The 121,147-nt window shown below is 43.0% G+C and overlaps 2 protein-coding genes across 3 annotated transcripts; one reads left to right on the top strand and one right to left on the bottom strand.

Moving 5' to 3' along the window:
- Positions 1-11,846: 11,846 nt before the first annotated feature.
- Positions 11,847-22,871, top strand: tmem160 (transmembrane protein 160). The gene is made up of 4 exons (XM_061720345.1): positions 11,847-12,177; positions 14,540-14,564; positions 18,861-18,953; positions 21,669-22,871. The coding sequence occupies exons 1-4, from the start codon at positions 11,947-11,949 to the stop codon at positions 21,974-21,976; spliced, it is 657 nt and encodes a 218-aa protein (XP_061576329.1). The 5' UTR covers positions 11,847-11,946; the 3' UTR covers positions 21,977-22,871.
- Positions 22,872-31,421: 8,550 nt separating this feature from the next.
- On the bottom strand, positions 31,422-80,089 carry npas1 (neuronal PAS domain protein 1). 2 transcript variants are annotated; one of them, XM_061719385.1, is made up of 12 exons: positions 79,984-80,089; positions 69,320-69,496; positions 67,663-67,898; positions 51,291-51,358; positions 49,633-49,722; positions 38,632-38,806; positions 38,392-38,507; positions 37,032-37,228; positions 36,703-36,809; positions 36,303-36,450; positions 34,925-35,037; positions 31,422-34,829 (listed from the first exon to the last, which is right to left on the bottom strand). In XM_061719385.1, the coding sequence occupies exons 2-12, from the start codon at positions 69,412-69,414 to the stop codon at positions 33,733-33,735; spliced, it is 2,442 nt and encodes an 813-aa protein (XP_061575369.1). In that variant the 5' UTR covers positions 69,415-69,496; positions 79,984-80,089; the 3' UTR covers positions 31,422-33,732. The 2 variants fall into 2 exon arrangements, with proteins under 2 accessions (XP_061575369.1, XP_061575368.1); XM_061719384.1 differs by having other exon boundaries at positions 38,386-38,507.
- Positions 80,090-121,147: the final 41,058 nt, after the last annotated feature.

Raw genomic sequence — 121,147 nt, forward strand, 5'->3', positions numbered from 1 at the left:
TGATTCATAAAAATAAGAATTGACAGAAAGTGTGTGACTCTGAAATGGCCTTTCCTCCAGTTGGATGAAAGTTTAGTTGTGGGCGAAGAAGTAAGAAGTGATAGCTTGCCAAATGGGACAAAGGAAACTCCTACAGTTCAGTGCTTGAGTGTATGACTTCACTTTTAAATCATGCGGTCTGCACAGAGCAGAAATGGATAGAAATAACATGAACACTCCAAGTTTTGTCACTACCAGGCAACCAGAGTCTTCAGATACCAGTGGGAGAATGACACAACTGTTTCCAGAGCACTGAGCGATGAATGCTGATTCATTGTTTGGATGTGGTGGTGAGGGAGAAGCCAGTTCCTGCTCAAGGTGCTAGATCAGATTGCAAATTATGAAATATCTAAAAAAAAAAGAACAATCACTCTTTACTTTCTTGACTAGACTGAAAGTCTTCTTAAAAAGAATCACCTTAAAATGAAACAGGACTCCAATTTTCCAGGACATGAGAAGGAATGCTGCTGGAAAACTGGAGGAAAAAACAAGTTTGGATGCTTGCACACACCTGCAATGATGAATAACCCCGACAACTTCCCATCCTGTATCCTGTAGCGTTGGTGCACGGTACTTTATGACCCACATTGCTGCGTTTGCACATCTAATATAACATGATTCCATAGATTAGTTGTAAGCAGCACACCTATACATCAGTGGTGGTGATATGTCTGTGTTCTTTCGTGTTTGTAGTATATCGCACATACATGTTAAACAGTAACCTTCCCCTGTTCATTAATGTCAGTAAATCATTTGTGTGCTGACCAGTTGACACTTGTATCTAACACTTGTTTGTCAGAGTGAGTGAAAAAAACAGCGTGCTCTTTGCCAAGGTCAGTGCTCCCAGTGCAGCTGGCTGGAATCCCCCAGACTGTGTAACACAGACTAGTGCAGCGCTGCACGTATACACATCTCCTCCTCCGTCCCTCTCCCTATCTATCTCTCCTTCTATTTCCTCTTTTCTGTTGATGCAAAAGGACTCAAGCAGAGATAACAAAGAGTTAACACACAATTGAGGCCTAGAATTGGACCTGATTTTGTTTACGTGCAGCTTTTTGATAATTACGGTCTAAAAATAAGTCTGTTCACCAGATATTTAACCACGCAAAATTAATTTGTGTTTAGATTTGAATTCAAGATTAACATTTTTTTAGTGTTGTCTTATGCATTTATATAGTCTTCACCACTGTATTATGTTCCACAAGCAGTCCAAAACAAGTTTTATGTTCTGTTTATGCCAAATGGCGAAACTGAAAAGTAATGTTGCGGCACAAATGATGGAGGTCATGTCATTCAGATGAGTATCGCGTTAAAAATAGACGGCAACACTCGGGTGTCATGGACAGTTTGTTATTTATTTATTTAAGTAGGAAGTGAGGGAAACGTGCCATGAAACACTGATGAAAGTGTGTTTGGTAAAAGAAAGCAGGGAGACGCGTCCTGAATATTTGCTGACAGAAATGAATGAAACTACGAGAGGACTTGAAGAGAAGAAAGGGGCACATCCTGAAAGCGTCATGAGGAAAAATACGTTAAAAGCATATTAAAAAAGCGTGATGAGTCTCATCTTCTTGACATACATAATGGACAAATGTTGGGTTCGAAAAGAATGGTTTAACTCGGGACATGAGGGCATTTTTAGTGGTCGCACATCAAAACCTGCAGACCTTTTCCAATGCAGAGTAACCAGAGCAACATCATAAGAGTTGGTGAAGCACAACATCAACAGTGTAATTTTTATTTCTAATAAGGAACATATTACAGGGGGGAAAATACTTAATCTGTGCTTGAGAGCATTTATCTGGTTGTTACCAACCTTGTCACTTTGTTTTAAGGCCACTTGCATCTGAAAATCTCAGATTTTGATTTGAAGGTTCCTGTGGCTCAGAGATCAGAGTACAATTATGATTTTAAGAGAGAGATACTGCATGAGAAGAGCAGCATGCAGAGGAAAAGACTGTCTTGTACAGAGCAGTAAGGACATGGTTGTAAATTTGAGACTGCAGCTCAGCCCTTTTTTGACCAAAGCAAGTCAGGAGCATTTTATTAAAACCTCACAAAATTGTGTCAACCTTTGAAAAAGTTCATAATGTGTCTTCTTTTAAGTGGCTCAAAGAAATATAGAAGAACTCAGACTTCCTCGACACTCCAAAAACATGCATGTAAGGTTGATTGGTCCTCCTAAATAGTTCATGAGACTGAATGTCAGGGTACATGGTTGTTTGTCTCATTCGCCACTGTGTGGCCCTGGGATGGATGTACCCCACCTCTTCACTGGGGACAGTTGCGCTTCTGTTCCCTCCTGAGACCCTGGATGGATCTGAAGCAGGTGCAGAAGATGAATGAATGACTGAAATATAGAGGAACTCTCTGCGCTGACTTCAAATTCCTCAGTATTTCTGTTTATCTATTCATTGTTATGACGCTAAACAACAACCAAAATTCACAACCAAGTATGAACGTATGTATGTGTGAACCAATTCACACAGCCAAAATTCACAATCAAGAGCCACGTTTTTTCCAAGAGCCACGTTTTTTCCAGGGAGACACAGAATGACAATGTCATTTAGTCTTTTCAAATCTGACAGATCAACAGATCATATCAATCCATCTATATCCATCAATAACAACATTACTTATACTTTAATATCCCACATATTATACTGAGAACCATTTCAATTGACCTATTATTTATGCTTCTCAAAATCAATTAATTGACTTCATGGAAGCTTTTCTAAAAAATGTATCAAAGCAGAACAAGATGACATGACAGTGACATGAGAGTGACTGTGTCCTCCATCATCATCTGTGTTGGACACACCTTTTCATGGAAACAGGATTCTTTCTGACCTGGTTTTGAGGAGTAGATGTCCGGAGGATTAACGGCTTGAAAGTGTTTAATAAATTAGGAAATTACAATCCGAAGGCATTTCTTATGTGAAGCCGTGCACATACGTCAAGCTTTATTTATTTATTTGTAACATATTGGTCAGGACTTGCAGCGCGCCGTGGCAGAAGTGTGTTACAGTGATACCAGCTCACGCCATGACTGAGAGAGCCCGGTTGGTCCACTTCTTATAGGCAGACGCCCCTGAATGATCAGCTGAATTCCTCTCCTCTACTGCACATGTTGTTGTCCTAGAACGCTCCACAAGTTATTTCCCACTTGAAGTCTACGGTGAAAACCAGAGCAGTACAGAACCAGGGTTCACAAGCAGTCCCTTATTCAGTTTAAGTCCAAATGAATGTCAGATTGAGGAGGAGCTCCGTTTTCATCCACATTGTCAGCTGGACTAAAAATGTTTTCATGCATTTTAAAACTCCAATGTCAGTTAGACTAATGCAATATTTTTTTTTTCCTTAGGTCATGTAGTGATTGTTTTTCTTGTTAAAGTCATTTGTGCTTTTCAGTAATATTAGCAGCAGCTTCTGATGCTGGCAGACAGCTGTTCTAAAGGTGGACGACTGGGCTGATGCTGATCTCTAGCTGGGAAATTAGTGTTATACCACCACTGTAGAAGTACATTCATGGTATGATTTACATTCATTGGCGTGGCTCTTGCTTCTCACTTTAAGCCCGCTTCCAGATGACCAGCTATATCCTGTCCTGTGGCATCGTCTAGATGTGAGAAAGAGTCAATTCTCTGATCCTTTCACGGCCTGAAACTGCTAAAATCAGATTGTTTTCTGTAAAGTCATGTTCAGGGTATACCCCAGCTCTCATCCAACTGAGAATGATTGTATGTGCGAGCATGTGCATGTGTGAGTATGTCGGCGCACACACACACGTCTCCCATTGTTTTGGGAACAGTAGCGTGAGAGTGGCCAGTAGGTCAGCTGTGCTATCACATCAAAGATTTGGCCTTCTGTAAAAGACATTACAACACACACACACACACACACACACACACACACACACACACACACACACACACACACACACACACACACACACACACACACACACACACACACACACACACACACACACACACACAGGAACACAAATACAAACTCCCATCTGTGCAGCTCACCGTGTTCCTCGCACTAAACAGTCTGCTGTGATGACAGGCGTGGTGTTTCTGGGTTCCAGTGGCCTGCAAAAGACAAAAGACCATCCGGAAAAGGCTGCTCGATCATCCTCAGCAAGTGCATGTGGGAGCACAAATCCTGCGGCTCAAAAAGAAAAAAAACACACATACAGTTAGTACGTAAGAGTACACACTATCCATGCATCAGTATTATTTCCTTCTTTTTTTTTTCTTTACATCTGTTGATCTTTTGTTATTATAATGTCAAGCAAAAAAGAAATGATACATTATTTTAATTTTAAGATTTTTCGTATCACAGCAAAAAAAGGTCTGATCCTTATCATCTACAGTACAACCTCAGATGAACAGGAGCACATGACACATCTCAGTGCTTTTTTTTTTTGCTTTGATTAAACAGTAACTACTAAGTGATAAAGATTATTCACAATTAAGAACAAAGAGCTCTTGTCTTTCTCTTTCCCTTTTTTTCTATGTACTCTATGTAATTATTTGTAATTGTCCATCTCATGCAAAACGCGCAGGTCTGTGCATTTTTGTAACAATCCTCCTCAAGTTCACTTACACCAGAACACACCGCACGGTCACTATACTGCACACACAGCACCCATCACACTTTTCTCTTTCTCTGTCCTTTATAATTCAGATCAGTGGTTTTACTGTCTGTCAAAGTCACACACACCTATGAACAACAAACCCAACATCTGCTGCAAGATTACAGTATGTGAATGTATATTGACAAATATTGTTTGTTTTTTGCCAATTAAGGCGCCAACTATTGATATATATGCAGAAAATTGAGAAAAAAAGATTATTCACAAGTGGAAAACATTCAACACAAATGTCCATCTTACCTGAAGTGAATGTAAATATTGAAGTTCATGGCGGTACAATTAGAAAAAAGAAACTGAATTTATATTCTGGTTTGGAAGCTTTGCCGGGGGAACATGGCAGCACTGCTGGTGTGCAAAGTTGCATCTGAACAAAACACTAAATCAACAATGACAAGATCAAGGTGGAGGGGGAATTATTTGGGTTTATTTTGCAGCTTCAGAACCTGGAGGTTTTCCATTTATGGATTCATCCAGGAGCTCGTCTGGTACCAAAGAAATCTAGAAGCAAAAGTGGGGTAATCTGTTCAACAACTAAATCCTGACAAAAACTTGATCATACAATGGGATAATGATCCCAAGAGCACTAGCAATTGTGCAACAGAACGGCAGAAGAAGGCTAAATCAAGGTGTTTCAAAGGCCTGGTCACAATCCACACCTCAGCCTAATTAGGTAAAAATGCTGCAGCAGAAATTTAAGAGAGATGTGCATTAATGAATGTCAGCAGCCTTCAATGACCTAAAGCAGAGTGATAAGGTCATGTAGATAACAATTCAAGTTATTGCCATTAAAGGTGTTTCTACTGACGCATGCTCTCGAACACACGGCTAGTAAATCATCTATATAGATATTTTCCCAGGAATAGATAAATATAAAAAAGTGGAAACAGAAAAGAAACCGAGCGTGGTACTGGAGTGACCTGGTTTGTTTCTTTAAACTGTGATGAGCTTTCTCATGGAAGTTTGTGACAGGACATTGACTGAGTCTCCGGTACCCTTCGAGTGACAGTTGTATTTTAGCAGTTTTTAAAAAGAAAATTATAATACTTGATTTTATATAGAAGTATAGCCGAGGCCCAGTTGATGCCCATGGACCATCTGAGTTCGGCCCACTTTAAAGAAAAATAATGTGATAAAAACATCTGTTATAAGAAAATCTGCACTTTATGTTTTCATTTAACTTAACTATAGCAAAGACTGTCCTTGTTCAGACTTAATAACTTTTGCTGAAGTCATGGGTCAATAATGTAGCGATTTGACGACAGGACTCCAGTATTGAATGAAAAGTTTTATAGAAGAGAAATATTAGCACAAGATGTTGTGACTTTTTGTTCTCTATTTGTCATAGGTATCATTTCACTGGCAGTATCTTTGATAAATCAAGTGAGCAGGGTTGTGTTGAGAGAAAACATGCTCGCTATAGCACAAGCTCTTCATTAACGTGAAAAGAAGGTAAAAACCCTGAGAAGGTTTTCCAAATGCTTATGCACGAAAGGTTTTACAGAAATTAGCAGTAGAGGTCTGGTAAAATCTATGTTACAAGCTTGTGAAATTGATCAAGTCTATATACGACTGTGAAAATAAAAAAGGAAGACAGAATCATATGGTAAACTGAGCCCATGTTTTGATTAAATTGTTCGATGTGCTGCCCTTTGTCTGCTTTAGCTCTGGGAATATTGTCTATGTTGTACCTCTCCTGGCCAGATAAATGGATAAAGTTCATTTCTATTGATGCTAGAATTTCTATCTACTGTATTAATTATCTTTCAGAAAAAAGAGGGAGTGACCATCTCCTTATTGATAATTTTTTCTCTTTTCTTCTTTTTTGTTTGAAATGCTGATCACGTTGCTTTCGAGCCAGCAGATGGTGAGTTGACTTACTGGCTGTTCAGCTAATAAAATTCCAGATTCATGCTGCAAATATGAGTTCATTTTGTTTTTACGACATTGTCCACACCTCCTATATATAGCTGTTTTGTTTCACATTGTAGACAGTCAATAAAATAAACTCTTAGTTACAAAATATAAAATTAAGGATCCTGGAAGTGGACATGTAGTGCAGCTATTTTGTTCCCCCCCATTGAAAACTGAACATATAGTACATTTCCTTTACCTATCTGCTCAAACTGACATGAATGAATTATGAATAAAGAAAACTCTGGGTCTGTATTTCCATTGCTCATGTTTTGTACTTGACAATTAGGTGATCAAAAGGACAGGTTTTGTTTATAAAGTAGGAGCATCCAGGACCAGCAGCTATGCAGGAACTTCCCATCAGTGTATGTTTGGATTGTGTCCTGGATGTCTTTAGAAGGTGTAGCGTAGTTATTTTTCTAATTTATTTTAAATGATCTAAAGAAGTGGACATTATAATCCTTTATAACTATGCATTTACAACAAAATGAAGTAGTTTTGAGAAACATAAATTTACAAAGGTAAAATGGCCAAAAATGAAATCAAATTCTATCTAAACACCTTTTACTTTTTCATGCCTACCGGTTTAGTCGTCCTTTCAGTCAGGAGGTTGAACGTTCAGTGAGGCGTACATATGTGTTTGTTGTCATGTAATTTGCCAAGTGGTTCGTATTTACACACCCACTATAAAAATGAACCTATAAACTTCATCCCTCACTTGAGTGTGTTCCTCTCAAGGAGTCAGATATTGAAATCTAATCCAATTGGGTTTTGTTTCGTTGTGCCATCTTTGTAGTTGAAAAGAATTATAATCTTTCTGTTTTATGCATTATGTTTTTGAGACTTATCCCATAGTCTACATTATGAATGATTAAAAATGTGTTTAAAGTACCCAGGTTGTTAATAGTCATAAATATAGGCAAAGATAATGTAGACCACACTCTTATGGCGCTTTTGCATTAGTCTCACTTCTCCCCGGTTCTACCCGCTATGGCCCCATTTTGCGCTTTCGCACTAGGGCTGAGACGGGTAAAGCCGCTCCAAGTCGATACTTTTTTCTGTAACCATTTCAGCCAGGTTCTTTGCGGGCTGAGAAGGGACTATTTCTGACGTCACCACCCTCCTCGCCACCGATTGGTCGGGGGGCGGGGCCGTCACCACCCTCCGCGCCTCTGATTGGTCGGGGGGCGGGGCCGTCAGACGTTTGAATCAGGAAGCGGGAGTCAGAGCGAGGCGACTCGCGGCTCGCAGCGATTTTATTATAAAGCGCAAAACGTCTGTTTGGTGATCCAACTCTGAGGTGCAGATGTTCATAAACCTGGTGGCTGAGGAGAAAAAATTTAAAAAGGGATGTAGACGGGCTGTTTTACTCTCAGCCGCTCCCGGCTCCAGCTGATTTCTCATCAGCGCGACATGAACAAAGCGGTTGCGCAATCGAGTACGTCACAGCAGCTTCGAGAAGGGTCCAGCTGCAGGCTCGGAGGCTGCAGTTCCAGGACCCGCAGTTTCAGGACCCGCAGTTCCAGGACCCGCAGTTTTTGCAACAGCGCAACTCAATGAATTGGAGTTGTCATTGCAGGTTTGCAGGTCGCAGATTGCAGATTGTATCCGGACTTCGATGACGAACGTAAGTAACATGTCAAGTTATAAGTTGTTATGTTCTCTCATTTACTAGATGCATATAACTATAAAATATATCTATATCGGTAGACTGGAATAGATTTTTAAAAATAGATTTTTGAAAATACTAATACATTTATTGATACATTAAATTACATTTCTCTTGGTAGGCTATCATTTATGGTCTTGCGTGGACACATAACGTGCCCGTGCTTCAGGCGGAACAGCTGTTCCTTGCTGGGCAACCCTTACATCCAAGGTGAGAGAATAAAATATAAATATATTTCTAACAGAATTACATTAAGTCTTAATCAATTTATGCAATGCGTTACATACTATAATTAAGAAATGTGCATAATTATTGTAATTCCTGTAGCACTTAATGTTTTAAATGTTAAACACATTTCTGTCAATAAAGCTGTGATTTTTATGTCTACTATTTCAGTGAAAAGGAGGAATTTAAAAGGAAGCTCCAAAAACAACTGCTCCAACAAGGGAGACACTGAGGGAGATTTTTTTGGTTTGCTTTTGGTCTGTATAAAGTTGAAATAATGTGTGTGTGTGTTTGTGTGTGTGTGTGTATAAAATAAAATAAAAAATATGATTGGAAAAAGAGTTTGTGAATTTGATGGGGAAACATTTAAAGTCTTAAAAAATAGACATGGGTCATTTAATGTGTTTAGATTAAGATTTATGCTAGAATAGAAATGTAGGTTCCTTTGATATATTGTTTGACTTCAGAAAGGCTTCCATAAAACCTGCTGCAGTGTACTACCTAATCTTGTAATAGGAAATCATAATTATCTGTCTCAAATTATACATTGTAGGGTCTATGAATTTGATGTTTGAGAATGTGTAGGAACCCTGGTTGTTAATATTAATCATTTGATTATATTACAAATATAGAGACATAATCTTAAATCTGCCCTTAGAGGCCCAGCTGTGTGCCTTTCAAACCTTATAAATATCTCAATAGTATCTGGCCAAATATGACTCCATCTTAAGTTTACCTGTAATGAGCTAATTATGCTGATCACAAATTTGCAATTTGTTTGCAACTCTTAGCAACCTATTTGATTTGTATTGCAGAGTAGGCTGTTCAAAGTAATTAATATTTGGTTGGAGTAAACCAATGTACTTGTTAACTATTATTATTTGTTTATCAACTCCATACAAAGTAATAATTTGACGGGATTAACCTCAAGAAATCAAAATATTTGTTAATTATCCTTGTTTATTTACTACACATGAAGTAAAAGTATTAATCTGGTGGAATAAACCTTTACACATAAAAATGCTTGTTTATTAATTATCCGTACCTGATTATTAACTTAAACAAGCTTTGAATAAGAATTTCTAACTAAAACTTTAAAAAAGTTATACTTCAATTCATCATGTTAAGTAATCTTTTGGCGTAATAAACGTTTAATTTGCAAAACTGAAGGTCCTGGAACTGCGGGTCCTGGAACTGCAGCCTCTGCAATGACAACTCCAATTCACTGAGTGGCGCTGTTGCAAAAACTACGGGTCCTAGAACTGCGGGTCCTGAAACTGCGGGTCCTGGAACTGCAGCCTCCGAGCCTGCAGCTGTATACTATTGGCAGCTTCACCCAAACCTGCCCGCTTCTCCCCTGGCAATGCGAAAACACAAGGGTGGAACCGTGCCGTACCGCGCCGAGCGGAGCCGGGCTCAACCGATACTAGTGCAAAAGTGGCATTATAAATGCTCCAGCTGCCCTAAAGAAACATGCTGCCTTTAGTCTGTGCACCAAAATTTACAGAAAGTAGAATATCATCAATACTGTTGTGGAAAAACTTATCAACGCCTCTGTATTATATGTTTAAACCACTGGGTGACTATCTGGGCTGACGTGAGAGATGATCCAAGTTTCAGTAGATTTAATTCATCAGTTGCATGCCAGTGGGTCAAAATGATCATCAAGCGTCTCAATGCAGGAATGACACAGAAGAGATGCATAAGTGTCATTTTTAACACCACAAAAGGATGAAGACTTAACACTACGATTGTCATAAACAGGTTGTTACACCAGGGTTAGGCTTTCAGAAACAAAATATGAGTCTGCACACTCCAATATTTCCATCACAATTACTATCAAAGATTGATAAAGTCTTTGTAAGAAATTCGTTAAGGACAGATGAAAATGATTCAAAACTCTATCGTCACAGGAGAAAAAAACAATAGTTTGCAGAAAATAAAGCTCTTAAAGAGGTCGAAATTCACAGATGAGGTTTTTTTTTTAAATATTTTATCAATAAATTTACTATAGCCTACATATACAATACATTTTCTATATGCTCCCACCTCAGCCTGCCTGCAACATAAAAAATAAATTGTCTCCATAGTATAAACACTCGTCAGTAAAATAAAAGAAATTAGTGGAAAGTGAGCACTCCACTCAGTACTCGAGTTGAGGGGGGATGAGGGGGGATGGCATCCCCACTGAAATAAAAACGGTCAAAATCATCCCCCCTGTAAAACTGCCATCCCCCCTTTCCATCCCTTATGTCATTTCATCAATGAATGTGGTATAACATTTAGAGTCATCACCAGAAAAATAACTTATTTGACAATTTTCACCTGTTTCAAGTAGATTTTCACTTTAAATAAGTAGAAAAATCTGCCAGTGGAACAAGATTTATCTTCTTATTACAAGCAAACAAATCTTGTTCCACTGGCAGATTTTTTGTACTTATTTCAAGTGAAAATCTACTTGAAACAGGTGAAAATTGTTGTTTTTTTCCAGTGATGAGTCTTGTTTTAAGTGTAATGAGATTTTTTTTAAACTAAAATTAGACATTTTAACTAGAAATAAGACAAATATTCTTGTTAAGATTTTGAGTTTTTGCAGTGATCCATTTTACTTATCCTGTGAAGGACAGAGAGGCGTATTGATAAGTTCAGAAAAGTTTTTTATTGTTGTGTCTTGATGTATTTGATGTAAGCCCAGTGGATATTTCAAGCTTACAGAAGGCTGCATTTAACTGCTGCTATGTCATTCCTGCAGTATTTCTGCAGGTATTTTGGTCAGTGCTATTATTTGTAATATATTATATTATTTGTAATCAGCACAAATTATCTGCCCCCATATGATAAAATCCACCATCCCCCCTGATTTTTTTTTACAACTCGAGTACTGACTCCACTGTATATAGTTACTCTATTGAATGTCTAAGACAGTATTTCTTTCTTTTCTTTTTCATTCGCCTTTATAGTTCTAATTTAGATATGTGTTTTTTCTAGACATAATATTAAAATTAAACCCATGTTTTCTGGTTGATGGTAGGTTGTGCGCGCTTGCTTGTGGCTCCATGTCATCCTGACCTCTGGCGCCTTCGTGTGGCGTAAATATAATCTTGCATATTTAGAAAAGCTCCTACACCTTTTTGACTCAGTAGGGGAATTTCAGGCTAGCGAAAAGGCGATAATGGAAACGTAGATACAAAATAAGCTCTCGGGAAAACAACAGATCAATTAAGGCTGATTTATGGTTCCGCGTTACACCAACGCTGCGTCGATTGCACCGTGTTAATTAATAAAGGTGTATTTCCTCCCCGCCGCCAGGGGGCGCGCAGCCCCAGCGGAGCCTGTTCCGGGTCGCGGTGGACCATGTGAGGGTTCACAGTGCGCGCAGAGGTCGTGTTGTGCTTTTGCTTTCAGCCTGTATCTCGGAGCAGCCGGAGTCCGTGATGTGATGGCTCTTCTGACCCTTTTCATGAGGAGACAGCTCCCGCAGGCCGTCGGCTACTTCGCCCGGGCGGGTAAGCTGAGGAGGCTGCATGGAGCCGCGCCGCGGCGGGCGGCGGAGAAGGCTCCGTGGGGGAAGAGCCGGGGCCCGGAGCCGCTGCAGCAGCAGCAGCCGCTGCAGCTGCAGCAGCAGCAGCAGTACCAGCAGCTGTCGGACCTGGACAAGGCGGACGCCCTGGTAGGTTCTGCCCCAGGAGGAGAGGCTCAGTGCTGCTGTCATTTCAGGCTCTGGGAGGGTTTGTTTTCAGTGACACTTCTTTGGCTCCTTGTAGCACCCTATAATGTAATAATTTCCTGAAAATGTAATAACATTTGCACTTAACTCAATTGAAAATGTAATAAAACCCCAAAATGTAATAGTAGTAGTAGTGTTTATTTCGAATATGAATCATATTTAAAAAAAAAAAAGAAAGAAATAAGACAATCGTCTTAACATGAGACATAACATACAATTAGTACATACACAGTGAGTACATATTCAAAAGGGAGTGAGAAGAAGTAAAACGTATAAACTCTCACCCCCTCTCCTTAAATATGACTAGCTAATATATGCAATGTGTGCAACATAACATTATGCAAACATAATATTGCCTATACACAATAATTACACACACACACACACACACACACACACACACACACACACACACTAGTACCTACATACATGTATACATAGGGACACACTGCATATAGGACAAAAGGAAAAAAACAAAACAAAAACCAACAAAAGACAATAAAAACATTGTAACAACACAAGCTACTGACCAGTGTAAGAAAATAAGGATAAATAAATAAAAAATAAAAACTGTATTATTGCACCCACTGTATTAATAACTTCACCAATAATGTAATAAAGTATCATGACGGATATTGTAATAAAATTTTTACCGATAATGTAATACCTTATTACAGTGTTTCCCTACCTCGGTCCTCAAGGCCCACTGTCCTGCATGTTTTAGATGTTTCCCTTCATCATCACACCTGATTCTAATTAATGGTCCTAATTAGCTTGTCATCAAGGCCTGCACAATTCTGTTGATGACACAGCCCCTTGTATCACGGTGAGCTGAAGCAGGGAAACATCTAAAACATGCAGGACAGTGGGCCTTGAGGACCGAGGTTGGGAAACACAGCCTTATTACATATAATACATACATACATACATATATAACGGGGAATTTATTAAATGGTACTCAAAGTTTGCAATTTAAGCCAATAGTCATTATGTATGGAGGATTTTTTGTGCCAAAATTAAATACATCATTAATTAATTAAAATGGGAATGAAATATATCATTAATTAATTAAATGTGTCATTAATTAAAATTAGAATGAAATATGTCATTAATTAATTAAAATACAATTCATTTTAAGTAAAAATATATATTTATTATTTCAGCATTTAATTAATTAATGACACATTTAATTAATTATTTCGTGTTGCGTGTGAATCATGAAATGTAAAACTGCATTTAATTAATTAATGACACATTTAATTAATGATTTTGTGTTGCTTAATCATGAAATGTAAATGTAAAACTGTCAGTTTCACTCGTCAAACTCAGTGGGTGGATTCCAAACACCTCATTGGTTCCCCTGCACATCAAGTCAAGATGGGAAAGTGCAGAAATAACTCCAACAACTTCGAGCAGTTCCTCTGCTTTACACGCTACATGCTCGGGGTCAGCAGATCCTGCTCGTCAAAAACCTCTGCAAGGTCGAAGATATCGCTCACCAACTCTCTACAAAGTTCACGAAAATCCTCCAAACTCACAGCTGTCATGTTTAGAAAATCCAAAGCAGTGGATTCCACTAGATTTGTGTTAGCCCCGCCCACTGAGTTTGACGAGTGAAACTGACAGTTTTACATTTACATTTCATGATTCAGCAACACGAAATCATTAATTAAATGTGTCATTAATTAATTAAATGCAGTTTTACATTTCATGATTCATACGCAACACGAAATCATGTCATTAATTAATTAAATGCTGAAATAATAAATATATATTTTTACTTAAAATGAATTGTATTTTAATTAATTAATGACATATTTAATTCTAATTTTAATTAATTAATGACACATTTAATTAATTAATGATATATTTCATTCCCATTTTAATTAATTAATGATGTATTTATTTATTTAATTTTGGCACAAAAAATCCTCCATAATTATGGTGTTTCAAATCCAATGTACCGGTATATAACATTCTTAGATTCTTAAAACACAAAATGTAGAACTCTGGACTGAAAATGAACATGGCATATATATATTACATTATCTGTTTTGGAAAAAAAAAGACCCACCTAAAAATGTAATAAATTCCCAATAATGTAATAAGGTATTACATTATCAGTAACAATGTTATTGCAGTTATTGAGTTAAGTGCAAATTTTATTACATTTTCAGGCGTTATTACATTTTCGGTAAATTATTACATTATAGGGTGCTACACTCCTTCCTCTGAAGTAAAAGTATTGCTTGGTCAAAATGCAGTTAATCATTGCTCATGGATTCTTTCCCCTCATTTGTTGCAGATGCTGAGAAAATCACATGAAACAGGTAACTTCCCAGCCCCTTCTGTTCAAGTATCAGGTCTGTGCATACCTGTCAAGTTTTGGATTTAAAAATACGGGAAGTTTTCCACCACTGTCCCACCAGCCCAAACAAGGTCCAGTGTCTTACATTTTAAGACAGATTTGCGAGAAATCTAAAATAACTACCTGTCTAATTGAAACAGCTTAATAATAGTAAGATCCTTTATTATCAGAATGATTTGAGGGTTCAGTCCAACATCCTGTACACATACTAAACACACTGAAGGTGAGGGCAGGTGTATATCATTAGGAATTCCTGTTTGAGCAGTACCCTGAAGAAGGCTTGCGCCGAAACGCGTGGGTCTCTGCTCCCATGTTTTTATACTAACTAGCCATGTTTCAATAAAGGCTTTTTATATTTTTCCACAAGAAGAGTGCCTTGGACTCCCTTTTTTTGATTAGATACTGTTTTTTTCCCCAACACCAAAGAGCACCTTCAAGATTTTTTCTGAACAATTCCCTGAGCACTTCGGATTTTCTCTTCACTTGATGACACTGAAGGTGAGATTTGAATATGGGATGATGGATGAAAAATGTTCTCATTTAAAGATTCCTAAAGATGGAGCTCTTAAGCAGTAAACGAGGTGTCAAAGTTACAACAGTGGGACAAAAGCACAGCTGTGGTTGTCAGAGTGGAAGTAACCTAATTGCAATAATGTTGATGTGCAAAATGCAACAACAAAAGGAGCATCTGACAAATGACAGTTATATAACACAAAATATTACAGCATTTGCAAACAAAATGATTAAAAAGAAAAAAAGTGTAATTTTATAAAGCATGACAAAACAATCCAGCTCAACAGGACTTTTCAGTGAAAAAAAAATAAAAAAAATGCTTAAACACTTAATAGTCTGACAAGTTGATATATTATCCCCTGTCCATGTTTTACTGTCAGTGTTGCTGTGCAGGATGAGAACAAATTCATGCTGGTACGTCTCTCTGTGAGGATTCGGGGAACTGAGCATAATAACAACTTCTCAGATCTAATTCTTTCAGGCTTATTCTTAGATTTAAATTCAGTTAGACCTTTTTCTTGGGGGGGAGTTAAAACATCTAATTGCACTTCTTCTAATAGATACTGCATTTGCAATTCAATTTGCGCTATAATTTTTGAAAGCCAAGCTTCCGTTTATTTTTTCCAATGTAATACTTGAATCATACTCGTCTATTTTTATAGATCTTGTGACATTTGTTGTGTTGCCTCAGTGGTTTTAAGCAAAAAGCCAGTGTTTCTGTCACATGACCAATCACAGCTGTGGATCTGCAGCAGCGTGCTGTATTTCTGGCAAAAAGAGTAAAATGTAATCCTAAGCGAATGTGAGAACACAAAACAGCAAAAAAAGAGCTTTTTCACGCTAAAATATTGATTTCAATTTCATTCGATGGAATATTTGATCACTTGAACAAAGTATTGTCTAGCTTTTGGTCTCCTTATTATCAGCAAAAACCACCCAGAGTAACTTTGGACTCCCTTCCCCGTCGTCTCTTGTGACGGCTGCCTTCACACATCAACAACAATGAAACCAGCTGCAGAGCTGCAGCAGACATCCTAGCAAAAGAGCCTAAGAGGCTCAATGCTACATGAGAACGGAAAAATAAAATCTTTACGGTTAAGTGATATCAACCCGCCTAACCGGCTCCTCAGGTTTCCATGGTGACACACCTCAGTAAGATGTGGGCCAGCTTTGTGACACTGAAAACACAGATTTGTACCTGAAATCACCTTTTTAAAGCCACTAATCCTGCCTTGTAGTAAGCGCCTCAGGTGTACCAATTACTCTGACAACAGAGACCATTACATCAGGGTGGAGGGGGGAGGAGATAAGGGCAAAACTCACTTGCATCTGTCTACTGAATCAACTATAATGTTGTTTGTTTGTCAAAACACTCCGCAGGGCTACACATCACCACACGTAACCACATGATTGAATCATACATCTTCAATGAAGTACCTGTGGTCATTAGGGGTTTGAGGTCTTTCAACTTCAGACCCCCTCTCCCAGGAGTGATCACTTCCAGCCTGCATCCAAGTAGCATAAGCCCACTCCTTGCCCCTCATGATCCACATCCTTCTTGAGGCTTTCCTTTTGTGGGCTCCTGTGATTCCCATGGTGCTGTAGACCTGGCAGAGTGATCTGCCTACAAAGGCCCTGCACCCCACTTAAATGGGTATAGACTGTGCCCGCCACCCCTGACTGTGCCAATCCTCCATCAGCTCTGCATATCGTCCCCTCTAACTTTAATTTGCCTCCTCCATTTTCTCCTCCCAGGGTACGGTTAGTTCCATTCTTCAGCGTACAGGCCGATGTTTGGTCGGAGGCTTGCGTTTGTGATGGAAAACCTCAGCTGTCTCCACCATCATTTGCCAGTCATGTGCTGTTCCTAGGAGGCCTTGGAGAGGTTTTGCCTGGGAATTGGGGCATACCCCCGTCCGATGAATATCGGCTGGTGTTTTGTTGTTCTGAAGTGCTTGCTCTGGTTGATGGCATTGCGTATGGTCTCTGCAACCACCTTCAGCACTTGTATGTGATGCCAGCGGTAGCGAGCTTCGCTAAGTGCTCTGGGGCAACAGCTGAGGATATGCTCCAGGGCTCCTCTTCTTTGGCACAAGATACATGCCGGCATTTCAGACTTGTCCCAAAAGTAGAGGTTGGAAGGACTGGGGAGAGGATGTCGTAAACTGACTGGATGAGGAACTTAATGCGGTCAGGTTCAGCCTTCCACAACTCAGTCCAAGGGATCTTTCTGTCAATAGTTCCCATTTAGTCCAAGCACTCTGCCATCTTAGCCCCACCACCTGGCTTGCATGCTTCTCTTGGCCCCAGCTCTCACCTCCTTTTGGACCAGTTCCCACCTCTCTTTTCCCTTTAGTTTTCTGAAGCACGTTGACGGAATGCTGCACAATCCTGCCTGACCCATTCCCACACATCCCACCAGTGCTCTGTGAGGAAGCCTTGCATCTGCCTGGTTCACTGCCTTCTCTGCCTTCCATTTTCCCCCAGTCCTCACCTCAATGCCAGCTTTGGAAAACTCTTGGGTCACTGGGATCCTTATACTGAGGCACTGCCCTTGTGCGGCTAACCTTGAACTCTTCACAAAGACTGCTCATGGGCAGAGTCATTTTTTTGGGATCTGCAGCAGTTTAAGACTTAGGCTGGTTCTCTGGATTCAACTTTGATTACCAGGCAGCGGTACCAACGGATGTGAAAGAAACTCCCACTGAACACCAGTGGATAAAACAACCAATCAGAGAAATGAAGCATGCGAATGAGGCCGAGTGACAGCCAACAGAAAACAATCAAGTGTCATGCAGAGGAGTTGGAGCGCTGGTGAATGACTCTTGTTGGTTTTACAGTAAAATCTTGCTGAGCCAAGGTGTTAAAAGCAATTCCTCAGCCAGGTTGATTGTTTTGAATCGTGCTTGTTAGACATTTCTGTATGAGTCATCAAACAAAGCCCCCACCCTGGTGAGTTTGCTGTAGTACATTCTGTACCGGGGGACACAGACCTGACAGGAGGGGCTTCTGGTAAATGGGTATGGGTGGTAACGCTAGTAAGGCAACAGTTCAAGGATGTAAAAGTCTTAAGTCTTGACATTTAAAGTGAATTTCACACCTTCAGGTCATCACTCAGAAGTACACATGGGTGTGGGTTCTTGTGCGTTAACTCACAAAGCCACCTGGTTGTCGTTATGTAAAAATAGTGACTGCAAGATCTCCAATCTTTGTCATCTTTGTCCTTAAACTTCAACTTAAAACTCTTTCATAATCTTTAGATGTGATAGGGTGTCATATTTTAGGCTTTTAAAAGAAAAAAGTGAAGTTTCTGCAGAGTCTAATATACGGTTGACCTCATTTCTCATAAAGGGAGTGGTTGGATCATTTCTTGCCTTTCATAAGTGCAGACAGTAGAAAGGTGGTTTGACTTCAGTGAGTTTAAACAAATGTTTGATCAAACGCTGCATAATTAACATCTTTGTGAAAAGCAATTGCAAACTCCACTACGTTTCACATACCAGCCTGCTGTTGGCCACAGTTCACAAATACCCTGCATCAGGTGGAATTGAGTTGATGTTATAAACACTGGAAGGGCGGCACCTCTTTTGGATTTCACATCTCCTTCATGGTCTGGGACACGTCCACCAGACAAAGTCGGTAGTTGGACTGAAGTGTGGTAAAGGGGGGAATTGATGCGGGCTGAATCCTGGTCCGCCTGTGACCCGCTCGCTGTTTATTTGTTCTGGCTGCTGCTGTTTTGCAGGATTCCTGTCGTGGTTCAGGAACGGCCTGCTGGCGACCGGGATTGGAGTCATCGCGTTTGTGCAGAGCGAAGTGGGACGAGAAGCAGGATACGGTACGTGCTGCAAACGCTTCTCTGCACGTACGGTAGCGGAGCGGCCAGCTCTCCGAAGTCAAAGCTTCAGTGGAAAAATAAACAAGTTTCTTATTATTCTGATGAGCAAATCCATTTTCAAATGAGTTTAAAAACTGTTTAAAAAAAAAGGGAATTATAAATTATTTAAAGCCATTTAATTAAGTACAAAGATGATGTTTGTAATGTTCAAAGTAAGACCTTTTTTAAAAAGAAAATAAATAATTAAAAAAAGATGTTTTGAAATTGATGCCAGAAACACATGCAAACAAGACCGTTGTGATAATGACAAACAAACCACGTAAGTTGCTTTGCGCTTGAAGGAAAAGCCGAAAAACATGTTTAATGTCTCGTGAAAAATCAGGTTGACTCGCACTGGACTGATAAAATGATGCGTTATGAAAACAGCGTCTCAAGGCAGCCGATTTACAGATAAAGATGGTGACATTTTGAGAGTTCCTGGTTGAGGCTCTTGGTATGATTCAGAGAATTTGGGTACATTTCATGACATAAGTTACAAGCAGTTACAGAAAGACCATCCTCTTCCAGAGCTTCAGGCCACACTGCATCAACAAGACCTCTGACAAACATCTGTGTGCCCGAGTTGTTGCTGCAGTCACAAATTACAGTTACAACGTTTTTATTCAAACTAATCTTAATACCGAGGCGTTCCCAAGCCAGCCGAGAGATGTGATCTCTCTCTAGCTTGTGTTAGGTCCATCATCCTAACCAGATGCTCGACTGGCTCTTCACGATGTGGAGAGCAGCGTCTGATCCGAGCGTCTCCTGAACGGCCCCGTCTCCAAGGGAGAGTCCGGCCGCCATGTGGAGGAAACTCGCCTCAGCTGCTCAGTCTTTCTGCCACTACATACAGTTTATGACCATAGGTGAGGATAGGAGCGTACATCAACCCGCAACCGGAGAGTCTTGCCTTTTTACTCAACCCCCTTGTGAGGAACCAGAGCGGCCTCCCCACGTACAAGGGGACAAGGCAAAACTGGACCTGGGTGATGAGGTGTAAAAAAAAAAACCTCGCAGAGCGTAGAATGCCAAAAAATAAGGCTTTTTATTTGATGCAAAAAAAGCACAAAGACATACAGGCGAAGGCAAAAACAGTATTCAGAAAAATGGCACAATGAGGCATAGCCTCTCTGCAAGCTATCTCAAATCAGCAGACCCATTTCTGGTATCCAGCCGCTGTTTATAACCCCAGGCAGGGTGGAGAGGTTGATTGGACACAGGTGTGCCACAATCAGCAGAACCAGGCACACCTGTGTGCTGCTCCCCCACAGACCACGCCCAATCCTCCACTCTGCCACACACATTAAAAAAATGTCCGGTGATGGTGAGAAGGGGAGGGGTTGCTCACTTTCTCACACCCCTCTTCACCACAACAGACCAGTATCCTGACCCTCTCCAAGTTAAAAAAAAAAAGAAGAAGAAAAAAAAAAAGTCCTGTCCTGTGGTCTGATGATTTAAAATCATGGATCTCACCTTCTGATGCCTCTGAAGGTGCAGCCTGTGCTGAAAAAACATGTATAATAAATGCCTTTAATGTTGCCATTACAGCAACAGCAACATGTGTTTGTAGTAAGAGTCCAGATGCTGAACTGGGATTTCTGCAAAATAGACAAGCCACTAACTGAAAACACTGATGTGTCACATGTTGGTAACATGAAATGATGCTGTCACAAAGAGTAAGAATTGGAAAATATTTCTATTTTGTGGATGACCCCACCTCAGACATGGATGGATGGATGGATGGATGGATGGATGGATGGATGGATGGATGGATGGATGATGCTCTTTTAAAGCAGGAATTGTTCTCTTAAGTCCTTGAGCTCTTGCGGTCTTGTTTAAAAATCAGGTGCCACACTTCAGTGTTCCCAAATGAACAAAGCAAACAGACATCAAACACTTAATGAACAAAAAGCCATTTCTCTTCTAATACGTTCAGTTAAATATGCGCTCTTTTTTTGTCAAATTGTTGCGTTCTGTTTTAATATATTTTTACAAAAATTTTACAAGGCATCCGGACTAATGTGTTTGAAGCAAACTAAATGCTGCTGTACCCCTAAATTCTTTAACGCTAGTGGATTTAAAACCAATAAAAACAAGGCTATAGTTACTTTTGAAAATCATTTATTCTCTTTGAAATAAGTACTAAACGTGGCATACTAAACGTGTGAAAATCCATCGGTTCTCTTTGTCCTAAAATCAGTCAATTTCAAAGAGAATCTTGTATTGGATATTTGCTTTGATACGGCAGCAGCACTTGTAAAATGAATATTTCACAAGATTTTCTGCAAAATGGAGCAGAATGCAGCCAAGGTCCTTGATGTCTAGTTGCAATTATTGCTATGGTTACCTGAGATGCCAAATTGTCAATACGCCTTCTCTAAATCATTAAATTGTCATTGATTGACATCAGATGAAAACTGATGGTTGAGAAACCCTGAAAATAAAACTAAGCACCCATGATGAAGAAATTGGTTTTTATTGTGTATTCTAAAAGTTAATTTGCAGGCACAACTTCTGCATCTTTTCAAGATGCTGTCTATTATAAAACAAGGCCAGAAAGCACTCCTTCTCGGTCTTTTATTTTCATCTGAGTAAGGGTATTCCAGATACATGGTGACAGGTGAGGGAATAAAGTGTTTATGTACAATAACACCATGTCGATGTGGTTTTCCTCAGCTTTCTTTATCCTGGGAGGTGTGTGTGTATCGTTTGGCAGCGCGTCGTACTTTGGCAGCCTGCTGTCCTTGCGGAGGCTGATGCTGCTGTCCGTGCCAGCGCTGCTGCTCCAGGGGGCCGTGGTGGGCAGCGCCGCCCTCTTCTGGCTGTGCGCGGTGTCGCTCTACATCGGCCGTCTGGAGGTGGAGATCATCCACGATGGGGAGGACGGGGAGGACGAGGGAGAGTGCCGGGAGTGCCGCAACAGGCGCGAGCACCGGGGCTACCGTGAGGCCGAGGACGGTGACAGCAAAGGGCCGAGCAAGTAGAGATCTTCTAGGGATGTGTGTGTGTGTGTGCGTGTGTGTGCGTGCGCGTGTGTGTGCGTGCGCGTGTGTGTGCGTGCGCGTGTGTGTGCGTGCGCGTGTGTGTGCGTGCGCGTGTGTGTGTCTGAATCAGGGTGTGTGTGTGTTATTTGTATGTGCAAACAACCTGCATGTTCATGAGCAGGCTGTGTTTGGTTCTGCAGATGTAAATCTATTATCTGTTATAAAAACAATTATTTGATGACAAAAAAACTATTTTAGACTTTTGGAAAACTGGTTGGAGAAAATGCTGAAAACAAGATTTTTTTTCTTTTCTCCTTTTTTTTTTTAGGAAGACCTCATAATTTGATAAATTTAATGCTGACACACACTGTCATTTGTGTATCTGAAAGTTGTATTGATTTGATTGGATTTTTACATCCTCAGATGAACATTTTGTGCCACCTTGTGTGTAATCGATCTGTTCTCAGCGCTGCTGTTCGATGCTGTTTGTCTTATCACTTTATTCACTATAGTTAACTGTAGTTGACTATTTGAAGATTTCGTAAGTCTTGAAATTACAGAATGAACATTTGACTAGTTTTTGTTTTAAGCAAATAAATACCTGAACTTATTTTTACACAACTATTTTTTTATTTTATTTTAATTTTGGTCTCATAATGGCAATCGCACTTTTGTAAGCTTTTGTTTGTCATTGTACCTTTTAAAGATTTGGACTGAATTTAAAACTTTCAGGTTATCACCTAAATTTCTGTGTAAATGAATTTGAAGACTGTTGTAACATGTTTCTTTATGGAAATGATGTTTACTATTGTTTACCTGTTTTTTTTTCTTGTTTGTGCACTACTTTCAATGCACCTCACCATACATATAACAATAAAACCAGGTGAAATCTGAACTGCTTCAAAGTGTCTTCCTTTTAATGATAACCTCTAACAAGAAGTTATCAGATATTAGTTATGAAAAGATCCCCAGGAAGTTCATATTCTCTTAAAAAGTTGGGAGCTCATTTTTATACACAATAAATCATCCGTCACCGCATAAAGTTATAAAAGACGATCCATCCATATACCTTTTTATTTAATGTCATCAGGGTCTGCTGGAGCCGATCCCAGCTTCTCTGGGGCAAAGGCAGAGTACAGCGTAGACGGGTGTACACCTGCCAGTTGTCTGTGTGGTTTTTGGACTGTGGGAGGAAGCTGGAGTACCTGGAGAAAACCCACACAACCATGGGGAGAACATCCGTGCAAACATGCACACTGCACACAGAAAGACCTCTGCTGGGATTCAAACTGGGAAGCATCGGGCTGTGAGGCGACTGTGCGAACCATCAAGCCACAGGGTTTTCCTATTAGAGGATACCAAGACGTTTCAACCACTTTCACCAATGAATGTCCTTTTTCCAGATAGTTAACGGCTGAACCAAATTTCTGTGGTGATCTTAAAGGTAGGGTAAGCAATTTGTGGATGATGTTGCGTCTGTTGATAAGTGAAGAAAACATGGAAAGCTTACTCTTCCCTCAAGTGCATCGTAAGAAAATCCTAACCCCATCAAGAGTCAGTAGTCATAGTTACAGCTATAGAACAAGACTATAATAGTCTCAAACATAGCTTCGCGGTAGATATGCTGCTATAGGCCTATGCTGCAGGGGGCACCGACATGATCCGCTGGGCGGTGCCTCTCACCCTTCTTCTCTCCTTTTCCCTTCCTCTCTTCTCCATTACCATTTTTATTTATTATAAATATCTCATCTCATCTCAGCTATCATTTTTGTCCATCGCTCCTGTAGTTTCTTGTGCCGGCCCCCCCTTTTTTTTCTCTTTTGTGCATGTTTTCAGGCCGGAGCCTCGGGAGCTGCATTCTGGCCTGCAGTCCCGGCCCCCCCCCCATCCCCGGTCATCCCATTGCTGTTTCCACCTGCCTACGTGGATGTCTGCTGTTGCTGCTGACGCCCCCCCCTCTGGTCATCCCGCTGCTGCTTCCACATGCCTGCTGTGCTGCTGACGTCCCTGACTCCCCCAGTCTGGCCTTCGGCAGGAGGGCCCCCCCTTATGAGCCTGGTCCTGCTCAAGGTTTCTTCCCTCCTAAAGGGGAGTTTTTCTTGCCACTGTTTGGCTTAAGGCTTTTCTCCCACTATGGGAGTTTTTACCTGCCATTGTTTATGTAATAATTGCTCGGGGGTTTATGTTTATGTTTATGTTTATGTTCATGTTCTGGATCTCTGAAAAGCGTCTAGAAACAACATCTGTTGTATTAGACGCTATATAAATAAAATTGAATTGAATTGAATCAAGAGCACAGATCAAAACGCTTCTCCTGGAATTTTTAACCAAAAAAACAGGTGCCTTCTGCATTTTACTTTACAACAACATGATTCTTGCAGCATTGACTTTCTTTACCCAGCTGAAAGGCAAAGAACATCCAAGACAGGTCACCTAGTTTTTTGTGAAAATGTGTTTGCAATGCAACGGTCTAATACGTGAGAAAATTAAACTTTGTAGTTTATTCCCATATAAGTACAAGTCAATAATTATAAAGCATTAAGTTGAGTTGAGTTTGAGTTTATTCACAATGTCAGAATAATAATTATAATAATAATAATACAATTGAATTAAACGGGTAGAGTGAATGGGTCCCCCAAGGAAGCTAGGAAAGCTTATAGGTGGGGGCCCATAGTTCATATAAGGGTGAGGGTACAGTCAATGGTATAAGCAGTTACCATCCGTAAAGAGATGGTGATGGATAAATGCATACAAGTACACAAAAAAAACACTTAACATACATACTTAACATTACATACACATACAGTCACACACATACATCCCAGCAGTCCATGAAGAAGCATTTTAAATTATATATACAGGTAGGTTAGTAAAAGATTATTTTTTAGTTGTCTTTTAAACTTCGAGATAGAACGCAACACCTTGAGGCCATCATCAATCCTATTCCAAATCTGCGGCCCCCTGCAAACAACACATACATGTCGGCGACATTTCCCTAATATGAGTGGTTTGATTCTTGTTTGGTATGTGTGCTGAGGACTGGAGATTAAGCACCTCTATGCTGGTCGGTGTCTTCAGTGCATATAGAAACTCTGTCGTTTATACTGTAAATCTTAACATAACCTTTCAAGTTAGTTAATTAATTGTATTCTTCAAACAAATAAGCACAAAATATTCAGAATATGGTAATTTGATGTGACCAACTCTAGTGCTGGGAGTTTATTCAGCTCTAGAAAATTAAGTTTAAAAGTAAAATGTTATTTATTTTAAAACCAGAACGTTTGCACGATCGTTTCCATGTGTATTTGTTCCTGTGCTATACGACTTAAAATATGATGAGTTTGTCAGTCCAATTGATGATTAGTTTCTGAACACATTCAACAAGAAGCTGTAATAACGGCATAACAGCATAATGAAATGAAATGATAGGAAGTGATGTAGCAGACGTATTTCCTGCACTGATGTCCATAGACCTGTTAATAAAACCCAATTGAGAAGCCTCCCACCTTAATGTTCTGTTGACGTAGTGATGCAAGGCAAGGGAAGGCAAGTTTATTTGTATAGCACGATTCAACAACAAGGTGAATTAGAGTGGTTTATAGTGACATTAAAATATCACAAAGTAGAAATAACAAGCATAATTTAAAATTTAAACAAAAAAGAAAGAAATAAGAACAATAGATAAAAGCAGATAAAATCAGTAGGGGCTTTATTCAAATGCAGCTCAGAACAGGTGAGTCTTCAACCTGGACTTAAATACCCTTAAGTGTTTCAGCTGATCTGAGACTTGCTGGGAGTTTGTTCCAGACATGTGGAGCATAGAAGCTGAATGCAGCTTCTCTATGTCCTGTTCGGAATCTGGGAACTGATAAAAAAAAACATCCAGATGACTTGAGGGGAAGGTTCATACTGGGTCAGGAGGTCACTGAAGTATTTCAGTCCTGGACCATTCAGAGCTTTCTGGACCAACATCAGTCTACCCCCTGACAGACGAGCAGCCAGTGTAAAGACCTCAGAGCTGGACTGATGGGGTCCACTTCTTTGGTCTTAGTGAGGACTCGAGCAGCAGAGTTCTGAATGAGCTGCAGTTGTCTAATTGACTTTGTAGGTAAACCTGTAAAGATGCTGTTACAATAATAAAGCTTACCAAATATGAATGCATGGACTAATTTTTCCAGGTCCTGCTGAGACATCACATCTTTTAATCTTGATATATTGAGGTGATAGTAGGCTGACTTTGTTATTGCCTTAATTTAGGTCTGAGTCCATCACCCAGATTTCTGGCCTGGTTGGTAGGTTTTAGGTATAGATTGAAACTCTGTAGTGACCTCTGATCGTTTCTCTTTGGCTCCAAAGCCAATTACCTCAGTTTTGTTTAGCTGGAGAAAGTTGTGGCACATTATTGTTACTAATCTCCTCAATGCATTTACCAAGAGCCTGTCCAGGGCCTCGGTCTCCTGGTGGCATTGTAATATATATCTGTGTGTCATCTGCATAGATATGGTAATTAGGGCACGAGCACCTACAGTGCGAAGGCCCTATTGTATCTGTAGGAGATGTTTTTATTTTTCTCGTTTTTCTTCCGACGAAATGAGGGCCTTTTTGCCCCCCTAAACGCAAAGTCCTGGTGGAAAAGGCCTGGTGAAAAATTTGATATTTAATGGCTCAACAGCGCCCCCTAGAATACTTTGTGCCTCAAGCCCCACAATATGGTTTGACGTACATGCACGAAAATTGGTACACACCTGTATCATGTCGCAACATAAAGTCTCTACGCGCCATGGCCGAAACCGAACAGGAAGTCGGCCATTTTTAATTAATCATGTCATTTTGGCGCAATTTATGCCATTTCTTCGGCCGTTAATGCGGCCCGAACTGTAACGTGCACCCAGGTGTGTTATACATCAAAATGTGCGTTTAAATTACTCGATCCTGCGACGATGGGCATTACTTTTCTCAGTCAAAAGGGTTACTGTGGCGACGCTAGATGCCAAAAAGTGTGCCCCCCCTTCATCTGATTGGTCCATATTTGATAGTTCCTACTTTCTGCCATAACTTTTGAATGGTTTGACATAAAGACTCGTGGGTGGTGTCATCGGACTCGGTTTTGAGTCCTTGACCTTTATTGGTGATAATTGCTGCTTGCAGCTTTAATTTATTTTATGTTGCAGTGAAGTTTTCATCCATCTGAAAAATATTTGCATTTGCTTACTTTGAACATGAGGGGGATATTCCATTTATCAGACGGAAATGACCAAACACTTGGGAGGCCTTTATATATGAATATTTCTGATTAATCTTGCACGATTCATCGCATTTAAAAGCACATTGTTGAAGAATACTGTCATTATACTGGTCTTAAAGCTTTAGTTGCTAATCAGCTTCATGTCCAAATGTGCTCCATCTTCAAGTGGGTTATGTGGGTATTTGAGTACAGAGCAGGGTTGGGATTGAAATGAGGAAATGACATGGGCCCCATATGGTTTCAAAGCAATGGGCCCCAAATGGGACTCCTATGGGGCAAATATATGGGGCTTATAAGGGATAAAGATGGTTTATATGGGAATGTGTAAAAAAAGGGAGAAATATGGGGGTCTCATGTAGTTGGGTTACCAATTGGACCCCAGCTTAAACCAGGTAGAAGATCCCACTGAGAGTCATTAAGGGCAAAAACAGGCAGGACCCCATGGACGTGCAGACAAACCCAGTTGGGCCCTATATCAGGAATCCAGCTTTAAACCGATATGAGGCCCTTTTATGAATGCTGGATGGTTAATCACCTGCAACTTGGATTTAAAGTCAGATTTCCACATCACAAATATATTATGGGGGTCATTAAAAAAAGCCCAGATGGGAGGGAAATCGGCATAATTGATACTAATCACTGTGTGCGGACCCCCATATAGTTGATTTGTGAGGTTTTCCAGCATGTTGTAAACTCTGACCAATCAGTGGTTGTAAATGTCTGTATAGGAGTCAGTGGAGGGCAGGGATGGGTGGAGAAGATGGTGAGGAAGCATTTGTAAGAAGCTGCAACTCGGATTGTGTAGCAGGGACACAAGGGGCCACAAGAAGAGGGAACATTGGCAAGAACTCTCTTTTTTCTTTGACGTTTCCAGCATGCGATAAGGTCTGGTGAGAACAATCGAGTCACCACTTGTAGTATGTTGTAAAATTAATGTAAGATGAATGTAAATGCTTGGTTTTTCATAAGGCCTTTTAAGTGGCGGTTAAGCTTGATAAAATATCGTGTTGAGTGTGACCTCCCGTCACGGATCAGTCGTGTCTGACAGGGACTTCTACCGTCCAGCGAGTACTATGGACAGAACAATGATCAAGCAACGCCGAGAACCTGTGCTCAGCTTTAAAAATTAAGATTTTAATTTAAAATGTATGAAGAACGTGTTTTTTCAATCCTTTGTTTTAGACCAGTCCAGCTTTGGTGGAGCTGGGATCCATCTAAAACATGCAGTACATGAGGAGAGTACTTGAAGACAGTACCTGAGGACAACGACTGAAAAACACTGAACTAAACGACAAAGAAAGGTAGAGCTGACAAACCAAAGAATTGTTTTCTTAAGGCTTTTTTTCCCACTTAACATTTAATTAAATGAGAAAATCAGATTACTTTATTATCCAAATAATCAATTTTTAATATGATGTGTAACAGGAAGTGATGCTTGACACAAGGTAGCAGTAAAGTTGAAAAAAGTGAAAACACTTCACAGTGTACATGTATTTATTCAGTTAACGTTTTTCTTTTATCGCCAAAAAAGGTATTAAATCTCTTTCTAACAGCTAGTACTAATGTTAAGGTAATAAAACTTCATATTTTCTTTTTATACCTCTTCTTTGCCCACTTTATAGTCCACAGTCTAAATGAGTGCCATTAGCTTCTAAAACGGTGTCCACGTCCACATTCTGACATGAGAATTAGCAGCTTCCTGAAATGTTATCAAAGAGAAAACAGAGTGGATATAAGCGAGACACAGGGGTGTTAAAGAAAACAACAGCCACGACTGAGTACCTAAAACATTATTGTGTAAAATAGAGCAGAAACAAAATGAAATGTTGAATTGCAGAATACGATCTGCACATAAAAGGCCTCCGACTAAATTTATGCTTCATAAGAGGTTGTCACATTTTTCTGGATTATGCAAAAAAGGGCAAAAATATGAAGTGTGTGTTCTGTCGGAGTCGGTAGTACTCTGCTGTGGGAGTCAAAAGATGTACAAACTGCACTCTCTGTAAATGCATAATTTTTCTAATGAGCTGCTCATCTGCACGCATGTACGTGAGCAGAGCTGAGCAGCGTGTGGTCGTGTGTGTGTGTGTGTGTGTGTGTGTGTGGGAGTCTCCAGACTTGGGGGGCCTTTGTCTCTGATAACTATCAGTGACTGGGTTAGGGCTAAGGTCTGCCGTATCTCACAGCCATCGACATGCGGCGTTGCTGTTGAGACTCACCTCATACTCACCCTCTCTTCCTCTCCTCTCCATCTCCTTCGCTTCCTCCCACCTCTCCTTCACTGATTCCCTCGGCGTTCTGGTGCAGCTGTGCTTCACATGCAGAGTGCGACTGGACGGCTGCTGCAGTGTGTGACCGGCACCCCCACCTCCTTCCCCCCTGCCTCCAGCCCATTTCGGCTCCCTCTCTCCCTCAGATCCTCTTCTACCCTTTCACCCCGGAGTCCTCTCTTTCTGGACTCCTCCTCACGTTCGCCTGCCCCCCCTCCCCCTCCTTCTCCTCCTCCTCCTTTCCCTCCTTCTCTTCTCTCCTCAGCGGCTGCATCTGACTACACAGGTCTGTTTGGCATGCAGGAGGCTCCTGAGGCCTGGCGCGTCTAAAGGGCAGGGTGCCCAGAGGCAGGAGACGCGCCCTCACTGACAAACACCATCTACCCCAGACCCTGAGCAGCTATAGAAACCACAACAGCAGCACATCCCCGCCCCGGCCCAGCCCGGCCCGAGTCTGGCCTCATGCATCTCCAGACCTCAATTTCACATGCTCATTCTCAGCCCTGAAAGTTGGAGTCGTAACCTCTGCTCACTTCGAGCACGGGGCTCTCTCATCTGCTCTCAGGTGTTAAATGCCATACGTACGGATGAAAGGGTCTGCCTCGAGAACGGCATTAAGTATGGATTGGCCTTCTCCTGGCTGAGGGGAGAAGGAACATTGTTGGGAAACAATGACAAAGATGAAAACAGTTGACGAGGAAAAGGGAGGAGGAAAGGAAGAGAAAGCAGCCAGCCAGAGGTGGAAACTGTCTGAATGTGTCCTTCCATCCCTCACTGCGTTGTTCCCTCGTATATATTTTTTACTCTTTCAGGTGCATTTACATGTGCGAAAGGTATTTCCCCCGGGAGCACGACTCTAATTCAGGGGGTAAGATAAGCCATCAAAGTTAGTGACAGAGAGGGCGTACGGGTGACTCAATGACAGGCTGAGTGGAAAACAGTCAGGAAGACTGTCATGACTTATGCTCATGCACACAAATAGTGCAGAATGATTTCAACTGCACAAGCCACACCTTTACTTCACTGTATAAAGACATTATGAGGTAAAGAGGAAAGGTTGTCTCGCAGCCGTGCTCGCAGCACATTGCGCCGCGCACGAGCACATCCTCTTATACAATACATATGGTTTTGCACGTACAATAGCATTTTCTCCCCAACAACTGCTCTTGTTTAGTATGCGCTTCCTTTGGTCTTGAGGAGGAATGATCCTCACTCTAATGAACTAGGGCCTGCCACTTGAATGTAAAACAGGATTTAACCCGTCTTCAATGTCAGAGCCCCTCCCTGGGGCTGCTTCAGACAACACACACAAATCCACCGCGATGCACGCATACACACACACACCCTCGGACACACCGAGAAACCACCTCACACACACACCACACACGCACACACACACACACACACACACACACACACACACACACACGCGCATGTTGCGGCGCGTGCCCGCGATTATAGTCCTCATAAGCAAGACGCTCTCCACGCGTGCTCGGTGCTTTTGTGCTCAGTTCAGACCAGTTTATCGCCAAGCCTTTTCTGAAGCCATAACACTCCAGTCATGTCCTGCCAGGGCCGCTCTCAGACACTCCTCACGTTGCTTTTTTTTATTAAGGATTAATATTGCTTTTGTCCACTTCAAGGACATGCAAGACTGCCCACTTACTCTGCTGATGATAAGATATAGAAGAGGACAAGTTTTGGCAATAACGCACACTTATTCTGCTACTGATTTATCTCACATTTGTCTGCGTGAGGATGAATGTGTGTTATTCATGCACAGTAAAATAAAGGTTAATAACTAATACTGAGGCTAAAAAAAGAAATCCTTGAAAAGTCTGCTAAATGATAAAGATGTAAAACCTAAAGCAGACAGACTTCGGGCAAGAAAAGAGACGACAAAAGCTTGAGTTGTGCTCCTCTACTGGAATATTTTATTATCATCATTTGTTTCACCGTTTGTTTTTTTTTTTGTTTTTTGTTTTTAAACTTTTACATTTGTTCATTTTATTTGATGGATGGGCGGAGTATTCACAAAGATGGGAGGATAATGTTAGATTCACAGTGATGAGCGAGGGGTTAGCAGTTTAATTCGACGACGACAACGACAACGAAAACCGAAGCAAAAGACACCCACACACAAGCAGACGCACGGTCGGGCATTCACACTGCATTTTATACCGGTAAACATCCGAGGAAAGCGTGTGCTCGCACGCACACACACACAGTGTTTTTCGCATGAGACGGTTACAGTTTGGGTGCGTTTCACACACCAGATCTGAACTTTTTTTCTTTTTTATTATTATTTTTTTCCACCCTCTCTATTTTTTTCTCCCCCCCTCCCCCTGTCAGACATCAGAACATGAACATCAGGTTTCCACATAAACCAACCCTCAGATCACAGTGTTAAGTACAATCTGAATTTAGAAGACAAAAATAACAAAACAAAAACAGAAAAAAGGAAGAAAAAAAAAAGGTGCCAAAAACATCAACAGATTACACAAGTTTACGCTTATTTGATAGATCAGTTTAAAAGACTTTGTTCCAAAGTGCTAGAAAAACGCTTACACATCCTTTAATATTTTTTTTTCTTTGTTAAAATCGACCTAGTTCTTAATAGTGTGCCTGTTTGTGTTTTATTGAAAAGGGTCACACGCTCAGATTTTAATTGCTATGTTTTGGGATGAATATTCTCTGTTTTTTTTTTTTTTTTTGAGGACCCCATTTAAGACCTTTGCTAATTTCAAAGTAGAAAATATTCAGTAGGAAAGAGAGATTTAAAGTGTTTTATGCTTCCACTATTTAGGGTTTTATTTTCAGTTGACAGAACTGAACTGAAACTGGTACCGGAGTACTTGTGTTGTTTTATTGACCTCTAGTGGTCATATTTTAGTGACAGAACGTGGTCTGTTTATTGACCTGTCTTAACCAATGAGCCTTTTTTTTCTTCTTCTCCTTTTTTTCCCCTCCACACCCTCCTCCGCTGCTCCATGGTCAGGCTATAATATCAGCCGCCGCCGCTGCACCGCTCTCTGTTTTAACAGGATCAAACATCCACCAAGTGCTTCGAGTCCACGCCGGAACAAATTTCAGTAAGTGCTCATAAAAACACAAAGAGGTCCAGGTGACAAAAACACATCCGTCCAGCACCGTTTCCCTCCCCACTCTTAAAATATTCTCAGAAATATCTTCTTTGTTTTTTTTCTCTTTTTTTTTTTAGAAAATTAAAAAAAGTAATTGGATGATGTTGTGCATCCAATAAAACTATGTTATTTCGTCCGTTCGGACACAATCCAACCCCTTCATCTATGTTTGAGGTTATTCCAAAAAATCAATAATACCCTTAAAATTATAATATGGCTTTCATACACAAACACAACTGCAGCATCATAAAGAATATACTATAATTAACACTTATTTAAACAAATTTCCTTTCCATAATCAAACAACAGAAATAACATCCTGTCTGCATTGCATTTTCTTCCCTTATATATACTGGAATGTCTGGGACTCTTTCACTCATACTTTTGTCCCAACAGTGTGCTTTAAGTATGGCTGACGGATGGATACTTCAATTTGATCTATTCTTATTTTTTTTAAGTCTTAATATAAAATAGCAAAAGGCTGTCTCCTTCTATTTTAATAAACCTATAATCAAATTCTCACCTGGAGCTCAGTGTTGGAGATTTGTGTAATACTGCAACGATAAAATGTTTTTTACTCCACAGTCACTTTCATACCTTCAAACAAGTGTCCATCTCTCTTTTTTTTTTTTTTTTTACTTTTTTTTTTGCCTTTTTTACCGGCTTTAAGGGTTAATTGGGTTAATTGGAGTGACGGTAATGTGGATGTGAGCTGAGGGTTTTCATGGTTCTGTCTCTATATACAATATGGCTTCTCTGAGTGGAAGAGACACGTAAATCAACACAGTCATCTAGAGAAAGACACACAGTAGAGTTCATTATTGTTGTGGAGACGAAGCGTCTTGAGGGACAGTCAGTCAAAAGTTATTATGTCCCGTTTTCGCTGGGAGTCGCTGTCACTTGTCCACAGTAAATTCGCATGACAGCAACTTGTCATAGACTTTAGATTGCAGTTATTCAGCTCATTGTCCAATTAGTAACGTCCTCAGAGGCTTAATGTCCTGCCATTTTTGTCCTTTTTGCCCTTTTCAGTGTCTCTCTGTCTGCACACACTTCTTCATTTCTATTCTCCCCTTTCACCTCCTCCCCCTGTGAGACTCAGTCCTCCTCCGTGCCTGCAGCCCCCCTCAGTCCATTCATACAGAAAGGCAGGCCGGAGGAGAAGGGGCTGTCAGATGGGGAGAAACCACTGAAGGGTGGCAGGCTGGCCAGCCGCTGTAGGTGCGGAAAAAAGGCCGGTGGGGGTCCCTTGTGGTGGTCCGAGCGTAGCTGGAGGCCATCGCCGTGTCCCGCGCCGTGGTGGTGGGAGGGCGGCAGCTCAGGCGGAGCGTAGCGGATAGTGCTCGGGGCGTACAGGCTCTGAGGGCCCTGCGGGCCGAGGGCGAGGGGGTGGAAGAGGACCCTCCCCGCTGCGCCGCCTGCAGCCAGTCTCTGGAGAAGCTCGAAGTCGGGGCCGTTACCCATGCCGCCGCCGCCGCTGCGGCTGACCACCCCCGACACGGCCCGCTCCTCTCGGGGCAGCGGGGAGGACACCGACAAGGCCGGGGACAGAGCGGGGGAGGGAGGGGTGAACAAGCCTTTGGGTGGGGCCTCGCTGCTGGAAGAGGAGTCGGGGACGGGGGTGGTGGGGCTGTCGCCGTTCAGGCTGCTGGAAGGTGTGTGTGTGTGCGACGGCGGGGGCTGAGAGGTGTGTGTGTGGGAGGTGGAGGTTTGCGTGTGGGATCCCCAGTGCCCTGCAGCGCTCAGGGCCTCGTGTTCAGTCTTGATGCTGGAGTTGCCGGGCAAGGGGGACGGGGCCACCACGCTCTTCAGCTGCTGGATCACCGCCCGGCCGTTGTGCACCTTCCCCACCCTCTGCCCTCCGGCCGGGGCGTCTCCTCTGCTCTGAGCGCTTCCTCCTCCTCCTCCTCCGCTGTCTTCCTGTTTCAGTCTGTCGCTGTCTCCCCCCTCGTCCCACTCGGCCTCCTCCTCCTCCCCTTCGCTCTCCGTCCCCAGGTCCGAGGAGGCCGACACGGCCTCCTCCGTCTGCCGGAGCTCCTCCAGTCGGCGGCGGCTCTCGGGAGGCGCCCCCTCGGGCTCGGACCTCAGCAGGCGTTTCCTCCTGTCCTCCGACTGGCCGGTGGTGGTGCTGAATTTCTCCCTGCCTTTGGCGTCAGAGTCGCTCTTTCCCACCGAGCTCTTGGCTGGTTTGGAGCCTGAGGAGGAAAGATGTTTTAATGAAAAGAGCAGCTACAAGCAGGTGTTTGTGCTTGTCAGCAGACATCACAGGATGATGTTTATAGTGCAGTACCTCGAGCCTGTGGGGAGCTGTCAGTCGGGGATGGGCTCACTCGAAGTCGCTCCGCTCTTATGCTTTCGGGCAGCTGCAGCAGATCCAGGGGAGTGTCGGGCAGCTCAGTTCGACTGGGTGGATTGATGTGAAAATGGGACAGGTAAAAAATATAGGAAGAAAAAACAGAAAAAAAGTGCACAGATGCTCATCAACCACTTAAAAGGCACTTACATATAAAAACAGAAGTGCTGCTCTGATTTGAGTGAATACTTAGAGATGGAAACAACATGTAATCAGCCTGGTTAACTGAACTAGCTCACAGCCTTCTAACCTCCACGGAAATGTGCACACAGCCTCGCAAAAAGCCCTCCACAAAGAAAAACACAAGCTTTTTCACATATACACAGACATCTGAGCAAACCCCACCCTGTAAGACACACACACACACACACACACACACACACACACACACACACACACACACACACACACACACACACACACACACACACACACACACACACACACACACACACACACACACACACACTCAGCAGCCCACCTATACACAGTTAAGCTCAGACAAGGAGGAGGCTGTTGGAGAAGTTAATGAGCTCTTGTAATTGCAGCACTAATTAACTAAAACACCATTCAGACCTAAAATTCTTACATCCATTTGTACTAATTATATAGCTTCAGTCTAATTAGCATTGAAATTCAGCCTACTCCTTTTGTTTTTGTCAGACTGCTTTAGTTTTGAGTATTTTCGGTATATTCTCAGTTAGTTTGTGTGTGTTATGCACACAATGTGTGCATGTATGAGCAGATTTTATAATAAATATATTAAAACATAACGATGAATAATACCGCATTTAAAGGGCCATTTATATTCATAGTAATGTCAAAAGTTTTAAAGTTTCGACGCCTTTCTATTCAAAGATAATGTTTGCTAACTGAGCGTAACAAGGCTGAGTAAAAATGTTTTACTTGCGGTCACTGAGAGGTCACTGGAATATTTGACAAAGATAGACAAATTACTTTACACCCCCCCTAAATGAATCAAATCGATACCTTCATAGATACACAGAGAAATCTTGTAAAAATCGACTCGCTGATAGTTTGGAGTCATTTTAAAATTTCATCGTACATTTCTTTTTTTTTTCCCTTCACTTTCAGAATGAACGGGCGAAGGTAATGGGCTCTGCTTTGATGTCAACCATCCTCAACCGTTTTCTCACATGTCAGAAGCAGGGGAAACTCTCCACCAATAATCCCAAAACATTTCATCATCTCAAAGGCTTTCTGTACACAGAAAATATGGCGTCTGCATTTATAAACTGGGATCAGAGCGGCGCTCCTGGAGAACAGACTGCAGCTGCGCTGCGGCCGCTCTCACCTCAGGACATAGTTGACCCAGATGACGTTGCGCTCGTGTGGGGCTTTGTGGTTGATGGAGACGGTGGCGGTGGACTGGATCCACAGGTAGCCTCCTCTCCTCTGCAGCCAGCGGTAGTAATTCGTCACCACCTGGCCTTTCCTCAGTACTAACAGAGACGGTGGGGGGAAGGAGGGAATAAAAGGACGTATGACAGAAGATGAAGGACAGGAGGGAAAAAAATAAAGTATGTTATTGGTTTGACAGTGTGGGATATTGACAGCAGAGGGCGCCTGTCACAAAAGGACAATGAGAGACTTCAACAAGCCCTCTGAAACCCCCGAAGTTCAGACACGGCGAGGAATAAAGGGGGGTTGGGGATAAATGTGATTTACTACAGATGAATATGGATGTAACTCACAATCCTCATGGCTCTGCCGGAAGGTTTCCAGGTCTTCTACGTAGATGAAATGGTAACAGGTATGTCCCACTACCTCTGCTGGGGTCAGATCCATGTACTCCGAGATCCTGTGAACCAGTGCAGGAAAAACAGAAAGCCCATTTGTCAAATAAACACAAGCAGATGTGTCTTTTCTGAAAGTGCCAACTGGCTGGGTGCTCTGCCAGCCGCTCATGAAAAAACATGAAGGTGGGAGCACACCAAAAAGCTCAAAAACAAGACTTCACACGTTAAAAAACAAAAAGAAAAACACGGAGACACTAATCCTCCACACGAAAAAAAGCCTCTACCTGTTCTCGCAGTATGTGACCTGCAGGTCCATGTTCACTCGGAAGACGAACATGTGGCTCTCCATGCGGACTTCGTTGAGCGTGGAGGGCGGGAGCGTGTGGGCCAGCGCCACCAGACCCATCGGCCGACGGACCGAGTGCGCGGAGCCCGGGACGAGCGCCGGGCGGCAGCGGATTCGCCCCGTCACGTGGATCACCTACAAAAAGAAGCAGAGAGGGTTCCTCAAACGCCAGCCGAGCGTGCGGGAGAATGGGGAGATGCTTCATCTAGGGGGGGAATCGGAACTGATTAATGCGCCGGGACACAGTAAAGAACAGATGAAGGAAATGACAAGAATCTTTCATTCATCTATAAACATTAAACACGATCATGAATGCTTAAAAACAGCAATGCAGCGGCTCTGACATTACAGCAGGGAAGGCAGTAAAGTGTGTTATGAGAGGCGGTTCAGTGTGAAATAAGGTCACAGCCGTAAAACACACAGACAACGACCAACGTGACAGCGGCGTGAAGCGGAGGCAGCACAAAACAAAAACCACTGCTGCTTCTGCTTCTTACTTTCTTTTCATCCCAAATACTAGCAGGTAGGGATGGGCGGTATGGACTAAAAAATGTATCACGATAATTTCTGGCATTTATCCCGATAACGATAAAAATGACGATAAAAAAATACCAATTCAACTCCACCTTTGTAACTATAAATCTATCTCGCTCTCAGATCCGCCATGTTTGTTACACAAAAACGTATCAACGGGAATTTATCCCTTTTTCTTTCTTTCTTTCTTTCTTTCTTTCTTTCTTTCTTTCTTTCTTTCTTTCTTTCTTTCTTTCTTTCTTTCTTTCTTTCTTTCTTTCTTTCTTTCTTTCTTTCTTTCAGGCTCATTTCTTTCTTTCTTTCTTTCTTTCTTTCTTTCAGGCTCATTTCTTTCTTTCTTTCTTTCTTTCTTTCTTTCTTTCTTTTTTTCTTTCTTTCTTTCTTTCTTTCAGGCTCATTTCTTTCTTTCTTTCTTTCTTTCTTTCTTTCTTTCTTTCAGGCTCATTTCTTTCTTTCTTTCTTTCTTTCTTTCTTTCTTTCTTTCTTTCTTTCTTTCTTTCTTTCTTTCTTTCTTTCTTTCTTTCTTCCTTCCTTCCTTCCTTCCTTCCTTCCTTCCTTCCTTCCTTCCTTCCTTCCTTCCTTCCTTCACGTACGTAACGCAGAACCATAAATTCGACTTTACACAAAAACGTCATCGTTTTTACCACGAGTTGACAAATTCTTACCGTGGGGAATTTCTTTGACGGTTTATCGTGAACGGTAAAATATCGCCCATTCCTAGTAGCAGGTGAATTCAAGTATACTGACAATATCCTTACCCTTACCTTGTATCCAGAAGACTTGACGTGCAGGCCTCTCTTGGTGAGCGTGGACTTCATGCGGATGAAGAAGCCACGATCCGTGGGATCATCGGCGGAGGAATGAGGACTAGATGGAGCGGCTGTCGGAGGAAAGAAACATCCATTCAGAGACCAGATGATTTTCACTTTGCTTTGATGTTAAGCCGGACTGCGTCGGCTGAATTAATGAAGTTGATAACTGCTTATATTAGAGGAAGAGAGTACCAGGTTCAGGGGTACCGGCGAGGGAGGAGGCGGACGCGGAGCTGGAGGCGCTCTCGGGGGCCGTGTGGCAGCCGGCCTCGGCCCGCAGGTGCGGCCGGATTCCCAGCCGCTCCGCCATCTCCACGTGATCCGCCGGGTGGATGTAGTCAAACACGCTGCTGCCGGTCAGCTCCACCTGAAGGAGAGGTGCATACGCTGATCAAAACCAGACGCTCGCAGCACAAATAACTAGACGTGAGCAAGTACAGTACACACGGGGAAAAAAAAAAAAGAAAAAAATCAATATATGTTATGACGGGAAAATGAAAGCACTGCTCCAGGTTACAACTCAACAAGGAATGTGGAGGTGTAAATACTTCCCCCACCCCAATCTAATACACATATACACACACACAGTCCAGTCTCAGAGGGCCATGTCACTACAGAAGTACACAAATAAAACCTGGGGAGATCAAAATCAATTGTATTTGCTGATTAAAAACAGGTGAACTCCAACTATCTCTAAAGGTCACATTACTATTCTTCTTATTCTCCACATCCCTCCTGCTCCTTCATTCAGTTACTGTCTTTCCCAGCAGACATAAAGAGCGGTGCAACAGCTCTATATGATCCTATCATCATAATGCATCATAGTCGCATCTCTAATCATTTAAAAGTAATAATGGCACTGCTCTTGCGTGGCATCCATTAAAGCAGCACAATCTCGAAAGGTGTGATTCCATTTGAAGTTGCATAAATGTGTGTGTGCGTGCGCGCACATGTGCGAAAGAAAGACGCAGAGAGAGAGCGAGAGAGAGAGGAAGAGGAGGGGGGGGGGGCACGCGTGCTTACACACATCTATGCAGCTTCTATTACATCTGTGAATGTTGGCGAGTTTCCTCGTATGTGTGTATGTGTGGCAATACCATTTCATCTGATAAAAACCATGGCTCCGGGAGCCTCACACCCTTGTCTGTAGGACACAGCCATTTATTACCGGATTAGAGCCATTTACTGCAGGCTTTATGGGAGCTTCAGCAGGCCCTCAAGGACATCACAGCCAGGGAGAGGTAGCAGAGGAACAGGGGGAAGGCAGAGCAGAGGAAGGAGAGCGAGTGATGGTGGGAAGAAAAAAGCAACATGAAGGAAACCCCTCTGAGTGAGGTGTGTGTGTGAGGGGGGGGTGCTCTTAATTTCTTGGGAGATTCCTGGCTTTTCAGGTTGATGCCGCTTGTCCAGAAATCAAGTCAAGGATGTCCTGACACTGAGTTTTGTTCTTGAACAAAACTTTGTCTTTTATCTTGTACATATTAACAAAAAAGCAGACAGAAAGGTGACAAAGTCCAGTTTGGAGGCTGATGGGGTTGTTGGTCCATTAAGTACTAATTTCCATAGTTTCCACGTCCACAAGTCTGGTAGACGCTCTTCTGACTCTTGTGAGCAACTGTGTTCGCAGCACATGAGTCAGAAAAAGTTCCTGGAAATAACTTCAAATGTTTCACTTATCATTAAAATAGTCTGCAAGGACACAAATGTTAGTTTTCTTTTTTTTTTATGCCATTTTTCTAATTCCAAAAGTGGCGTGAACTTGAACCAACAGAGACTCGGACCTGCAGTAAGACTGGATTAGGGATGGGCGGTATGGACTAAAAAATGTATCAAGATCATTTCTGGCATTTATCCCGATAACGATAAAAATGACGATAAAATAAATACCAATTCAACTCCACCTTTGTAACTATAAATCTATCTCGCTCTCAGATCCGCCATGTTTGTTACACAAAAACGCCATCTTCCTTCCTTCCTTCCTTCCTTCCTTCCTTCCTTCCTTCCTTCCTTCCTTCCTTCCTTCCTTCCTTCCTTCCTTCCTTCCTTCCTTCCTTCCTTCCTTCCTTCCTTCCTTCCGCTCTCTCTTTCCTCCCGCTCTCTCCTTCCTTCTTCCCTTCCTCTTTTCTCCCTTCCTTCCTCCTTTCCTTGTTTTCTCCCTTCCTTCCTTCCCCTTTCCTTCCTTCCTTTCCTTCCTTCCTTCCTTCCTTCCTTCCTTCCTTCCTTCCTTTTTTCCCCTTCCTTCCTTCCTTCTTTCCTCCTGCTCCTCCTTCCTTCCTTCCTTCCTTCCTTCCTTCCTTCCTTCCTTCCTTCCTTCCTTCCTTCCTTCCTTCCTTCCTTCCTTCCCCTTTCCTTCCTTCCTTCCTTCCTTCCTTCCTTCCTTCCTTTCCCTTTTCTTCTTTCCTTCCTTCCTTTCCCTTTTCTTCTTTCCTTCCTTCCTTCCTTCCTTCCTTCCTTCCTTCCTTCCTTCCTTCCTTCCTTCCTTCCTTCCTTCCTTCCTTCCTTCCTTCCTTCCTTCCTTTTTTCCCCTTCCTTCCTTCCTTCTTTCCTCCTTCCTTCCTTCCTTCCTTCCTTCCTTCCTTCCTTCCTTCCTTCCTTCCTTCCTTCCTTCCTTCCTTCCTTCCTTCCTTCCTTCCTTCCTTCCTTCCTTCCTTCCTTCCTTCCTTCCTTCCCGTACGTTGTGTGTGGATTTAACGCAGAACCATAAATCAGCTTTACACAAAAACATCATCAACGGGAATTTATCATTTTTACCGCGATATGACAAATTCTTATTGTGGGGAATTTTTTTGACGGTTTATCGTGAACGGTAAAATATCGCCCATTCCTAGACTGGATCCATGCACATTTCCTCAAAGTACCACTCAGTTTTCTCTCAAACTTGAAACCTTGGTTGTGTTGTTGAGTTCAGTTGTCGATCACCACCTGTGCAGAATAAGGTCTCCGGAATAAAAGAAAGCGAGCCCGTCCTCTCTGCTCCGACACTCCCAGGACGTGTCTGAGGACCCCGACTGGCAGATCTCAGACCAGCTCAAATGAACCGCACTAATGGACCAAAATAAGCTGAGTCATTTTAATCGTGCTAAACTGATTAAATGTGAAATCACACATATTAAACATTTTGTTCACCTTTTGGCCGGGGACTAAGTTAATAACGTCGCTGTGTGCGTCCTGCTGATTAAATGTGGGCGTCAGTCGGGGAGGGAGAGAGTCAACCCGACTATGATTAACTGTCAAAGCAGTGCATTTGTTAATCCTGGCTGTCGACAGGAAATGTTTGGAAAACTATCAGGTGAAAAATGGGGTGCGTGCTGGTGTGATCTTCAACTCTCTGTCATCGTGGCACTGAACAAAATCAATCAATCAACTGCACCGTCCCTGACTGTAGCACTGGTTGTCAGAGCAGGTGCGCAGCCCTCTAACCTCCGAGGTGTGTCGTTGGCTCTTCACAAACCTAACCCATGGTGTAGAAGTCCAGTAAGAAAGAAAGCCCACAGTGCAGCGGCCCTACAGCCACCGTGTGGGATCATTTACTCAACCCACTGCATCTCTGAGCTCGTGTCTAGTCCCTCCAACACCTGCAGCGCCGCCTTTCAACTTTGCTTTTGACAAAATGAATCCATTTATCCTTCATATCAATATTCCTTGCCCTACAAATAGACTAACCAAATTCTGCAACGCTGTTTTTCTCAGACATTTACATCTTTGCATGTAAATCTCTGAACCTGCTTCACAGAGACTCTGAATAAAACGCACACATTTCCAGTTTCCAGCATTAAATCAACCTGAAAATCCAGGTATTTGTCAGAATGGAGTATGTTTTGTTTCTAAATTCTTTTCATCATTCCACTTGTTGTCTACTTTAAAACTAGACAGTAGAAAATACCCAGTTAAGCTTCAGAAAACATCCCAATCACACAATATCTCCTACATATTTTGAACCCCCCCTCCTTTTTTTTTAATTAAGTGAAGCGATAAGACTCATGTTGGGCGCCTCAAAGAAGCCCATTTCAGGCGATTTTCGTTTAGTGCCCAAGTCTAAAAGATGTTTTGTCTGTATTTAATGCGAAGATACAGACAATATACAAACTGAAGAGAGGGTTTAGGGGAAAACTTTTAAAATTACGTGTATCAAAGAGAAAGAAAAAAAAAGCTCATAAATGAAAGAAGGAATTAGATTTTTATATCAAATCATTTTCTCTCCCCATGCTGAAAACCATTTTTGATAACGCGCTATCATCTTTGGGGTATTAATGCATCAAGTCGAGTGATGTCTGGAGTGACTAGAGCTCACCCCACCCATCACATAAGAGCGCATTTGATCTTTTTAGCTGCAGTGCTAAAAGTGAGTCTTAGGAGGCACTGAGGTGTGTATTTGGATCTCAACTGGCAAAAATCTTATTTCATACATATTTTCAGCTTTCAAAGATTGCAGTTGAGGCCTAATTTATTTATTTATTTCTCCCTTTAAGTCCCCTTTCTGTTGTTGTTATTGTGGGAACCCTGACTTCTCCTAACAATGAGAGATTGTGATAAATGCGGGGGCTGGATTTCTTCTACCTTTCAAGTAAATCATCGAATTATTTCTAATTTAATAGAATTCAGCGAAAACGAATACGACAGTAAAAATAATGATTAACGCGGTTACGTGGGAAGCTTTACAACACCCTGAATCCCTAAAAAAAAAAAACTTTTCTGATCTCTCATCTCTCTAAGCAGATGTAACATCATCGGTGTAATTACTTCTCTGCTGCATTCCTTTTGATTCCAACATCAAAATGGATTCATTCATTTTTTCTTCAAATTAGCATTAAGAGACTGACATTTTGTCAAATAAAATAATGATGTTTGGTCTCTTAAACTTTTGGATTAATCTTGCTCGGAGGTTTACATATACATATATATGTAATATATATGTAATATATATGTATATATTTATTTATTTATATTGAATTACTGATAGTGTTGCAATTTGTCCATCTCCGTGGGGCCGGTGCCAGTGTAATCCGTGAATAGCAATCCTTCTCTAACATGAAATGTCATCTTCAAACAAGCCCTAAATTTACCTCTGCTCAGAACACCGGACCAGCCACCTGAAAGAGACACAAGCCTCTGGCTCTCAGATATTGGAAAACAAGGTAGCGAGACAAACAGGTCCTGATGGGCTTTCCGGGGCTTAAGCCCTATCCGAATAATATCACTCCATCGCGGGCAGGAGAGAGGGATTGAAAAAAGATCAGACAGAAATGAGAAGATGAGAAAAAGACGGAGCCATTGAGAGGATGAGTCAGGCTCAGACATAAAAACAGGTATGGAGTGTGGCACGATGGGAGACGTGAGGAGACCGAGATCATTCAAATTTTTTGCGTGCGAGCGGGCGCGGGAGTGTGTGCGGGAGTGCCTATGCAAGCACACGGCGCGCCTCTGTTTCTCTGCGTATGTGACTAGACTGTCTGTTTTTATGTCCCCGCGTGTCATTGTGTGTCATTGTTTGTGTGAGTAGTTGTCTGTCAGTGCTTCTGTGTGTGTGTCCGTGCGGGGATGCACGTGCATGTATGTATGTGGTGGTATGGCGGGGATGAGGGGCAGCGAGCAGGGGAAGGAGAGACATGATATAAATAATAGCAAGGGGCTTTAATATGTATGAGGCATCCGGGCAGTGGTCCACAACATACTCTCAGCCCTCACTGACTGATGGGAGAGGAGAGAAGGAGGGAGGAGGGGGAGGTGGTGGGGGGCTGGTTGGGGGAGGGGGGGAGCGGGGGCTGCATACTAACCATTCGCAGATCAATTCTCTCCTCCCTCGATCTCCCGTCCTACCTCCCTTCTCTTTACCCTATTTATCCTTTTTTTTCCTCCTCCTGGCCACTACTCTTACTTCTCCATCTTTCTTATGTCTCCTCCCTCCGTTTCCTCCCTATTCTTTGTCTCTCCATCCATCCCTTCCTTGCTTTTTTCCCATTCCCTCTACCAACCCGCCCCCAACCATTCACATTGTGACTGGTTCCCGTGTCCAAGGAAGAGGAAAAAGAGAGGGAGAGAGAGAGAGGGGGCAAAAACAGATACCTGTAGACGCCAGGGGAGTGGGCGGAGGGCTGTGCCCTTGGTCAAGGTGCCTGACCTGGGCTAAGCCGGCTAAGCGACACCGCTGTCAGGGGAGCGGCCCAGGGTGTAAGCCGGGGCAGAGGGGTCAGACAGCAGGGGACAGGAGACGCGGGGCAGGGGCGGTCCACAGGGGCAACATGCCCTCTAAAACAAACCACCAGTTATACTTTTTCACTCAGAGCATCATTTGTTTGTCTGTCCTTCCCCTCTCCCCTGTGGCCGCCTCCACTCGCCAAACAAAGCACACCGAGGTGTTTTTCTTTTTTTTTTTTTGTCCTCCCCCTTCCCACCTTTTCCTTTCTCTCTTTTTGAATGTTTTTCTTTCTCGTCATTTGTGTCCATAAACACGCTGTATCCCTCCTCTCATATATCCCCAAACTCATTCTATCCACCCTTTCTGGCTGCCGCTTTTCTGATCATAAACTTCCCCTGTACCCGCCTGCTCCCATCTTTTCAGGAAAGTAAACATAGTGTTGTGTGTTCAAGGTTTTGAATGTAATCTTCGATCATAAATAATTTCATTAGAATGCTGATGGCTTAGCCCCTGTTTGAGTAGATGTGATGGGTTAGGCCATCTGCTCAGCTGATAAGAACAGCTCTGTTTTATTAGCATCTCCACCAAAGCCTCGGCTGTCTTGTTTACCAAGGCAATCCCAAGGCGAATTTCATTCCTACTGCGCATTTAAGCTCTATTTACACATTCACTGTCTCACACTGTCTTTTTCTCTCCCCAATTCCCCCCCTTTATTTTCTTTCTTTCTTTTAATTGTCTGCCTCGTTTTCTGCTTTTACTCTCTGCAGCTCGCTTTCTTGTTCCAGTCTTGAAGCTGCCACCGCTCTTACTGTTGGCTTGTTAACTTTTTGCCCTGAGATGTTAAATTTGTAAAAGTGAGAGTGCAGATGTGCATTTTTAATGTGTTTTTTTGCAAGGGGGGAAACTCAAAAAGCTCCATGGCGAGTTCAAAGAACTCTTGCTCTTGTCTTACAAGTTAACACTTATTGATAGTGCCAGCTTAAAGAAGTGATATTATACAATGAACATTAAAAGAGTTATTGGCCATAGTTGTTCGTCCTTTCCCATATTCTTGCCTACAGGAGTTCCCGGCTGCTTATCCATGCATCTGCTGAGGACTAAACTGTGGCTGAAATGCTACTTCTCAAGGTTATAATGGATTAAGCAGATACCACATGGAGACTGCAAAAACCATAAGGAACTTACTTAAAAAGTGTCCAATTCAACATTCTTCATTTTGATGATCCCCATCAGTCTAAGTCCTCACCCTGTTGCAGTTACATCACTGTTTGGCTCAGCTGCCGGCGCAGAAAGTAGATGCTGCAACAAGGATTTAAGACGATGTACAGGTGTACAAAGTCTGTTGAACACAGCAACCTGTGTTTTTCTTTCTCTTGGCTCTTCAAATTAAGGCTAAAATAAAAGGTATACCGTATTTTCTGTGTATATAAGCCGCATCCGCTCTATTTAAAAAAAAAAAAAGATATTTAGCCGCAGATATTTATGTTGTTAGATTAGATATTTACTACATGTACAGAAGGATTTTGAACTGTAAATGATGTACATGTTTGTACCTAAATAGATCCTTTCCTAACAGTGTCTTTTAACACGGCAGCAACTTTGCTGATTAAAACGGGACAGAACCAAGAGAAAATAACCGGTATTTATTTATCTATTTATCTGTTTGAAATCTGCTTCTACTTCTATCTGCTAAAGAAGAAGTAGCGTATTCTTCTTTGCATTTATTTTGTCTTAGTTCTGATTCTAATTCCGGTTAGAGCGCCCCGAGCGGTGGAAGAAAAATCCACAGAATAGCCGGACCTTTGTATAAGCCGCACAGTTGAAAACCTATGAAAAAACTAGCGGCTTATAGTCCAGAAAATACGGTAGTTTTAAGATTTCAGTGAAGCATGTAGGATATTTGATATGATAAGCCCCTTTTACATTGCTGGATACCCGGCATTCATCGTGCGGATCTACGCCGGTTCATGGCGTCCGAGGCTCCGAGGCCGAGTAGCTCGCAGATCTCGTCGTCTCCCCAGTTACTCATCTTGCAAATATAGATCCTACCTGTGACCTCCTGCTGTTACTCTCATCAGCTGCTTCCTTATTTTAAATTAAATTCCCTGGTGGGTTGTTCTCAGGTTACGTGATCATCAAATCCCTCCCACGACCCGCCACCCCGCGGGTGGTTCTGTTTACATTACACCTGACCCGCTGTTAAGATTACCCTCGGAGGAGAGTTATTCGTGGGGAAGCTCAACACGCCACCCCAAGTCGGTCAATGTAAAAGGGGCACGTGACATGCTACATCCACACGTTAAGCGCGGTGGTATTCGCCCGTGTAAAAGGGGCTTTTGATTGACATGCAGTGGACGTGTTCCCGTCAGCCTCGGGTGACATGGCAGCGATCTGTACAAAGAAAAATGGGCTTCAAAGCTTCCGTTTACAAACCAACGGGTGAAGTGACCTCTGTCCATTGTCCTTTACAGTCTATGGTTTCCCTTCTTTATGTTATTTAATCTTCTTCAAAAAGCCAGAAGTAGCACTTTACCCACCGTTACATTGACAACCACCAGTTGTGGGACAGTCCAGCGCTTCAATTCACGGTAAAAACAAAGTAAAAAGCTGCATGTACTTATGACAAAATTATTGTATGATGGTGTCTTTTTAGACGTAACTTTCTTGGATAAAGAGACTGTTGTGTTGGGAAGGAACCAAAGATAAATAAATTCAAGCAGGGGCATGGCAGCACATGTGTCCGAATGGACTCTCAGCAGTGTGACCAGCACTTATCGATGCTGGACCCTCCTATGTGATTTCTTGCTTGTGTTGCTCTCTCAGATATAAGTCGCTTTAGATAAAAGCGTCTGCTAAACAACAGTAGTAGTAGTAGCAGTAGAAAAAAATGGATTTAATGAACATACTTGTTATTTTATTACACATTAGCGGGGTATTTATTGTGAGCAACTTATTGCACATTGTTGTGAGCTGGATTAATATTGAGATAACATATCAGCAAATTAGCTCAATTATGGATCTGAACATGATCTCTGGTAATGAGATGAGGGGCAATGGGGGAACGCCACCGTTGATAACCAATAAAGCTCTTTGCAGCATTTCATTAGTTTGAACAGTGTTGGGCGTGTGCCGGATGTCCTGGACCAGCCATCACATCCAGCATTCAAGAAATTAACAGTTTATTGCCACATACAGTTTATTTATTTATTCATTTATAATTCACGAAAAGGCTGAATGTTTTAAATGCATTTTTCAACCAAATGTTACCATCTGCACAGCATTATGCATTATATGGTTGCATCCCTGCCCAACACGCATCGGTCCGTGCATCGGCTCGTGCATCAGCATGGCAGAAAACCTACAGTCAAGATTGAGGTGTGATATGCATATGTATGCGTATATATATGTATATATATTAAATATAGTAATAATGCACATATATATACTTTTGGTTTCTACCATCATGGTATCAATCATTAATATGTGTGCAGACAAGGGAAAAAAAAAAAACAAAAAAAAAAAAAGATTGAGGTGTGATAACACAAATGCACTAAGTAAATCTTCAGATAATATAGATTATTTACTATATTTTTTATTTTGTTGACAACCTAAAGATAATGAAAAAAAGTAACCAATTGACTTAAGATATAGGGTGACTATAACCGCGTGGAAAGTAGACTGTTTGTTTCGTTCCCCATCATAAGATTATTCAAAACACACAACTGAAATTTTTTAAGTCATTGTTGAATCAATCCTTAAAGGGTCGGCTGTTTGAATTTTCTCAATCACTTATTGATTACCGATTTTTGAATTTGCAGGGTATGACCTTTCCTCCTCAAAACTTTTTCAGAGTTGTTTATAATGAATGCAAAAATAAATATCATTATGAAGATTTTCACCTTTACCAGTCTGGGCATCAGCAGGATTGCAGTGCTTGAGACAGGAGGATGAGCCAATGGGACTTGAGTAATGGGGGTAGAAAAATGTCGTAACTTTAAAACCAAGTAATCTGTGCAAAATATGGTCTGAAATTCAGCTAAAACTAATGAAAGTTACACAGTGAAAATCCAGATAAGTTCCGTGCTGGGACCTGAAAAGACACCATGATTATACAACGGAAAAATATCCCTCAACAATAGTATTCAGTTATAGCCTTATGACAGCGGCCGTCCAAGACACACATTTGCTTTGTCTGCTCTATTTAACAAAGCTTATTTATGCACAGAGTGGATTTTTCTATATATTTTTACTTAGTGTCTTATGTTTACTTCAGACCGGTTAACGCATAAGAGCGTTAAGTGACCAATAGCTTTTAATTTGACTTTGGGCCAACAATAGTTTTCAATCCCATCATATTTTCACATAAAAGCACACTGAATTACTTCTGTAATTGTTCCACTAATTATTTTTCTACCCCCTTCTCTCTTCCTTCTTGCTTTGAAACATCTCCCTCTCCTCCTTTTCTTCCTCTCTCTTTCTCTTACTGGCTGTCTCTATCTGTCTTACCATCCCCCTTGGTGTTTTTCCCCCTCCCTACAATCAATGTGGCTTTTAAGATGCCTATCGATTTGTTCCCCTAGACAGGCCCAGCGCGCTGGGGCGACACTTTGATTGCTGGGCCAGTAATTACTGTTATTATTTATGCATCTGGGCAAAATGGCAGGACTTAACATTCACAGTACAAGAGGCCAGAGGCAATCAACAGAGGTGAGCACCTGGAGCAGCGGGGTGGGGGGAAGGTGGGGGGGAGGTAGATAGAGGTAGAGGAGGGGAGTAGCATTGCCCCTGCGAGAGTTGCACTCCAGAGATGAGCGGAGAGGAGTGCAGTCAAAGATATTCACACTCACACACACAAACACAAACACTCCTGGGAGAGGATATGAAAAGCGTGAGCAGAAGACAGGCACATGTGTGCAAATGCACTTGTATACAAAGGATTACTGTAGTGCACGTGTGTGTGTTTGTGTGTGTGTGAGAAGGAGAGAGAGAGAGAGAGAGAGAGAGAGAGAGAGAGAGAGAGAGAGAGAGAGAGAGAGAGAGAGACGAGGTCATCTTACCTGTGAGAGCCCCAGGTAGATTGAAACTGTCTCTGAGATGTAGAGGAACCGTCCCTCCTGACTGACCACAAACACAAAGCCATCTAGGGACTGTGCACACAAAGACACACACCACAAGAGCCGATACACACACACACACACACACACACACACACACACACACACACACACACACGTAAAGGTAAACAGAAACAAGACAGACAAATTAGAGCAATTAGCGTGTATCGAACAAATTACAATGAGCTAGAGAACAAACAACACGTCAACCTTCGGCCTCTTCTCTCAATTCACAAGTGCACTCACACACACACACACACACACACACACACACACACACACACACACACACACACACACACACACACACACACACACACACACACACACACACACACACACACACACACACACACACACACAACTCCCATGGATGCAAGAAGCAGCTTTACACAACAGCTGTGAGCAGGACCTGCATTACCAAACACAGAAGGAGCAAAACACAGACAGATATACCGCATGTGCACAAACACAGACAAGCACTCATAAACAAATTGAGCAAAGAAATACCGAGCTTATAGACCAGGCCTGTTTCAATCAACTGTAATGAAGTCAAAGCTTTGTCCCCGGATCTCCAGCCACACACACGTAAACACACACCGGTGGAGACGCAGATAAAACCGGAGTCGTCACAGGCTGCTGTGATTCTAATGAGAAGTGAAAGGTATACAGCCAGCCCATTAGAGGGGACTGCTTCAGAGAACAATATTAATCGTCATAACAGGAATCCAGGAGTCTGCCGGCGCAGCCTCACACACACATCTGCACAGACCAGGGGCCACTTTGCTCTAGAAAAATGATTGCTATTTTGGCGGCCCAGTGCTTAAAGTGGCAGCTGTAATTTATGCAACTGACACATCCAGTATGCAAATGAATGACCGGGGTGTGGAGCGTCATGTGTCGTGGCGAGGAGAAACCAGCCGCCTGAATGTCGGAGAACTAAAGTGCAATTATCAGGCTATTACGGCGGGAGGATGGCTGTGAGGGAAGATTCATACAGTTTTTCTGGAGCGTTAATTTGATTTCTATCAGCACCATTCCCAAAGCTTTCCTTCCTCTTTAAAATGCCAGAGGAGATCGGAGACGTGTGTGACGTTCCTTTGTTTCAGGCTCCCACCTCTACATTCTCAACCTGTTTCTTCTGCTCGTGCACACATCTAGCCTCCCAAAACTCTTCCCCAGTCTAAAGTGCGATCTGCAGCGCTGCCGTCTTTGAGCTTCTTCTGATTGTACACAGTCGCTGCTCCTGCAGATCCCCTGCCCCAGAATACCCCTCAGGCACCATTCATCTGCCAGCGCCGAAGGAAGGCTTTCTACGACAGCCGGCAAACGCATCCGAGCATCACACGGGCATTTGTGTTCATGTGAACGGGAAATGCACCTGGAAATATGTGTCTGTGAGACTGAGAACGACGGCGAAGCACCGCAGCCCAAATAAACCGCATGTGCAGGACTTTAAGAAAACGTGTTGATTTTTGTTTTTTTAATGGGTTGTGGGGAAAAAAATTAAGGTAGTTAAAAGCTCATTACTGAACCTGACAAAAATATACATCATAATCATTGCAGAAGAAGTGGAGGAGCGTGGGCGGTGCGGTTGTTACCTGCAGGAGGTGAGCCCCAAGGTGCTGCTCAAACATGTCAGTGGCCAGAGAATGAGATGATCGTCTGACTGCGGAGGAAAAGAAGATAAAACATGCGTCACACACTGACCGGCATCAGAAACAGATGCTTTGGTCTCTCGTCTCGTCCTTCTCCCTCTCACACGTTCGGACTCGCCATCGCGGGGAAGGGACGCAGGTTTTTGCTAATAACAAACAACAATGGCTGGAGTGTCCCAACGGGCCGCGACAGTGAGAGAGCGGGACACTTCAGCGGCTAAATGGAATTCAGCCATTATCAATTAATTACACACACCTGTTTTCCCTGTTGTGGCATGTCAACATGTCTGCTGAGGATACAAGTCAATAACGGGGACAAACTTCCATGTTCAGGATTTGACATCAACGATTAGCTTCTGTCATTACAGAAGGAAAGGTGAGTTTATTCGAAAAATACATTTCACGCACACAGGCAATTCAATGAGCTTTACAAACAGCATCAAATTCTTATAAAGAAGAAAAAACTAAACTACAGAAAGGAAAAACATTTTAAAGAGACGAAGATAAAACAAACAAATCAAATGAATAGGAAAAGGAATTTGCATTTAAATGAGAATAATAGTGGAAAAAGTTATGAATTGTTGTGTGGATACTTCATTAGTATTCACCTCAGTACAAACCCTCCTAATTTAAAGGAAAGTCGCAATAAAAAGTGATGTTATAAGCTGTGATTGAAAGGAGTTGACAGCTGTAGCAGCCCGCGGGTCCTCTGGTTGCTCATTCCACAGGTTAGCAGCAAGAAAAACCTTAAAGCTGCTTCACCTCGTCCACTTCTTATCGTGAGAACGGCAAGTAAACCTGTCCCACACCACCGGAGGGGTTCGAATGCTTTGTTACGAGGGTTGTATTCAAGCATTTATTTGGTTGAAGGATCGGTTCGAATCGTCACGTTGTCTCAACTGCTCTTAGCTCAGTTTTTAGAGAGTATCTGCTCAAGGAGTTCAACCTCTCCGAGTCACACCGTTTCTTACAGTATAGAGTACAAACATGTGTCGATATCCGAGGAAAGAACTTTGTCTGAGGTATTCAGGAGTTTGGACCACAGATAAAAGGTAACTGAGTCCATCGGCTCTCAAGACACAAACAGATTTAAGGTGCTTGCATTTCCCTCGAATATTTTACTTTTATTTTGTACCACTCTATTTCAAGGGAAATATTTTACTTTCTACTCTAATAGTTATATATTTATATATGTATATATATATATATATATATATATATATATATATATATATATATATATATATATATATATATATATAATTTTAAAGTTTTTGGACATTTAACTGCGGTCTCTAACCTTTTTGTCCCCTGGTGTCTCACTAAAATCAACGGTGGTGTCAGATTTACTATTTAAGTCACAGTGAGTTGATAACAGTTCCACCAAATAGTGTTTTTTTTTACCTTTTTTTTACTTTTTTACCCCCTCAAACCTTCTTTCATTGTTTTGTTTCAATAAATGTTCAAATGATCTTATGTTTATTGAAATACCAAAAAGTTCTGAAGCATTTATTTTCTTTCTTCAGTCAATCATCATCTCATCATCTATAGACCGATTCACACAATCGGGTTGTTCCACCTCTGCAACACCTTTATTCTGTCCCGCTGTGCTGTATAAAACACATGGAGGTAAACGGTATAACATTTTGCTCTGTGGCTGTTATGCCTCTGTGCGGCGATCAGAAGGAGTAACAGGGGCACAGCTGTAGCACGAGTGCTTTGTGAACTGGATACATGGAAAGGTTTAACAGAGGCGCGATGATGGCTGCAAACGCTACACAGCGGCGAACCGCTTTTGGGATGGTTAGCGAACTGGAGGAGCAACCAACTGATACTAGCTCAACGGCTTCCAACCGTAGCCATGGTAACAACGGCGATGGGGAAACGGAGGCCAGCACTGAGGTGTGTCCCACTGGAACAACCAGGTAGAAGCTTTAAACAATACCACTAAATAAAGGACTCGGTGACCAGATACTTTAGTCAGAGCGAAGGACATGTCTTCAGGCTGCAGAACGCTGTAGCGCTTTGTGAAATGTACACAACGTGGAGGGGATATTGTGCCCTTGTGGGATCAGCGTGTGGAGTGGAGGCGCAAAGAAGAGCTGATGGCCACCTCATCGCCATCATTTATTTATTCTATATAAACCTCTGTGTGAAAGCTGCTCATAAGAGTCCTTTGTACTAAACCTGTATAAAGTTGTTCAAACCACTTAATCTTTAAACAGCATCATGCTGCGTACACCACCCTGCTTCAGCACTACCCAATGCCATAAATTTACAACATATCCATCAGGACCTTTACATAAAATAACAACATAATGTTGTCATTTTGCTGTAAGGAAATCCAGGTACTTCCTCCATCATTGCCAGTTAAATTTTTTTGTACTCTCAGCTAATTGACATAGCAAATAATTCCCATAAAATAAAGTACTGTTAAAAAGCTATTTGTTTACTTATTCTAGTATATTGTAGAGCAAAAACATTTGAAAAAAAACTGCATATTTGAACTTGGGATAAACTCTAAAGATGGGTTAATAAGCTTAGACGTATAAGTAATTGTACCATTGGACTTATAAGTAATTGTACCAAGTGTTTGGTGAATGGTGACTTTTCCAATGCTGGAACTCTATTATGTCTTCAATCAATTAGATCTGATGGAAAAAGAAAAAAAAAATCGACTGTGTTGGAAAAGAAAAAAAGCGTGCCTAAACAGCCGCAATGTGACGCACACTGCTTGATCACGGCAAGACACGCAAACAAACACACCGACGCACACGTACACACTCACATAGTGTCTGCATCACCACTCTTAATGCATCCCAAACACAAGCTATCAGAGCTGCTTCAGTGCCAAAGTGGTGCTGTTTACCAAGGCAATTACAATACAAATAGAGTTGGAGGTGGTTAGGTGGAGGCGGAGGGGGAGGAGGATAGGTGTGAGAGGAGCCAAGAGGGTAGGGAAAATGAGAAAACACTAAGGAAGGCGAGAGTGATCAGTTTCTCTAAAGCAAACGCGGGCACGGGGCGGACTGCAGTGACGTGGAAGATTAATTTAGCAATCAGGCGTCTTTACTGTTTTATGTCAGAAAGAGTATGTGACGGTGCGTGTGTGCGAATGTGTGTGTGCGAATGTGTGTGTACACCTGCGAGCGTGTGATTGCAGAAGTGGGGACCATATGTGAGAACTAATCTCGCTCCAGCAGGGCTGCCTTTGAACACAACATTCCCTATCTGACAGAGACAAACGTGCATGCATGTGTATGTGGGGGGGAAATGTGTGTACACAAGAGTGTATGAATGTGTGCAAGCATGTGAGTCTACGTGCGTGACTTTGAGGATCATCGGATGTCTGTGCGTGTGTGTGTTTGTCGCGGCGAGGCTGAAGGAAATCAATACACGTTATGACAGAGAAATGAAAGTACTGCTCTGGGTTACAATTGAACACAGAAGGAGACCCAGAACAGACACACAAAACTCTCACCTACACACACACACACACACACACACACACACACACACACACACACACATAGATATACATATATATATATATATATATATATATAATATATATATATATATATATATATATATATATATATATATATATATATATATATATATATATATATATATATATATATATACATATATATATATATATACATACATATATATACATTTTATCTATATATACATTTATCTATATATACATTTTTTTTCTATAAATTAGGATGTAGGTTTGGTGGAATAAAGGGAGAAGTGGATGCATACGCAGGAATACATACAGCAGTAAATACTCACTTCACAGCAGCATGCCCTGCGATTAAACAACACAAATGCCCCCCCCCCCCCCCACCACACACACACACACACACACACACACACACACACACACACACACACACACACACACACACACACACACACACACACACACACACACACACACACACACACACACACAAACTCTCTCACAAACACACATAAATACAGAGTTGCCGGACAAAGCCACAGTGGCATTGTGAGATTGGGGTGCCCCTGTGTGACAGAGTGTGAATATAAATAAGGCAAGTCCATTCAAGGCTATGAAAGGGGGTCTGGTGCTGGGACCCTTCAGCCTAGTCAGTTGCTGCCCGGAGGGGGATGGGGAGCCCATTGAGCCTCCGCCTGCCTGTCAGACTCCCCTCCGGGGCAGCCATGGAGCTGCAGCACGGGGAAATCCAGGAGGAAGCAACCCCTGTCAATATGAGAATGAATCAAAAAGGACTAATATCACATCTTGAAATGAGTTAGAATAAAGAGGAACACTTGGAGTGTGTGTGTGTGTGAGTGTCTGTGTGTGTCTCTGTGTGTGTGTTTCATGCCACAGATCCCTGAAGGGGTGAAGGTGATGGTGGGTGATCAGTTGTACTGAGTAGTGTCAGCGGGGAGAAGGAAACCCTGGATGTGACACGAGGCCAGCCAGGCTGACAGATGAGTCACACCCATATACACTCACACACTCACACATGCACACACATGCACACACACACACACTGGCAGACACAAATACACAGAGGACCATTTATTAAAGACTGCCATGGCACAATAGGGTGGGCCAGGAAGCCAAAACACTGGACCTGGTGTGCATTTGTGTGTGTGAATGTTTGTGTGTGGGAGAGTGCTCTTGCACACATGTGAAGAGAGTCTCACAGCAGTGTTGGTATCTCACCCTGAGAACAAAGATCCCTCTGTGGCGGCGCTGTGAACCCCTACTTCTGTGTGCGCACATATACCTAAGGGATTTGTTTCACATTGTCTGTTTCTATAAATATTATCATTTCTATAACATCTGGTCTAATTAAAAAACATCCATTGTCAAAATCGTTTGAACAATAATTTGGGTTTTATTGTCATGGCTTTGACTGTCTTTCCCCTCAGATATAAGAATGCTGTCTTACAGAAACCTGAGGATGCTGGAAAGTCTTTCATTTAACCTCCTCCACAACCTCCACCTCAAAGTTATTTTTTTATTTTGCAAAGTTTACTTATGTCTTTTAGGCAAATGCTGACTTAAAGACAGACTGAATAAGTTCCTAAAATATTTAATATTATGAATGTCATTTCCAAAAATAAGAATAGACAGATTTATATACAATCATTATATTTTATGAGCCAGTAGTAGTTTGTGGTGTTGTATTTCCCCACGGGGACAGTGTACTTTGCTTTCATCGCCCTTATTTTGCCGTGTTTGTGACATTTTTTGGGTTTTAATCTAAGATAGTGCAGAAGCTTTTTCATGACAGCGTGTACGTGAGGACTAAAACTGTAATTGTCAGTTTAAACTGTTTATTCTTATTCCTGTCCTTCATGTAGATGTTTGTGCTACACACACACACACACACACACACACACACACACACACACACACACACACACACACACACACACACACACACATTCACGCTTCAGTGGGGACATAAAATCCACCAATATGTGTTCCCACAGAGCTATATGGAGATGGGGGGTGATGTTTAGAGGGTAACAGACTGAATTAGCAAATTACTTTTTATTTCTAGAATTGACCTATTCCACTCTTTTTATTCTGTGGCATTCTTATTTTATTCAACAATACTTGTACTCCAAATGCAGCACATTTGTGTAGACAACAGTGCTGCAACGTTTGAATTTATGTCATAATTGTAATGGTGTTAGAAAATGACCGAATGTGATTTTTTTTTTGTGTTGTTTTGAGTGAATATATATTTCAGATTTGTGTAAACCCAGGCTCAGTCTTTTTCTTGATGCCTTTAAAAAAAAAAAAACTAAAAATCTTTAAAAGAAATAACAAGGAAAACCCCAAATCAGCCAAATCCATGAAGTTACATGGAATGGAAAGAAGAAATGTTGCCATTGCTTCTTGGAATGCTGAAAAGGCTCTAAGGACACAAAGTAATGAATCATTTTGGACTTTATTTCGGCCCATTCTTCCTGCAAGCATGTCTTAAGATGTGCAACAATGAATTCTTGGCATTTTATCTGTTTCCAAACTCTCCCCACATCTCCACACTCCTTAACTGAGAACAGGTCAGGGATGTCTGCAGATCAGGCCAGTACTTGTATGCTCCTCTTCCTCAGTCATGCTCTTGTAAGATGTGCAGGATGTGGTTTTGCATTGTGTTGTTGAAAAATGCATTTATGCATGTGGAAAACAGGTTGTCCTGGAGGCAGCATATGGTGCTCTAAAATCTCAGTGTACATTTCTGCATTAATTTTGCCATCACAGAAGTGGAAATGAGGAGACAATTATACATCCCCATACCATCACAGAGCCTGATGTCTAAACTTGTTGGTGGCAACTGTCTGGGCTGTACTTTTCATCTTCAGCTCGGAGTAGAAAGTGCCTGTTTCTTCGCTGAAAAGATCTAGAATACTTATTGATCTGAGCACAACACATGTTTCCAATCTGTGATGGTCCAATTTGGGAGGAAGATCTCCAAAGCAGTCCCTTTCCCGTGTAGTTGTATCAGACAGTGGAAAATGACAGTTCTTGGTGCAGAACAGTTTGGGAGATTGGAGCTCCCTGATCTAAGACTTCAGCAGTTTAAAGGCTACTCTATTTTTGGCCTGATTTGCCCGTTTCAGAGCTCACTGACTTGGCGCTGGCAAATCGGCAGCTGGTTGTTGATTGGGAGTCGGCACTTGATCGTTATGTGTAAACAACTCACAAAGACTATTAATGCTAACGGATATAAAACAGGCCAAATATGTGGAGAGGTCAGGGGAATCACTATTCAAGCTACAACCAATGAAAGAGCAGGGCATCGGCTGATGTCACCATGACAAACGGCATCCCAGACAGGAAGTCTGACAAGCACACAAGGGGTAGATGCACACAAGGCTCAGTGCCACAACACAGCAGGTTGTCACTTCTTCACGATAATTCTTTGGTTGTAATTTTTTTTTTATTTCCTTCAACTCTGTGTCACACAGACAATTTCCAGGACTCACTGTGCTAACTCATTCCTTTACACAGCTTGCATCATTTTTTTCCCCCCTTGAACCATTTCCAAATAATCAACTCTTATTCTGCACGCTGTTACATCGTATTTCCCAATGTCAAAAACTTTGGTGAAAATGATGTGCTTGTTCAACCAACTGCGCTATCCAACACCCCTCCGTCCAGCATTTTTAAAGTTGCATAGTCTGAAACCGACGTTGTGCTCGCACCCCTGCACGTGACACAGTCAGTACATTTACATGCACTTACAGAAAGTCGAATTGCTGTCTTAATCCGACCGATATCAAATTCTTAAAAGCCATGTATACACCTTAGCCGGGCTGTAGTCGAACCGAACTGAAGCTGTTAGTGAAGCTGTTTAGTGCCAGATAATGCGTCCTAATTCGAGTTATTCCGGCATGTATACGCAACCCACACTTAACCGAGGTAGTGAATGCCCTGGACTCCCCCTTCTAGAAGTGACGACACTGTGAAAGCCAGAATATCAACACAGTAGGAGAAGAAGAAGACGGACAACAACAAACTTACCAAAATAATGCCAAAGCAAAAGTGCTTGTGGCGCCACCTAGCATCGCAGAGTCGAACGCACCTCACTCAAGAATCAATCGTCTTCTCACGCATGTACAGTATACTTGGATTTCTCGGAAACTCCAGTTTAATCCTTAACTAGATTGTTGCCAATATCTTGATATAGATGTGCATGTAACCGCACTGACTGAAATTCCTCCTGATTCCTTCGATCATTTAACGGCGTAATGCACTGCAGAACTATGCAAATCCTTTTCTAATATTTATTAGAAAAGTAGTTGAAGTATTTGAATGGTTTTTCCATCATTTCCTTTGCAAAACGGAGATCTTCTGCACACCTGTGAGCCTAAGGCTGTTTTTGAAACAGCATACTACATACTGCACTCACAGTACAGAATACAGTACAGTACGTACTGCATGTTAGTCCAGCAATCATTGTTAGTATAAGATAAAAGAACAACTACGCTATGGCACAAGCTGACCACTCCAATTAACTACTTCTGTGGTGGCACATTGGATTTTGGGATACACTATGCAAGGTAGCTAGTTCAGATGAACACTAGAAACTTTTACAGGAAGTAGCACATCATCACATCGTCCAGGTACGTCACAGATACTGTAGACTGAAACCTTTTTATGTATTACATTTATGCATGCTCCGGCTGACCCCTGTGACCCTGCACAGGTTTAAACGGATATAGAAAATGGATGAATGGATGGCTGGATGGATGGACATTTTTGCATGAATACAGGTCAGTATGCATCAGTAGTAATATACGGTCTCAAAACTTGGTTAAACCTTTCAAGGGTACTACTTTTGTGACAAACCATCATTGCAATGAGCTGTTGACATCACCTGAGAGAAATAACTTCACTGTTTTTCTTCAAACTCTTTTCCAACATCAAAATGTCTCCCCAACAACATTTTTAGACTGTGTTGCAGGTGTCAAATGCAAAAATGGACGAATATCAACAACTGATATGAAATTGACAAGAAAAAAACGTGACATTTTTTGGCTTCATAATGTCTGAAAAGAAATGAGAATTTTCAAAAAAGTGTACGGATCAATGCACTTTTCATTTCTTTATTAATTTTCACATTTGTATTTTCCATATCATTCCAACTTTTTGTTATTGATGTTGTACAATATCAATATGCTCACTATGGTCACATAGATTTATTTTTAAATCAGTTCATTATCCCGCACTGCTGATGGAAGACTCATTCTGATGATATCAAAAGTCTAGAACTGAAAACACGTTCCAGCCTGGTATGTCACTGTTTTGTGTCCCCAGACACACTTCTCTTGCCGTCTCTGTTATTTGCCATGTGTTGCATATGTTGTGACTGGCTGCAAGCACAATCATCTATTTGTATATTCTCTGTGCACATATTTGTCAATCTGACAATTCACAAAGCGGTAGTCTTTCAGCATATATTGTGTGTATTTGCAAGCATATATATTGTCTCATTAATCAAGATGCTCTCTGAATTGGCTGCTTTTTTATCTGTCAGTGTGCATCTTTTAAAGCTGCACTGTCCTGAGTTCACACAGGCAATATATTTTAGCAACCAGCCTCTTCTGTTTTGGGTCCCTTTTTCCCCGTCTGTGCTGCAGATAAAGTGATCTAAGTTGCTGGATAAAATGCTGGCTTCTTTAAAACCTGTCTGACAGCCTGATGACTCATTCCTCGCTTTGTCTGACATTGTCCTTGTGTTGTTGCCACGCTCCCATACCTCACCAATTACTTTAGTGTCATCAATGTTGCCATAGAAATAGGAGATGGAAGCAATAAAATACAACTTAAACTGCAACAATTCTGCAGTAAAATTGTTTATTTGATAAACAGGGTTTCTTCTGAGAACACCCATTTTTCTGCAGAGACGCTGGCGCGCACCTGGATGTGGACGTGTGATCTTTGATCATTCCGTTCTGTCAAACTCCCATTTCATTAGCTCCCCAGGACTCTGCTGTGAGGTTTAATTTCATTGTGGGAATAAGGAACAGAATGGGACAGGGTGCGATCGGACACGTTAATTATAGCCTGACTCGCAGGTCAATTCTGGGGGTCTCCCAGCGCTCCACAAGAAGAAAAGATTTGAATGATGGAATAAAAAAAATTGAAGGATTTTCATTATACCTCTGTCTAATACATAATTTAGTCCCAGTTAAGTCCACAAGTGCTGGCCGCACGTACGCATGGACACACACACACACACACGCACACACACACAAACTTCCTCTCCACCCCCACAGTGTCAACCTTTTTAACCAGGTTAGGATGTTACCATGGGAACCAAACATAACACACACTGAACCACTCTTTCTGTCTCTTTCAACCTCCTCTCTCTGTCTTTTTTTATTCGTCTTTGTCTCTCAAGTTTGGCGTCGCAGTCTCACCCTTTCAAAACAAGAGCCTGATCGTATGCCAAGTTGTTTACCACCATCCAAATGTGACGTTTCAGCCGTTTGACAGAGTGAGTGAGAGAAAGTGACCCTAATCGCAGCGTCCTCCTCTGGCACAATTATCTTCTCACTCTGACATCCATCCCTCCCTCCCTCGCTCCCTCCCTCCTTCCCTCTATCTCTCCGTCTCTTCTGCATCGCTCCCTCGCTCCTTTTGCGGTCGAACATAATTTGAGTGCAATTAACTTCCTCTAAAAGCCCAGGCTGCTTGAAACACTGTGAATTAGAGGGGAGACAGACGCGGGGAGATCGTGGAGAGGTGGGGGAGACAGACGGGAGGTGGCAGGGAAGAAGGCAATGAAAGAAAGGAGAAGAGGGGAGCGAGTGGAGGCAGAATGAAAGTCAATGTCATCAGTGTTGGGAGGAGAGAGGTGTGTTTGACCTCACTAGCCCAGACAGAAAAACACTTCAGTTGCACTGTTGCTGGCACTGAGCTGTCATTGTACTGTACTTTGTAAAGAAGAAGGGGTTCCTCCAGCTGCCGCGCTGCACCTGTTGTTTTCCTTTTTTTTTTTTTACGTCATTAAGGATGTGGAAACTGTGGAAATGGTTGTTTTTACTAAGACACCTTACTATGGTTAAAATCAGCCTGCTGATTGTAAATATTCAGTGATCACAAATGTCTGGTAATTAGATAACATGTAAAACAATGAATATGGTTTATCATATCTGGAAAATGATTTGGCAGCACAGTGTTTATGAGTTTACTGTACCATGTCTGTCTTTGTTCACATGCTGGTCACATTTTCATGTGTTTGAGTTATCTTTTTACATTAAGAAAATTAATATCGTCCAATAATTATGTGTGCTTTTATTTATGAATTAGCAGCACTGGACTTTAACTCAGGATGGCTCAGTTTCTACAAGAAAAGAATAAAATACAGTATGTCATATAAATTTGGGTTTTTATTTTGATCTCTGTGTTTACATCCATATCTAAAGTTTTAATTCTACCTGCTCCTTTTCGGACACTGTTTTTTTTTCCGTTTGTATTACGTTTTTGTTGTTGTTGCTTTTTTTCTGTATGTTTTGAATTTGTTTTAAAATTTTATATTTTTTTCCTTATGTGTTCGAAATAAACAATTCAATCAATCAATCAATCAAATCTATGAGGGCCCAGTGGGTTCACTGTGGTGTCACACAGAAACACATTTTCCGAAATATAATGGTCCCGAAGTTGATCAGTTTTGTTTCCTAAAACCAACCACGCAGTGTTTGAGCTTCAACCTAACGTGTAATAATGATAATTAAGACAAAAGTGGACTCACAGGAGTAGATTTGTTTTAATCTTTGTCTCAGGAGTCGAAGTGGAGGATGAAAGGAATGTTTTCAATGAAACTAATCTCACTGTAGCGTTTGAAGCTGCTGTCCTCCACTGAGACAGTTTCACTTAGATCACGGCGCAACTTGTTTTCCGCCTGATAATCCATATACTTGTTTAGGTTTATACTTGTCGTGTTTGCCTTTACGTAATCTGGCGACTAACCATATTCCAATTAATTAATACACATTTTGAAGTATGACGTTTGAAAAATATGATGAAATGTGAAGATTCCTTCACAAGAGATGCTTTTACAGTCCCTTGAGGTATTTATCAACTTTTAGTCCAAAACTGCATAAACGAAGATATAAACTTAAAAAAAAAAAAAAAAAAAGCTTTAAACGTGTGGAAAGTTCAATTCTCATCACCAACCACGTAAACAATCGTGTTTTGGGCCTTTACAGGTAAAATTATGTCTTAAACCAACTGAACAGAAGGAGTAAATTTAACATCCCTCAATAGAAAAAAATCTCACATTTTACCTTGATTCTTCAGTTTTACATTAAAAAGCTTATTTTTCTTTTCTTTTTTAGTTTTCTGCTTGATGTGGGAGCACAGCTGCTAAAAACGTTTTTGATCAATTGTAATTCAGCTCTTTAGCAGTCTTCTACAACATCATCACAACGCTGCATCAGCGGTGACTCTTCAACCGCTCTAACACATTTGAGATGGATTATTTTTCTTCCTTCTTTCTTTAAAACAGTCACAATTGTCCCGGACGCCACTGAAGGCAGGATCCTGTGACAGTACTCCTGTAAAATGGTCCAATGGTGTAGAGTGATTAATACTGACAAATAAATTATTTGTAGATCTTCCGAAAGAAAGAAGCATAAACAAATCAGGTGGTTTGGTTTCAGCAATCTCAAAAACATTGTAGTGAGACGTAATCTGCGTGATGGAGGTGGTTGTTTGGGTTCGACTTTGAACGGAAGAACAGAAATTGGGGGAGGGCGGCGCTCAAATTCAGCAGCCGCTGGGTCGTCGTATTTCCAGATGTTGCCCGTCAGGCCAGCTCTTTAGCGATGCCGATGCTGTTCCCTGATCTCAGTAATCAGCCTGGTGAGTACAACCTTCTCACGAGCGCTAGGTATCTATGGAATAGTTCTGGTTAAAATAAATCTGACTTATCTTTTAAACAGAACATTATTAAGGCAGAGAGATGGAGGAAAGAAAGTGTCCCCCAAAGCAAAATTTATTCAATATAGAGGTATTGAAATATAAATGATTTCAAATAGTCCTTGAATGTGCTGTGGAAAATAAGTGCACACACTCACACACACACACACACGTGCACCAAACGGGAATGTGAATCAAGGGTCATTTTCCTTCTCCTGCCTTCAGCCTTTCCTTTTCGTTCACTCTCTTCCTTCCATCTGCCTCTCCTTCGTCTTTCTCACTCTCCCGCTCTCTCAGTCTCTCTTTCTGTCTCTCTTTCTCTCTGTGAAGGTCATGCAATTGATTTTCCTCTGTCTATTCATTTTTCAAGACTGGCTTTGAAACGTGGGAAGCAGACAAAAGCCACTCCGGCCCCTCCCCTCCGCTCCATCCCTCCCCTCTCCTCCACCTTCCTTCCCTCCGTTCTGGCCCTCGTCCATCCAAAAACCCTCGGACAAGAGGGAATGTGGAGGAATGCAGGACCCCCCCCCCCCCCCACTCCAGGTCCCCATCCCCGTCCCCTCCTCTGCCTTTCAGCCACATCTCGGACCGCTCTCCACTAACGGAATTAAAGTCATGCATCACACTTAAAACCCTGCCGATGCATTGTGGGTAGACATGTTCAAACTGATGTCCAAATTAGCAATGCATTTTCCGTGTTGCCCTGTGGAAGCCGTGTGACCTGCGTGAATAACTCTTCGAGCATTAAAAAGGGCACTTAAGATATCAGATCCGGACAAAAGCTTTCTGTGGACAAAATGTGAAGTTGAGCCGCGATGTTGTCCACAGCCGCTGAACTTAAGCGTGTCTGCTAAGTAGCTCACAGCCGTCACCTTCGTGCAGCCGCTGACATATATTTACTCGGACTGTTGGCATTCGTACGGGAAGTGTCTCTCATATTTGCCTTCCTGCTGCACTAGTTTATACACGGGGAGACACAACTAAGCGCACACCTGCATCGCAAAGCGACTGGTGGTTTCAGCCAAGGCCACGGAAAACCTGGAAGAGTAAGGAAAAGCAATTCCCTACTTGTAGAGTGCAGTCAAGGCTGCAGCTGGAGTTCACTGTGATTGGACATCACTCAAACATTCAGATCGGCCTGTGCAGCATTAACAGTAATGCAGGGAGTAAATGCAGAGGTTCATTCATGTCGCGTGTAGCCATCCTACATGTTAGAGGCAGGGTTTCATCCCACGCAGGCGGGCGACAGAGCTCACTCTGCATCGCTATTGAGGGTGATGATGTGTGTAGATCAAACCCTGATTGGATGCAAGTTAATTTGGGCAGGGGAGGGGGGTAGACAATAACTGATAGGCTGATTTATGATTGCTTTGTGCCTGATGCTGTGAGATGTGTTGGGCTCATGATTCAAATTGTTTGTGACACGACTGCAAATTGTTGTGAAGCCGCCTGAAGAGGAGAGTGAACGCTGCATTGGAAGTGTCGGACAGGTGATTCCTGAGCCACATCCTCTGTTAAATGATGGCTTTTGCAATTGAACACGGATGGGTTATTTCATTTAGAGGTCGCTCAGATGAGAAGCGAGAAAAGTCCAGTTACTGTCTCTAAGCAGTTAGAACTTTGACTCTCGGTAAGATTATGCAAAAACAAACCGCTCGATGAGCTTATTATGATGCCATTCTTTATTTTTTGTTCGCCTGCTACCAGGAATAAACAAAATGTGGTGGCGACACGACGAAGAGCCAAAGTCATCACACACTGAACACTGGTGCCGATTCAAATCGCTTCCTCTACAACAGAGCCGGATACGCCATGTTCTCCAAGTACTGTTCAAGATTTGATTACACGTTTATATTTGCATTGTGGACATTTCAGTTTCCAAATGCTTCTGAATGTATTACTGCTCGTGTCCTCCCGTCTGTCTGTCTGAGGCTAAACCAGTCATGAGAGCCAGGACCAGTGTTGTGCGGCTCAAGCTTTCAAATATGCTGGACTTTCTAGTTCCTACATTATCATCAAAGAGTCACTTCCTGGTAAATTTCACGTTTTTAGCTCCACATTCAGGCTTCATGTATTAAAAAAAAGTGACCTTCAGTGCCAACAAGGGATGATGAATGGCTCTCCACTTGACTAAACTGATGTTGAGGTAAAGAATTAAAAAAATGTGGAGTGCGCTTTTATAGATTCTGGTAAAAGTATTGTTGTTGCGCCGGTACTAAAACTCATCCCTGACAGCAGCTGTGGTAGGGCGACAACTCTTAAAACCGTCACGCGTCATCGGAAACGTGCAGCACTTTTGCGTGCATGCGTACGCAGGATTTAAACACGACTATCTCTTTGCTCACATTTCTTCAAATTGGTTCAGATCAGCCGTCGACACACGGACACACTCATACACACATGCATTTTAAATTGTACTGAAGCTGCATTGTTTCCTCTCAGTAATGGTAGCAATTAGACAGGCTGTATAATTATACTGTCCCTGTTATAGTTCATTTCTGTAATTACAGATTGCACCAATAGTTTCCTCCCTCTTTGTGTGTCATCCGTCTCCCTCCGCTCCTCTCTCTCAGTGAGACACACACAGCACGTAGATCATATTCATACTTGTCTATGAAAAGTCTGTGCGTGCGTGTGTGTCTGCGCTTTTGTTTTGTTTGTTTGTTTTTTTGGAAAGAGCGTGTGTTTATGCTCTCGTATTGACTACTAAGAAAGCGGGTAAATGTCCTGGTTGGGTTCTAGTTTGGGCTGGCGACCCAGTGGGTGGGAGTGCATTAGCAGATGGATTCACATGGATGGCAGCGCTGCGTCCTTCGGCCCGCTCAGTCCCAGAAGAAAGCATGGGTTATTTCTAAATGAAATAACCCATGGGTGCATTTGTCCGCATGTCCAAAACATAGACTCACTGTCACAGCTCAGACGTTGTGAAATGGTAGCATAATTTTAAGTTATGTCACGCCATCCCTTTTGGTCAAACCATGAGTTTTTATTTAAATTTCTAACTCTAACCAGCATTTTTATGGTTATCTCGAAACAACCACGACTGACGAAGGTGAAAAGTGCAAAGTTCTTTGAAAACAACCATTTTTGATCATGTTATGATTCTGCAACATTACTTTTGCTACAGTTGAAGGCAAAATGCACAACTGTTACAGTTTTTAAGTAAAACACCGGTACTGAGCACAATGTTTTTGGCAGACATAAATAAATTAACTTTATAATTTAACATGAAAACAGCCACACCTTGAGCTGCATGCCGACATGGTGAGACATCCAATCTGGTGAGACCAGGCTGCATTTTGGCAATTTATCTCTGCTGTTTTGTCTTCCTACTGGCTTCAGTGTAAGAAGCGGAAACAGAAACTGAACTGCCCTTGGTTTAATCCTGCAAATGTTCCAAATTCTGTTGTCGAAGCCAACATTAAAATCCCTTTAAAGGCCTGAATAGTTTACAAATAGTTAAAAAAATGTTCTCACAAAGACTGAAGCCATGATTTTAAAGTTGTCAATCTTTGGCAGGATTTTCATATCTTGCAGTGCAGGTGAACCCCTCCTATGCAGTTACACGGATGTGCCAGTTGAGTTACAGGACTGGAAGGTTTAAATACTGCTTTAATACCAATACCAAGTTAAACCTTGATTCCTTCCATTGGGCAACAATGAGCGAATTTGTGGAAAATGTCTTTCTTTTTAAATTGTTTATGGTGTATGTATGTATGTATATATATATATATATATATATATATATATATATATATATATATATATATATATATATATATATATATATATATATATATAAAACACAAAAAAAGCAGGCATTAAATGCAATAAAGGTGTACTTTCAGACGTCTAACTTGACTCTCCCCTCTCGCTCACCTTTGCAGTTGCTGTCTCCTTCCATCAGAGGGCTCCACGGCGGGTCCCCCTGGCTGGCGAAGGTGCGCATGTGCAAGTAGCTGATGGTCAGCCGGATGACCGAAGCCTTGTCCAGCTGGCTGGTGATGGCCCCGGGCAGTGGCAGCATTTTGGCGAGCTCAAAGAACTCGAAATTCTCCTTCCCTCGCCGAGAACGAGCCGCATTGCGAGATTTCTCTTTGCGCAGGTTCTGGAGACTGACAGGTGGACATGAAAGGGTGAATTAAGAGCGTACAAACAAACAGACACACTAACGTAAAAACACAACGACAGAAGCGAGCAGCGTGGCGGGGGGTATGGTCTGAACATGCACCGTGTAAATGGAAGAAACTGGCATGGGAATCACTTAATGAGCATGTACTGACAACCTGTTGAGTCATTCATGCTCCGTGTAAATGACCTCCACATCAATCTAGAAAGTCATTTCATAAATACATGTAATGCTAATGGCTCCTGCAGCTGGAGTGAAACAATCTCCACTCAGAGTCATTTCTTGCAGATTGGTCTGATAATGACAGACAAACTCTCTCCCTTTATCCAGTAGAGCAGAGTCCTAATAATACTATTTGCCCCAAAATCCATATGTGAACACATGCACACAATCTCTCGCCGGCTAGCTCCCTCATTCCCTCCCTCACTCCCTTCTTCCCTCCCTCCCTCCCTCATCTGGTCCCGGGCTACTGAGCTGAAGCCGTGATTGAGGGATCAATAGTGGAGGGAGGGGCAGAGTGACAGAGCGGGGCCGGGGCTCAGGTAGCCTGTCTCTGTGATTGGGTATTGACTCTCCTCAATGGGGCCTGAGTGGTGGAATTATGTTGTCACAGCCACTTCACAATCTGTGTCAGTGCTGCGCTGCTATAAAGTGTGTGAATGTGTGCGTGCCGCTCTCCCTCGTGTCCGCGTTGTTTTCATCTTAAGAAAGACCGCCAGTGGTGTGTTTGCGTCTATGTGTGTGTTGCCTGTGTGTGTGTAATACACGTGTAATAGAAGAGCAAAGAAAAGCGTTGCACATAGTGTGTACACATATGTTATATCTTAATCAGCTGACACAGCTGTTGCATTTCTCCCTGTTAGTCTCTAATAAGCAAAATCAGTGTGTCTCTTGCAGCGAGAGTGTGTGTGTGTGTGTGTGTGTGTGTGTGTGTGTGTGTGTGTGTGTGTGTGCGTGTGTGTGGACTCGTAGAGAGATGTTACAGCGGCTGCCAGCCTCTGTAAAATCTCATTATTATACTGCCTCGACCCCAGCCACCGAGAACAATCAATACACACACATTGATTCTGCTTAGTTTTTATATCCGCCTGTAAATGACTGCCCATTAATAATTCCAGCCAAATTTACTTAATCTCCTTTAAAGGGAGGGGATTCACAGTCCTGACAGGATCGGCAGGTACGCAACAATACAGGTGAAATGTAGCGGCGAGGAGAGCAGATGTGCTCCGTGTTCGCTTTCATTGATAGGAAACTCTTCATCAGGCTGTCAGTGTGTGTGTGCAGCCGCGTCGGTGTGGATTTCACCTTGCAGAGATTAATTCATGGGCACGCACACGGGCTTACAGTATGCACCTGTGTGTCTGCGTCTGTGCGCGTGCGTGCGTGCGTGTGTGTGTGGTATCTCACCAGGGCAAGGTGGGAGGCTTGGCAAGTAGACCTTGTAGGAAATCCCACTCCACGCTCACACACTTCCCCTCGCTGACAAACGGCATGGTTGCCATCCTTCCTCCAATGGCGTGCCGACGCCGCTGTTAACGAAGGCTGTGATTGGCTCGGGATGTGACAGACTCAGATCTGGAGATCCTGCAGAGGAAAATAAATAAATAAACAAATGTAAAAGTGATGTTGGTTCGGTCATCAATGACGGCTGTGAAATCTCAGGAAGGGACGGCTTACGCATGCTTTTGGAGATTTTAAGGAGCCCAAAAACGTCATATTTGTGAACATGTTTCCATCTAAATGTTTGGTTTATTTATTCACTCATAAATCTGCTGCACTAGTTTAGACATTTTTTTTCTCTCTTGCACAGAAGAGGACATTTTGTAGTTTCCATTTTCTTGTATTTGGTTGGACTGAATTAGTTTTCTCCCTGGATCCATGTGGGAAAAAAATAAAGATAAGCGTGTGGCTGAGTCTGTGCGCGTGTGCCCCTTCAGCTGGCAAATAAGATCACATTCGGATGTTGACAGTCTGTCCGCTCTAAATATTTAGTAAGGTTTACCCAAAGTCACGTATCATTGTGAGAGAAAACCACGCACTTCATCATCAAGTGTCACTCGGGGAAGAGGAGAGAAGAGAAGCTGGGCTCTTTGGGCTCAAAATCCTTGAGATTATATGTATCTATGGTTTTCTAGCAAAGCTTTACTGTAGAGGAAATGAAAGAAAGAAAGAAAGAAAGAAAGAAAGAAAGAAAGAAAGAAAGAAAGAAAGAAAGAAAGAAAGAAAGAAAGAAAGAAAGAAAGAAAGAAAGAAAGAAAGAAAGAAAGAAAGAAAGAAAGAAAGAAAGAAAGAAAGAAAGAAATGAGGTTAAGTGGGAGCAATTACACTCTGTGTGTAGTTGTCCACATTAAGGTCGGGGCTGTTCCCGAGCTAATGGACATAAAAAAACAACAGAAACCCTCCTTTGAAGTCGGCGGCGTGACGACTTGCCTCTGAGCCCCAACGCGAGGCGGTCAAAGCGGGCCCTGCCCATCAAGATGCATCACAGTGTTAAGCTCACCATTCAGCCTGCAGCCAGCCTTCCCCCTGTCTCTCGTCCTACCAGCTGCCTCCCAACGTTTCACACACTGATTAAAGCATATTCACCAGCAGTGGCTTAGTGACATGCCGCTCAGTCTCACAATAAGCAACAGACGGTAACGTCGGCGAGAGGAAGGAACTTCAAACTGTAACAAAGCGCTTTTCACTTCAGATGCCTGGAGAGGTGACGTGAGAAAATGAACCGACAAACAGGCAGCTAGCTGCGTCCTAATGAACGTGACGTGGGGGGAAAAACATATTTAGTGCTTGATAACACACGAGAATGAAGCGACGGCACAGCTGTCTGAGCAAAGGCCAGAGCCAAGGTTCAACTAACGGTGTACCAACACGAAACAGTGCAGGTGGGTTTTACTGTGGGTTGACCTACTACACAGGTTCAGAGTGGGCTGAACACTGCGGACCACTGATTGGATGGAAAATCATCCCAACTAAGCCGTTTCTTTGGGATAAGGACGACTCCAACAACGATGAAAAGTGACAAACGTTTCTCGGTCTGGTTGTGGATGACAGACGATCAGTATGATAATCGTGACGGTGCTACCTGTACTGGAAACAAAATGCCCACTCCCCGTACCGGGCCAGGCTGGGCTGTACCATGTAATGGAAAAATGCCATTACATTATACTGTAGTCGCCCTCCCCAGACTTTCTCCCGAGCACAGTTGTCTATTTAATAGTTCAGATTCTGCTGGCAAGACCTCGCTTTGCCCTCTATTTTTGTCTCTTTGATAGCTTTCTTTTTCTTTTCTTTTTTTTTCTCTTTTTGTCCACCATTGTTTGTCAGTTTCTGTCCCTGTCCGCCTTTTGCATCTCACAATGCAATTTTATACATCTCTCATTTCCGTGACTCCAAAGAGTCAAATCATCTATTAATCCTCCCGGAAACATAAATTATAATGAAAACATATGTAATATTTAATGAATTATGTGCTTAAATTATATATTACTAGATATCGTGCATGACCCTTTGACACAGAGACCTTGGCTCAAAGATGAAATCCCACATTCTCCTATAGATGATAGCTACATTTGCATAGCCAGATCATTAGGTAAGCATATTGATTATGTGTTTTTGCAGGCCCCGGTCACCGTAGGCCGTAATGCAGTTGCATTCGTTTCCATACACTCAAGTAACACTCACGTTTGAAGCTACAGTTTGGCTAAATGACGTCTGATCTCTAAAAGTCTCCCCTCCATCCCTTGAAGATGATTCTTACTCGTAACCGGAGTCACCGGAGCTTCCAGTTCTCCTCCATTATAAGTTGCCAATATTCTCCGTCGTCCTCGAGCAGAGCCCAGCTCCTCACCAGTTCGCCTGCCCTCTGTGCTGTGTTGACATTTAAAGGGCTGGTGTGGCCCCGAGCACCTCAGTGTCATGCCCTTGGGCCTGAGATGCCCTCTCTCTCTTTCCGCCCCTCTCCGTTTCTTGGGTCAGCACAATCGTGTCTGCGCAGCTTTGCCAGGGCGGAAGAGAATGGATTATGTCTTGAGTTTGAGCATGGCAATGCTGACCTTGGCTAAGAGGGGTCAGAGAAAGCAGGGCAAAGTTTGGCAGATATCACTTCACGAGTCTTGGCTTAAATAGCTAACATTAAATGCATGCAAGATAGCTCTCTGGACTGATTTCAAAGGCAGAGAAGTCAATAATCAGTTCACCAAAGACGGACGAGGAGATCGGGTCATCTTTCATAGTTTCATTCTGTCTTCAGGCACCAAGAGCAGCAGAAAAAATGTGGGCAGCACATTTGTAACGTGGTCCTAGGTCACTGATGGAAAGGTTGGCCTCTGTAGCAACCGATGAATGGGATATAAACAGCTGTATGAATATTAAAATCCCAAACATCCATAAAGTCTGTATTAAGAGGGCTGAAAGAGCAGTCCTTATGAAAAACGTAAGGCAGAATCATTTGAGAAGCATGAACGCCATCTAACTGAGAAATTACAGCAAGGAGAAGTGTACTGGACGTGTCATCCCCCCTGCAAGGCCCGACAGGGCTGTAAAATGTAAACCAAGACACTTGCAGTGCTTTAGGAGGAACTGGGGACACCCACACAGACACGTGCAGAAAAACAACTCCAGCCGAGTCGAAGCAGGAGCCTTCTTGTTCTGTGGCAATGCTGGTACTAACCACAGCAACAAACCACTCACTCTTCAACGGGCGGAAAAGCTAAGCAGAGATAAATGACAAAAAATACTTTGAGGATAAAAACATTTAATATGATGGCAGAAAAAAAATATAAAAATATTTTTCATCAAACAAACTCACAAAAGGAGTATTTATCTGCATCAGCGCACAAAAACGACCAGAATGAGAAGGCTGGAGGGCGTGGCGGTGGGGGTTGTGATGTAGGACTGTCATCCAGGAAGGTCAAGTTTGTAACACTTTGTTTCATTTTTGACTTTGAAATCTACTCCTTGGTTAGGTTTATGCACCTAAATCCGCGACTTTGCTAAGGTGATGACAAATATGCACCCTCCAACGGCATCTACCAGATGTCACTGGCGTCTTTCATCAATCCCACAAAGTCAAAACTCCAGCATCATCTGCCAAATTAGCAAAATGAAGCTGGCACCAAAGGAAATGCCATCCTAAAATATTATTTTTACAGCTTTGGTGGACGACTTTTTTTTCTTCACTTATATATCATTTTCGGTTTCTGCTTCAATCCCATTCAGGGTCACGGGTGGTCCGCTGACTCTGTCCCAGTTGTCACTGGGGGCAACGCAGCAGGTTGCCAATCCATCACTTTTTTTCCTTCTGTATTAGCAAAGATAAAAATGATTTACACGAGTGTTTACTTGCTTTAAACTCAACTTCTTTCCAGAGCATTCACATCAACAGGGTTACTTTTAATTCAAGGCTCGGGCTTCATTTAACTACAGGAAACCTACGCATTTCATTCTGGAGCCAGCGGCCTCCAGCACTGACAGTCCTCCTCTTGGAGAATCTGGTAAGGAGAAGACAGGGTCGAGCAGAGGGCAGTCCACCTCTGTCTAACAACTTCACCTTTGTCACCTTCTCTGCCTCACCTGGATAAACGTGCTACATGCCAAATTAGGCTGTGTACGGCGGGACGGAGGGATCAGAAGGAGACGCGGACAGGAAACAATTTCCAGAGCCTGACCCACACACGTACACATCCCGTCTCCATCCCGTACCTGTGTGTTTATCTCTTAATTGACCCTATCTGTGCTTATCTAATCTCTCCTCCCGTCTTTCTGTCTCAAACTATCTCTCCATCTCTCTTCTGCCTCTCCCTCTATCTGAGCAGATACAGGCTGGTAATGGACAGGAGCCTCCACAGATATTATTCAATCAGCCTCATAACCTTGTCGCAGGTTGGGCGGCCCATTAATGTACTCGCACAAATGGACCCCGCCACTTTGACTGCCAATGCAACGGCTAGCTAGCAGAACAACAGGCTGAATGTCAGAGGTGTCATCTAGGCGGATGGTGAAGCCTTATTCCTCCCGCCGTGGCGCAGATACAGAGTGAGGGGAAGGTGCGACTTCTGAGAGCTCCGGGAGTAAAAATGTACTGTGTTCACAGCTGTGGAGATCAACTTGTATCAAGTGTGACCGCAGGTGTTGAAAATGTGTTGCTGCTGTGCTACATATTCATTAGCGTTGTGCACGTGCGCGTGTATTGCCGTGTGTGTTTGACACCCTTACCCTATAGAGCCGTGCTCTCTTGGCATGGTCTCAACAGCAACAGAGAGGAGGGCACTGCAGCAAGCGTTCGCAGCCGCTGTTTGCTGCTCGTTTGGCTCCAGCTCTGTTTATTTTCACCAGGGACGTTTAATTAGGGCCTCCAGCTGTCAGAGGTTCGTTAGTGCGCCCCTCCTCTCCCCGAGCCGCCCCTCCCCGAAGGGAGTAGGGGGGCATCAGGCAAATGAACACATTTAAGTCAAACAGCACGCCGACAGACAATAGCTGCACTGCCATGCCACCAGCTCCCCTAGGTAGAGACATGGTTGTTTTATGCCTCATCTCCACAAACCCTGGGGCCCAATACAGAGTCTGGCCAAGACTGTGAATGTGGAGGCACAGAAGCTCTCATAGCCCACTGGAGACCGCATATAACACCGCAGCCATGCTAAGGTGAAGAGCAGGACCCAGCCTGTGCCGCGTGCAGCTTGCAGCAAGGGCAAGAGCCGCTCCACTCCTGGAGACTTTATCCTTTCGTTTGTGAGTAATTCTATACGAAAACATACAAAATAATGTGTAAAGGCTTGATTTAACATATTATTTATGGATACATATCTATATCAAATTTGAATATACAAAGTGATAAAAATGATGGAGAAAAGTGGGATTTATTAGAGCATTCTTGGGGATGCGCATACTGACTGATGGCCTTCATAAACGCCGGGATAATACTATAAACTATGATTGTAAAGCCTGTTTAAAACATTAAAAAATCCCCCTCCCTCACTTCTGCCCACTGCAGACACACAACATGTGTGTCACAATGCCTTTGTCTTTCATGGCCAAATGACCCTCGTCCTTCCTCTTCGGTTTTGTGTTTTTTTATTTGAAACGAAACAAAAAACAAGGCAATAAAGTAAATAGGTATCTTAACATTCTGCTCATTTCAGCCAGTCATTCCAGTTAAATTTCATGATAACACTTTTTAGACAGCTTCACCTCCAGCGCTCCAGCGCTCGCTCTTCTTTAATTATCTCGAACCAAAGGTAAAACAGCGATGCAACATATTCCTGTGAATAATATTTTATCAAATAGCGAGCGTTCAATATCATGGAAGATGTTGAAAACATGGTTGGAAATAACGCGAACTGAATATTTGATGCGGCCAGTTTTCTATCTTGCCTTTCATGTTGTTGAGTAGTTGTAAATGAGTGTCTGGATCGTCCGGGGAGATGAAGTTTGGTATTCTGGTTAGAGGGCTGAAAACTACTTATCATGCATTACGGCCCTGGTTGGACCTCAGGATTTGGAAGTCAAAAGACTTTTTAATGTACAATTTTTCAGCCGCTGATCAATCGACAGCTGCTGGACATGAAGATCTCTCCCCCCCTCCACTCCCGCTCCCTATATTCCACTCTCTCGGCATTCTGCTTCCGTGTTGACGCTCCGGCTGCGATTGACCTTGACGACTCTGGATTATTCCCAACCCAAGGTTCTCTCCAACTCTCAAGGGCCTCGGCGTCCGCCACCCCTCCCGCACTCATACCCCTTCGCCTCTCCCATCATCCACACCCCCACATCCTTCTTCCCTAACCCCCTCTTTGCTCCTCCATGGCCCTTGCCTGGGTCATTAATTATCTAATGGAATCAATACGCCATTAGATTGGACCGGTGTGACCCCGCCCGCCCCCAGGTATCTCTGCAGTGATGAGGAGGAAGAGGAGGTGTTCAGGAAGGGTGCAAAGGAATGATGAAAACAGCCTGTAGTCACAGTGTGGACCGTCCCTAAACTGAAAGAATACAGAATAAAGAGATCAGCAATAAATAAATTATTAGGGAGGGATAGAGGGGTGGATGGCGAGCGCGTGGGGGATAGGGGGAGCATAAGTAGAGGCGGAAGGAGGCAAATCAGACAGTAGAAGAGAGAGACAGAAGGAGGGAAGTGATGGACAGATGAGGACATGGAAGAAAAAAGGAGAGAGAAAGAGATTTGCTAATGTTCACCCTTAGTAATCAATATCGTTCTCCTCCTCCTCTTTTATTACAGAGGGCTTTGGTGAGCGTGCTTTGATGTCCACTCCTCACAGGCGTGGAGCTACGCACAAGCCAATCCATGCCCGTCATAATTACCGTCTACCTCGGCCTGAGTATGCACAAAAGAAACGCTCAAGTGCACCTGCACCGCGTTAAAGACGAGGCCGCAGCTATCAGACGGCAGAGCCCTGCTTAGTTTACAAGAAACTCTGTACATCTATGTATGAATCTATTCTCCACACACTGAACTAGAGCTTTTTCTATATCTGGGATGGAAATTCCTCACTACATAATTAAGATAATGAAATGCTCCAGCAGTTTAATGACCTGAAGGAGGATGCGGACTTCGTCTCACAAGGTGATGTTTCATTAAAGACAAAAAGGGTAAAATAATTTGTTCCCCTCCTGATGCAACCACATTTACATAAAAATAGGTAAGTATGTTTACTCTGGATGGCTATTTATATTATTCAGATAACAAAATATTACGTCTTCGGTTATTTTAACCCTTTATCGAGTGCAACATGACACACCACGGGCACGTCTCGACGCCAACTGCAAAGCAGAGAGCCAAACAGTGAAATACTTACACCAGAGCTTCACCAGAGCTTCTAAAAGGTAATGTGTCTCAAAGTTAACAGGCAATAAAAAGAAACACATTAATGCTCAGTGCATCATGAAGTTTAACCATCCTTGACTTTTATAAAACCTATACTTTAAGCTGGAAAGTCCAGATGAATAAAACAGCACACCTTTAAATAATAACTGCGGTTTATTTCAGGGTTAAATAACCCAAACTTGATGCAAGGCTCGAGGTGAAAAGTGAGGACAAAAGGAAGGCAAAGAATACTGATAACGTCCACATGCGGCATCCATTCCTCCCCGTACTTTAATTTAACTGTAAATAAACACTGGAGGCGAAAGAGAAGACAGAAGCATCTCCCTCCGACTGCGGTGGAGTCAGCCAAGTGGTTTCAAGCCTCCATCCGGGGCCGAAGATGGTAAATCCACTCCCGCAGGCGGCAGCACATCAGCAATGACCTCCAAATAACCACGGGCCACAGAAAAGCTCATGGGGTCACGCGCTCTCTCTCCCTCGCTCAGGACTTGAAAGCACAGCAGCATGGAAAGGTCCACATGCTAATACAGACACATTAATGAGCGTGGTGCACGTGTCAGAGTTCACAATGGTGTCAAACTCTCCATAACGCCTGCACAAGTTGTGTAGGTGTGCAGGGGGAAACCTGAGCTGCCGTATTCTGTATTTTCTGGGAGCTTGGTGTTTCGTTTGAGCATCTCGACGTATACGATTAATATATGTGGCATCTGCTTTGTCATGTGGCTTAAATTCGAGAATGGAAAAGTGACCGTGAGGAAGATTTAAGCTCAACAAACGGCCGCTGATCTCATTTTGAGATTGAAAAGGAGCGAGTCTGTGATGGCAGATGTCTATACATGAAGTGCATATCACTAAGTGACTAGATGTGTGTGTGTGTGTGTGTGTGTGTGTGTGTGTGTGTGTGTGTGTGTGTGTGTGTGTGTGTGTGTGTGTGTGTGTGTGTGTGTGTGTGTGTGTGTGTGTGTGTGTGCGTGCTGGTGGATCCCTTCAGGCTGGTGTGTGAATGACAGCGGGGGTTATGTAAGGAGCCACAGCGGGGCCGGAGTGGACAGTCCGACCGGAGATCAGGTCAGCAGAGTGTGACACTAAACACATCTCCCTGACACTGCGCTGACACCCTCTGTCACAGACCCACACACACTGTCTGTCAGCGCTTTCCACACACACACATAGCAAGAGCAAGAAGTGTGTGAGCGACTGTCTGTCAACACACCATACACTGACCACTTTAGTGTGTGTGTGTGTGTGTGTGTGTAAGAAAGCAACAGAGAAAGACAAAAACATCAAGAAAGGGATGGAGAGAGGAGGAGAGGGGAATGTGAAGTGTCTATCTACCTGAAAACTTGTCAGCGAGTCACAAAAAGTGTCTGCTCGTGTCTGAAATAAGCTCCAACGCTCCTGCTGAAACTAATGATTTTATCTACTCATGCGGACATTATTTATGCAAAGTAAAAAAGGCAGAAATCCGGCATCATCAGAAACACACACCTGCACTGATCTTCCACGGGCAGGAAAATAAGCGACGGAACAGCTCAAGCGAATTTCAGTCACATCTCCCTCCTGCTTTTATTTGTCTGCAGGTCAGCAACATTTTCTCTTCCACAAAGTAATCCACGTCCGGGTCTGTCGCACAGGCGCCCGCCGGCACGAACCGCAGCTCCTTAAAACCCAAAAGCTGAAGAAGAAACTTACGTCTGGGTCTAATAAAAAAGGCTTAAAGGGAGGTCACAACCAAAACACGGCAGATCTGTAACGGATGGAGGGGCTCAGAGGCTCAGAAGGCCGGGATATAAACTGTATCACGCTCAGTCCGGTTCTGTTTCATGTTGGCGTACTTATACCATCTTTGCTGAGGCAACGCCAACCGAAAAGTGGAAACACTCGGGCCACAAAATTTGAAAAGTGGGGAAAAAAAAGAAAGAAAAAAAAAGAGGGGAACTATTTTGATAGTGACTCGTTTCACTGGTGGTAACATTTTGACACCTCGTCCTGCTGTTTGGTGGGAATTTATCCGCAGCACCTGCAATCTCAGCAGCTGCGGATGCAAATGATGCCGTTGGTGGCGTGTGGAATAGAGCGCAATTTACAGCAAACACACAACACGGATTTGGAACTGAGCGTACAATACAAACAGTCAAGACAAATATTTACATACGGACAGAAGCACATGTAAAAGTCTTACAACACACATTGTTCTGACAGAGTGCTTCAAGTGATGAGCCTCCAACAAAATAACAGAAATGCTGAGCGGAGAGGGGGGAATAAAAAGGAAAGATAGAGGCAGGCCGATGTCTCGATGTGATGGTTTGATGTTGTTATTTACTTTACAGCAGCAGTGAACGCTGCATGTTTGTCACAGTCATTCTGCCAATTTGGACCACCTGCTGCAAACGCCCCGAAGGCGGCGAATGTCACCAAGCCAGTAAACTGTGACCAATTCTGCCTCTGCAGGTGGAGACGGGCAGGCAGTGCCGCTCACTCTCAGCCTCTGGATCTCAGAGCAGCTCACACGCTCAACCACCACGCCGAGCAGGACGGGGCGCCCTCAGCACAGAACATGGGCAGACGTAATTATGTGGATAATCCAAGCAGCGGCTCCAACTGATGAAATGCACAAAGAACTTTGCATTCAATCTGACGGCGTGCCTTTCAGGGACAGAGAGCAATCTGTCCGCTTTCCTGCTTAAATCATATGTAATAACATTATTTCATATCTTTGGATGCATATGCCTATTTATTTATGCATCTTTTTTATTTAATCAAACGTATATTCAGACATACTGCCATGCAATCACAACACACCTCTGTAAGTTCATTTTCATCACTTATGTTTGAATCAAACTGTCTGATACAAAAGTATGTAACGTGAATTAAGAGTCTGTAACATCTGAGACGCAGTAAAGATACTCCACACATGCTGGTATTTCACTTGAAACTAAAAACTTTGGACATACAGTTTAGCTTTCACAGGATTAAAGCTTTATCGAGCCTTTTAAAACAAGAAATCAGCAGATGAAAATTGCTTTTAAACTGACACCAAAAATCTGATAACTTTCCAAGTGTGTGCCCCGTGTGTGTGTGTGTAATGTGTGTGTTTGATTATCCTGCAAAGTGTGGCAAGTGTGTGTGTGTGTGTATGTGTGAGAGTGTGTGTGAGTGTGTGTGAGGGGGGGCATGCATGTGCATGTGTGTGTTGACTGTAAGTTGTTAGGTCCATTATGTTACTCACCTGATGGGCATTTCCAGTCCGCAGCTGTTGATCTGATCCACTTTTTCTTCCTCTTCCTCCTCCTCCTCCTCCTCTTCTTCCTCCTGTCCTGCTCTGCCCTGGCAGTGCCCACCCCACCAGACCACCAGCACCTCCTCCTCCACCTCCTCCTCCTCCTCCTCCTCCACCAGCAGCAGCAGCACCGGCGGCGGCTGCACGTCGGGCTGAGCCGCTGCGGAGCACCGAGGGGGCCGGGACCGGGGCCGGGACCGGGGCAGCGGCAACCCCCTCACTTTCACAAAAGCCGTGGCCGCGCAGCCGGACGCATCGTGGACTCCCGTGTTCGTGGAGGAAAAGGGACGGAGAGAGAGTGTGTGTGCATGCGTGTGTGTCAGAGTGTGTGTCAGTAGGTGTGTGTGTGTGTGTGTGTATGTGTGATGCGGCTCTCCTCGGCTCTCTCGGACTCACTTCACTAACACTCTGCTCCGCCGCTTCTCGGAGATGGACTCGGATTAGGACACAGCCAGTGTGAGAATCGCTTTCTCCCTGCCTCCCTCCCTCCTTCCAGCCGGCATGCTCCCTCCCACCCTCCCTCTCTCCCGCTCACTCATTCACTCTCCTCGCTGAGCTTCTTTCTTTTCATTTCCTCTTGGGAAAGCCGTGCACACCAGTTGTCTCTGCCTTCAGCTGCTCCCTCTCTCCCTCCCTCCCTCTCAGTCACTAGTAAATATAAAAGGCATGCTTGTACAGCCCCCTCGCCTCAGTCTCTCCCCGGCTCTCCCTCCCCAGCTCGCTGTGTCTCATGCTTTCGTTTACCCCCACCTCCATGTGGCCCCCCTCTCCTCGCTCACTTTCTTTCTCACTGTCAAAGCAGCCTTTCAAATGCTGATTAGCAGCATGAAAAGAGAGAGGGAGACACAGGAAAGGAGAGAGGATGCCTGGAACAAGTGGGAGATTCCATCACATCCAAACACGCTGTAAAATGTGACTCCTGTCCTGTACACACTTGTTTTTGTCACTTCAGGGGACACTGGGCACTTAATCCCACCTAACCATGACGAATGGGAAGTTTTTGTAATATTTGACATCGTTTTCTTTTTAGTTTTTTTTTTTTTAATATCCACCCAGCATCCTCAATTATCAAGAAATCTCTTAATATCAGTGTTCAAATTTTCCTGGAAAAATATAAATGAACATTTTCTGAGGTGTAACACCAGTTTTGAACTTCCAAAACTGTTTAAAGGAAAGAAAAAGTCGAACAGGCTTCAGATTTTAATCAAGGCAATTACCGCTCTGTTTTTAATTAATATTAATTAATTTTAGCTGCAGGTCTTACATAAAGTAATTTTGAAAATGTCTACATCAGAGAAAGTGTAAAACATTAAAGTGGGTTTACACAATTACCCCAACGGTTCTCACCGGATGCCCGGATTAGATCTAGGAGTGATGATGCATATACAGACCCTCCATCGCTGTCTGATGAGGTAAAAACACACACCCAGGGCTGACACGCTTTACGAGACACCATCACATCTAACGTGGAGATTACTTTGATTTATAAGAAGAAAGGAAAACTGGACAAATGTTTCCAGAGTATGTGAATGTACAGGTAGCGTGGTAAATCTGAACTGTGTACCCGGTGAGTCACATTCATGAGCTGATTACAAGAACAAGCAACAACTAAATACAATTTTAAAAAACAAGATAAGGACATGTATACTGAAGCTTTTTCCAAACACAATTTACAACTGAGGTCAAATATAATAACACCATTTATTTCTCAAGTTCTTTCTCGGCATTTGCCAGTTCAGTTCAGTTTCCTTGTACACCATATCACAATAAAATTGATGTCAGGACACTTAGACAAGCGCAGTGTAGTCCCATTTAATACACCAATGCAATTCAGGTATATTCCAATTAAAACAAGTTCATCATAAACATGTGACACTATAGCTTTATTCATAAGATGCCAGTTAATCATATGACGTTATAATGTAGTTGACAGTGACGCCTTTGAAATTTCAGGAGAAAGGGACAAGAATGTTCTGCCTACCTAGCAGACTCATTCACCTTTATAACATTTTCTTTTTTGAAATGGATCTGGTATCCTTCGCATTTGATACCCTTTACCACCAGTAAACAACGTACCAAACAAATCACAGCAGGAGTGTCCAAGGGCCACAGCTCAAAAGAACCAAGAGGGCATCAGAATTGCTAAAAAACACCTCAGATCAGCAAGTTTTTAATGCAAAAACACCAGAGTGGCCATTCACTGTCATTCCTATATTACTGCACGCCATTTGGGATGTCTTGTTGTTAGTCTTGTTGTCGCTCTGCCTACATCGCATGCTTTGTTTTTTCTTACTGGTTGTCCAAAAGCGTCCAGAGGAAGTTCCTTCCCTACTTCTGCTCTTTGATAATGAACTTAAACATTAGACCAACAGTTTAAATTCTAGCTTTGATTCTTATGAATTGCTGCGACGCTATTTAATGCCTGACTATGTTGTAATATGGAAAAAGAGAAATGTTAATTTTGGTTTATGGACTGTTGTGCCAGTGCTCGTGTGCTGATGAGCAGTGAACTTGGTGTATGCGCTGTATGCGGCCCCAGACGGAGGGAAGATGGTTTGTATGCTTGAAGTGTAAGGCCCAGAAGGCTTCAAGCTCCAGAGCTTTCGTGTCATAAATTGTTTACCCCCAATCATTTGCGACTTTCACTGGTCAGTGACTCACCTTGGGTAGTGACAAGAGTCTGGTTGGAGGTTAAATTTTACTGTCCCCTTGACTCCTCTTTACTAAAAACAACAAGTGGTGAAGTAAAGCATTAAATGTACTTTGTTTCTTTGTTTCACCAGCTTCTGGTTTCCATCTTTCTAATTTACCATGAAGACAGTGTTCAAGATGAACTGAACTTCTCATCTGGAAAATGCAGCAATGAAGAAAGAAGACGCGTCAGATTTATGTAAAAGGCACACCATAAGCATTTATCCTCAAATAATAAAAGGTAACCTCAATATCATACCTCCATCATATTCCTGATGTCCTTACCAACCTTGTACTGCGACACGGCTTTGAATCAAGTCACAAATTGGTCCATAATAATAAAAAACCAAAGTTGTTTCCGGGTTGAAACAACGACAGGATTTAAACTTTTGAAAAAAAAATGTGAGGGACACGTTCAATAATCTTGTGTCACAGAAATGAATGAACGTCTTACTTTTAACATCCAATAATAGCTAATAAAAACGGTAGCTGTTGGATGCCACATGCCTTCACCATGGCTGAATTAAAAATTCATGAATAATCAGGATTTAGAATTTTATATAAACAACATTAAGAAAAAATAATCACATTGTGAGAGTGGCCCAAAGGTACTTTTGCACTTGTTGACTCAGACGGTCCCCCTATAGGTGTGGAGGTCAACTCGCTTTTACAACGCTGTCGAAGATTAAGTCTTGTTTGGTATCTTACTGGCAGCACAGTGGCTTAGTGGTTAGCACTGTTGCCTCACAGCAAGAAAGTTCCCGGTTCAACTCCCTGGCCCGGTCTTTCTGTGTGGAGTTTGCATGTTCTCCCCGTGCTTGTGTGGGTTCCCTCCGGGTACTCCGGCTTCCTCCCACAGTCCGAAAACATGCGTATTAGGTTAATTGATGATTCTAAAATTGCCCGTAGGTGTGAGTGTGAGTGTGTCTGGTTGTTTGTATATATGTGGCCCTGTGATGGACTGGTGACCTGTCCAGGGTGTAACTCCTGCCTCTCGCCTGTAATTAGCTGGGATAGGCTCCAGCAGACCCCCGTGACCCCGCAAAGGATAAAGCGGGTATAGAAAATGGATGGATGGATGGTATCTTACTGGTTGCTCTGTTGTATTCTATCATATCTTTTTTGAGTCTATTAGCCACCTCTGCCTTGTTTAATCCCCGCTGATGTGTGGCGCAGTGCCATAAAGCGATCGGTTGCACAATTGTTGCAATCGCCGACAAGGGAAAACTGGACGAAAGACTGTCCCACGTCACTGCCATTTCTCCACATTCTTCTTCATGGTAATCCCAGATGAACTGTGCTCTATTTCTATCTGCCTGTTGTCGTGGCATAATCAGAGCTTGGATGTGCTGCACGGACAGATACAAATGTTTCAGTTTATTCAGAAAGGGAACTGGACACTAACAGGGACACGCAGTAGTTTACAATGATAGAAATGTATTTTCTCATAGATCTTTGATATTTTAATGCATTGTTTCTTCAAAGGTGCTGTAGAAATAGATCAATATCATAAATATCAAATGTTTAAGCTGGCGTGCCAATGTGAATAACAATGCTGAAAGTTACCAAAAAGCGAGGCGGCGGTCAGATGCTGTCTGGCTTTTTTGGTGAGGTAATGGGAAGAATCGCTGTTGATGTTGTCAAACCTCGCTTGAAAATGATTCTACTTCCACTTGACCTGACACCAAAGTAAACACTACCCTGTTGTCACACTCTCCTTTAATACAACACAGTGTTCATTTTGTGAAAAACTCTAAATCAAACACTGTGATCAGTCAGATCCAGCACTCACTTCTAACTTCTGGTCCACGAGGAAGAGGCTAGTGACTGCTTCCCGCCAGGATGTTGCCAACCAGTGAGGCGACATCCTCCTTTTTCATACAGTCTATGGGTTTAGAGAAAACACAGCCTTTGAAAACACTGCACGTCTCAGCCTTACCATGTGACGAGGTGGGAGTGATGCTGCTCTCTTTTGTCTGAGCATTGTTGAGGTTGTATGTATCCACGGCCTCCAGAAACATAAAACGGCAATGTTTTGCTCTGGTGGGTTGATTAAATTAACGTCACAGCATATTTAACAGGGGACGCTGTCAATAAATACACAAATAAATGTTTTAAGAAGCCTGTCAGGACCCGCTTCCTTCCTGCTTTATGGTAGTCTCTTGACGTACAGGTGCCTCGAACTTAAACCGGACTGCAATACTTGAGTAAATTTACACAGTTACATTCCTCAGCTGGATGTATCTGTTGATACACAACAAATGATAGGATCAAGGATGCACACGTACCAACGTACACGTGAACAAATAATCACACTCAGAGACTCACTCAAGTACTCTCTCTCCCACCAATCTCCCTCCCTCGCCTCCTCTCCTTCCCCCTCTCCTCTATTCGTTCCCCTTGCCCTCAAACACTACTCAGAATATTGATACATCTCTCTCCTCTCTCCGTCTCTCTCTCTCTCCCCCTCTCTCTCTCTCTCTCCCTCCATCACTCACTTACTCTACTGAATACTGATAGGCTGTCTACTCCGTGGCCTGAGTTTCAAATCTCTCCCTCCCTCTCGCTCCTTCTGTCGCCGCACACACTCCAAAAAAGAAAAAAAAAAGAAACAGCAACATAAAGGTGGAAAAAGCAGAAGTTAATGCACTGAGGTAGACATAAATTCACTTAAGTACCATCTCAGATTATGTCAAGCCAAAAATGGGCTTAACATTGTGGAAAAAAAAAGGGAGGAGGAGGAAGGGGGGAGAGGTGACAGGGGAGGGAGGAGGAAAAGTGTTCCTTTGGTTGGCTGTCTTGCCAGCGGAAACTGGCCGAGAAGCTCGCGGGACCGTAGTGAACCAGCGGCTGGCAACAAAAGGGGAAAAGATGTGTGAAAAGTTCAGGCAAATGAAGACGCATTCAGTGTGTGTTTTTTTTTTTTGCCCGCTCCCACCCTCCCGCTTCATTGTTGGCCATGTCGACTATGGCACAGGCGAGGGGGGGGGCGAAGGGAGTGAATGAGGTCGTCAAAGAATCCCAGTGAACCCCCCTCTGCTTCACACACACACACACACACACACACACACACACACACACACACACACACACCGACCGAACATCTTGAAACAGCTGAGAGCAGAAGGGAGTGAAAATAAGAGAAACAACACAAGCAGAAATGTCTGGCTTTTCTCACATGGATGGGAAGGTGGCAGGGCCTTTCAGGGTATTTGTGTATTTAAGTGTGGGTAAGTGTGTGTGCTTAGTCTCTTCGGAGGAGGCTTTCAGTCTGCATTATAAGTGCAGCGCGTCTGAGACACTGGGAGAGGGAGTGTGTGATTTTGTCCTCCAAGTCTTCCCCAGGCGTCCTTGAAGGAGACTTGCGGGGAATATCTGAAGCTGTGTGTTTGTGCGCGAGTGTGTGTGACAGAGTTTGAGCCCTCACAGGCTGAGTTTAGCACCGGAGGTGTTTTTACGGCTGGAAACAGAAACCGCAATCTGCAGCGGGAAAAAAGAACCGGGGTTGATGAATATAAAGTCTAATTAAATCAAATGGGTAGATAAGAGAGCAAGAAAGGAAAAACACTGAGCAGCTTCAAATGACATATTACACTGTGTCATTATGTGTTTAACAACAACTAAGCCGCGCTGAAGTGCTGTGAGAAAAAGCGAGCACGCCTCATGATACAATAGCTTGAAGCAACCGTGCTCTGGATGGTATTATCAGCTTGTGACATCACTGACACCACTCTTATTTACAAGGCTGCTCCGGCTCATCGAGGCTTGCAGGGATTTGTTTACGCACAGCTCTCGTGAAGTCATTTCAATCAGACTGAGGTCTGGACTTTGATTGCAACATTTCCATTCTTCTACGCCTCAGCAATTGTCATGCAGATTCGTTGGCATGCTCGGGATTATTGTCGCGTTGCATGACGCAATTCAGGCAGGTTTCAGGCCACGTCGGACAGACGGTCGACTCGGCGGCTGAAAGGCTGGAAAACAAGCCCCGATAATCCCTCCTCCGCCACCGTGTCTGGCGGTTGGGTCGAGGTGTTTCGAGGTGACCTTGAGGTATGTGTGCTGAAATGTCCTCAAACAGCAGCTGAATATTGTGAACGATCCTTCTTGCTGTAAAATATTGGATGTCAAACTGCATGGGGCGTCATTTATAACATGGTATGGCGGTATGCAGCACTTCCTCGTAGCTGTTGAAATTACCGCTTCAAATCCCGGTTTTCCGGGGTTTTCTCCGGGTTTTCCAGCTACTCGAGTCTAAAGACAAGGACTTTAAACCTGATGATGATGAGGCTGATTCTTAATTGACCACAGGAGCATGTCTGGTTGTCTGTCTGACTGAACCGTCCGGGGCGCGCCTGTTGACAGCTGGGATAGACTCCTGCAGACCCCCGTGACCCAGAATGGGATTAAAGATGGATGGATGACCTTATAACACTTCCCAGATTGATAAGTGGCATCAATTACTTCTCTGACATCATTGCTGAAGCCTTTCATCCTTTTACGTGTGTGAACACACAGCAGAATGATCCAGAACAGCTAACTGACCATTTTGCTGATTACAGATGATCAATTAATAAAGTTTATTTGATAAGCATCACGCAGATTTTAAGCTTCACTTCTGTGAAATAAACAACTTGTAATATGTTGTTTTTTTTAAGTCATATGGGGTTCTGTCACCCCATTTTCAGGACCTGATAGGGACCTGATCATTTCTTTTTTTGAATGTCCTGGTATGTAAAACACTGGAATATCTTTTTGACACGACTGTAGCAGTCCGTAGCAGTTGGCGAGACAGTCACACCCATGTCTGACCTTGTTTCTCCGCCTGTCTACACATGCTATCAGCTGTGGTCAGTTCGATGTGGTGACAGGACGCTGTCCTCTCTGGAAAACAGGCGCAAAAGAACCAGAGAAAGAGGAAATATCGACAAACTTAGTCTTACAAGTTAAGGTTGGAAATGCAGATTTTATACAAGTGCCGACATAAAAACATTGCTAGTTTGTACCTGTTGTATTGGTTATATTATTTTTTATTAATATCCCGACAAGGCAGTGTTTGATTGTAAAAAGACAGCAAAATGGAGTTTCTACCCCATCATTTGTGTAATTTGACCTTTAGTTGACAGTTAACAGCAAGTAAGTAAAATCAAACATGAAACAAAAGAAACAGATGTTTTTATTTCTTTCTGAGGAAATGAGAATAAAAACTGCCTTAAGGTTCTTAAACCTGACTTTGCTTTCCAACATGAACACGAAGATGCAGATAAAAGCTCTGCAAAAAAATAACTTACTTACTCAAAGACAAAAAAAAGTTGAGAAACTATAGTGGCTATTCAAGTTGAGGTCGCAGAACAATGGGGGAAAATATGTGGTTGTTTTATGTTAAACCTGATGAGATTTATAACTTGTCCTCTGACCCAACACGCCTTGTTTTGTCTCCGTAGGAAGTAAACACAGTGAAACTGCCAGACTTTCTGCAGCTAAAACACACAGTTTGTGCAGCGCATGAAAATGAAGCGGCAGTGCTGAAATGCTTCCAAAATCAAACCGGATGACATCAGATGTGGATCTGAGGTCTTAACATTTAGAGTCTTAATGCACGGACCAAACTACAGTATTTAAATGAATATAAATAAAAGAAGAATAAAAACATCCTCTATTCCAGTCTTATTCTATGACATAGAAAAAATGTATTTTCTTTTTAATTTATTGTCAGCACAATCTTTCAAAAATGTAGAGACTGGGCTGGGAAATCAGCTAAACAGTTTAACAACTTCGTAGTACGTGATTCAGAGAGTGCAAAGAAATCTCTGTATGTTGGTAAAATGCTGATAAAACAGTCATTAAAGAGTGTTCAGATGGAGTTTTGAATAAACAAGCATTATTCTGAGCAGGAACTACTGCGTGCACTGAGAAACACCTCTGAAAGCGTTGTCAGTCTGTGACTGCATCCCTGTATAAAAGTTAAAACTCCACTAGGCCAAGAAAACAGGGGGGGAAATAGATTCAGAAACAATGCAGCCTTCTCTGGGTCCAAACCACCGACTTACTTGAAGTGGAAATTTGTCCTCTGGTCAAAGTCTAAAAAACTTGAAGGCACCATTAATGTTGAACGATGTATGCAGGTTTCGGAGCAACATAACATTTGCTTTCATGGAGGACTTTGGCTTTTTCCAGAAAACAATAGCGAGCCCAGTTCCGCCCGTACAACATTACAGCGGCACGGCTCTATGGCGACCCGTGGTCCAGATGTTAAACTGACTGGCCTGCAGTCAAGACCTGACGCCCACTGAGAACATTTAGTGCTTTATAAACCTTAAAAAGGGGGCCCCGAAATGTTTACCAGCACAAGTCATATATCTTGCAAGAGTCGGGGGGGAAACATTTCACTTTCAAAACTCCCACAGTCGGTCTCCTCAGTTCCCAAACACAGAAGAGGAGGTGATGCAACTCCGTGGTAAACATGCCCTTGTCCCCACGTTTGTGAAGCCTGTTAATAGCGCCAAAATGAAAAAAAGACCATAAAAATGTTAATGCACTTCTTCTGTATTTCTTTAAATTGAATGCAGGTTTCAGGTTTTTTTCAAATCATTTTCTTTTCTTTTTCGTTTACTGTTTTGTTCTGTGTTGTCTCTAAAGAAATGACCTTGAACAGAGAGTTTTGATTAATCACGAGACAGTTTTGTCTCGACAACCGGTTCCTCACTGGAACACGTCACGGATTCAACTTCCTCTGGACCTTCTCCTCTATTACCCACAAAGCCCAGCGCGCGCTGCTCAGTAGCATTTGTTGCCCCGACAGACACGATCAAGTTGCATTTTTCTCCCGCGTCCCTCTACAGTATCTCACATGAGCGATAAGCATTAAAGGGTGTTTAAAGATAACTGCCAGGGAGTAGATAATATTCCAAATCTATCAGACAATAATTCTTTGAGCGCATTCGGCCATTAAGGAGCCATCCCGCCTTTTGTTGAATATGCTCCTCCATATTTCATTGAGATGCATATCTGCCTCTCGCACTGTCTGCCTGCGCCGCTGTTCTCTATTCAACAGTGACCCATTGCTCCCTGCCATACAATCCTTCACCTTTCTGGGCTTAAAAGTAATTACCACTTTAATTTGCTGTCTGCTTTTGTGCTCGCCTCAGTGTATTTGGCTGGAGCGCGGGCCGTGTGTGTGGGTACATGTATGCATAAAGGAGGTAATGAGGTCCATGTATTCACATAAATGCGAGAGGACAGATTTAGTCAATAATTTTTTTTCCCCCCCTTCAACTGATGTTTGCTAATTAAATGTTAATTTTTCAACCTTGAATAAACGAACAGTCCTTGTTTCTTACATGTCAGCTGTGATGCTCTGCTCCTGTGCTCTGTTGTTGGCTGAATAAATTTGGACTTATGGTCAGCGAGAGACAATACAACGGTTTTCGGACATTTTACGCATCAAATTTTGATCTTTTCCTCACAAAAGGAATAAGCGGACGAATCATTATGAAGGTGTGGGACTTTAGCGTGTACTTCCATGCTTGCGTATTTTTATACTCGACCGTGAAATATGAATTCAAATGCACGTGAAGGTATACTAAAATGTTTGTAATGCAAAAATTACGATAAAAAAATAGACCTGTGCGTGTTTTGTGTTTTGGTTTTTAATGCTATAACGTGTGCATTTGTGTGTGTGTGTTTATGGTGAGTCTCCCATTGGCCCAATTACCCCTGAACCAAAAACCCCACAGCTTCCAATCTCTCTGCTAAAATCCCTCACCCCTCTCACCTCGCAGTCCCACTGGTGGACCCCTCCACCCAGCCCAGCCTTGCTCCCCCTACCCCAAAGCTGTGCGCTGCCAGATTGTCCATCACAATACCCCGCGACCCCTCCTAGGACGTCCACCGCCTCCACTGTACCTTCTGCTCCCTTCATCTCCAGAAATCACCATCGCTTCCGCTTTGTCCCCCCTCTGCCATCATCGTGTTGATCTCCTCCTTCATTTGCTCTTTTTGCCTCCATTCTTTCACCCCCCCTGCCCTCCCCAGTCCCAGGTGAGCTGACGACACAAGGAGAGCAGAAACACTCCACGAATATTAATGATTTGATCTGAATATTAATACACTATGCATCTTGATAATCATTAAAAGGAAAGAAAAAAAAACAGAGCCATGGTAAGGGCTGTACAGTCAGGGCACACACACACACACACACACACACACACACACACACACACACGCGCAAACTCACACACACACTCACACTGAGCTGAACTATCTGTCCTGCAGTGTGTAGATTAGTTAAAACAGGGTCTTATCCCCAAACCTGCTGTTTAAATGCTGAGCATCACATTCAAGACAAATGTGTTGTCTGCTTTTTCCTCTCAGTAAATGAAGACACCTCTTCTTTCCCACGTCCTTCTCCTCTATCTCCTCCTGTTGCTTTCTTCATTTTCTTTTTATCTCCTTCTGCTCGTTTAGTTCAGACAGCCCCCCCCCCCCCCCCTCTCTCCCTCTACCTCTCACGGTTGCCCCATTTCACCCTTCCTCCTTTCCACTTTACCCACCCCTCCCTCACTCTATCACTTTATATTTCCCCATCGCTCCCTCTCCCCCTCTCCCAGCCTCACCTACTCGATATTCCAGCCTTGTTCTCCTGCAGTCTCCAGCACAACTTTCTGACCCACTTCCTCTCTCCTCCCTGGCCCCCTGATCAAAGCCTGCAGGACGGCATCGCCTTGGGCAGAGGAGAGGGAGAGCGGGAGATGAGGGGATGAAGGGATCCGAGCTGGGAGAAGAGAGGAAGAGACGGATAGAGAGAGGATAGAGCGGCACGAGAGAGAGGGAGGAACAGAGAGATCACAAGGACAGGAAGAGGAGCCAGGTGCCCTCTCAGCCCAAGGACAAAAGCTCTTCCTGGCTGATCTCACACACACACACACACACACACACACAGAGCGAGTCCTGTCGGCACCGTCATTTCTCCTCTTGTAGGATATGTATGATGACACTGTTGACATTAATGTACTCTGATGAAAAAATAAAAAAAATCTTTTTTTCTGAGGCTGAAATCCCTAGAACAAGTCAACTTTACAAGTGATGGCCATTAAAATTCAACAGGATGTTTAATAAATTACACTTTCAGATTACATGTTGTCCCATCTTATTATTCTGTTTTGCATGGCAGCGCTGCTCAGGTGCAGGAGCTCATAGAGTGTATCTGTATCTCAGCGGGTGTCAGTCAGAGCGTATAACATCCTTCTTATTGAGCCGTTTCTGTCTTATTTCCCTCAAAACAAGCCTTGCGAGCATCTCCACGAAACTCATTACGAAATTATTTTCTTTTCAAGTTGCTCATAGACGCGTGAGAATCGTGCTCCCCTCTCCGCGGAGTGGTTTTTGATCTTAAGAGCGCGTATCTGAGTTTGAGGTGTAGGGTCTATCCATCCCAGCGGCGGTGTCGGCTGGGCAGCTGGGGCACGCACAAAGGATGAAGGAACACCAGCACATTTGTACCCAGAACGAGGTGCCGTGTACTTTAACATTCCCAGCGCATCCTGACAAAGAGCACTAATTATAAATAAATTAGGGACACGACACGGTGTGCCACAGGGGGACCAGCCAGAGCAGTCACAGAATAGAGAGAGAAGAAGGTGCGTGAAGGAAATGGGGAGAGGTAGGAGAAGACAGAGAAGAGCAGACAGGAGAGATTTGGCAATGACATAGAGGAGCAAGCAGGAGAAGAAAGTAGATAAGAAAATAGAGGAATGGAGCAAGGGGAGGCCTGGGGATAGGGGGAATGGAGGGGGGAGGGAGGGAGGGTGTAAGCGAGTGTGTATACAAGGCCTGAATCCTCAAAATATAGCTTCAACATAAATCTGCTGCCAAAAAACTGACAAGATTTTCTCTAGATGACGGAGGAATTGCAATATGTTTGAACAGAGATAGAAAGAGGTGACAGGGAAATTAACAACCAAAGTGAAACAGAGGGCGGCGGCGTCTTAAAAAAATAGACCTGATAGGAAATGAACTCAGCAGGAAGAACAGTGCGGTAATAAAATAAATAAATAAAGTAAATCTGCTCCATATCTTTTAGTGGGGGGAAAAAAGACTGTTTATTCTAGAAGTAAATAATACAAATCTGATTAAATAAATATTACACAATAATAATAAGGTGGCGATATCTGAAGGAATGTTGCACACATTCACACTGGCAGCCAACACTCCCATACCTGCCACTCACGCTTATCTGAGATGACTTGTCAACCAAGCAAGTGCATGTCAAGAGGCAGCGCTCCGCGTGTGTGTGTGTGTGTGTGTGTGTGTGTGTGTGTGTGTGTGTGTGTGTGTGTGTGTGTGTGTGTGTGTGTGTGTGTGTGTGTGTGTGTGTGTGTGTGTGTGTGTGTGTGTGTGTGCAGAGAGATCTGTTCCTGTCTCTATGTGCCCAAGTGCATGTGGTTTTTACGCACGCCAGCTCAAGCCTGCCTTTGAGCGTGCACACACGATCAGCGAGACGTCCCGACCGGTATCTAAATGGATCGCACCCCAGGAGTGTGCCACCATTTCTCAGAAGCTGCCATCCTCCGTCCGGACAGACGCGCCGGCGTTTGTGGCTTTCAAACCGACTTGCTCCATTCAAGGTTACGTCCCGCCTAGAGTGGAGAAGTGATGAGCGTTGCCGCAGCAGGGAGAAAAATAACCGCCGTCTGTACTTGGGGGGCATTCCTCCATCTTCTGTCTTAGATGATGGAGGAACAAACCTGGGCAGACGATAAAGCCGGGGGACGTTGGTCGCCGCTGAACAACTGCTTTGTGTCCCCCGGTAGCGCCGGGGCTTAGAGCTGGGTGTCAGAGGTCAGCCGACTGCGACGCAGACAGGGAAAGGTCAGCTGACTGACCCCTGACACAGCAGCCCCCTGCTGACACCACGGTACCTATGGCTACTGAGCTCCAGGCAAACAAGATGTCAGTGCGAGGGGTGGCGAGGAGCAGGAGAGAGGCCAAATAATAGCTCGCCGACTATTTTCCTCGACACTCTCGCACACAGCCACAGCCCGCATCTGAAATCATTTATTTCCAATGAGAACCGGCTCGCCGCGGCTGATTTGTAGAACCGGCATGTGCAAAGTGCAAATAAGATGAAAGAGCGGGGATCTCCATTATCAAAGTCTATGCTTTTGTCTATAGTCTCTAAACTTTCTGCACAAAGGAGATTTAAGAAGAAGGAAGGTAAAGAAGGGCGGGAAGACAAGAGAGGAGCAGCTTGTTGCATTAGCATTCCAACAGCAGAGAGGCTGTCTGTTTGCCTCTGGCAGCAGCCGAGAGAGGGGGACACTCTCTGCATCCTCACACAGCTCGTCTATCTCTCCCTCTGTCACTGTCTATCTCTCCCTCTGTCTGTCTCTGCCTGTCTGCCTCTCCCACGCTCTCCCAGAGTCTGTCTGATATGTTTCTCCCTCCACTCTGCTCCTGCCTTTAAATGTTTTTCTCCACTCTGAACAATTTTCTCGGCAGTCTTCTTGTATCTCCCTATCACTCCGTCTCTGGCTGCCATTGTTCTGTTTATCTTTCTCCTAACTAATTTCTATTTTGTCCCCTTTCACTTCACCTTTTTTCCTTTTTTTTCCCCCCATCGAGGACCCATGGGTCCCGGGCTCTTCTTCTATAAATGAGCTTATTCACTGCCAGGAGAGCCCAAGGACTTAAACCAGTGGGAGGAGGTGAATCTTGAAGGCAGAGTCCTGGTCAGACTTAATGAACTGAACAGAATTTATCTTCACACATAGAGACAAATGAACCAATTATTTTGATCATAACAATCTTGAAACAAATGGAAAAAAGTTATTGCAGGTTTTTGTTTTGTTTTTTCTTTTTAAAGAAAATTGTCTCCTACACACATTTACTCACACCTTTCATCAATATCTGGGTGCACAGTGACACCAATAGAAGCTTCAAAATGTTTCTTGCACCTGTCTTCTGTCTTTATTGTTATATGCTTATACTCTCTGTGAAGATTTTTAAAATTCAGATCGTGTCAAAGGTTTTAAAATACCATATACAGTTATGTAAAAACAAAGAACCCCCTCCATCAATGCTAAGGGGTTGCATAACAAGAAATCCTTCGCTAAAAGGTGCCTAACCCTTAAAGGTCTTAAAAGATGAGTAAATGCAACGTCAGATGAACATTAATAATTTAACAAAAACCACCAATGGACTACTCTTTTGCACAAAACAAAAATATTATTCACCTGTGGAAGCCCAAGCCCTACCTGTGCCTTTAGGGCTGTGGCTTCAGATGCATGTGTGATGGTAGAGGTTGTATTTTTTTTAAATGTTTGCTTTCTAAATCTGGATGAGTTTTGTGACCCAGGGGTTTTGCAGGGGTTTTGCTCCGTCCTCAGGTCCCCAGGTCTAAACGTAGCGCTCATATAAAAGTTCACTAGATTTCCAAAACAGACATATTTTTAGCAGAGCAGACCGGACAGTTTCTTTTGGGATGGCGACTGCTGTATAACGCCACTTCCATGCGCTGTGAAACTGGATTTTCCAACATCCTGTACACAACCTTTAAGCAGCAGCCATGTGGTACTGATGAAACTCACTCTACTAATTGATCATCCACAAGTTTGAGGACCTCTATAAAGGCAACAGTCTTGGCAATTTGCTAACAGACATTTAGGCCCCGTTTACACGGGGCAAAAACGGAGGCGTTTTCATGCGTTTTGGCTGTTCGTTTACACGAAAACGGAGGTCAAAGCACCCAAAAACGATCATTTCTGAAAACTCCGGCCAAAGTGGAGATTTTCAAAAACTCAGTTTTCACGTTTGCGTCTAAACAGAGAAAACAGAGGAAAACAGAGATTTACGTCACATTATGCGACAGAAACGTCACCAGCAGCGTCATGAGTGCGACCTGTGTTTACAATTTGTTTGGCCACCGTCAATATTTTCTTGTATTTTACCTGTTTTAAATTCTCTCAGACTCTCGTTCCGTCTTGGAAGTTAATCCTGAATTATGGTCCCGCGTTAAATCTACGCAGAGCCTACGGCGTAAGGTACGCGGCGATGCGCGCCGTACGGAGTGCGTCGCCGCGTACCCTACGCCGTAGGCTCTGCGTTGGTGTAACGCAGAACCATAAATCAGCCTTAACTGGAAGTTACACGTGTCATTTGTTGATGTTTTTCCAGGATTCTGATTTTTGAAAACGTAGAGGGGAAAATATCCGTTTTTGTAAATACCCGGCTATGTGTAAACGTGGCCTTAAATGTCTGTTAACACCTTGAGAAGAATGAAAGACATCGGCATCGATCTTAGAGAAGTGAGTTATGCCTCCTCTAATTATGGGAAGGGTTATAAAGTAATATCCAAACAATCTGGAGTCACAAGAGTCACTATTCCCAAGTGGAAAACATTGAAGACAGTTGCTAAACTTCCCAGGTGTAGACATGACAGACATGCTTGCAAGTTCATCCCAAAGTCAGACGGTGCTATGATCAGAGAAATGGCAAAAATAAATAAACAAATCTCATTATCTGAAGGACATAATAACATGCAGTGAGCATGTTATCATTAATTAAATTAAATTAAATTTTATTAATATAGCATCTATTACAATACAAATTGTCTCTAGGGGCTTTCCAGAGACCCAGAGCAATATTGCATTTATTCATGAAAATATACTAAATTCTGGATTTACAACTAACGAGTGCTAATTGGGGCAGCACGGGGGTTTAGTGGTTCGCACTGTTGCCTCACAGCAAGAAGGTTCCTGGTTCTACTCCTGGGCCCGGCGGGAGTGTTTTTGTGGAGTTTGTACATTCTCCCTGTGCTTGCATGGGTTCCCTCCGGGTACTCTGGCTTCCTCCCACAGTCCAAAAACATGTGTAGTAGGTTAATTGATGATTCTAAATTGCTCATAGTGTGAGCGTGCCTGGTTGTTTGTCTGTATATGTGGCCCTGTGATAAGACTGCCGACCTGTCCAGGGTGAACCCCTGCCTCTCACGTCTAATGAGTTGGGATAGGCTCCAGCAGACCCCCGTGACCCTGCACAGGACAAAACATGAATAGAAAATGGATGGAGTGGTAATTGGTAAATATTACACAAACAGTACTGAGAAGTCGGCTTTATTTGTGTGCTTTTAATTACCGTATTTTCTAGATTATAAGCCGCTACTTTTTTCATAGGTTTTCAACCATGCGGTTTATACAAAGGTGCGGCTATTCTGTGGATTTTTCTTCCACCGCTCGGGGCGCTTTAACCGGAATTAGAATCAAAACTAAGACAAAATAAATGCAAAGAAGAATACTTCTTGTTTAGCAGATAGAAGGAGGTAGAAGCAGATTTCAAACAGATAAATAGATAAATAAATACTGGTTATTTTCTCTTGGTTCTGTCCCGTTTTAATCAGCAAAGTTGCTGCCGTGTTAAAAGACCCTGTTAGGAAAGATCTATTTAGGTACAAACATGTACATCATTAACAGTTCAAAATCCCTCTGTACATATAGTAAATATCTAGTCTAACAACTTAAATATCTGCGGTTTGCATATCTTTTTTTTTTTAATAGAGCGGATGTGGCTTGTATGCAGGTGCGGCTTGTATATCTTTTTTAAATTTTTTTTTTTTTAAATAGAGCAGGTGCGGCTTATATGCAGGTGCGACTTATAGTCCAGAAAATACGGTATATGTTAGCAGTGTACCAAATGGATTTTGTAAATTCCAGAAAAATCTGACTTTCACGGTTTCTTTTTCATGCTGTCATCTGCAAACTCCTGAAACCTGCAGAGAAGACGCTGCCTCCCGTGGGACTCCATGAGACTCCATGAGCTGGACTCTCGTGGAGTCTTTGGATCTTTTCATGAAGATGGTAAGATGCTTGGAAAAATGTGAGAGCTAATCTTAACTTAACTTAAATTTAAAATAAAATTTCAAAACACTGTAAGTGAGGCACGGATGTCAGAATGACCATACGGTGCTCATCCTTTGTTGCCATGGCAATTATAACAAACCTTGACCAGTCGGTGCCTGTGGATATAGAAAGGCAGTCCACTAAATCTTATTATATTCATTTTTAATTATTCACTAAATGTGTTAAAGGTCGCATTTTTACATCAATTATTAAATGTAATTCCTGCTGTAAAATATGTGGAGGGGGACAAAAAAAAAGAGGATGTGGGCAAAAAGTTAAATTTCATCTTGACTCACTGTACAGTAGCCTGGAGAGAGAGAAAAGATGTTCTTTCAGTGCCTTATCTCTTCTGGAAGATGACAGCAAGTGGAAAAATGTACTGTGTAGCCCATAAGTAGTAGGACAGTGATTACATTGTTTTGGTTCTGTACTCTAAATTGGATTTCAAATGAGGTTCAAGTGTTGACCTTCAGCTCCAAGCTTTCAAGGGTGTTTCTGGGTTTTTGTAATTGTATCAGATGAACAGTAAAAGAACTGTAACCTTTTTATACAAACATACGGCGAGACAAACTGATACTTTTAGACTAACAGGGAATTTTGTCTGGTCGCGTCAGTTTGTCCAGCTAATCGTGAGTTTCATTTACTGAAGATCAGACTGAAGACAAAAAATAAATAAAAATCCCCAGGAGCAGACACAAATGAAAGTGGATGAGGTAAAGAGAGCTGCTGCGGATTACCGGACATGTCTGCAGGGGGTCTCTGGGATATTTGGCATCATACGCAGTTTCTAAATGCAAAGGACTGGACATCACTTAATAAATGTCACATTTTATTAATTCAAAGTTTACCTCTGAAAATGTACTTCACTCATAATTCACTTGGATGTTTAACCTTCGCAGAATGATCTAAAATTAACTCCAAGCTGCAGCAAAAATGAAAAAGCCACATGGCTTTGATGATTAAACTAAGCTTGTATCATCTCAGAGAAACTGTGATCTTCAACAAAACAGTGGCGTTTGATACCTTGAGAATAATAATATATTGAGTGTTGAGTTTTCTGGGTTTTGGGATGGTTTTGGATTTAGGGTGATTCATTCAAAACTGTTGTTCATGTTATCATAGTAACACTACTGCAATAATGAAGGAACTGGTGTAAATGGGCGCGGTTTGAGGGGCAGGAACCTCTAACGGCAGGATTGCCGTGTATCTGTCATGCTTCGTCTTCGTCATGCCAATAAATGAACGAAATCAACTTTCTTCTCACCTGGTGCAAAAGAAAGCCAGGTGTTTGGCAGCTTTGACACGGTTCTTCTGTCGAAGTAGATGGTATTTTTACCGTGACAGTGGCAGTTACGCAAGAAAAAGGTTTGCCTACAACTACACAAATCACCCACCAACTCCACCACTTCTCTCCAAGCTTTATTTCGGAGGTTTGTGCCTCAATAAGACGATTCAGTCATTGATCATTGGTCATACACGATGGGCTGATTAGAGATGATGATGTGCAAATGTGCCATTTAACTGTTTACCACCTGAGCAGCCACAATTTAATTGTCTGATGTTCACGTTGAGGCCTAAAAAGTTCAACAACAACTCTGTGCAGCAACACTTCCATTCAAAGTCAGTGGACATCCACCCTGCAGGCGCCACCAACGCCGCAATGAGTGAGTCTACGCAAACAGACACTGGTTCCTGGCAAGGACGGATTATCATGACCACGGGCCCTGGACACAAACTCGCTATGGGCCCCTACCTACAATAATATCCTACGTGCACGGTGCATGCCCTCCCCAATCACTCAGTTTGGTTACACAATGGCACAGAGAATCCACAATCACACCGTGTGATTGTGGATTCTAAAGGGTGGCGGAGTGTGGGTCTCAGTACAGAGGGGGCGGAGCATTCACCATGGGCCCTTATGATATTCATTTTAACATTCAACAACATCATCCTACCCATCAAACAACATTTATTCTCACTTTTATTGAGCTAAGCCTATAGGACTATGCTGCAGAAAGCAGAGTAAAGTCACAAACTTGTTCAGAAGCGCGCGCACGCACGCACGCACGCACGCACGCACGCACGCACGCACGCACGCACGCACGCACGCACGCACGCACACACACACACACACACACACACACACACACACACACACACACACACACACACACACACACACATCGGCCTGACAGCTGCCAATCACACGGCGCTGAAAACTCAGTCACGGACTGACTCAGTTCCATCTTTGATACAGCTTAAATACAAAAAAAAAAACATTACACAATCTATTTAGATAGATAGAAACAGCGGTCTATAACATCATTTCTGATCTCTAGAACAGAGAATAGACTCGGCGGTCTCGTTGACAACATCACAAAGCTCATTCAAATAGGCAGGTGGTCAAGACTACTACAACATTCTGATAAAGAAATTATTTATGAAGGTTACACTGACTCACCAATGGCAGTTGACTCTTCCATAAAACTTTGTACATGCTTAGTCCTCTTAAAGTTTAGCGTTCATCTCATTCATGGCCGCAAATTTGCCGAGTCGGCAAATTATTGGCTCTAACTGTTAAGGCTGATTTATGGTTCCGCGTAACACCAACGCAGCGCCTACGGCGTAGGGTACACGGCGATGCGCGGAGGCCCTGCGTCGATTTAACGCGGAACCATAAATCAGGCTTTCCAGCCAATCAGCGTTGGCTCACAGCCCTGATGCGTTCAGGACAGTTGTAAAGTAAGAATTAGTCTACAATGGCCGCACAATGCACATTTTATTGTAATTATAGCCTACAATCTACGATTATATATGAACATATCACACAAAACGGGGCCTTATCATTGGGCCCTATGAGCTTGTAAATTTATTTTAATTTACACATAAAAAAAAAAAAAAAAATGTTTGAAAGCCGAGGGCCCCCATTGGCTCCAGGGCCCTGGGCACACGCCCACTTTGCCCATGCGGTAATCCGTCTATGGTTCCTGGAGATAGTTACTGCAGTTTAAATGCAACATTGGACGCAGCGGTTCCAGACTCTCGCCACAGGGTTGTGTATGTTTTTGTCGCGTTTCTTACGAAGCGTGATCACTGACGGGGGGGGGGTATCGAACTCAACACACTTGAGAGGACTCCTGTCTCCGTTTCCTAGAAAGGTTAAGTGAAATTACTTTTCTCTGGCAGCTTCAGACTCATGTTTTTGTTTTTCGCTCTGAATGCTGAACAGATCAGTTTTGTGATGTTAAACAATTGAAACCTAAATTTTTTACTTTATTCTTGTAAATTTACAGGTTATAATATGTTTTCACATAGGATGGAGGATTAGTGCGAACATATGAATCAACTTTTTCAGTGAGAAACTATTATCAAACGTGTGAATGAAGCGTTAAACTTGCCCTCTTGTGCTTTTCTCCTCTAATAAGCAACCACATTTCATGCAAAGTGTGACGGTTCTAATCAGATACTCCCTGTTTCATTTAAAATCTGCTTTGCTAAACTAGGAAACCTAGCTCTTTTCTAGACAAAATATCAAGTTTTGACATTAAAAGCAGAGAATAAAGCACATATTAAGACAGCGCCGTGCCAAAACAACTGCAGTACCGTACGTCACTGTCCCAGCACTTCAAGCCTGCGCCGCCTGAACGGGTCTGTGCTCCCATTTGAAGTGAATTATAAAGCAAAGAGAGTTTTGTTTGTTTTCTTTTCTTTTTTCCCTCAACCTGTCCATATTCTCTTCCATGAAAGAAGTCAGATGTTTAAAGAGTTTAACTGTTGTCAGCATTTTCCAGCAGCACGTGAGGGCTGACACCTTGTGAAAATCCAAAAGTGTTTACCGTCTTCCTGCCCCCCCCAAGTACGGCAACAAAGTGAATACAGCTTAAAAGATACTCCGTCATGAATGCAAAAATCTCTAATGACGGCATTCAATCACAACTGAACAAAATCACCATATCAGTATGATGATTACTTGCCTTAACACTCCGATGATTACTAAGCTTTATCAAATTTAATGAGATTGTAAAGGCTTAGCTTGCAAATAGCTGCAAATCACGTGTGGTTCAAGAGCAGAGCTCAAGCCGAGTCAACTCTACTGTTGCCACGGAGAGAAAATGCATTCGAACAAATTAATAGTCCATTAAATAAATACAAACCTCTGCCAGCTAATAGTGCCTTAAAAGCATATTAGCATTAGAGCGGGATGGACACCCATTTGTCTGGTGTTTTAGCAGTGAGAAGCTCCAGCATGAGTTAGCAGCCTCGTGTTTCTTTCTCTGTATACATGTGACTTCTGATGGAGGTCTTTATCCCAACAGTGCTGTGAATGATGGTTGGGTCTAACCTGAAAATGATCAATTCTTACCTTTTTTTTTTTTACCCCCCCCTTTCTTTTCTTTTACTACATTGTCACCGAAACTCATCCTTCTCATTTAAAAGGTACTGTATCTTCCTTGTCTCAATTAATCTCACTCTCTCCCTGTGTTTGCCCTTCCGCTTTTCCGCTCCCCGCATCCCTGCATCCATCTTGTTCCTGCCCTCCCCCTTCCCTCAGGCCCAGGCACCGCTCTGGTATTCCCAAAGTCATCTGCAATCAGACATCTTCAATGGATTAATTACACTGTCCTCTCACAGCTTGATTGAGCGTCTAACATCTACACCCCACCTCCCCAGACCCCGATGCTCCCCGCTCACCTCCACCCACTTACTGGCCTTCAGACCTTCCTTCGTGCAATATTTTCATCTCTCTTTCATGCTTCACCATTTCTCGTCTTTCTCCATCCTCCTCTCTAAACATCTGCCTTCAGCTCCAGGACCAACCCGGTCCACAGTGGTCATCCTCCTGCTTTTCCGACATCGATTAGCGGGGCCTTCTCCGTGATCTCCACTGAATGTTAGGATCAAAGTAATTGAAGAAAAAGGAAGCAGGAGAGAAGCAAATGCAGACAAAATGCTTCAGCTTAAAGAAATACAATACAGTACACAAGGGTGCAACCAGGTGCAAAACACGGGCGCTCACTCCCAGGACGAGCGAAAGACACGCGCAACATTGAAGTCCTGTTAGAGATAAATAGGTATAAACATTTTGTACCATACTAGCATTCACAAAGCGTTCCAGTGATCATTAATATCATCTGAACTTTAATCAGTAGATCTCCCATTAGCTGCCAAAACAAAGATCAGAGGGAAAATTTAACCAACTTCTCCAAAGGAAGAGTCTTCACTGCAGGCCAATCATTACTTATTTTCAGCAAACAAGCACACTCAGTCTCCTTTTCACTCCTCCCTCCAACACACACAACCGCTCCACATCAATCACGGATCCCGGACCATAACCCCAAAAGCAGAGCGCTGCTTAGAGTCATTCTAAAAATCATGATGGATGACAACTTCCCAAAGCAATCCCTCTGCGTGCCAGCATCATTTAACTAAAGGCATCAACGTGCCCCAGCCAATACCCCTCCTCTGTTCCCCCAGCCTGCAAGCAGTGGACTCTTCCTTTCAAACCCCCTTGCATTGACTCTGAACATAAAAAAAAAAAAAAAAAAATAGTCCACAGGAGTCATATTAAGGCTGCCACAGAAGAATGCGTTTCACCCAAGTTTCTGATCATGAGCTTGTGTCGCTTCCCCCTGCTGCACCAGCTCCAGCAGCTCTACAGAGAAAGAGGAACAAGATTGCGAGGAGGTTAAGTTGACCTCAGGCGCTCACGCTTTGGAGCAGCTCACCCTGGAGTGTTAGATGACAAAACATTTAGTCCGATCTCACTTGCAGCTCACTGACAGCCTGAAACAAAAGAACATCCTCGGAGGAATTTAAAATCATTGAATGAATGTCAATTAATTTCACAGGGAGGAGTTGAATTGATTAGAATATAAAACAATCTTTCTTGAAAGCAAAAGGGAATTGATGTCCAAGGCCTTCAAACAGCCAGAGTGGCAAGACAGAGAAACGACAAAATGAAAGAAAGACGGATGATGTGGTGTGCACGAGCGTGTGTGCTTAGCAGTGCACGTGCTAAGTTGCACATCCAAGTGTGTTTGCGCAAAGTGTGCGTTTGTGTGTGTGTGAGTGTGAGTGAGCTCAGCAGTTGTGTTGCACGCTTGGCTGGCAGGGTGTGTGTAAAGTAATTAACATGATAGCCTCCCTCTCAGCCTGATAGCCTGTTCCCTGCAGCGAGGTCGTTCGGCAGACATCAACAGACACCTGAGCTGCGCCTCAGACACAGCCCTGCAACGCATCACTAATGCAAACACACACAAACACAAACATGTTCAGCCCACATGTGTCTGGTCCCAGCAAATAGGGAGAACACACAGGTATCAGCAGGTATGACATGGTACATGTAAACCCGTCTGCAACACATCACCTCAGAGCTGATGGACGTTCTGCTCCAAATAAACAGGCATTTATTAATTCACCCTGACAATCTTATGCACACAATGCAAATTATAGATTTAAGAAACAGTGCAGAAGCATGAAAGGATGACAGATAGCTTATACGCCTGCTATAACTACACAGGCGGTGCTAGAGACTGCGTATCTTTTTTTTGTTTTCTTTTTTTAAAGAATGGTTTAAATCCACACATGCATTTGATATAAAAAATTATACACAAATATATTAAAATATGCTTATTGCACAGCATTTTTGACATAACCTGAATGCTTTATGTGTCTTCAGTAAGATTAAATTAGTCAACATGTATGTTGAGGCATTTTATTAAAGCAAGAAAACCAGGATATTCGTTATTAGGAGTGAAACCTTGAAAAATAGCAACACGCTGGAACTATTTACTTTAAAAAAGATAAATAAATAATCCTTTGCTCTATGATCTATATATCCATTTTGGTCCTGCAAAAAAAAAAAAAAAAATCAAACAAAAACAAAGCAACAAAAAAGATAACCTTTTTCTTGGTGTAATGAGACCACTAGTGACCGACACAATGCTGACAATATCCCTTCTTTTCCTTCCCTACAATCTATTGTTTTCCCTCTCTTCATCCCTTATAACCCCTAGACCTTCTCTCTGGTCCTCTAATCCTAAAACTCTGGCTTGGCGCAGACCCCCAAACATCCTTTTCAGTCCCACTCTGCCCTCATTTGCTAAAGGATTAGAGCGAGGGCACCAAGGTCAAAGTTTGGCCACCACCAGGGACCCTGAAAAAGAAGAAATGCACACAATCCAACGAGCACAGAGCCAAGAATACACACCAGCACATACCCATTAGCATTGTATGAATGTACGACACTGCTTTGGTGCACACAACCTAAGTAGCAGAGCAGCATTATGTATTCACACTCTGTAGGTGTGTAGACAGGACCCTAACCCCCAGACACCTACTGAAACAGAGATGCAAATTTGCATGAGCATGTGCAGAACTAAATAAATTGACCTTAACACTCTAACTCAAAATATACAAGTACAAATTTGTGCAACTAAAACAAACAAACAAAAAAAAAACAGGGTCAAAAACTGTTTCAGAGGAGAGGAAGGTTGATGATAAGGTAAAGCGCACCTTTGCAATAAGTCTAAGTAAGAGAGAGAGACAGAGGAGAAAGTTAGCCGGAGAAGAAAAGTGATTGTCAGGGAGAGAAGAAACATCACTGAAAACTTCTAAAGAATGCCCTGCTCTGAGTTTTAAATGCTCTCCTCCCTCTATCACTCCCTCTCTCTTCCCACTTTCCTCTCATCCCTTTCATGAATTAAAAGCACGGCTGGTCTGTGGGGAGCAGCATAGTTAATTCCGATCAGATCTCCTCCTCCCCCCTCTCTGTCTCCCACCATCCTCCTCCTCCCCTCCCTGGACGACGGTTGCCGTGCAGTCTGACAGACAGAGATGGGATCTGACAGTAAACAGGCGTGTGGATGCCCGGCGCGTGATTGACACGTAGGCAGGTCGGAGGGGGCCCGCCCCCCTCCTAATCCTGCCCTGTCAGCTCTAATTGGGGAGGTGGGGCTCTGTGTCACCAAGGTGACTGATTGACAGGACCCCAGCTTTGCATAGATATGAGGGAAAGGTGGAGAGGTTCACGCATGGCATAACACTGTTAACACTACTATACTGCTAATAGAGATATGCGTGTGTGTGTGTGTGTGTGTGTGTGTGTGTGTGTGTGTGTGTGTGTGTGTGTGTGTGTGTGTGTGTGTGACTGCTGCGTTCTCATGCACACTCACAAACACCTACCTGCAGGTGAATACGCTCAAGAACACGGCTGAGCACGCAAATAAACCCACGACAATAACAGTGAACAAAATCAACATGCATGCGAGATGTCTTAACGCGAGGTGCATCTGCAAACACGCGCCATGCGCGTGTGCAATCGCTTGACATGCCGCGATGAAGAGCGGGGCTTGTAAATGCTACAAGAGCTGAGATTTGGGATGCACGGCAGATCATTGCAAAGGTCCTCACCATGTCAAGGCCAGTGAGCAGCAGGGCAGAGATTAGACACTTTTACACAAGTCTAAGATTTCATGCCGGCAGATATCCACTAATGTGATAAATTAAAGACTACCTGTGGGTGTTTTTGTGTACATGTTCTCTATGTGAGGGGAGGCAGGAGGAATATTTGATGTTGCATGATGCAGTAGTTCCTGTTTGGGGTCAGGAGCTCTCACACTGTAGACTCCAGGAAGGGTGAGGCTCTAAGTTAGATGCTGATTTACTAGAAAGCTCTACATGAAAACGACCAAAGTCCAAGACCAGAGAACGATGGAGGCACATATGAACATACATTAGACTTGTAAACTGCAGCAGTGATGTTGACAAATATATAAAATACTTTTTAAAATAAGTAAATGTATCAAAAGAAACTACCAAAAACTGTCTATATGTATCATTATAAAATAGTATATTTCTTAATAATACTATCCAAAGGCAGTTTAATGGAAGTGGACAGTTATAGTGATAGACAGCATAGTGAAATAGTGCAGCTGTCCGTTCTGCTTATGATGCACAACTTTGGGCTTCTCTCTTCCTGAAGTCGCTTGACATAATTGGTAGTCGCGGGTCGTGTTTTTGGAGGTTCTCTTTAAAAAATAGGGTAGCCTCACAGGAACATAATCAGTAACCTTTTTTTCTTTATGAATATGGTCTCATTTAGCCAAATGAATTGACACCGTCTTTCATGAATCTTTCATGAATCACTGTGTTCCATGAATCAGCACTTTAACTCCACAGCCTGTCATGTGAACCTTTCCTTTTAAGCGATCCAGTTCCCCGAGCCGTCCGCACCGCTCCGGGGTGACATGTTCCCTCTTCCTCACCGCTCTTCCGATCAGGAGCAACTTTTGGTTTCCACTCCCTGTGTCAGTTATTGTGTTGCTCTAAAATGACTGTTTCGTCAGTCTGAAGTTACAGATTCAGTCATTTTTCTTCCATCCATCCACCACCTGTATATCTGCTTGTCCCAGTTCAGGGTCACGGGGGGGTACACCCTCGACAGGTTACTACATTGCAGGGCCACATGTGGACAAACAACCACGATCAGTTTCAAATCACAAACTCACCCAACATACATGTTCTTGGGCTGTTGGAGAAACCCCATACACCACAATCTCCGGACAGAAAGACCCCTGCGGGGATACTAACCTCTGTGCCGTGAGGCGACGATGCCAAGGACGTAGCCACCATACTCTCCTACATGAAGCTGATCGGAGATATTTTCTAATCCAGGGCGGTTGTTTGCAGTCACCAGACAAGTTTTCTATATTCATTGTCTACATATGGTATCCATTAAAACCCTTAAACGCCTGACATGTGAAATAATCTGTAGAAAAAACTATATTTTTATTATAAATTGGAATTAAAAACACCCCTCATTCTGCCTTCAGCACTTTTCTATTTCATATATTTTTGCAGTTGCTTGTTTGTAACGCTGGTTGTGAGCTAGCTAGTTAGGCTAAATGCTAACATCAGGCTAAAAGCAACACATTAATGACTAACTCCTGTTAGAATTGTCTGTTCTGGATAAAAATCACACCTTGGCCTTTATAAATCACAAAAAAATGTGCTGACATGGCGAAGAATAGTGCAGCTGTTTGCTAAGTCAATGAAAGACTAGCGTTATAAGTTAGTCTACACTTCATCTGTGTGGGCAAGTTGGAAGAAAGATTCAGAGAGTATATGCTTTGTTTTTGTTTGTTTGCTTTTAGTATTTTGATACAAATACTAAATATTTTCAATTCTCAAATACAAGTTACAAAAAGCATTTAACCTTTGGCACGCGTATTTTAAAAACATGCATCATAAATACCGCCCATCCCTGACTGACGAGGCTCTTCAACCTGCATGTTTCATGCCGTACGAGTCAGTGAGAGCATATGGACCAGATCCGGCCGGAGGATCCTTTATCCCTGGGAACAGGCAGAAAGATGTCTGGAAACCTGTCAACAGCAGTAATGTCACCATAATTTAGTTTTATGCACCAACAAATGAGAAAGATAACATAATACGTACAGGTTTTATGAACGTCTTTAAGCTGAAATAAGAGCGCCATCGCCTCAAAACCAGCTGGCTGCGCTGGGAGTGCAGAGGAGGGAAAAGGCAACACAGACCCGCAGAGAGCCACGGGGAAGAACGGCGTGGGGTCAGTGGCAGATTCACGCGGCGCTGGGAAAGCAATCACATTGACCCACAGATTATTGACAGCAGGTGGAGATGCTCTCTGCCCAACGTCAGAGCAAGGAGAGTCGCCGAAGTGACAAGTGATCAACCCCCAACTGTGGTGGTTTATGCATGTTTCTGAAGGAAATTTAAAATAAATACAACAGCCATAGGAGCGTAACATCTTTATTAACACCAAGGAAGTATCCTGGCCAAGATTCACATTCAGTGGAGTTCAGAAACAGTGACTGCACAGCAGAGGAAATGCTCTGACCATATTATTTCTGTGTGCAACATCATCGAACAGAGCGCACCGTAGCAGGGGCAGGTGTTTATCAAGGAAGCCTGACACTATCCACAGGGATAGCCTTCGGTGCATCCTGAGAGTGTGCAGAATACTGACAGAAAGGACTTTGATCATCAAGAGCTTTTTCGCCAACTTCATGTGCCGCCGAGGGAACGGTGACATTCGCTCTGCGGAGAGCGCGGGATTAAGACATCAACGGCGTTGTCCTGTAACAAATCAAGGGGCATCAGATGGTCTTTCTTCACTGCACTAGCAGATTTAGATTTTTCTCATGAACTCGCCTTGTTGTTTCACATCCGTGAACACATGCAGGAGAAAGTAAATCGGCTTCACAGCTGAGAGGGTCAGAGGGAGGCTCAACTGGCCCAAAACAGAGGTTACGACCCCAAATGTCAAACACCCAGCCATATTTACAGTGGAGGGAGAGGATTTACCTAAGCCACACATTTTCCCAGACTGCAGGTGAAAAATCTGTTAAGACGACACGGAGGTGCAGGCAGCCAAAGCAAGGTGAACAAATCAAGATCAGGGTCCTCTGCTACATGGACGGTGTCTGGATGCCGGCAGACGTTTGAAAAACACCTGAATCATAGCAGGGCTTGGACAGGCGAAGTGGCCCACTGTCGATGGGGAGACCTGTTTACTGGTATCAATAACAATCACATCCTAATTGTTAAGATGGAGAAAGTGAGATATAAGTCTGCTACCACAGTAAAAGTGTCGTTCAAGCCTTTTATATAACCACACATTTTCATCGAATGATGATGACGGCCCATGTCACCCATGGCAACAGGAGACTTGCAACATTGACAAAGATATATTAGGTTGTTAAGGTCATACTTTAGTAATCAGACAAACTTGAGAAACTAACCAGTGGACTAACTTAGAAACATGATGTCAAATAGCTACTTTTACTGAGTAGCCTAAACACTTAAGCAGAATTTGATTAACCCTCGTCATCATTATTGCGTCGGCGTGCGCACACACACACACACACACACACACACACACTGACCATTATGACAGGCTCCCTCCCTCTTCCCTCCCTGTCATCATAAAGTTGCTCTTTATGGATTCATTTACTCCTGCTCCTCCTTCTCCTGCCTGTCAGTCTGACCTTCATCAGTGGACGCCTGCTCTTCTCCATGTCTGCCCCGCCTGCTCTTCGGCCATGACGGAAAGGCTGCAACAGCAGATTTTTGTGTACGTATCCCAGCATTGGCCACCAAACGTCTAAGCTTCTCCATTCCACCTTTGAGATCGGGTTCACATTGTCAGGATAAATGAAGAAAGGTACTTTATTGCTCCACCTATGGTGCCACGTGCTTGTCTTAGCGCTGTAGATACACAGATGAGATGATGACCATGCATGATGGGGTAGCACTTATTGAGGAAAAACTGTATAGTGGCCCCCAAACTGTCTTGAAACACCGGGATGCCCAACTGTAAAGCCATCCCTGAGCCTGAAAGGCAAAATACAGGAGAGTATGAGCAAAGAAAACAATCAATGAGCACCAGCCACCACTGACGGGCCTTAAATTACTTGATCATGTTTGTGTCCCAGTGTTTGATATTTAGCACCAAAAACAAAGCTGAGACAGAAGGGAATGTCATTAATTTTACTGGAATTGAAATGTCCCGTCATAAACCAAGAAAGAGGTGAACTGTACAGAACGTTAAAATCCATACATCACTTGGTGTACGTATGTTCGTTTTAATCAAAACTACGGAACAAGTGAAAACCCCTTCTGCATTAGTTTGTCACGTACCTTCGTTTCTGGCTGTGCAGGCCATCTCTTTGACACGCTTTTATCTTCACGTCGTTCATAAATTTGCTCTGAGTACTCTGCCAAGTCCCTAATCCCTCTCCCTTCAAATTCATTGCTTCTTTATCATTCATGCCTTTTTTGGCCGTTTCTCACACCTTATGTTTCCTTGATGTTTGGACATCAGTCTTAATAAATTAGACCTGAAAGGTTTTTTTTTTTCGAAGTATCACTAAATATAAGCTGTGATGAGTCTGAGACGCATGCAGTTACACAGAACAGAGTTTTTGCAGCGTAGCTCGGCTGAAGAGCTGCTTTTTCAAAGGAATCCAGCTGATTGTGTCATGAAATAAATATAAGTAGATTTTTTTTGACATCCTGTTTTCCCTTACGCTTATTAGCTGCACGTCCTAAGCAGTTTTTCAGAGTGAAATAAATTTAAATGAAATATATGCTTAATCTTATCAAGCAGATTTTCTCAGAGGCTGACATAAAACAAAAGTGCCGACAGAGGAGCGAGGAAGTGAATGATGATGTTTGCTCTGAGGACTGACAACAACTACATTTGTGCTGGTTACTGTGAGGGAACTAAAACATTTGTGACTCGGGAACCCACGAGAGTTTCTTTAACACATCATCTGTCCACGCGCTGGTGAAACTTTGTTCTTTAAAAAAAAACTCTTTAATAGAAACAAGTGTCGGTAAGAAAAGAGAGCGGCTGCCTCAGGCCCAAAACCGGTTACAGCTGCATTTACATCTAAACAAACACCATGTCTGATATAAACCACGCTGTCTTATCATTAGCTGCTTCTAAGTGACTCCTTAACAGCCCTTGTTGTGTTTTGATTTTTCATTTCAACTCTTTAAAGTGAGCACTATCTTCCAATAATACACCGCACTGGCAATTTCAGAAAGAAGACTGATCAGCAGCTTTTTCTGCATTCGAAGCCGGTCATAATTGTATTTTAAACAACAAAACTTGTTCCGTTCGTCATGTCCTTAATAATTGATTCAGTCTTTTTAAATCCCTGATTAATTGTCCGATTCTCGTTCTGCAGCTAACTCCTGTTCCTCCGGTTCCACCCACTCCTTCTCACTTGTTTCTGTCAGACTGACATGTAGCCTCCCAGGAAGGTCACTAAAACTGTACGAACATCTCCACCTGCAATTAGCAACAGAAAAACAGTTCAACTTGTGTGGCACGTCAGGAAACTACACCCAATTACCACCGAAATCTCTTTCATTTCATTGTGTTTGTTTCATCTCTTCTTTCAGATACACGTGACGCTTAGACAAACGGTTGGCGTTAGCGGCTGCGAGAAACCATATCTCCCTTTACCCCTGCTTAAACACACAGAAAATAATTATTTTGATCCAGCAGCAGGATGATCTCTCCGACCACAGTGTCTTGTCAGGTTAATAAGACTCTGGCCTCTGGCAGGATTTATGACTCGATGAGAGGTCCAATAACAATCTCTCCATCAGTCTGACTGAAGCAGTGAGGGACATCAGTGAGTGACCTATGTCTGACGAGTACAGAGCTGGCACTTCTTTAAACAGATGAACCCGTTCAGTGTTGTTAAGACTTTGATTCAGTTTTCTGCATAAATACCTGTCCAGATTATTTCTGTCAGCGTGGAATAAGCTTCACAAGAGACTTGATTTCACGGGTTTTCGCATTTCTTTTTCATTATTTCAGACTTTTCTGTCTAATCTTTGTTATTTGTTACTTATAAATTCAAGCATGACCAGAAGTGCATTTCAGAAATAAAAGTTGGGAACCACCTCCCTAAGAAATTACAAATTATTGTTCAAAGCACATGCATTGCAGGGGCTAATTACAAACGGTTAATTGTCATGCAACTTTATTCTCAGTGTTTATTATGTGACAGTATGGGAGAGTGGATTTGTGCACGTGAATGTATGCGTGCACGCGTGTGTTTTTTGATTGGCAGCTGCCAGTGACCTGTGCCAGTCATAGTGCCATACTGCAGGGCGGTGGGGTCGATCGCTACGGAGATGACCTCCGCCCTCATCTGCATCCTGCCTTCATTAGCAGAGGCTGGCAAGGAGAATAACAACCCAATAAATTAATAAAGAGAAAGAGGGAGAGCAGAGAGAAGGTGAGGAGGGAGGGAGCGGACAAGAGGAGAGCAAGGGTAAAATGGGAAGAAAGAGAGAGGGAAGGAAGGAGGCAGGCACAAGGAAAGGGCAACGAAGGAAAGGTGTGACAGGAAAGAGTGGCGCACTCAAGTATGGAGGGCAGGGAGTGAGGAAATGGAGGGAAATGCTAGAAAAAAAAGAGATATGTGTGCGAAGGCAAAAGGTGTGTGGTCAGCTTGGCTTGGGAAAAAAAAGCTGATGAGAAGTAAAGGAAGCCTTAAGAAGATGAGCGGTGGGGGGGGAAAAAGTGTTCAACTCATCTTCATCAGTGGAATCCTAATGCAAATAAGAGATGAATCTGCAGAATACTGTGCCTATGCACCAAATCACAATCCCATCAAATTTATTTACTCGCGAAGAACCGCAAGCGGATATTGCCAAATACATCTCTGGGGCTGATTTACAAATGTGGCAGGGAGCCTCGCCTAAAACAGTATTGATACATTACCATCTGCATGGCCACTAAATGCCAGGATGAACACAGACTCTCTATATGACTCACTGAATTTCATTTTGACCGCTCCAAATGGTCCTGACTTTCCCCCTCTCCTTCATGATTAGGATGACATTGGCATGGCAACCACATGGAAAATATATCCATAAAGTATGAGGTTTAATCATCTGCAGTTTCACCGAACACGTAGCTTTTCTGCTCTCGTCCACAAGTAGACAGAAACAGAGGAAAATACCTCTCGAAAAACCTCCGCACAGCAGAGTCCGGGGAAAGCTTGCCGTGTAAATAAATTATGAACAAGTATGTTGTGCAGGATAGACTGTTGGTTGGGAGCTTTCCCAGAAGGACTCTGGTAATGATGCTTTCTCATCTTCCAGCAGAGCTGTATGGCATCCATCACATCACATCCCATTGCTCCATCTTCATCAGCGTTATGGATGGAAATACCACCTATCCTTATGCTAGGAGCTCTAAGATTTAGATTTCTTTCAAGGCATTTCATGTGTCTAGCAGTTAATACATATTTCATCTCAGCCGAAGTTGCGCACATTAGTGTGGTGATTTTTTTAAGTATTTTTACACAATATGACCCCTCCATCCTTACAGATGAGGTGTGACACCACTCGTTAATGATTAAAATCTATCTTTGAGTTGGTATTTTTCCACTATTTCTACCTGGTTAGGACCATTTATTTTTAGTGATTTCAAAAGGAAAGTGTAGTATTTCTACGTCCTGATGGAATACAGCGTCTTCCAGGCTTTAAAAAAGAGGAAACAATTTTGGATTTAGCTCAATATTGAGCAAACAGTTTAAACAAAAGCAACCAAATGACTGCAGTGTAATCCAAGAAGGTTATGGCTCACATCAACGGAAAGGTTTATTACTGTCGAAGACACAGGCTTAAAATGATTTCCAGTGTCTAACTTTGGATTCAGTTCATACAGAGCTAGATGTGTTTTTGATATGTTAAAGAAGTTTGAATCAAGCAGAAGTTTCATCCCGAGATCTGCTGGGACAGATGTTGCAGCAAGATGATGACATAAGCCAGACATAGAGCAGTCAGAGCCAGAAAAGCTGAGGAAAAGTAGGATAAATGGAGCGTATGTTATCGGAGAAATTAGAAACCCGTGGCTCTCGTTTGCATTCATGCAGTTTGTGGCAATAAGATGAGATGCAACCCTTTTGTCACGTTCTCACAGACTATCATTTTGGGAAAATGCCTGGATTGTGGCTGGAAACAGCTCATGGATGAGATGGGTGGAGCGGAGACAAGTGGGCCGCTCCAAGCTGCAAAACTTTCTGCCATGAAAAGAGCTGCAAGCTCACGATAAAACAAAGCAAAGCATCACTCTGTGGTATTTTGAGAAAAGGATGTTGCAGACATTTGGTCAAAAGCTGAGACATAGTTTAAACTTGTGGAAAAGTCATTATATGTTTCCTTTAAATTGTACTTTGGCGCTCTGTAAATTACAGTTGAAATGATCGCTTGTGCAGAAGTACAGCATACAGTACATGTCAAGTACGTGTGCATGTCTGCAACACGGTAAAACAATCCTGCCAAGTTTGGGCATGAACTTCATACTTAGGGTCGAGAAACATTGTAGCTTGCGTTACAATAGATTATCTTATGTCAGAAATCAGAATGTCAGAAGTCCAACGCCAACTACACAAAAAAAAAAGATCCATTACTTAGTGACCCACACAAATGCTGGTTTCATGATTTACCATGAGGCTGGGTTGGTTTGTAGTGAACACTTTGACCGCCGCCAGTCAAACGGGAGAAGCAATCATGCACAAAAGTGCCTTTTCCTGTAGAGAAATGTGGCTCAATAGGGGTTGGAGGGTACATTTTTACTACATTTATTTTCCTCACCTGACATCAATGCACACAAAAACACAGAAGGACATTCACAAAAGCTTTTACCTTGATGAGGACAGCTGTCCCATGGCTTACACTGTAGCCATGCAGTTGCCAATTATTTACTGAATCTTGAAGGCAAAACGTGAGGTTTAAAATCTCTTTTTCCTGAGTATCCTCAATTTATTATAGCAATTTTGGTCCTCATTACTCATGTAGACCTCAAGAGATTGGAAAATAGGGCCCAAGTTTTACTTTCTCTACCATTCACTCATTACTCTTTCCTATTTAACCTAATTTATCCTTTAGCTTTCGACTGACTGTCAATGTCTTCTCCCAACTAGACTTCAGCACTAATTTGCAATTTTTAACATTTTTTTTATAATCATTAAACTGCACTTTTTCCAGCTGCCCCTTTATGACTACGGAAGTACCTCCTAATATAAAATGACTACACTGTAGCAGAAAAATGATTGGGATGGATTCAGTCTGGATTATTGTTGCTTTTGGAAAAGAGACAGTTGAAAACCTCTTCTGGAAATGCTGCGAGTTCATCAGAGCCGATCACAGCAGAGTCTAACTGAATTTGGAAGGACAGCCACGCCAGTGCTCTCAGGAGCAACATACAAGCTGCCATAACCACCTAATAACACACATGGCATCAACCAGACCCATCTGTTGAGGAGACGCAGGTAATGTGCCTGGCTCTATTTTCTATATACCTCTCTCTGCCTCTCTGAGAAGGGCTGACTGATCAGGGTTGAGGAGTGTGAGCGCCGTGGAGCCGGGCCTGCTGTGCTGGGGAGGAAATTCTCAGGACGATCGATGAAAAGGATTAGGACGGGCTTTGGGGCTCAGAGGCCTGGATCTGAGCAGTATTCTCACTGGGGCCCCTGGGAGAGTTGGAGAGGAAAGCTGGAGGGGAGAGAAGAGGAGGGCCAGGGGAGTGGGGAAAGAGGGGCTAACCTGGAACTGTCAAGAGGCTGAGAGAGGGGTTGTCCAGGCTGGGAATAGAAGAACAGTCAGGGTCCCAGTTGACAAAATGAATGGCACTGAAACTCCGCCACCCACTCAGATAAACACACACACACTGGCCACTCCGCCCGGATAAGCCGGGCAGCACAGAGCACAGAGGACAAGACGTAACATAACAAGACAGGAAAAAAAGGAAAAACAGATCGACAAACAAGGATGAAGTTGGTTATTTTGTCTCCTTACACTCAATCTTTTAATTTTCTTCGGGCCAAATCGGTAATTGTCTTCTAACTTGATGAGCGCAGAGCACAACAAAAGGCTCCCCTCCGTCTGTGTTTCAGCCTCTGATGCTCATGATTGGTCAGCCTATTCGCCAGCTCGCCGCTTTCCCCCGGGTACAGACGGCTGGATCCATGATTCATTTTGCAATGAGGAAAAAAAAAGAGAGAGAGAGAGAGAGAGAGATAGCGCATATGAGAGAAGAAACAGCCAAGACCACTGGGAAATTATTCGGTGGAGCGGCGTGGTGGATCTGGAATTAAACGGCATAATTAATCAAGCAAAAAAACAAGCACGTTGCTCATACATTTATTATTTGCATTTTTTTTTCCACTTCAGGAGATGTAAACAGCAGATATACATTGAAGCTTTTGATCCTTGTCACAAGGACCTGAAGGTCATGTGGCCATTTTGAACACTGATCCAACAACTGCGAGGTGGCATGCGCTCTGCACCCGGTTTCATTTATTTTTCTCACTGATCATCTCCATAAAAATGCCCTCTGCCTCCAAAGTAATCTCCACAACAAGCAGAACAAGTCCACAGAATCATGTTGTGGCTCCCCCATCCTTTAAATTAGGGTGTCTGCAAAATTGGGTTCACAATTCGGGGCTCTCTGCGGACTTGTTCTGAATTATGCAGAGCGTGCGCTTGACCCGTTGAAGGAAAAACTAGCCCCTTGTAGAAGGATCTTGTTGAAATATCGCAAAGTACACAATCACAAAGCAGCGAGAGGCTGACAAAAGTAACGTCAATGCTCGCAAACACCTCACAAATACTTCAGAAGTGGCCTTATGGTGCATTGCAATTAACAGGGCCTACTAATCCTCTGTAAAATAAACTTTATTATCCCTGCAGGGAAATTTGTTTTGAACAGAGTGGCACATGTGCATCAACCATAAAAGAAGCATCACAGAAACACGGGGAGATATTTAGAATAAACAACTGGCATTAACAAAACAACAGTTAACGTCTTTGAGACTTCTGAATACTAAAGAATATGGATCACTGAAGTCAAACCTCCAGACGAAGGTTTCTTTGCAGAAAAGGCTCAAAAATCCCAACCACAAGAATTTCGAGGTCTAATTTTTGGGATGTAATCTCCCACAGTTCATCAGAGTGAATCCGCTTGAGTCTTACGGTACTCTGAATGATCTTTCTCTCCGTTATAGACGAACCTGCACAGATGACTTGTTTTATTTGAAGCTCTGTTAGCTCACTCATCTTGCTTTGAAAACAAATTTATCAAAGTGCTGATTGCCAATTTGGATATGTTTTGTAGCCGGCATAGGCAGTTGAGTGGCAGGTCGTCTGATACGTGCTGATATTTGAGGAAGTTTATAAACAGAGTTTTTTTTTAAGGCATTGATGTAATATTCTGAAGGAGTTGTGAAGCGCATTAATCAAGAGCGTAATCAAACCCTCTTTAGAAAGCTACCTCAGAAACCCTTTTTGTGATTTTTGGTTCAGTGATGGCGACATCTAAACTACATTTGCAGCCATGCAGAAGCTTCTTGCTGCTGTCTGCCGGTAGTTTCCGCCGCTCTTCCGTCGCTTTACGCTCAAGCTCTTTCAGATTTGCAGCGCTGCGACGGCTCTTTGCTAAGCCTCATCACCTACTCACTTCAAACAGTCCATCATTCTTTTGTTGGATGTTTGCTTTGGATCAATGTTCTGATGAAAGCAGACATATTCTGCCCTGCTCTCTTGGGGTCTCCATGAACTTTCTGTGACATGGTTCGGTCAAAATACCAAAGAGATACGAGTTAAAAACACCCTTGTCAAACATGTATTTACTGCCGCGTTCATATCAGTTTTACTCGCAGTCACTTGACTTCACTCCAACCTCCTCGTCCATGGGGCGGGGCTCTTCTGAATTCTGCATTGCAGCCAAGAGGCTACATCTGCTCTCTGAAGTTCCTCTATGGACCGCTGCGGGATCCATCCACTGATCCATTTCCACTGACTCCAGTGTTAAAATATCCAACTTTGCACCATGTCTGTCGAATTTATGTAGAGCAATAAATGTGTTCATATGGGACGGTATCTTTTGATTGACATTTTTATTCCCTCATCAGTCATCGTCACGCTAAATGAAGCATTCAGCAATTTGTGCTGTCCCAGCGTCGGCTAAACACGGCAGTCATTTCTGATTTCACCACTGAACGACATCCGAAATTGGATATTCTACTACAGGACGCTTCCAAGCTAACTAATTGGACCACTAGCCAAGGATATCCAAAACAAGTGCTGGCAGAGCTGAAAGAAGACCCAGCAGAAGTCCGCTGGAGTCCACCATCATACACCGCCATGCTCGCCGTCGCCTCTCTAGCTGCCTAACCCCACAAGGGGCAGGTTAGTGACTGAGTCCCAGTAGTGACATGTCATTGGACATACTGGCCAGATTTGATTAAAATGAATGTAAAGTGATGTTAATTATTGTCATCGAAAAGCTGGGCGTGTTCAAGCCAGCTTCCAGGCCTGCTTCTACTTTCCGTTTACAACACGGCTATGCAGTTAAAGGCAAAAGAGGCTTCAAAAGCGCTCTTCAGAAACCTATGGGTGACAGCACTGTGGGTTTGTCCAGTTCTTCTTATACAGTCTATGCTTAAAGCTCTGTGGTTCCCACGTTGATGTACAACAAACACAGCGTGACGTGGAAGATGGATAATTCTACTCTGATCTGGCTATGTGATGTCTCTGAGAGAGTTGTCCCTTGAGAGGTTTTTTTTCATTATTTTATTTGTTAGTAAACTCCAAAAACTCAAATACATACTCAAAGCTACACCTCAAAGCTAGTTTTCTGACTGTCGGTGACGGCAAGTTTCCCGTTGGTGTCAGAGTTTCAGAACTGTAAAAGTTGTTAATATCGTTGCAAACTTTCAAGGTCTTTAGGAATGTCACCTTTGCAACTGTGATTCCTTTTGTGATATTAGCATTTCTTATTCTCTCAGACAGCTCTCTTGTCCTTGTCATTCTGAGAAAGAAACCAGGAACAAAACAAAGAATCCCTTTTTAAGCAATGAAACCGTCACTCCGTGGTTAATCCTGGGTTTATTTGTACTTTTTCTTAAGACTTGTTTGGGAAAATCATTAAGAGCCCAGATAATTATATGCAATTCATGTTATATATTCATTATTTTGTCAGTGGGGAAGCTTTTCTTTATCATTGACGTTTCTAGGTACATTTTTCCTCTCCCCCACATTTGATTACAAATATTCAGACTCAACTGTTGTGAAGATTTTTTTTTTTTTTTATGGATGCCTGTGTAGATAATTGTACATAGTCTGTACATATGTGTGTGCGTGTGTGTGTGTGTGTGTGCGTGTGTGTGTGTGTGTGTGTGTGTGTGTGTGTGTGTGTGTGTGTGTGTGTGTGTGTGTGTGTGTGTGTGTGTGTGTGTGTGTGTGTGTCTGCCAACATCCTCATATAAGTCTTATTATATGCACCCATTATGCAAAAAAATACATCCGCCAAACAATTTGAAACGTATCACTTTCCTGCAGGTCAATAAGGCTCGGTGCCGAAGTGCCGTCATCAATCGAGGTATCAATATGGAAATACCACTGTGACCCAGACATTAATCAATCGGGCTCCTCGGGGAGGAGAGGAAGGCCAGGAGCCCCTAGAACCATCAATGAGACGGATCGGCCGGGAGTCAGGTTCGGACAGAGTGTATTGATAAGAGCATTTCCACCTGTAGCGGCCGCGGCGCACAGAGACGCTCGCATCTGAATTCAATACCCGCCGCCGCAGCTGCAGCGGAGCCCAGCTAACACGCTCGAGCGGAGATACGTGCCTCGACTCATCATAAGAACAGTCTCTTTTTCTTCATATATGTCCCCTTACTCCCCATCCTCCTCCTTCCCGTCTCTCGCAGCGTTTATACGGCCCTGCCTGCAAAGCGCCTCTAATACAAAGAAGCTGCGCCTTGAAATTAAGTCCTTTGTCTTAATTCTGCGGCTTTACACTTTTTTTTTCCCGCGCGCACCCACCCATATTATCTGAGGAATTTAGTCAAACCCATTTCCTCCTCCGACTTCAAGCTGTGAGAGGGGAAGTGGAGCTCAACATCAGTGAGAGGAGTCTTCAGATGCTCGTTTCTCGCATTCATCTCACTGTGAGCGGAGGATTAAGGTGTCGTCTCACCGCTGACATGCGAGCCTTGACCTGAGCAATTAGGTCCGCGGAGCCGGCGCCGCGCGCAGGCACCGCGGGGCAAGTCAGCCTCCTAGTGGTGGCTCTGCGCATGCACAGGGGAAGGACACGGTTTCAGGAGAGAGAAAAACACTGTTTAAATGAAGTAAAAGTCCGTGTTCTTAAAGTGGATGTGGGAAAAGGAGGTTCCTGGTTTGAATCCCAGCAGGGTCTTTCTGTGTTGGGTTTGCATGTTTTCTCTGTACTTGTATGGGTTTTTTCCAACTTCCTCCCACAGTCCAAAAAACATGGATGTTAGGTTAATTGGTGACGCTAAATTTCCCACAGTCCTATGCAGTGGTGGACAGTAACGGAGTAAATTTACTCGAGTACTGTACTTAAGTACATATCCAGAGGATTTGTACTTTACTTGAGTATTATATTTCTTTGGTACTTATTACTCTTACTTGAATACATTTCCAAGACAAATATTTTTACTTACTCGAGTAAATTTCTAGGAAGGCTGAAAAGTACTCGTTACTTTCAGGTCTGCTTTTTTTTCTTCTTCCCTAAAATCCTATTGGACACAAGCTGTTTTTGTCAAAGGAGGAGACCTATCTCAGTGCACGCTCTCCACTGGGATGTACGTAAAGCTGAAATACGTCAAGCCTCCTCAAAACGATACCGCCAAAGTAGCCTGCGTTTGTCAAGACAGAGCCGCAACAAGTCAAGACATAGCCGCAACAATGGCTACGCCTGCGTCAGGAGAAGAAAGACAATCCGCTGAGTCGTCTGAGTCTGATAATGAGCCGGACTCGGAGCAGGGACTTTCACAAAATCCTTGGCCGTATCTTAACTCAATGTTTGAGTTCGACCGAGTAAAAAACGAGGGCACACACAAATATATAAAGAAAAATATAGTAATTTACTGATGTGGAAAATAAGAAATTTACTCTTACTCTTACTTTTACTTAAAGTAAAT

The sequence above is a fragment of the Cololabis saira genome, chromosome 4 (genome assembly GCF_033807715.1).
Source record: "Cololabis saira isolate AMF1-May2022 chromosome 4, fColSai1.1, whole genome shotgun sequence".
Lineage (NCBI taxonomy): Eukaryota > Metazoa > Chordata > Actinopteri > Beloniformes > Belonidae > Cololabis > Cololabis saira.

Coding starts and splice junctions, on each gene's coding strand:
- tmem160 (XM_061720345.1), top strand. CDS start 11,947: ATGGCTCTTCTGACCCTTTTCATGAGGAGACAGCTCCCGCAGGCCGTC. Junction 12,178..14,539: donor TGGACAAGGCGGACGCCCTG/GTAGGTTCTGCC, acceptor CATTTGTTGCAG/ATGCTGAGAAAATCACATGA. Junction 14,565..18,860: donor GAGAAAATCACATGAAACAG/GTAACTTCCCAG, acceptor GCTGTTTTGCAG/GATTCCTGTCGTGGTTCAGG.
- npas1 (XM_061719384.1), bottom strand. CDS start 69,414: ATGGCAACCATGCCGTTTGTCAGCGAGGGGAAGTGTGTGAGCGTGGAG. Junction 38,508..38,631: donor CGCCGGTACCCCTGAACCTG/GTACTCTCTTCC, acceptor TTCCTCCGACAG/CCGCTCCATCTAGTCCTCAT. Junction 36,810..37,031: donor GTCACATACTGCGAGAACAG/GTAGAGGCTTTT, acceptor ACTGGTTCACAG/GATCTCGGAGTACATGGATC.